Source organism: Ranitomeya imitator, chromosome 2 (genome assembly GCF_032444005.1).
Source record: "Ranitomeya imitator isolate aRanImi1 chromosome 2, aRanImi1.pri, whole genome shotgun sequence".
In the NCBI taxonomy this organism is placed as follows: Eukaryota; Metazoa; Chordata; class Amphibia; order Anura; family Dendrobatidae; genus Ranitomeya; species Ranitomeya imitator.
The window spans coordinates 797,277,785-797,405,315 of NC_091283.1; the positions used below are offsets into that span (position 1 = coordinate 797,277,785).

General features: G+C 43.4%; 1 protein-coding gene across 1 annotated transcript; it reads right to left on the reverse strand.

The window, feature by feature from the left end:
• Nucleotides 1-295: 295 nt before the first annotated feature.
• Nucleotides 296-85,242, reverse strand: PDZD7 (PDZ domain containing 7). Its single transcript, XM_069753738.1, has 17 exons — nt 85,195-85,242; nt 77,692-78,100; nt 72,552-72,692; nt 68,794-68,968; nt 58,780-58,956; nt 57,286-57,433; nt 54,603-54,663; nt 52,642-53,139; nt 50,458-50,649; nt 37,670-37,711; nt 33,434-33,597; nt 30,611-30,702; nt 29,263-29,354; nt 12,581-12,652; nt 7,831-8,445; nt 3,847-3,947; nt 296-729 (listed from the first exon to the last, which is right to left on the reverse strand). Exons 2-17 carry the CDS (start codon nt 77,882-77,884, stop codon nt 580-582), a joined length of 2,913 nt encoding a protein of 970 aa, XP_069609839.1. The 5' UTR covers nt 77,885-78,100; nt 85,195-85,242; the 3' UTR covers nt 296-579.
• Between the last annotated feature and the right edge of the window lie 42,289 nt (nt 85,243-127,531).

Genomic DNA, 127,531 nt, shown 5'->3' on the forward strand with positions numbered 1-127,531 from the left:
CTAAAACAATGCAGAATTCTAAGAAATGCTCCAGATGATTTGTTATTTCTTCTTTTCCTTTTTTTAACACAAGCAATCCATGCATGTGTTGCGGCTGGCGGACAGTGGCGAGACAAGCAGCCGCAGGGACGCGAACATATTTTTCGAGCATGCCGAAGACACTCAGATAGCACATGAGCATGCTCATAGTGAAGCTCGCGAATCGCTATGATGAAGGGGAAGAGAGTGGAAAGGGACTTTGTTTTCTATGTGACCTTGTGAAACAGACAGAACCGGTCTTCTTGTGACAACGGTAGCGCAGTAAAAACGTTTATTACATTTTACAAAAGTATGTACATAATTATTAAAAATAAAGATCAGTGTGGTCCGTGTTCTGAAATACAAGGAATTGTATGCAGCTTTTAGTGCTGATTCAGATAGGACAGTCCGGGAAAGTGCAAGGGATACACAGGAAGACTCGGGAACACATTAGGCACTTGCAGTGATAACAGATGGTGCTGGTCCTATGGGGGCTAGAAAAGTTTGTCAGTTAATCGGTTCCTGGAAGCTTAGTGACAATATTCGGGGAGGACGATGCCATTAATGTTCAGTTTTCTTGGGAATTTTAACAACCAGCTCCATTGGCTCCCTCTGCTTGTTGCTGTAGGACTGGCGAATCACGTCTACTGCCCGCTGGTGTGTCACGTTCTGCAGCGTCTCTCCGTCAACCGATACCAGTTCATAGCCAGCCTAGAAATGTTGTCAGACGTGTTACAATTTATTCATTTAATTTATTGTCAACAGTTTTTATAATAACTATTAAAAAAAATAAAGTTCCCTGTAAACCTCATTCACTTTTTATTTTCATTTTTTTATTTTAATTTTTTTTAATTATTATTAGTATTATTATTTTGTAACACCTAAAACGAGAATTATTTCTGACATTCTTCAAGTCTTATAGAGACGTGTATAGGATACATGACCTCCAAGAACATCAAACCTAGAACATGAAGCGTTTTGAAAAAAAAGAAAAACAAACAATATCGTTAGTATTATTTTATTCTCATAATAGCTTTCACTGCTATTGTGCGTGCCAACGTGAAGCCATACAAAAGAAAACCGTGAAATAATAACTCAAGATGAAAATTAGACAATTAAAAAAAAGAAATCTCCTGCCATGAAGACATCAGCGTGCCATCGGATTTTTACAGATACATTACAATTCTGTAGTATAGGAAACTGTAAATGGTCCCGTAAAAGATTAATAATTGCTGAGTGAAAAAAACGGATTGCACATTGACAGCACACGGATGACAAGTCAGTAAAAATGGTCTCACTCTCCTAAATGATCCATTTTTGATGCACTAGTGTGAGCGTACCCTTAAAGAGGACCTGCCACTAGGTAAAAAAAATTGGACATTTTTTGCTTATATTTTATTCCCTCGGCTCCCCTGAGTAATCAGCTTTTCTATTTTTTTAAAATCCGTTGTACGGTTCCAGAAAAACAGGCCGTTTAATTTAGTGTGTGCAATATGCAAATTTATGTGGTCTTTAGCAAAGGGGCGTGTTTTCAGGCTGCTCTGCATATTTACTCTGTGAGCAACGCCCTTTTGGGCAAGAGCATAAAAATTAGCATATTGGGCACACTGAATAAAAAGGCCCTTATCTCAGGAACTGTGTTAGATTAAAAAGAAAAAAAAATTGGAATAATAAGTGTAAGAGCTCGTGCACAACACCGATTTTCTCAATCGGGTACTATCCGTGGTTTTCGTGGATAGCATTCGTACCTATGATATTCTATGAGGCTGTGCATGTTTGATTTTGTCCTTGGACTGAGGAAACTTTTTTTCACTACACATACGAGAAAAAATTGATGACACTCTGATCAAAATCTGATTAGAATAATAGAACCGTTTTTCTTGGATGTGGAGAAATTGGTCGTGTGAACCTACCCTAACAGAAATACAATAAGAGCAAAAACTGGCCACTTGTCACCTGGTGTCAGGTCCTCTTTAATATCAACGTAACTTTTCAGATTTAACACTTCAAACTCCACTAAGAAAAGCCTTGTACTACTTTTTGGAATATGGCAACAGGAACATTAACCTCAGGGCCGGAGTCAGCACCCGGCGTACCCGGGCAAGTGCCGGGGCCCTGGCGAGACAGGTGGGCCCATTCAAGGCCGGCGTTAAGGGCAGGCAGCTGCCAGTGCCTAGGACCACCGCTCCCCCAGGGGCCCTCAGCTAGCGGCACATCACAGAGCTGACTCGGCAGGGGAGGGGGAGTGGCCGGGGGCTGTCTAATTATACTCACCTACTCCTGGTGGCTGGCAGGGTCCCTGCAGGTCCCCTGCTCCCCAGCTTCCTCCTGTACTGAGCGGTCACATGGTACCGCTCATTACAGTAATGAATATGCGGCTCCACCTCCCATTAGGGTGGAGCCGCATATTCATTACTGTAATGAGCACTAATGGTGACCGCTCAATACAGGAAGAAGCTGCCGGCACTGGGACGCAGGGACTGCACAGCGCCAGGAGCAGGTGAGTATAACGGGGAGGGGAGCGCAGCGCTGCATGATATTCACGTGTCCTCGTTCCAGCTGCCGCTCCATGTTCCACATTCTCTGCAGTGATGCTGAGGTCAGAGGGCGCGGTGACGTGGTTAGTGCGCGCCCTCTGCCTGAGCGTCAGTGAGGAAGATGCTGAAGAAGATGGAGCGGTGGCTGGAACGAGGACAGGTGAATATTGAAAGTGCCGGGGGCCTGAGCGACGGAGAGGTGAGTATGTGATTTTTTTTTTTTTATCGCAGCAACAGCAAATGGGGAAAGTGTCTGTATGGAGTATCTTATGGGGCAATAACGTTTGTGCAGCACTATATGGGGCAAGTGTCTCTATATACTACATGGCTGTTCTATATACTACGTGGGCCGTGGTATATAATACTTGGGCTGTTATATGCTACGTGGGCTGTGCTATATACTAGATGGCTGTTCTATAAACTACGTGGGCCGTGTTATATACTATGTGGCTGTGCTATATACTATATGGGTTGTGCTATATACTACATGGCTGTGTTATATGCTACGTGGCGGTGCTATATACTATGTGGGCTGTGTTATATACTACATGGCTGTGTTTATATGCGATCATGAATCGTGGTATGTGTTAAAGGGGGGCCCACTGAGACTCTTTCGCCCGGGGCCCTCAAAAACCTGGAGCCGGCCCTGATTAACCTACACCCCAGCCAAGTCCCAAAGTGAGTGGTACCTACACATATTTGCATCTTCTTTCGTAAGTCAGTAGTGAAGGCTTAAAAATCACCGAGTTGGAATGCAAATTTTGGGAGGTATGTATTTGTTTAGTTTTGTGAATATCCCAGACCGATATTCACACAAGATTAATTACAGATGAAGGTGGTCAGTGATGTTTTGTGCAGGCCAGTCACATTAATAGATGCCACACCAACCTTTTAAGGGCCTAGCTTTGTACATCGTCATGCTAAATTGTCAAACTATAACAGGAAAGTTCTAATCATTGCATGTCTCTGCCAAAGTTTACAGTAGGCTCTATGGATTAAACTATGAAATTTTTGCCCAGAACTTGATAATCCCTGCCTCATCTATCACACTTCCAGATGATGCCTAATTTGCTCCAGAGAAAACATTCCCACTTTAGTGACTATTGCGAGCATCTGAGCATTTCTATAAAATTGATTGTACTGATAATGTACACCTATTTATAGAGTCGGATGACTCTGGTTGGACCATGTCAAACTCATTTCAGGTTCTATCTGTGAATTTTGAAGTTACTAAAGTGAAATGATAATGGCAGGGTATTGGTAGAATATCACAAAAGCAAGATATCTTTACCTGCAGATCTCCACTGACAAAAGCTGCTCCTCCTGGAAAGATCTTCTCTATCTTAACCATTGGTTGAATTTTAGATTCCATGCCCCCAGAAATGCTAATACCTATAAAATGTGAATATGTATAAATCTTAAAATTACAATTCCCCCTACTTTATACCTTACACATCTTATATCCTATGACAGCCATTGCAAGTAATCTGCAATCAGAAGTAAATGTAAATGAATAAAAAACATATTAACAGTCTTAAAAATTTTTAATTGTTTCTTCTAATTTCATGGTTTATATTTAAACATTCCTGATACTAGCACAGGAGCCATTGAGCCACATAATGCACTGATATTTGCTGTTCTGTAGAGATCACATCTCAGCAGTCATCTCCATGTCAATACAGGAAGGATTAAAATGTCATAGTAATGCCCATAATACAAAGCTAAGAGCAGATAACACCTAGTTGATGGTCCCAACAGATCACTTCTTTTTCCCTCCCTGCGCAATATCCTCTGCACAGGTCATAGATCATGACCACAACACTTTACCATTGAAATTGAATAAATACAAGACTTTATTAAGCTCCATAAAAGTTATAGATGAAAGTCCAAAAAAACACACAATGGTTTTAAACAGTCACTAAATAAAAGGGAAGGTGAGACCTTGGTGGCCATTCAACTGGCCCACGACGACCATCATGATGATGTGTTGCCCTCTTTATGCACTGAAGATGGCACGTTCCCTGAGTTTTTCCAGCAAGATGGTGCACCACCACTTTATGGGTGTCAGGTCCGAGCATTCCTACATGAACCGTTTCCTGGAAAGTCAATTGGTCGTCATGGGCCAGTTGAATGGTCACCAAGGTCTCCTGATCTGGCCCCCTTAGACTTTTATCTTTGGAGTCATCTGAAGGCAATTGTCTATGCTGTAAAGATACGAGATGTACAGCATCTGAAACAACGGATAGTGGAAGCCTGTGCTAGCATTTCTTCTGCAGTGTTGCTATCAGTATGTCAAGAGTGGGAGAAGAGGATTGCATTGACAATCCAACACAATGGGCAGCACTTTGGACACATTTTATAAGTGGTCATAAACTTGTAAATAACTCATGAAAGAATAAAGTTACGTTAAAACCAAGCACACCATTGTTTTTCTTGTGAAATTCTCAGTAAGTTTGATGTGTCACATGACCCTCTTCCATTGGAAAAAATAAAGCTGGATCCAAAATGGCCGACTTCAAAATGGCCGCCATGGTCACCACCCATCTTGAAATGTTTTTCCCCTCCCATATACTAATGTGCCACAAACAGGAAGTTGATATCACCAACATTCCCATTTTATTTAGGTGTATCTTTATAAATGGCCCACCCTGTAGATAAAGGGAGATTGCAGAAACCAAGCATGACTGCTATTACCTGTATATACTGCTAATTGAATTCTACAGTAAGGAAAAGTTTATTTTTGCAATCTGAAGTCTCTGCAACTACGGGTTCATAAGATCTGTATCATCTAGAACAGGGATGTGAAACTCAAATACACAGGGGGCCAAAATTAAAAACTTGGACAAGGTCACGTGCCAACCTTGATAATTATTAAGGAAAAACGTCCTCAATTGTAGACATTTTTTTATCATCTAATTTAACAATGAACCATTTGGAAACAGACTTAAAGGGGCTGTCCCATAAACAAAGTACATTTTAATTAATAGGTATTAGAGTAAAATAAAACACATAATCACAAAATGGGCATAATGGAATAATATAATAAGTTATGTAAGAGCAGTAGAATGCATGTGGCCCAATGGCCTAATTTAAATATGTAAAAACAAAGGATAAAAAACAATGATTTTATAAATAATACATATAATAAACTATGAAGCCAACAAAAGTGCACCTCAAACACAGTATGGTACCTCCACAGTGAATTCCTCCACTATACCCTCCTCACGCATGGTATGATGACTCTACTGTACACCCCAGCAATATGTTGACCCCAACACAGTATGGTGCCCCAACTGTGAACACTACACAGCAATCCATACAGTATAATGGGCCCCACATAGTCCTCCACACAGTATAATGGGCCCCACATAACCCTCTATGCAGAATAATGGACCCTGCATAGTCCATCATACATTATAATGGGCCCCATATATTCCTCCATACAGTATAATGGACCCCACAGAGTCCTCCATACAGGATAATGGGCCCCACATAGTCCTCCATACATTATAATGAGCTACACATAGTCCTGTATACAGAATAATGGACCCCATATAGTGCACAATACATTATAATGGGCCGCATATATATGCCTCCATACAGTATAATGGGCCCCACGGAGTCCTCCATACAGGATAATGGGCCCCACATAGTCCTCCATACAGTATAATGGGCCCCACATAGTCCTCCATATAGTATAATGGCCCCACATAGTCTTCCATAAAGAATAATGGGACCCAGATTAAAACAAATAAATGGTTACCTCTCCCCGGTCCCCTGTTGCTCCAGTCTCGGTAGCTTGTCTTCTGCAACTTTTCATTGCTTGGCACAGCGGGTGTGAAACGGTAACGTTATCGCGCCCACTGTGCTGAGACGTCAGATGCAGAGGGAGTGTGATGACGGAGGGAGTGTCAGCTACCACTGCTTTCAACTGTGTCTGCATCTAAAATGTCAATACAGTTTAAAGTGTGATGCCAGGCAGGGGTGTGGCTTTCGGCCAAATATAACCACCCTGTGGGCCAGAGTTTGCCCATGTGTGATGTAGAGGTATACAAACACCCTGGGAACCTGTTGCTGCAGAAGACACCACACACATAGGCGTTTCATATTTACTAATGTTTAGGGGTGCTGTTATGTGTCAGTGCGCTCCTCACATACACTTCTATATACTGGATGTATGTGTATTATTACAGTATCCCGTTGTCCTCTTCTTTATGCACCACTCAGAGAAGCTATCTAAGGCTGTCTCACCATGCCTTAGGCTTAGGCCTTCTAGTGACTGCTGTTATCCTGTACTTATTTTACAACTTAAAACTGACTTATGCGATTTAATACAGTCTTGTATTTTATTCACTTTCTATGTTGTGTGCAGGATCTATTACCTGTGCAGGGGAGTCTCATCAATCAACAATTGACAGGCTCTGGAGCGGACACAGACAGAACAGTACATGGGCCCTGTACAGTCCAATAGCTCATCACAATGCACAATTCCACCCAATTTGGGGGTAGAAGTGGCCCCCATACCTCTTGGGCCTTGCGTGTGTCCGCCTTTCGACAAGTTTTTATTCACATTTTTTTTATTTGGAGGATTGTCAGTCCAACGATTTTTCAGTGGAAATGTGAATGTCCAAATGCACCTTTAGTTAAAGAGTAACCATTGTTTGAATTTTTATTTTATTTTTACTTATATAAGAGATGGCAGTTGGTGCTCATAAAGTTCAATGTAGAGGAGAGAAGCTAGAGACAGACACAAATATTCTGTTGCAGGTTCTCCTGAAATGACAGTTAGGCCGGGGTCACACTTGTGAGTGTAATGCGAGAAACTTGCGCGAGTCTCACGCATCAATACCCGGCACTGCCGCCGGCACTTGGGACCGGAGCGTGCGGATGCATGTATTTTTATGCAGCTGAACACTCCACTCCCGAGTGGCGGCAGCAGTGCCGGGTATTGATGCGCGAGACTCGCGCAAGTTTCTCACAAGTGTGACCCCGGCCTTACAATTCTCAATTGAGCTTTATGAGCACTAACTGCAATCTCCTGTGTCAATAATAGGAAAGTTGATATTCAGTGAATACAGATTTGTCACTTTTGAGAATGAATGATCAGTCGAAGAGGAGACCAAAAAAATAAGATAAGATACATTATAAAGTTTCTTATTTTCAGGTGTAGTATTGATTTATGGAAAAAAATATAAAACGATGGTTAGTCTTTGAAGGAAGCCAGAAAATTTAGTGTGAAATCAAAGTTAGGAGACATCATGGTAGTGCAACTTACCCAAAGACTGCTTCATCTTGGAGACCATCACAGTCACAAGCTCATACTCTTCCTCCTTCTCTTCACCAAAGCCATTTTGGGACACCAGATCAGCTTCTACATGATTGGTCTCCATCTCTAATTTCACAGGTTTCAGCTTGATATCAACATTTGAAGGACTCAGGGAAACGCCACCGAAAATCTGAGATAGGATTGGCCTGGATTTCTTGGGTTTGTTGAGCACAGAATAAGCATTATCTTTTTTTTCTCTAGATCTACTGCGGATAGTCCTCGATGCTTTTGAGTTCTCACTTGAGTCTTTTTGATCTTTTCTACTCCTCGTAGACTTGTAATCACTAGGCAGAGATGAGGATGTTTGGGATAAATCAGAAGATGACTTTGTGGGTTCAGCAAGAAGCCAATTTGGCCTTGCCTTGCTAGAGGAAGACTTACTGTAAGTTATGTTTTGGGCATCATATGAATCGACTGGCACATCTTCAAGTGGGGTAAAGTTTTTTTGAGTCCGTTTTATATTTGTAGAATCCGAAACCTGCAACCTGTCCATTCCCCCTATCAGCGGTTTATCATTGTGTATCATATCTTCTACTGGCTTAAGCTGGAAGGCTCCTCTGTGATCTGAGATAAAAAAAGAAAGTAAAGTACTAAATATATTTCCTAATAAAGCACTTAGGATAAAACTAATAGTTTTAAAGGTGCATAGTATATATAAAAAAAGGTCTGCTAATATACAGTCAATTATCTTGAGAAGAATATCCTATAAAAAATGGTCCTTCTGCGCAGTCCTCTCAAACTAGAAGCCGATATACACAACAGACAGGGAAAATCTGTAGCATAAAAAGTGATTTAGATAAGTGGTCTTCTCAAAGAGATTCACTTTTTGAGAAATTTTTGGAGGTGTTATCATGATGGCTGACTTTTTTAGACTTTTGGAAAGTATTCTCAATAAAGAACAAGCTATTTTCTACTAGCAGGAGCAGTAGTTTCTGTTAAATGACACAACTAATATATGGTAGGGTTGATAACCTGTTTATTTAAAAAATTACAGACAAGCTGAAATTTTTTATGGACTCCATCAGAAAACCTTGTTGAATCAAAAAGATCAGATGTAACACTCGTCTATGTGACCAGCAGTAATATGAACTCACAGCTGCATTTTCTGTATAACCTAAAATGTTGGGAATTACAATTATAATAATTTATATAAGATCATTTGTAAGAAAATCACAGACATCAATTTTTGTGTTTCCTGTTTCTATGGACTGTCCAGGAATTTATGAATGATTGGCAACCCATAAAGAAGGTAGACTTTAGGACTTATAGTGCCCCTTTTACAATATAGACATATACAGTTGTTCTGACACATTATTCAGAGTCCCCGGCAAGTGGACATTTCAGATAAATCAATTACTTCCTAATGGTCAATGTAGTGTGAGGCAGTGACCCCTGTTACAGCTAGGGGGTGCTGTTTGTGCTCCCCAGAATGTGCATGGAGACGTATGAAGTCCATAGGTGTGCATGGCAGTCACGGGCATAGCGGTGACTGCAATGCAGGTTAAATGTAATAATAAATAAGGTTAATCTTGGACATACTGTTTGTCCAAGACAGATTTAGGGAAAACCCGCTCTGGGTTTTGTGTTATGAAACTGACTGCAGTATGTTAATGGTGCAGTCCGTTTCATTTCCGGTCCAGGTTTTCCATGTGGCAGGAAGCCACAGATTTGTTTGTTAAAAACCCTGCAGTAAAGGGTATGGGTGTGTCAGGTGTCAGGGTCAGAGTCAGTTTCTGGCTGGAGTTTGGAGGAGGACAGAGCAAGAGGCTCTGAGGAGCTTTGTCGGTGTGCAGTGACATAGGACAGAGCGGAGCCAAACAGCCAGGGGAGCTGAGACACCTGGCATCCACAGCTAACACAGCGTAGCCAACACCCACGGGAACTGGTCAGAGGAGGACCAGCGTGTTTAGTGGCCGCAAACCAATGGAGTGTGAGTAAAAGCTGTGTGAGTAAAGAGACTGTGATACAGCAGTGCAGGACACCCACGGGAACTAGTCAGAGGAGGACTGGTGTGTGTATTGTCTGCAACATACAGTCATGGCCAAAAGTATTGACACCCCTGCAATTCTGTCAGATGATACTCATTTTCTTCCTGAAAATGATTGCAAACACAAATTATTTGGTATTATTATCTTCATTTAATTTGTCTTAAATGAAAAAACACAAAAAAAATTGTCCTAAAGAAAAATTGGATATAATTCCACACCAAACATAAAAAAGGAGGTGGACAAAAGTATTGGCACTGTTCGAAAAATCATGTGATGCTTCTCTAATTTGTGTAATTAACAGCACCTGTAACTTACCTGTGGCACCTAACAGGTGTTGGCAATAACTAAATCACACTTGCAGCCAGTTGACATGGATTAAAGTTGACTCAACCTCTGTCCTGTGTCCTTGTGTATACCACATTGAGCATGGAGAAAAGAAAGAAGACCAAAGAACTGTCTGAGGACTTGAGAAACCAAATTGTGAGGAAGCATGAGCAATCTCAAGGCTACAAGTCCATCTCCAAAGACCTGAATGTTCCTGTGTCTACCGTGCGCAGTGTCATCAAGAAGTTTAAAGCCCATGGCACTGTGGCTAACCTCCCTAGATGTGGACGGAAAAGAAAAATTGACAAGAGATTTCAACGCAAGATTGTGCGGATGTTGGATAAAGAACCTCGACTAACATCCAAACAAGTTCAAGCTGCACTGCAGTCCGAGGGTACAACAGTGTCAACCTGTACTATCCGTCGGCGTCTGAATGAAAAGGGACTGTATGGTAGGAGACCCAGGAAGACCCCACTTCTTACCCCGAGACATAAAAAAGCCAGGCTGGAGTTTGCCAAAACTTACCTAAAAAAGCCTAAAACGTTTTGGAAGAATGTTCTCTGGTCAGATGAGATAAAAGTAGAGCTTTTTGGGCAAAGGCATCAACAAAGAGTTTACAGGAGAAAAAAAGAGGCATTCAAAGAAAAGAACATGGTCCCTACAGTCAAACATGGCGGAGGTTCCCTGATGTTTTGGGGTTGCTTTGCTGCCTCTGGCACTGGACTGCTTGACCGTGTGCATGGCATATGAAGTCTGAAGACTACCAACAAATTTTGCAGCATAATGTAGGGCCCAGTGTGAGAAAGCTGGGTCTTCCTCAGAGGTCATGGGTCTTCCAGCAGGACAATGACCCAAAACACACTTCAAAAAGCACTAGAAAATGGTTTGAGAGAAAGCACTGGAGACTTCTAAGGTGGCCAGCAATGAGTCCAGACCTGAATCCCATAGAACACCTGTGGAGAGATCTAAAAATGGCAGTTTGGAGAAGGCACCCTTCAAATATCAGGGACCTGGGGCAGTTTGCCAAAGAAGAATGGTCTAAAATTCCAGCAGAGCATTGTAAGAAACTCATTGATGGTTACCGGAAGCGGTTGGTCACAGTTATTTTGGCTAAAGGTTGTGCAACCAAGTATCAGGCTGAGGGTGCCAATACTTTTGTCTGGCCCATTTTTGGAGTTTTGTGTGAAATGATCAATGTTTTGCTTTTTGCTTCATTCTCTTTTGTGTTTTTTCATTTAAGACAAATTAAATAAAGATAATAATACCAAATAATTTGTGTTTGCAATCATTTTCAGGAAGAAAATGAGTATTATCTAACAGAATTGCAGGGGTGTCAATACTTTTGACCATGACTGTATGAAGCTGTGTGTGTCAGAGACTTGGTCACAACCTGCAGTCACCCGACGGAAACCGCAAAGAGAAGTCCGGCGTGTGTAGGGACTGTGGCTTGGAAGATGCCGTGTGTTTTGTAGTGCAATGTTTATGTGAACTAAACATGAATTCTATGCACTTGTGAGAAATGGACTGTGTGAAGTAACAGATTAAAGGAACATTTTGTGTTTGAACTTTGTGGGTCACTGCCTCTTCACTGCGTACGTGTGCTACCGCAGCACTACAGTGGACAAAACTGAACTTATTATCTTTCCTCCATCCCACGCAACTCCCTTTCCCAATTTATCTATCACAATAAATAACATCATCCTTTCCCCTGTACCAGAAGTCCTCTGCCTCGGAGTAACCCTCCACTCTCCCCTGTCCTCCAACTCAAAAATATTTCCTGTATTCTTCCTTTTCTTAATCCCATATCTAATAAAATGTTACTGCATGCCCTCATCATCTTCTGCCTCAACTACTGCAATATCGTCATCTGTGGCCTTCCAGCTAACACTCTAGCACCTCTCCAGTCCATCCTTAACTCTGCTGCATGATTAATCAACCTTTCTCCTTGATTCTTCTCTATTTCTTCCTTCTATAAGTTCCGTCATTGGCTCCCAATTCCCCAACGAATAAAGTTCACACTACTAACAATGAACTACAAAGCCGCCCATAATCTGTTTTCTCCTAACACCTTCTCACCTGTAATCTCTGGTCCTCCCAAGACCTCCTTTTCTCTTCCATTCTATTACGTTCCTCATCCAATCGCCTCCAATACTTTTCCAGAGTATTTCCCTTCCTCTGAAATTTCGTGCCTCAACACATCCAGTTGTCCAACACATTTGGAACTTTCAGACAGAACTTGAAAACTCACCTGCTCAAGAAAGCTTGCAGCCTGCAATGACCTGTCTTACGAGTTTGTCACTATTAGTCTGTTCATTGTAACTAATATTTGTATTTTGTATGTAACCCCTTCTCATGTACAGCAATTAAAAGTAATAAAAATTGCTGACCTGGAATTGGTGTAACAAGATGTTTCTTGGGAAGAGTGTTGGACATGGCCGGCCGGAGTGCAGGAGATGCCACTAGAATAAATACACAAAATAAAACCTATTAAAAACACTGGAATTATACGAACACCTTAATTAAAGGGTCTATATGGATTTTTTTTTAATTGTTCACAGTGGCTTAAAACAATAAAAGACATAATGCTCACTGTACTCAATCCCTCACAGATTCTGTTCTGATGCACGCCTTGTCCCCTCTGATCTATGCTTTTTCCTCCTGTCCCTGATACACAGGAAATGTCCAGAAATGCCCACTGAACCAATCAGAGGCCACTACCGTGACTCGTTTCAGTGATTGGATGAGCAGGCATTTCCCCCATTTGTTATTTTTTGAGCATTCGACAAGGAAACAAAGATCAGTGGGGGCAAGATGAGCATCATACCAATAATTGCAGGGGGTCAACTAATTTTAGAAAAACATTCTGGACATTTTATGGACTTTACTTCCAGTAATTATGTCAGTGACAGTATATACTCAGTACGCATACCTGCTCAATTGTAAAGTGCAGGGGAATATGTTGGTGCTATATAAATAAAATTATTATTATTACATTACTAGCTCACTATGGTCCAGTGACAGCTGTGTAAAGGTCATAAACTCTAATTGTACCGGTACCGCCTCTGCCTGAATGAGAATCATTCGTCCTGGAATGTTTAGTGGGTGTTCTTCATTCCTATCTGTTCACACTTTAAGTGTGACTAATTAAGTATTTAATAAGAATATATTGTAATAGTTGTTATTGCCAGATACAATTTACGTAGTGCACTCCGGTATAGCTGTTATTTGGTCTGCTGAATACGTTTAGCCCATAGAGAAAGAGTGGAGTGATTGTGCACATGCCACCGCTTCATTCATAAGGGGCTTTGCAAAACTCAATTTTCTGTATCAGTGAAGGTCTTAACGGTTAAACGTCCACCGATCAGCAAGTTATCATTAGAGATGAGCAGATCGATCCACAGAGGATCAACTTGGAGTTAAATTTCCTAATATTTGCAATTCTGTGGAAATTCAAACACTTCAAGGTTAATCAAATGACTTTCATCACTTTATATTCAGTTTTACTCAAATTTGTTGATGCCAAAATGAATACACCCCATATATTGAACTACATCTGGTATTTTGTATGAACTTCATGATTTTTAAGGACAGCACCTCCAGGTATGAAATGAACAAGTTGGCGACACATTCCAACATCTATCTTTTTCCATACTTCTAAAACAACCTTGGAGGGATAGCGATTCTCAACTTGTCTCTAACAGATTCCCCATAGGTGTTTGATTGAGTTCAGTCAGGAGACTTGGTCACTGAATCACTTTCACCCTATACTGAGGGCACCATGCATTTAGAATAAAGAATTTAGAAAAATGCATGGTGCCTACAGTGAAACATGGTGGCGGCAGTGTTCTTATGTGGGGCTGCATGAGTTCTGCTGATGTTGGGGAGTTACATTTGATTGATGGGATTATGAATTCACAGATGTACTGCTTTATATTGAAAGAGAAGATACTGCCATCACTCCGTGCCCTTGGCCGATTTGCACTTTTACACCTGACAATGATTCAAACACACACTTTTGTTGCATTTCTGAAAAAGAACAAGGTGAAAATTGCCCCAAAATTATTGATCAACTGGTAAATGCCACACGGTTCAATGCTGTGGTCCTGTTGGTCAACCATCTGCACATGATGACTGCAGTCAGTCTCTGTTCTTAGTGATAATGCCGGCATGAACAGTGGGTACGGAAAGTATTCAGACCCTTTTACATTTTTCACTCTTTGTTTCATTGCAGCCATTTGGTAAATTAAAAAAAAAGTTCATTTTTTTCTCATTAATGTGCACTCTGCATCCCATCTTGACTGAAACTCCCCCAGAAATGTAGAAATTTTTACAAATTTATTATAAAAGAAAAACTGAAATATCACATGGTCTTAAGTATTCAGACCCTTTGCTCAGTATTGAGTAGAAGCATCCTTTTGAGCCACTACAGCCATGAGTCTTCTTGGGAACGATGCAACAAGTTTTTCACACCTGAATTTCGTGATCCTCTGCCATTCTTCCTTGCAGATCCTCTTCAGTGCCGTCAGGTTGGAGGGTGAATGTTGGTGGTCAGCCATTTTCAGGTCTCTCCAGAGATGCTCAACTGGGTTTAGGTTAGGACTCTGGCTGGGCCAGTCAAGAATGGTCACAGAATTGTTCTGGAGCGAGTCCTCTGTTATTTTAGCTGTGTGCTTAGGGTCATTGTCTTATTGGAAGGTGAACCTTCAGCTAAGTCTGTGGTCCTGAGCATTCTGGAAGAGGCTTTCATCCAAGATATCTCTGAACTTGGCCGCATTCATATTTCCTTCAATGAAAATCAGTCGTCCTGTCCCTGCAGCTGAAAAACACCCCCATAGCATGATGCTGCCACCACCATGTTTCACTGTTGGGATTGTATTGGGCAGGTGATGAGCAGTGCCTGGTTTTCTCCACACATGCCTCTTAGAATTATCACCAAAATGGTCAATCTTCATCTCATCAGACCAGAGAATCTTATTTCTCATAGTCTGGGAGTGTTTTTTTAGCAAACTCTATGCGGGCTTTCAAGTGTCTTGCACTGAGGAGAGACTTCCGTTGGGCCACTTAGCCGTAAAGGAGCGACTGGTGGAGGGCTGCAGTGATAGTTGACTGTTATGATACGGTGGTCTAGGAGCAACATGGAACGAGCTCTGAAGGAAGTGGTAACTGTACTGACCACAGTCCCTAAGCTCAACACAACACTAGAAGTAGCTGTGGAATGCTCCTAACTCTCCCTAGGCATCTCGTCACAGCCTAAGAGCTAACTACCCCTAAAGATAGAAGCAGGAAAGCTATCTTGCCTCAGAGAAAATCCCCAAAGGATAGATTAGCCCCCCACAAATAATGACTGTGAGTGGAGAGGGAAAAGACATACACAGAATGAAACCAGGATGAGCACAGGAGGCCAGTCTAACTAAATAGATAGGACAGGATGGAATACTGTGCGGTCAGTATAAAACACTACAAAAATCCACGCAGAGTTTACAAAAAATCTCCACACCTGACTAAAGGTGTGGAGGGCAAATCTGCCTCCCAGAGCTTCCAGCAAGACAGAATAAATTCACACTGATAAGCTGGACAAACATAGAAAGCACAGAATGGATAAGTCCACAATCTATGGACAGAAAAGGGTAAGCAAAAACTTAGCTTAGCTGAACTGGTCAGGATAACAGGGAACTCCAAAGAGATGTGAATCCAACCAGGAACCATTTACCAGTGGCACTGGCTGAAGATAGAGCCAGACTTAAATAGCTGAGCAGAAGAGACGATAAGTGGAGGCAGCTGATGACAGCTAACTCCAAGGAGCAGCCATACCACTAGAAACCACAAGAGGGAGCCCAAGAGCAGAACTCACAAAAGTGCCACTTACAACCACCGGAGGGAGCCCAAGAGCGAAATTCACAACAGTACCCCCCCCCCTTGAGGAGGGGTCTCCGAACCCTCACCAGAGCCCCCAGGCCGATCAGGACGAGCCAAGTGAAAAGCACGAACCAAATCGGTGGCATGGACATCGGAGGCAATAACCCAAGAATTATCCTCCTGGCTATAACCCTTCCACTTGACAAGATACTGAAGCCTCCACCTCGAAAAACGAGAATCCAAAATCTTCTCAACCTCATATTCCAACTCTCCCTCAACCAACACCGAGGCAGGAGGGTCAACCAAGGGAACAACGGGCACCACATATCTCCGCAACAAAGATCTATGGAAAACATTATGAATGGCAAAAGAGGCAGGAAGAGCCAAACGAAAAGACACCGGATTAATAATTTCAGAAATTTTATAAGGACCAATAAACCGAGGCTTAAACTTAGGAGAAGAAACCTTCATAGGAACATGACGAGAAGACAACCAAACCAAATCCCCCACACGAAGCCGGGGACCAACACACCGACGGCGGTTGGCAAAACGTTGAGCCCTTTCCTGAGACAACGTCAAATTGTCCACCACATGAGTCCAAATCTGCTGCAGCCTGTCCACCACAGAATCAACACCAGGACAATCAGAAGGCTCAACCTGCCCAGAAGAAAAACGAGGATGAAAACCAAAATTACAAAAGAAAGGTGAAACCAAAGTAGCCGAACTAGCCCGATTATTAAGGGCAAACTCGGCCAACGGCAAGAAAGACACCCAATCATCCTGATCAGCAGACACAAAGCATCTCAAATAGGTCTCCAAGGTCTGATTAGTTTGCTCAGTTTGGCCATTAGTCTGAGGATGAAACGCCGAAGAAAAAGACAAATCAATGCCCATCCTAGCACAAAAGGCCCGCCAAAATCTAGAGACAAACTGAGAACCTCTGTCAGACACAATATTCTCCGGAATGCCATGCAAACGAACCACACGCTGAAAAAATAATGGAACCAGATCTGAGGAGGAAGGCAACTTAGGCAAAGGTACCAGATGGACCATTTTAGAGAACCGGTCACAAACAACCCAGATAACAGACATCTTCTGGGAAACAGGAAGATCTGAAATAAAATCCATGGAAATATGCGTCCAGGGCCTCTCAGGGACTGGCAAAGGCAAAAGCAACCCACTAGCGCGGGAACAGCAAGGCTTGGCCCGGGCGCAAGTCCCACAGGACTGCACAAAAGCACGCACATCGCGCGACAAGGAAGGCCACCAAAGGACCTAGCAACCAAATCTCTGGTACCAAAAATCCCAGGATGCCCAGCCAACACTGAACAATGAACCTCAGAAATTACCTTACTTGTCCATCTATCAGGAACAAACAGCTTCCCCACAGGACAGCGGTCAGGCCTATCAGCCTGAAATTCCTGAAGCACCCGCCGCAAATCAGGGGAGATAGCAGAAAGAATCACCCCCTCCTTAAGAATGCCAACTGGCTCAAGGACTCCAGGAGAATCAGGCGAAAAACTCCTAGAGAGGGCATCAGCCTTAACATTCTTAGATCCCGGAAGATACGAGACCACAAAATCAAAACAGGAGAAAAACAGGGACCATCGAGCCTGTCTAGGATTCAGCCGCTTGGCCGACTCGAGGTAAATCAGATTCTTATGATCGGTCAGGACCACAACGGTATTTAGCTCCCTCAAGCCAATGTCGCCACTCCTCAAACGCCCACTTCATAGCCAACAACTCCCGATTGCCGACATCATAATTGCGTTCCGCAGGCGAAAACTTTCTGGAAAAAAAAGCACACGGTTTCATCGAAGAACCATCAGACTCCCTCTGAGACAAAACGGCCCCTGCCCCAATCTCAGAAGCGTCGACCTCAACCTGAAAAGGAAGAGAAACATCCGGTTGACGCAACACAGGGGCAGAAGTAAATCGGCGTTTAAGCTCCTGAAAGGCCTCAACAGCCTCAGAGGACCAATTCGTCACATCAGCGCCTTTCTTCGTCAAATCAATAAGGGGCTTAACCACACTGGAAAAGTTGGCAATGAAACGGCGATAGAAATTAGCAAAACCCAAAAATTTTTGAAGACCCTTCACAGATGTGGGTTGGATCCAGTCATGAATAGCTTGGACCTTAACAGGATCCATTTCTATAGACGAGGGAGAAAAAATAAAACCCAAAAAAGAGACCTTCTGAACTCCGAATAGGCACTTAGACCCCTTCACAAATAAAGGATTATCACGAAGGATCTGGAACACCATCCTGACCTGCTTCACATGAGACTCCCAATCATCGGAAAAAATCAAAATATCATCCAAATATACGACCATGAATTTATCAAGATAATTGCGGAAAATATCATGCATGAAAGACTGGAACACAGATGGAGCATTAGAGAGCCCAAATGGCATCACAAGGTATTCAAAATGGCCTTCGGGTGTATTAAATGCAGTTTTCCATTCGTCACCCTGTTTAATACGAACAAGATTATATGCCCCTCGGAGGTCAATCTTAGTAAACCAACTAGCCCCCTTAATCTGAGCAAACAAATCAGTAAGCAAAGGCAAGGGGTATTGGAATTTGACCGTGATCTTATTAAGAAGACGATAATCAATACAGGGTCTCAAGGAGCCATCCTTCTTAGCAACAAAAAAGAAACCCGCTCCCAATGGTGACGAAGAGGGCCGAATATGCCCTTTCTCCAAATATTCCTTAACATAGCTCCGCATGGCGGCATGCTCTGGCACAGACAGATTGAAAAGTCGGCCCTTAGGGAACTTACAACCAGGAATCAAGTTAATAGCACAATCACAGTCCCTGTGCGGAGGAAGGGAACTGGACTTGGGCTCATCAAATGCATCCTGGAAATCCGACAAAAACTCAGGGACCTCAGAAGAGGGGGAAGAGGAAATTGACATCAAAGGAACGTCACTATGTACTCCTCGACAACCCCAACTAGTCACCGACATAGTTTTCCAATCCAGCACCGGATTATGTTCCTGTAACCATGGAAATCCCAGTACAACAACATCATGCAGGTTATGCAACACCAGAAAACGGCAATCTTCCTGATGTGCAGGAGCCATGTACATAGTCATCTGTGTCCAGTACTGAGGTTTATCCTTGGCCAAGGGTGTAGCATCAATGCCCCTCAAAGGAATAGGGCTCTGCAAAGGCTGCAAGGAAAAACCACAGCGCCTGGCGAATTCTAAATCCATTAAGTTCAGGGCAGCACCTGAATCCACAAATGCCATGACAGAAAAGGACGACAATGAGCAAACCAGGGTCACAGATAAGAGAAATTTAGGCTGTATAGTACTAATGGTAACAGACCTAGCAACTCTCTTAGTACGCTTAGGGCAATCAGAGATAACGTGAGCCGAATCACCACAGTAAAAACACAGCCTATTCTGACGTCTGAATTCCTGCCGTTCTATTCTAGTCAAAATCCTATCACATTGCATAGGTTCAGGACTTTGCTCAGAGGATACTGCCATATGGTGCACAGCTTTGCGCTCGCGCAGACGCCGATCAATCTGAATGGCTAGAGACATTGATTCGCTCAAACCGGCAGGCGTAGGAAAGCCCACCATAACATCTTTAAGGGTTTCAGAAAGACCTTTTCTGAAAATAGCAGCCAGAGCCTCCTCATTCCATTTAGTGAGCACAGACCATTTTCTAAATTTCTGGCAGTATAACTCTGCCGCTTCCTGACCTTGACACAAGGCCAACAGGGTTTTTTCCGCATGATCCACAGAATTAGGTTCGTCATACAATAATCCGAGCGCTTGAAAAAATGCCTCTACATTCAATAATGCTGGATCCCCTGTTTCAAGAGAAAAAGCCCAGTCTTGAGGGTCACCACGCAGCAAGGATATGATGACTTTTACTTGCTGAATGGGATCACCAGAAGAACGGGGTTTCAAAGCAAAAAACAATTTGCAGTTATTTTTAAAGTTCAAAAACTTGGAACTGTCCCCAAAAAAACAAATCAGGAGTAGGAATTCTGGGCTCTAAAGCCGGAGTCTGGACAACATAGTCCAGGATACTCTGTACTCTTGCAGCAAGTTGATCCACACGAGAAAACAAACCCTGAACATCCATGCCAAAGCATATATCCTGAACCACCCAGATATCAAGAGGAAAAGAAAAAAAAAAAGACAAACTAGAGCACAGAAAAAAAATGGTTCAGAACTTTCTTTTCCTTCTTTTGAGATGCATTTAATTCATTTTTGGCCACTTGTACTGTTATGATATGGTGGTCTAGGAGCAACATGGAACGAGCTCTGAAGGAGGTGGTAACTGTACTGACCGCTGTCCCTAAGCTCAACACAACACTAGAAGTAGCCGTGGAATGCTCCTAACTCTCCCTAGGCATCTCGTCACAGCCTAAGAGCTAACTACCCCTAAAGATAGAAGCAGGAAAGCTATCTTGCCTCAGAGAAAATCCCCAAAGGATAGATTAGCCCCCCACAAATAATGACTGTGAGTGGAGAGGGAAAAGACATACACAGAATGAAACCAGGATGAGCACAGGAGGCCAGTCTGACTAAATAGATAGGACAGGATGGAATACTGTGTGGTCAGTATAAAACACTACAAAAATCCACGCAGAGTTTACAAAAAATCTCCACACCTGACTAAAGGTGTGGAGGGCAAATCTGCCTCCAAGAGCTTCCAGCAAGACAGAATAAATTCACACTAATAAGCTGGACAAACATAGAAAGCACAGAATGGATAAGTCCACAATCTATGGACAGAAAAGGGCAAGCAAAAACTTAGCTTAGCTGAACTGGTCAGGATAACAGGGAACTCCACGAGATGTGAATCCAACCAGGAACCATTTACAAGTGGCACTGGCTGAAGAAAGAGCCAGACTTAAATAGCCGAGCAGAAGAGACGATAAGTGGAGGCAGCTGATGACAGCTAACTCCAAGGAGCAGCCATACCACTAGAAACCACAAGAGGGAGCCCAAGAGCAGAACTCACAAAAGTGCCACTTACAACCACCGGAGGGAGCCCAAGAGCGGAATTCACAACAGTTGACTTTGTGGAACTTTCTCCCATCTCCCTACGGCATTTCTGGAGCCCAGCCACAGTGATCTTGGGGTTCTTCTTTACCTCTTCTCCCACAATTGCTCAGTTTGGCTGTAAGGCCAGGTCTAGGAAGACTTCTGGTGGTCCCAAACATCTTCCATTTAAAGATTATGGAGGCCACTGTGCTCTTAGGAACCTTGAGAACTGCAGAAATTCTTTTGCAACCTTGGCCAGATCTGTGCCTTGCGAAATGGACAGCATGTGACTTAAATATGAGTGTCTGAGCAAAGGGTCTGAATACTTATGACCATGTGATATTTCAGTTTTTCCTTTTTAATAAATTTGCAAAAATGTTTACATTTCTGTTTTTTTCAGTCAAGATGGGGTGCAGAGTGTGCATTAATGTGAAAAAAATAGGGATTTTTGTGTACGCACAATAAAATCCTTTTCTCCGAGACGCTCATTGGGGGACACAGGCCATGGGTGTTATGCTGCTGCCACTTGGAGGACACTAAGCAAAAAACATAAAGAGACTAGCTCCTCCTCCGCAGTATACACCCTTTGCTGGCTCTACCCTGAACCAGTTCGGTGTCAAAGCAGTAGGAGCTCATAAATGGTAAATAATAAGGCAACATGTCAAAAACCAAAGCGCAAACCACAAGCCAACAGGCTAACAGGGTGGGTGCTGTGTCCCCCAATGAGCATCTTGGAGAAAAGGATTTTATGGTAAGTACACAAAAATCGCTATTTCTCCTTCGCCTCATTGGGGGACACAGACCATGGGATGTCCCAAAGTACTCCCATGGGTGGGAAACAGCGTGACAGCTGAAACCTAGTGTGCCACCAGGTCATATCTGCCCTACAGATGTGATACTGCCGATTGCAGAATCCGTCTGAAAAAGGCCGCATCCGCAGTAGCTTGCGAAAGAATGTTGTGATGCTTATCAACCGCGTGCAGGCTGGACCAGCCGCAACCGTGCACACTTGATGTGCCAATGCCTGGTCCTGAATGGCCCAGGAAGCCTCCATTAACCGAGTGGCGTGTGCCTCGATCCTCGCAGGGATAGGCTGAACTCTGGCATGGTAAGTGTCATGGATCACTGAAGTGATCCCTCTGCTATAGCAGCCTTAGAAACCGGTAGGTCCCCTGGTGCTGAATGGCCTAGGAAACATCCACTGACTGAGTGGAGTGTGCCTCGATACTCGCAGGGATAAGCTGAACTCTGGCACAGTAAGCGTCATGAATCACTGAAGTGATCCCTCTGCTATAGCAGCCTTAGAAACAGGTAGATCCCTTTCTGTTTCTCTTTGGAAACACGGAAAAAGGGAATCAGATGTGTTAAAAAGTCGCTATCCTGGGAAAGTATTTCCTGAGTGCCCTCACTAGTCAAGAAGTGGAGAACCTTGTCCGTACGATGAGCCGGAGCTAGGCAGAATGAGGGCAAAACTATGTCTTACTCAGATGAAAGGAAGAAACTGTCTTAGACAAAGAAAAGGACTGAAACGTCCTCAACACCGCCTTGTTCTGGCGGAAAACTGGAAAAGGAGATTTGCCAGACAAAGCCGCTAACTCAGAAACCCACCTGTTGGATATCATTGCCACAAGGAAAGCAACTTTCCAAGAAAAAAGGGGAAGCAACGTATCCTGCAGGGGGTTGCAAGGGAGCCTCCTGGAAGGCACCTAGGACCAGATTAAGATCCCAAGTATCCAGTGGCATCTTATAGAGAGGGGCAAGATGCAACACCTCCTGTATAAAGGTCTTAACCCATGATTTGGAAACTATTCTTTGGTGGAACGGGAAGGATAGAGCTGAAATTTTGCCTTAAAGAGAAGCTAGTGTCAGACCTGAGTCAAATCCAGCCTGGAGAAACTACAAGATGGAAGAAATAGAAATACAAGAGTTGAACATCCACGGATCTTGCACCAAGAGAATAAAAGGCCTTCAAGATGCAAAGGTAAATGCGCATCGATGTAGGTTTTCGCGCATAGTGGAAGCTACTTATTGTGAGAAAACCAGCCTGGGCTAAAAAAAACAGTCACGGAACGGAGCTAGAAAAGCCGGGACTTTGGCATTTAGCATAGAGGCCATGAGGTTTATATGCAGCGTTACCCAGCATTGCCAAACGTGCTGAAAGGCTTCCGGGGAAAGGACCAGTGTCCTGAGATCAGGCCCTGGCGGCTGAGGAAAAGTGCGCCCAATTCCCTACCCCTAGAACATGAACTGCGAAAACCAGTAAATGGTTTGTATCGGCCCCTTGCAGAATGTGAGCTACGTCAAGCATAGCTCCTGAGCTTCCTTAGCCCTCCTGACAGCAGATGTATGCCACAGCCGTGGCGTTGACTGGTTGTATCCGGAGAAGACGACTGTCGAAAAGCCGGCGGAAATGCTGAAGGACTAGTCTGATTGCCCCTGATCTTGAGAAAATTGATCAGGGGACCTGATTACCAAAGGGGCAAGCGTCCTTGTACCGTGTGGTGGCAGGAGATCACTCTCCATCCTAGGAGACTGGCGTCGGTGGTCAACACCCGCGAAGGATCAGGAAGAAGTACTTTACCCGAATCAATGAGGACAACAATTTCCACTGCCTCAGAGAGACTGGCAAAAAGAAGGCTGTCCAGAGAGTATGGATATCTGTCCCACGCTGGTAGCATTGCCTGCTGCAGAGAACGGAGATGTAGATGAGCAAATGGTGCTGATTGCAGGGAAAGAGAACGGCCAAGAGGAAGCTTCCGAGCTTCCTGGTTAAGTGTTGAAATCTTTCTTGAAGGGGAAATTATCAGCCCTCGGGAAGCGTCCAAGCCTAAAAACGAGGATCCTCTGGGATGGGGCTGGAAAGGACTTGCTCATGTTCACTAACTAACTTAGACGAATGACAGTGTCCAAGGTGATGCTGACACTCTCTGCGCAGGCTTGAAAGGACGATCCCTTGATAAGGAGGTAGTCTAGGTAGGGCAGAATCACCACGCCCCAAGAGTGCAGTATAGAAATAACGACTGCCATGAGCTTGGAGAACAGCCTGGGAGCCGTGGCGAGGCCGAAGGTTAAAGCCGTGAACTGAAAGTCGTTATCTCCGATGGCGAAGCGGAGACATCCTTGTCGACCTGAGAAGGATTGGAATGTGAGGTGATAACAGAATGCTAAAATTCCATTATGAAATGACGCATCCTGACAAACTTGTTCGACAGATTTAAGTCTAGGATGGGACACATGGTTCCATCCTTCTTTGGAACCACAAACGGGTTTGAGTAAAACCATTTGAACCTGTCTGTGTGTGGGACCGGGACAATGGTTCCGTAGATGCGGGGTACATAAATGGGCTGATAAGGTGGAGCCGCTTGCTCCTTCTGTCCTTGAAAGACAGGACCAGAGGAAACGTGTTAGCGAGGGGGACAGGAATTCCATGTCCGTATCAAGATTTCCGACCCATGGTCGAGAATGACCGCAAGCCAGACCTGATAAAAACGGGAGTAGAAGGATGCCTACCCTTTCCGTGTCTTTCAGATACTGCAATGAGTCTTTGAGCAGGGAAACTTGTGGGAAGGGGTACCCTTGGGTTTGGAACGTGAAGGTCTGCGTTTCCAGGAATGAGAGAGCTTGAATGAAGGATGTGAATCCCTGACCCCACGGATGACCAGCCTGTGTTAGTGTAAGACAGCTTGTGGTGAACCTGTTGATGATTTAGACAGGGACGACTGAAGATGCTCTTTCCTCCAGTAGTGTAATAAACGCCCACTCTGGAAAGGAAAGGAGTTAGAGATTTTCTGGAAGCGGAATCTACTCGCCACTCCCGGAGCCATAAGGCTCCCCTGATGGTAATGGCGTTTGGGCTATAAGAGCGCCATCATCTGCTGTATCCAGGGATGTATGTACCCATAATCCCCGGCCTAAGCTATTTGGTAATCCAGACTGACCAACTAGTGAGGCAAGCTATTGTCTTGACCGTTCTTGGCTAGGGCCTTAGCTCAGACCATCATGGCTCTGGCCGCCTAGTTGACGGCGAGGGAAGGGAAGAGAGTTGCCCCAGAAGCCTTAATAGACTGACTGCGGAAGATTGCCAATTGGGTGTCAGTGGAGATTTTAATAGACAAGCTGTCGGTCAAAGACAGAAGAGCTTAGTAAGCGAGCTGCAATATAGGATCCATTGTTGGAGACGTGCTTTAGCCCTGAAAATCATTTGTCCGGCGACTGCTATGTCTCTGACCAATGTCAGAAACTCAGTGTAAAGACGTTTGGTCCTTTTGAAGGTCCCAGTGAGATAAGGACTAATTCAAGACATTGTACAGCTCTTATGGTACTCTAGCGAGTCCAGGTATACAGCCACATCAGACTCATATCCTGAGTAATGTTCGCTGCAACCCCCAGAGACGGACAAGCTGTAAACGGAACTCGTGTACACCAAAAAAACAGCAGAATGCCTGAGGGACGAGCTACTGAGACGTTAGCCAGAGAATTGGACATTCTTTGCTGCTGTCAGCTTCTGTCTGAAGAAACTCGAATGGCAGAGAGGCCGTCATAGTAAGGTAAACTGAAGGGGCATTACACGAGGCGTAATCGTGCGTTCCATCAGTCAATGCTCCCAGGTCATATGCCCGTGCCTCCAGAGACGGCAGTCTGTGTAGCGGTGACAGACGAGTAATTGTCCGCAGTCAGAAACAACCCTTGCATTGGTGCCAAAGTTCCCTGGAAGACTGCCCTCTGGCAAAGTGCTGAACGTCAGTGGCGTGCGGGATTGGGTCCAGTGTTGCACATTATGGGCAAGCAACACCATTGGTGTGGTCTGATATAATGCAGGGTGGATGATTTTGCTTATCTGCAGCAGAGAATATTAGCCCATTACACATGCCCCTATGTCTGCACTGAAGAACTTTATGCATATGCAGGCAACGGAACTTTGCAGCCAGTAATACAGATTCCACTGTAATCATCTCCTTTCTTTTTAATGGCGGATTTGGCGCCTCTCGTGAGGTACGAGAGGCGCCAGAAATGAGGGCTGAGTCGGCTGGGTGGGTGGAGTTAGGCCTAACCCGTCCAGAAACCGGGACCTAAATTTTTGATCGCGGAGATGGCTGTGGAAGCCGTGGCACGACGAGGGCGGCCGCGGTAATGGCGGCGGCCGCGGTGCGGCAATGGAGGCTGCGTCACAGTAATGATGGTGGCTGCCGCGGCACTGCAATGGCGGCCACGTCATGGTGATGAGGGCGGCGGGCGCGGTAATGGCAGCGGGCACGGTACTGGCGGCGGCAGCCGTGGCACAGTGATGGTGGCGGCTGTGGTTTGAGCCCGGGGGTGACCATGCTGCTAAGCGGCGGAGGCCGCGATGTCAGACACCGCCTGAGAGGATGCGAAGGGGGCTGTCAGGAATCCCCTGACCGCTGCCACCAATTTGTCAGGATTCACATTGTGAACGTCACCCCTGCGTCACGGGTTGGGGTGACTTTAGGCCAACAGATGGCTATCACATGTGCAGGAGGCTTATCTTAGTTATCCCTCCACTGCTAACAATGTGATGAGAAAATACACACAAGGCTAGAGACCTCATAGTTTACAGCAGGGGCTTATTCTAGGTATCCCACTGCTTTTCAATATACCACAAACTGCAGGGATTTATGTATATCCCGCTTACAGTTCCACTTAACACTTGCAGCTCTCTGGCGCCCCCCTTACTCTCAGGTCAGATTAGGTACTGCACCCTGGGTAATTGGTCGCCCGACAGGCTGCCTGCTATGTACTGGCTATTGGGCACGCTGCAGCGACGCGATAAACTACTCCCACTCAGGCAGGAACAATAATTATCAACGCCGCAGTCGCTACAACATAATCCCAAAAGTCAGCACACTATCGCTGCCACCAGCTTCGATTAAACGGGTCCGAAGCTAACCCAACACAACAGTAGCGTATTTCCCTTCAGAAGACTTAGGGTACGTTTAGAGCATGGAGAATGAACTAATATAATTATTATATCCCATAAAAATTAGGCAGTGCTTTATCAAAAATATTTTATAAAGATGTTACAAATGAGACAATTGCAAATTTGTACAAGGGTAATTATGAAATAAACAGGGATTAAATGAGAAAAGGTAACACTCACATGTTCAAAGCATGGCAGGCAACCATACGTCCCAGCTCATTGGACGTGCTGCTGGCTTCAGGAGGAGACAAGAAATCAAGCAGAAGTGACTCCTCAGAGCCTGCCAGACACTTAAAACCTTAAGGCTGTGACATCACAGAAAGGCTGGTTTATCCAGACCCTCCTCTCTCTACATTCTGAGTAAACTTTAAACTATTTTCTCTAATTTCTATAACTTCGTTACCAAACATGTCATAGTCATAACGAACCCAGCATTCATCTCGGATTAACGTGGGCATTCTAATGAGATCAAATATGTCCTATCTGGGATACATATTTACAGAGAAATCCCCACTTCTTTACCAGATGGAGTTAGAAACCCGTGCTTACAGTGATAGATAGATCCTCCGATGGACTCTAAGAATATATATTTTCGTATTCTTAACTTAAAATGTTTGCCTAATATCTTACAAAAACCAAACAAAGGACTTTCATGAATTTCTAGAAGTTTCTAGTTCACTTATAGCTGGACAAGAGCTTACACGGCAAATACTTCTGCTCTCCGAGCTAGAGGTAATAAACTCTTCTTCCCCCATCTACATTGGCAAAGCAGCTCTTGGCTGAGTGAAAGGGAAGGGGGGCTTGTTAGCCCACAGCCTTGAGCAAGAGGAGCTACTTATATGATATTTCATACCATATCGTGACAGGGGTGACTGAGGCCGCAATGTAGCATAGGCCGCAAAGGTCACCAGGAGATGGAAAACCACTCGCCATCCACACGGATTATCTCCTCAATCCGCCATCCCTTTGATGGGGAGGTGGAGAGGTTTTGTTAGTGGTGGTGCAGTGGGGCCGCACGGACGCCGCATGGAGCCTCTTCATATTAGCTGAGGTAATTTTCTTGTCAGGATTGTTGAGGCAAGCTGGCATGTCCAGCTGAAGAACCTGGTTCCAGAAGGGGTACTTGGGGGCGACATCCCATGTTCCCGTCTGTTATTGATGTGGGGAGAGTGGACCTATTGAAGGAATCCGTTGCCCCTGAGGAGAGCTCAGGCTGGCGTTGAGGTTGCAGGAGGGGATACGGGGAGACGACACTCCACGTGCCCGCCTGTTGCTGATTGTGGGAGATCTGGACCTTGAAAGGCCTCGTCGCCCCTTGAATCCGTAGAAAAAAGGGTAAAAAAGTTAAAAAGGAAAAAGTTAAAATAATAACGTAGTGGTCTGAAGCCAGACCCTAGTGCCTCCTACAGACAATAATCGAGGCACACTCCACTCGGTTAGTGGAGGCTTCCTGGGCCATTCAGCACCAGGCATTTGCACAGCAAGTGTGCACGGTTGCGGCTGGTCCAGCCTGCACGCGGTTGTTAAGCATCACAACATTCTTTCGCAAGCTAATGCGGAGAAATTAAGTTTTTTTGAATTTACCAAATGGCTGCAATGAAACAAAGAGTGTAAAATTTAGAGGGGTCTAAATACTTTCCGTACCCACTGTATGTCACAGCATTGCTGAGCACAGTCTTTGGCTGCAATTGTCATGTTTGCATGTTCAGGAAGTCATCCTTAGGCTGGTTTCACATTTGCGTTTTTTTGGGTGCGTTTTTGCGGTAAATCTTTATCACCTTTACGTTGGGTGGTGGCATATTAGTGTGTTTTCAGGGTTTTTAATAAAAAAACGCATGCGGTTTTTAACGCAAAAAACGCATGCACCAAAAAACGCATGCGTCCCCATTGACTCCAATGCATTTTTTGACACAAAAAAAACGCATGAAAACGCATGCGTTTTTTTTGGTCCAAAAAACGCTTCTAAAAATACTACAAGTAGCATTTTAGAAAAAAAACGCATGCAGTAAAAAAAACGCATGCGTTGCAAAACGCGACCAAACGCATACACAAAAAAACGCATGCGTTTTCAATGTTAAATATAGGGAAAAAAAACGCATGCGTTTTTTTGAAAAAAAACGCAGCAGACAAAAACGCAAGTGTGAAACCAGCCTTACTGCAGCGGGGGAGGATTTATGAGGTAAGTATAAATTATTTTGTTATTTTATCACTTTCTCAGTTTTAGAGAATTAAACAAAAAATCAGAACTAAATGCTAATCTACCTGATCGACTCTTGAGGGCATCATACGCTTCCATCTCCAGGGATATAACCATACTGTCAAAGCGTCCAAGATCCGTCAGTGCAATTAAACCTCTGTTATATAACATATAAAACATAATAAATGCACATTATAATGACAACACTAAAGAAACAAACAGATTCAGTAACTTTAGATAATGTTTGATATGATGCTTTTTACTTTTATACATTTGGATTTTATCACAAGATGATAGAATATGGTAGAAGGACTCTGTATTGAATCTAAATGGCCACCACTGATCACTTGACAGCGCAGCATCCCTTTAAATTTGCGCATGCAGGCACATAGGTTTTTGATACATGTGACTGTTCCAGATCTTGCAGATCAGAGCCATTCAATGATGAATAGCAAGAGTCTTTGGGGTAGGATCCCCACAAATCAAACATTTATGACCAATCTTAAGGACAGGCCATCAATGTTATAGTTCTAATAACCTCTTTAAAGAGTGTCAGTGACTGGGATCTTCAGTTTTCCTACCAATACCCCCAACCTGCCAGAGGTACGGAATTGTGGTTACAGAAGTATTGAAGAAAGTGTCCAATTTTTGGAAATTAGCATATAGAATACTTGACAACCATCTGGGAAAACTAGAAGGCTCCTGGAAAAATGGAGAAATCTCCTGGACTCTTGGAAGAGTTGGTGAGTCTCTTGAGTGCTAAAAAAGTCTCCCAATACTTTCCAGAAACAAGTGATTCCAGAAGCTTTTTTTTTGCTACGACATCCAAATACAGATTTAGAGCTAGAGAATGGAAGGACTGTGGAGGGGCATATCCCCTAAAAGGAACAACTGTGTGTAAAAAATGGTGGCAGTGCATTTCACGAGCCACAAAGAATCTTCAGGTATCCAGTCTGGAAAAGTTGGTAAGTATGGCAGACAGAGTTAGTTAAAGCTGGAGGTCCAAAATTCTGGGTGAAGGCTGATATCTTCGCAAAGATAGAAACTTTGAGGGTCTGTTGAATATTCCAACCTATGTGAAAGGAGGGTGACCATCATCTATGTACTTAGGTATCAGTGTAATGCAGTGATCACGCGATAGTCGGGGGCAATAAAAGATGTAGGCACCGGTGGAACTGACCCTATTTCTCCTTGCTGGGGGAGTAAAGAAGGAAACTCTCATTTATTCACTCATCACTAAGAAATCAATCCAGTAACTTCATGAAAGAGAAGCCATAAGAAAAAGCATTGGAAGTCCAATAGATCCAAAAACCCGGACTTGAGCAGACCTGTTCTATAAGGTAGCATGTGAATGACAGAAAAAGATTTTTCCTTGATTTTCGTCTACCAGATTCTACAGCAGAGAAATCCTACCTGACATCTCTTAAGAGGAGAAGCTTCTCGGGACGGTCCAAAATTGCAAGCAATGGTCTGACGAGATCCTCAATCCCTCCTTCCTGGATATACTGGTAGCAGAGGTAATGTTAGAGTAAGAGTTCAGTTTGTATATCTTTATGAAGTATCCTCATGGCGAAAATTATTTATGGAAGAAAGTATAGCCAAGGCTGCTACTAATCAGTACTAACAAAATCTAATTTTTTTGACTGTTTTTTTGGCGCCACCTTTAGGTCAAAGATAAGAATGCTTTACTCAATAACCTAGAGGAGGGTTGCATAACCTTTTCATAGTTATATTTAGCGTCTTCAAAGGATCACAATTGAACTTAAAGGAAATCTAAATCACTTTAGACCCCCTGAACAGCCATGTATGTCTTGAAAATACAAGGTAATAGATACAGTGGGAAAAAAAAATGTAGTCATTGACCAATTGTGCAAGTTCTCCCACTTAAAAAGATGAGAGAGGCCTGTGATTGACATCATAGGTAGACCACAACTATGAGAGTCAAAATGAGAAAACAAATCCAGAAAATCACCTTGTCTGATTTGGCAAGATTTATTTAGCAAATTATGGTGGAAAATAAGTATTTGGTCACCTAAAAACATGCAAGATTTCTGGATCTCACAGACCTGTAACTTCTTTTTTAAGAGACTCCTCTGTCCACCACTCATTACCTGTAGTAATGGCGCCTGTTTAAACTTGCTATCAGTATAAAAAGACACCTTTACACAACCTCAAACAGTCACACTCCCTCCAAACTCCACTATGGTGAAGACCAAAGAGCTGTTGAAGGACACCAGAATTCAAAACTGGAGCCCTGCACCAGGCTGGGAAGACTGAATCTCAAATAGGCAAGCAGCTTGGTGTGACGAAATCAACTGTGGGAGCAATAATAAGAAAATGGAAGACATACCAGACCACTGATAATCTCCCTCGATCTGGGGCTCCATGCAAGATCTCACCCCATGGGGTCAAAATAACAAGAACGGTGAGCAAAAATCCTAGAACCACAAGGGGGGACCTAGTGAATGACCTGCATAGAGCTGGGACCACCGTAACAAAGGCTACCATCAGTAACTCACTATACCACCAGGGACTCAGATCCTGCAGTGCCAGATGTGTCCCCCTGCTTAAGCCAGTACATGACCGGGCTGGTCTGAAGTTTGCTAGAGAGCATTTGGATTATCCAGAGCAACATCATGCTTTGGGGCTGTTTCTCTGCAAAGGGACCAAGACGACTGATCCGTGCACATGAAAGGATGAATGGGGCCATGTTTCATGAGATTTTGACTGCAAACCTCCTTTCATCAGCAAGGGCATTGAAGATGAAACGTGGCTGGGTCTTTCAGCATGATAATGATCCCAAGCACACTGCCAGGGCAATGAAGGAATGGCTTCGTAAGAAGCATGTGAAGGTCCTTGAGTGGCCTAGCCAGTCTCCAGATCTCAACCCCATAGAAAACCTTTGGAGGGAGATGAAAGTCCGTGTTACCCAGTGACAGGCCCAAAACATCACTGCTGTAGAGGAGATGGGCCAACATACCACCAACAGTTTGTGCCAACCTTGTGAAGACTTACAGAAAACGTTTGACCTCTGTCACTGCCAAAAAAGGATATATAACAAAATATTGAGATGAACTTTTGTTAATGACCAAATACTTATTTTCCACCATAATTTGCAAAATAAATCTTGCCAAATCAGACAAGGTGATTTTCTGGATTTTCTTTTCTCATTTTGACTCTCATAGTTGTGGTCTACCTATGATGTCAATTACAGGCCACTCTCATCTATTTAAGTGGGAGAACTTGCACAATTGGTGGCTGAATAAATACTTTTTCCCCACTGTACATGTATGGCCAGAAAGTGCTACCCAAGGCCCCAAAGTGCTGAGAAACCGCATTCTAAACTAATATGCTAATGAGGCTGGAAGTTCAATGGCGGCGGACCGATAAATTACAAGTGCATCAGTGTTTTTCATTACTCTCCATGATGTACAACCCATTTCTCTTTGATTGATGCCTCATTTCTCTGCTGCAATTAGTGTTTGGCCAACGAAGAGAGGAGCTGTCAGTGAAGGAGAAAAAGGAGGTACTGTGCTGGGGGTAATGAAGAGGATTAATGTAGTTACTATGCATCAGTCTGCCCCCAATACACATCCAACCTCTTTAGCATATATTGTAGCGGACTGTCACCACACCATCTAGCACGGCCATTCTTTTAGTATTTCTGTTCCTATATGATGATACTAGTGAATAAGTGAAGAAAAACTAATAAATTATATATTCACATGGTGTCTTCTAACTGAAGGAGAGCAGACGAGGGAGCCATAGTGGTAGGGTGACCCAAACGGGTTCTGGTACAAGACTGCTAGGTCCACCTACCCTCACGTAAATCCATGAGTGGTGTCAAACCTGTGGCTCTCCAGATGTACCTCTCCCCCATTCCTTAAAGTGCATCCTCATATTGTGAAGCCATGGGTACTTTAGGTTTGTAAATTATTGAGATATTTTTCCCTAGAAGCACAATGGCATCTGGCAAGCTTTTTTCGAAATGGAGGCCAAGAGAAAACCTCAGTTGTAAGTATATGGAGGCCAAGTATGGAACCATAACTTTCAATGAGGGTAGTATGACATATCACCCCATGTCATAAAAGGGCTGTGTACATGGTCAATATTGAGACAAGAGGTGAGTGAGTAAATAGTCTGTATTGGCTTTCTTGATGAAAACAAAAATGTTTTCTCCTTCCCCAATCTTTATATTACTGACCCTGTGTAGAGGTGAAACGATCACTCCCTTACCCTGCGACAATGGCGCAGAACTGCCGCCACTTCATCCTCATTGAGTAGCTTTCGGGCCATGTCTTCGGTAACCGCCAATCGATCCTCCATAGTCATATCTCCATTGTAGAGAGCATTCAGATCGCGCTGTGCACCAAAGAAAAATGGACGAGTCCGATCTTTACCTAGAACAAAGCAGATGGATCTTCCTTATTTATCATTCTGAAACCATAGTCAATGATAGGGGTCTTTAAGAATATATACACCCATGATCACCACCTATAGAAATCACCACCGGTAGAGCCTTGGGATTTACTCACATCAGCGTATTAAAAATCGCTCCGATGTTCATCGCAAAAAGTTGGACGAGTGTCCTGCGCATGTAATCCGTATATTATAGGACTGCACGATTTTTTTCTCATATTACACTCGTCCGATTTATACTCCAATGTCAGCGAAACTTTAAAGTAAACTTTCCCTCTGATCTTCTTTCTGAATTTTAGGTATGCACTTGGGGCTAAAAATAATTTTTGCATTTGGATTTTATAAAAAATGTTGCACTGTTTGACGATTACAGGCTTTTTGTTTTCCTGCACTTCTATTTTTATGTGGTTTGTGGTCATGAATCAGCTGATGGAGCTCAGAAAAAGACAGATAAAAGAGCTACAAACTCTCTAATCAGACCATCAAAAAAAAATTCGCTGAGGCCTGTTTCACACGTCAGTTTCTCCGGTACGTGAGGTGACAGTTTCCTCACGTTCCGGAGACACTGACACACGTAGACACATTGAAATCAATGCATCTGTGCAGATGTCATTGATTTTTTGCGGACCGTGTCTCCGTGTGCCAAACACGGAGACATGTCAGTGTTCGTGGGAGCGCACGTATTACACGGACCCATTAAAGTCAATGGGTCCGTGTAAAACACGTACCGCACACGGACGTTGTCCGTGTGCCGTGCAGGAGACAGCGCTACATTAAGCGCTGTCCCCCCCACTGGTGCTGAAGCCGCGATTCATATCTTCCCTGCAGCAGCGTTTGCTGCAGGGAAGATATGAATAATAGTGTTTAAAATAAAGATCTATGTGCCCCCCCCCCCGCTGTTCTGAAAATACTCACCCGGCTCGCTCCCTTGCCGGCGCTGCTTCCTGTTCTGGCCGCATCTTCTCCTGTATGCGGTCATGTGGGGCCGCCGATTACAATCATGAATATGCAGCTCCACCTCCCATATGGGTGGAGCCGCATATTCATTACTGTAATTGGCGGCCCCACGTGACCGCATACAGGAGAAGATGCGGCCAGAACAGGAAGCAGCGACTGCCAACGAGGGAGCTGGGTGAGTACTTTCATAACAGCGGGGAAGGGGGGGCACACAGGGGGTTGGAGGGCGGGGGGCACATAGATCTGCTGCTGCAGGGAAGATATGAATCGCGGCTTCAGCACCAGATGCTGGTACGTGTTTTACCCAGCACGGTGTGTGTGGTACCCAGTGGGCACATGGGCGGCACACGTGTGCCGCACGTGTGCCACACTGATGTGCCGCAGAAACGTAGGGCCACACGGACACGGATAATTCTGGTACTGATTTTTTCCGGTACCAGAATTATCTGGACGTGTGAAACCGGCCTGACAGATACTCAGACAACTCATTCTGCAGTCAGTAACAGAAAGAGCAACAAAAAGGCTATAGAAGGCAAATGTTGTAAAATGTTCAATGACACTCACTTGCAAAAATTATTTTTAGTCCCAAATAAATGCATTTAATTAAAATAAAAAAAATGTCCTCAGAGGTGAACCAAGTGTAACCCCTGCTAGCAAGGACTAGGACAGAGACTATGTTGTCTATTCAGTGACTTGCAGTCTTGGGTAGTTGGGAGTGAATTTTTTGAAAGGTAGTGGGTGGCCAAACAGTCACGAGGACCGATGGAATTGCTGGGCACATGTGTAATGCACATCGGAGCACAGGGCAATGGGATTATCCTCCAGTACACCGGGCATGGGTCGGATCCTCTGATAAGGGCATGCGGGGGATAAACGTCGCTTCTTACCGTCCCCTCTGATGGTGTGATCTTGCCGACCTTCCTCCATGATGTTGGTACAGAGGAAGACAGGAGAGGAAGAAAAGGGACGGAAGCAGGTGAACTGTTCAAGCAGATGAAACTTTTACTTGTAGAACACAGCCAAAAAGGAATTACAGCCACAGATGATGCAGAGCAGACATGTGCAAATGACAAGGTTCCTCAGGCAGGCGTTTAGCGACAGATACAGGGAAAATGGCAGATGAGAGGTGCGACATTCAGCAAGTGTGAACAGAGCCTATTCTGTTCTCCAAACTGACATGATAGAGGTTCTCCCCTATCCCACCGGGTTTGCGTTCCCCAGCAGATCCCTACATCCCTGCTCCCTCTGACCTTCATTATGTTGTAGGACTCCTGATCTCAAGCATGGAGGACCACTCTCCAGGCCCGCACTCCTCATGTGTCCACAGTTTAGTATCTGGGTAGGCTAAGGGTGCAGACCAGAGAATTCCATCTGCCTAAAAAGTTCTAGTCTTCAGGATGTCCTACAGGTTTTCTTGCAGTCTATAACTATCCAGCCCGCTTGTAGGGGAAGAATAAGGATCTCCTCATATGTTCCTCTGGCTGATTTCCTTCTGTCCTCTCAAGATGTTGCTTACAATTTTGCAACTCTAGAACTCTCTACAATAAAACTTTTATCTAACTCTTGTACACTCAGGGACTCTATCCACTAAACTACTGGCCTAGCAAGTGCTCTAGTAAGAGGATTTAACCATTACTGTACTAACAGTGCAACAGCAAATCATAAATAGACATATTCCAAAGACATACTGATAGGGAATTTAGATTGTGAGCCTCATCGGTGACAGTGATGATAATGTGTGCAACCTGTAAAGCGCTGCGGAATTTGTTAGCTCTATATAAAAAGATTATTATTATTAACAATAATTTATCCAGAGTTTACCTAGTAATACAACTATGGGGTATTGCACATATATACACAGTGGCTGGTGATGTCACATAAGACAATATTGGTGGTCTGTGCTGCCCCCACAGCATCACTCCTAGACTTGTGAATTACGGGATGGTCCCCTGGACCGAGTATTGCTTAGAATTGGACACATAACTAAGATTCTGCAACCTTCAAGCACATTGTGTTACCAATGTGACATGCAGCCACAAAGTCTTCTGTCCCACCCAGTGTGTTTTGAAACCATCAAATGTTTGTGCCACTTTTACAAAGAAAGCAAAGTAATCTGTTACATGACTGCCATTTAGGAATTGCAAGGATTTCTTGTAGAACTTGGTAAGTTAAGGTGCATTTTAAAGGGGTTGTCCTCTAGTAAGACAACCCCTTCATAAACTAAATGTTTGGCCCCAATAAAATAAATAAACCTATACATGCCCCTCATGACGGCTCTGTTGCAGTGGTGTCAGCACTTGAGGTCCCGCGGATGTAATGCGGTGAAATGTCACGTGATGCCCTGCGCCCAATCAGCACTGGCATCATTGTTCCCACCTTCGGACACACTGAACATGAAGCGGAGGTCCGGGCTGCAGCTGATCTCAGACTTCTTCTTGGTGTTCATTTCGACAGTAGGCGGGGACAGTGACGCCAGCACTGATTGGGCACCAGGTGTCACGTATCATTTCGCTCCATCACAGCCCCACGACCTCGAGTGCTGACATAACTGGAACAGAACTGGCACAGGAGGCGCGCATAAGTTTTATTATTTTTTCAAGGCCGAACATTTAGTTTAAGAAGGGGTTGTCCTAGTAGTAGACTCTTTGACTTTGGACAGGACCTTCTTGAGACCTGATTAAAGTATATTCACTGTATACCGTCACAGAATGGGTTTTCATTTTTAGGGCTGAATAAGAATATAGGAAAACATGCTCATAACTGCCCCAACACATACAAAGATGCATCACTGTGAAGAAGGAACGCTTCTATACCATTGCGTCCAAAAATGTAAAAAAAATACATATTGTTGATCCTCAGGATAACAAAGAATGTCCTGAGCAAGGCTGCCAGAAAACATATCAAGTACATGGGCTAACTGATTTGCTGACCCATAGATTACAGTGAAGAAATGATTCACGTAGCCTGGTAAATTTGCTGAAAATCAAAATCTTCCATCATGTATGAGAATGTAGGTTCTTAAAAAGGTATCTGCATCTTTATATAGTTGTGGCAGGATCACGACAAACTGTGTGCACACATTACATTAGGATTTACCCTTCTTCAGGCTTCTGATCATAAATTTCTGAACAATATTAACTAGAAAAAAAAAATAATAATATTACAACTATGCAGAAGACAAATTACCTGTACTTACTGGAACCCATTGTTAAATGGATGGCAAACTGTACAGCGGCTTGCAAAAGTATTCACCCTCTCTGGGATTTTACGTATTTTATTACATTACAACCTGTGTTTAAATATTTTTGTAATCTGATTTGTGTGTGATGCATCAGCACTAAAAAGCCTAATTTGGTGACGTGAAGTAAGAAAAATGTAGCCATATATTAAATTTGGAAGATCAAATAACTAAAAATTGGCATATGCATACGTTTTCATCCATTTTACTTAGAAGCCTCTAAAAATTTCTGGTGCAAGCAATTCCCTTCATAAATCACATGCTTAGTGACAGGACGTCCACCTGTGTGCAATCTAAGTGTCACATGTCGGTCACTATATACTCTTTACCTTTTCTGAAGGCCACAGAGGTTGCAACACCATTAAGCAAGAGGCACGACTAACCAAACAACATCATGAAGACCAACCAGATCCCCAAAAAAGTCAGGGATAAAGTTGTTGAGAAGTACAAGTCAGAGTTGGGTTATAAAAAAAAATCCCAGTCTCTGATGATCCCCCAAAACACCGTCAAACCCATTATCATTATATGGAAAGAACATGGTACCACAGCAAACCTGCCAAGAGAGGGCCGCCCACCAATACTCTCAGCCCGGGCAAGGAGGGCATTAATCAGAGACGCACAGAGACCAAACGTAACCCTGAAGCACGTGCAGAGATACCAAGCAGAGACTGGAGTAACTGTCCTTACGGCCGCAAAAAGCCATATACTCCATAGAGGAGGCCTTTATGAAAGAGTGGACAGAAAAAAACCTTTACTGACACACTAAAATTGTAAGACTCATTTTGAGTTTGCAAAAAGCCATGTGGGAGACTATCCAAATGTATGGAAGAAGGTGCTGCGGTCAGATGAGACCAAAATTGAGCTTTTTAGCCACCAAGGTAAACGCTATGTCTGGCACCAAACCAACATAGCTCATAACACTAAGAACAACATGCCAGCAGTCAAATATGGTGGTGGCAGCAGCATAGACAGGGAAAATGGTCCAAGTCAAGGTGAAGACGGATGGTGCGAAATACAAGGATATTCTTCAGCAAAACCTATTTCAGTCTGTGAGTGATTTGATACTGGGATGGAGGTTCACCTTCCAACAAGAAAATGACCCAAAGCATACTGCTAAAGCAACCCTCGAGGTGTTTTAAGGGGAAATGTGTAAATGTTTTGTAGTAGCCTACACAAAGTCCAGACCTTAATCCAATTGTGTATCTGTACTCAGACCAGAAGATCGCTGTTCATCAGAGGAAACCATCCAACTTGAAAAAGCTGGAGCAGTTTTGCCTTGAGGAATAGGCAAAAATCGCACTGGCAAGATGTGGAAAGCTCATATAGACTTATCCAAAGTGACTTGCAGCTGTAATCGTCGCAAAAGGAGGCTCTACAAAGTACTGACTTTAGGGAGGTGAATAGTTCTGCACACTGAAGTTTTCAGTTATTTTGTCCTATCTGTTGTTTGCTTGACAATAAAAAGAAAACAAAATGTTCACAGTTTTAGGCATGTTCGTTACATGAACTGATGCAAACCCTCAAAAAAAAAAAACAGTGAAACTCCAGGTTGTTAGGCAGCAAAATAGGAAATATGCCAAACAGGTGAATACTTTCGCAAGCCACTGTACACTGATTGTCAAGAGTCAATTTCTTATATTTAAACCATGATATTACTTATTATAAATTAATAATTAATATATACAGATATTTCTGAAATTCTAACAGCCATGAAGATGAACACTTTTAATTCAAAAAGAGCATGGGGATAAGTGTTAATTTACACGTGCCGACTATGACTTAAATGACTGCTGACTGGCTACAAAGATGTATATCAGGCGCCCAGAGTTCTATGCCCAGTAGTCAATTGCTAATCTGATGATTCTGTGCGCATAGGGTATCCTTGTTATCGGCAGCACATCTGTTTACACAGGACGATGTGCTGCTGACAACAATGATTTTAATGCTAGCAAGAACGATACAATCATCCGACGAACCAGCGTTATGCTCATTTGTTTGATGATTGATGCTATGTTTACACAGGCCAATAACTGGCGTAAGAGCGATTACATTGCTGCCTCCTCAACACTGAATCTGCAACAACAAGAAGGAAAGGTCACTGTATTGAAAATCAGGATAGATAGACAGGTTACTGATCTGCAAATAAAGAAAAAAGTATTCAAAACATCTCTATTTATTCAGTATGAAGTATGAGCAACACGTCAACAGAATTGTCTGCCATTGAGCACATCTGGGACGTCGTTGGTCAGCAATTGCAAAGGGAGGAGCTGCCAGCAGAGGATCTTGATGATTTTCCCAAGTGAAATCAGCGCAGTGCATTCCGCAGACGACCATTGATAGCAGCCAAAGTGTGTAAGTGTGCGGATTTCTGCACTCATACTTAATACTAAACAAATCAAGCTATCTGGATTTTTTTTCCATTTTTTTCATCAATTGAATATCATCTACATGTCTATCCATCCTCTGATTTTCATAATATCACGATTTTCTTTGTGCAGCAATTTCAGTGTTGGAGAGTGTAAATAGATGGGAGGTCTCTGCCAGAGCAAGAGCTACTACTATTTGTTGGTGGCGACTCTAATCCCCTAATATCGGAATCACTGGAATTGAATAATTAATTTCCGACTGGAACTGTACAACTTAATTTCTAATGTATCCCTGTGGGGTACACACACACACACACACACATATATATTTCTATTCTATACCTATATAGATGTGCCATATACACATAACATATACTGTATAGCACTCAGCATATGTCAACAGTGTGTCTTTTTGGCATGCAATGCATACAGTATGTATCAGTATGCCTTTTTTCATACTACAGGGAAATGTATATATAATATATTCACTACTGGCTCCAATTGTGAAAAGAAAAAAATGTATATATCTATTTTTCTTTTCACAATTGGAGCCAATAGTGGATGTACATGGCTTCTTTTGGAGGTATTCAGAGTAGTACGAGATGTTAGCCAGAAATAGGACACAAGCTGCAATACCACACATGACCACTAAGAGCAGAATTGTGTCAATTACTGTGGTAGCGGGCGAGCGCCAGACAGATCACGACAGATCACACATAGGTGGCCTAACACTGGGAAATTCCGCAAAATATTATAACTTTTTTCGCACTCAGATGTTCCACCCTAATACAGGAAATCCTGCACAATCTGAAACAATAGGCGATTTCTTTCTGAAGCTCAGGTTCACTAAAGGTAATCTCAGCAGGATTTGGGGACCATTCAAATATAGGATCAGATTACAAGAAGGATAAATTGGATTGGTGACTAAATCCTTCTTAGCGGTGACAGGCTTTCCTTGGAGTAAGGTGTCACAGTGACAATAATGTGTGACAAGGCTGCTGCTGGAAAACAACGTACGGTAGACAATCGTACCAAGAAACATGTTCCTGAAATCAGCAATACTGATTCTATTCACAAATTAATATTTAATTATAGATGTAGCAGGGATGAATTTGCCATTTTTTCCTTTTTGGATTTGCACAGTTTATCAACCTTTATTACTTTCTAAATTAAAGTTTTTTTTAGGCCATCAAAATACAGGTAAATGATGTATAAATGATAAGTTTGGGGTCTATTAACTCATATCCTCTATTCACAGGTCGCTGCTCCAAGCCAGATCCCAGGCTCTGTGCATTGCCAGTGTGGACAGGTTACCTGAGCAGTGAGTGAAGGGGGCAGGCTGATTCCTAATTTCCATAGATAAGCCAGTCCCCTTCCATTCCAACATAGGAGGGAAGCCAGTCCGCTTCCATTCCAACATAGGAGGGAAAGGAGCTGGCTTAGCCATGCAAATTAGCAGTCAGCCAGCTCCCTTCAGTCTTTGCTCAGATGATCTACTAACGTGAAAAGCTGTCTCAAATCAAAACAGTACCCGAAGAGCAGTGGTACAGAACTGGGATGAAACGGCGACCAAGCGATATATTAGGCTACGTTCACATTTGCGTTCTGCCGGGCTGCGTCGGGCGCAGCCGCGGCGACGCATGCGCCATGCGCCCCTATATTTAACATGGGGGCGCATGGACATGCGTTTGCATGCGTTTTGCGATGCATGCGTTTTTTTTGCCGCAAGCGTTAGGGCGCAGAGGACGCAGCAAGATGCATTTTTTTTTGCGTCCAAAATTCGGCAAAAAAGGACGCATGCGTCGCAAAACTATGCGTTTTAGCGTGCGTTTTTGTTTGCGTTGTGCGTTGCGTCGCCGACGCAACAACGCAAATGTGAACGTAGCCTTAGTATGTTATCTAACTTAATATTAAATGATAATTTAACCATATTTTTATTGCTTGTAAAATTAGTTTAATAAACCGAATAGTGGACTTAATTGCTACAGAATAAAGCGATTAAAAATAAAAAGGTTAATATTATATTAATATTAGGAATTTTTGTTTAATAGAGGAGAGTCCATTAGCAAGAACCATCATTATTTAGTCATTGCAATGGATTCCTCCATAAAATCCTGAAATGCCATCCATTCATCCAGTGTCAACTGATTTCAATTGTCATTATATAATGCACATATTGGTCCCAATTCATTATTGTTTTGCGCCTTTTTTTCTGGAGTAAAAAATGTTTTAAGGGCTCGCGCAGCTGATTGTATGTTTGGTCCGAGTGCGATCCGACAAAATTGATCCAAATCGCACTTGGACCAATGTTAGTCTATAGGACCGTGCACATGTGTTAGGACTGGCGGAACGCACCAAGAAAGATGTAATAGATGCGTTCGCAGTCCGGGGTCCACCGTGCAGGTAAAAACCTGCTGCTAGTAAATGGCAGCGTAATATGGCGGTGGAAGCGAACCCGGTAAAACCACAGGTCCGCAATACCGCACTAAAGAGTGCAAGCAAGGAGTCAGCGAACACAACCCCAAGACACAGGATTGAAGTCCGATTAGACCACTTGCTGACACAACACCGCAACAGGGTGTGTTAGGCAACTCTTATAATTAGAGCACCGAAGTGCGAACTGTGCCGTGCTGGCAGGCACCACTAAGCACCCAGACGTGGGTCAGGAAGCGCACTACTGGCGCGTGGCGCCGCACTGGCGGTCACAGCAATAGACGCTGATACGTGTGTGACACGTTGAGTGATTAGTCGGGCGCCAGATAGCAGCCATACTCCATACGCGAACAGTCATACAATAGGGTAGGGGTATTTAATGAACGACTTGCACTCACAACAAACACACGTATTCAATAGTAAGACAATACTAGCGCATGGCCGTGTGGTCATGCGCAGTTTATATAGCAGCAGCACAGGAAGTGGCTACAGTACCTTTGCCCTTCCAAGACCTGCCAAAAGGACCAATGGAATGTGCTGCAGAGCCTGAGCACATGACCCTCGATCTCCAACGGGAGATCTTACCCTGGACATGCTCAGTACGTGCAGACAAGGACTTAGTCCCAGAGAAGTCCGCTCGCTGCTGACCAGCACTGACTTTAATGGCAGAGACTGGAGAAGCAGCAGTAACTCTCAGAACAGAGTGAGAATGAGCAAGACGCTGGGACCGACGCCTTTGCTGAGCAGACTCCACTGCGGCTGGACAAGAATGGGAGACCGCAGCGGAGGTGGCTCGAGATTCCCCCTGTGCAGAAGCGGGAACTCGACCCCTAACATTAGGGCCCCCCCTCCTTGGGCCTCGCTACGTTCGAAGGCAGCAATGAGCTGCGGAGCCCGAATGTGCTCAGCAGGCTCCCAGGATCTATCCTCAGGACCGTAACCCCTCCAATCCACCAAATAAAATTTTTTGCCACGAACCACCTTGTACCCCAAGATAGCGTTCACCTCGTAATCGTCCGTAGACGAACCCGACGTCCCAGTAGATGACTCAGAAAACCGGGACATGTAGACGGGTTTAAGGAGGGACACGTGAAAGGTGTCGGTGATACCTAGGCGTGGAGGAAGGGCCAGACGGTAAACCACAGGATTAACCTGTTCGAGGACCTTAAAAGGACCTAAGTAGCGAGGTGCAAACTTGGTAGACTCAACTCGCAGTCTGATGTTACGGGCGGAGAGCCACACCAAGTCGCCAGGAGCAAAGGTTGGAGCGGGGCACCGATGTGCGTCGGCGGAGGACCTCATTCTCTCCTTGGAAGCCTGAATGGCATCCTGAGTGCGATCCCAAATGTCCTGCGCCTCCACAGCCCAGTCTGCCACCCTGGAATCGGCGGAAGACACGGGCATGGGCACAGGTACCCGCGGATGCTGACCATAGTTAAGGAGGAATGGAGTCTGTCCAGTGGAATCAGCGACGGCATTGTTAAGAGCAAACTCCGCCCACGGTAGCAAAGATGCCCAGTCATCCTGCTTAGCCGAAACAAAATGTCGCAGATATGTGACCAAGGTCTGGTTGGCTCTCTCTACCAACCCATTCGTCTCGGGATGATAAGCCGAAGAGAGATTCAACTTGATACTGAGAAGACGACAAAGCTCTCTCCAGAACCGAGACGCAAACTGGGGACCTCGGTCACTGACAATTTTGTCTGGCATACCGTGAAGACAAAAGATGTGTTTGACAAACAACGCTGCCAAGGCCCGTGCAGAAGGTAACCGGGGAAGCGGCACCAAATGCACCATTTTAGAAAAATGGTCGGTGATTACCCAAATAATGGTACAGCCATGAGATTTGGGCAGACCCACAACAAAATCCATCCCGACCATCTCCCAGGGCCTGTCTGCCACCGGCAGAGGGTATAACAAACCAGCTGGCCGTTGTCGGGAAGACTTATTCTTGGCACAAGAGACACATGCCTGAACGTAGTCTCCGACGTCACGAACCATATGTGGCCACCAGTACGTCCTCGCCAGTAGCTCAGATGTCCTTTTTGCCCCAAAGTGTCCACCCACTCTGGATGAATGAGCCCAAGCGAGAACCTCCGGACGCAAATTGATGGGAACAAAAGTCTTGCCCGGGGGCACAGACTCCAGCGAAACCGGAGCTACAGTTCTCAGACTCTCCGAAGGGACAATGAGCCGAGGCTCGTCCTCCTCCTCCTCAGCTGACACGAAGGAGCGAGAGAGAGCGTCAGGACGAATGTTCTTCTCCCCGGCGAGATAATGTAGGGTAAAGTGGAACCGGGAGAAAAACAAGGACCATCTGGCCTGACGAGAATTCAGCCGCTGGGCTGTTTGTAAATAGACCAAATTCTTGTGATCCGTGAAAACTTGGAATGGGAACCGAGCACCCTCCAAGAGATGTCTCCACTCCGAAAAGGCCAACTTCATTGCCAGCAACTCTCTATCCCCGATGGAGTAATTTCTCTCCGCTGGTGTGAAGGTCTTTGAAAAAAGAAGCATGGGTGCTTCCGACCCTGAGCATCCTTTTGATAGAGGACTGCTCCAGCACCAACGGATGAGGCATCCACTTCCAAAAGGAATGGCTTACCCACATCGGGACGATGTAAGATAGGAGCACTGGCAAAATGGGACTTTATAGAAGAGAAGGCCTTGGAGACCCCTTCGGACCACGATTTGGGATTCGCTCCCTTCTTGGTGAGGGATACCAAGGGAGCTACCAAAGTTGAGAAGTGGGGAATGAACTGGCGATAGTAATTTATGAACCCCATAAAGCGCTGCACCGCTTTAAGAGAATGGGGTTCCTGCCAGTCCATCACTGCTTGTAGTTTGGCAGGATCCATAGCAAATCCCTGGGCCGAGATGATATAGCCCAGGAATGGCAAGGACTCCTGTTCAAACACACACTTCTCCAACTTTGCATACAAGGAATTCGCCCGTAAGAGTTCGAAGACTCTGCCAACATCTCTCCGGTGGGAGTCAATATCTGGAGAGAAGATGAGAATATCATCCAGATAGACTACAACCGAGGTGGAAAGCATATCCCGGAAGATATCGTTGACAAAGTCCTGAAAAACGGCTGGGGCATTACAGAGCCCGAAGGGCATCACCAGGTACTCATAGTGCCCATCCCTGGTATTGAAAGCCGTTTTCCATTCGTCCCCCTCACGGATGCGAATCAAGTTGTAGGCACCCCGCAGATCTAATTTGGTGAATATCTTTGCTCCCCTTAGCCTGTCAAAGAGCTCCGATATCAGGGGCAACGGGTACTTATTTTTAATGGTGATAGCATTGAGACCCCTGTAATCGATGCAAGGACGTAATTCCCCGTTCTTCTTCTGTACGAAGAAGAATCCCGCCCCTGCAGGAGACACTGACTTCCTAATGAATCCTCTTGCCAAATTCTCCTGGATGTATTGAGACATAGCCTCCGTCTCAGGGAGAGAGAGGGGATATACCCTTCCCCGAGGAGGTTCAGCTCCAGGCAAGAGGTCAATAGGACAGTCATAGGGGCAATGATGCGGTAGAGTCTCTGCTGCCTTTTTAGAGAATACATCTGCATAGCACCAATAGTACCTTGGAAGAGATGAAAGGTCTGCGGGTACCTCGGTAGTAGAGACCTGTACACACTCACTCACACACCTGCCCATACAAGACTTACTCCAACCCAATATTCTCCCAGAGGACCACTCAATATGTGGGGAGTGGTAACGAAGCCAGGGTATTCCCAGTAAAATCTCATCCATTCCCTCGGGTAGGACTAGAAGGGAAATAATCTCCTGGTGGGAAGGGGACATGGACAACGAGAATGGAACAGTCTGGTGTGTGATTTGTTGTGGAAGTGTCGACCCATTCACAACTCTAAGGCCGGCTTCACACTCAGCGTATGAAAATACGGTCCGTATATTACGGCCGTAATACGCTGAAAAGTCCCGAAAATAGTGGTCCGTAGCTCCTCCGTAGGCAGGGTGTGTCAGCGTTTTTTGCGCATGGCATCCTCCGTATGTAATCCGTATGGCATCCGTACTGCGTGGTTTTCTCGCAGGCTTGCAAAACCAACATACCGCTATAGAAGTGATCCATGTGTCCCAAAAAGAAAAAAAAAAATATATATATACTGTCTATATATATCCTTCAAAAAGAACCTGAAGACCCACCTCTTCAGACAAGCCTACAACCTGCAGCTACCACCGATCGACCAAACCGCTGCATGACCATCTCTACCCTCACCTACTGTATTCTCACCCATCCCTTGTAGATTGTGAGCCCTCGCGGGCAGGGTCCTCATTCCTCCTGTACCAGTTATGACTTGTATTGTTTAAGATTATTGTACTTGTTTTCATTATGTATACCCCTCCTTACATGTAAAGCGCCATGGAATAAATGGCGCTATAACAATAAATAATAATAATAATAAATAATAATAATAATAATATATATATGTCAGTAGACACATATATGTATATATATTAATATTTATTCCAGCGCTATACAGCTTGAAAGCCGGTAATTCAATTTTTCTTTCTCCTTCCTAAAACCCGACATGATTTGAGACATGGTTTACATACAGTAAAGCATGTCTTCTCTCCATTTTTTTTGCAGATTCCACACTACTAATGTCAGTAGTGTGTATCTGCAAAATTTGGCCGTTCTAGCTCTTAAAATAAAGGGTTAAATGGCGGAAAAAATTGGCGTGGGCTCCCGCGCAATTTTCTCCGCCAGAGTAGTAAAGCCAGTGACTGAGGGCAGATATTAATAGCCTGGAGAGGGTCCATGGTTATTGGCCCCCCCCTGGCTAAAAACATCTGCCCCCAGCCACCCCAGAAAAGGCACATCTGGAAGATGCGCCTATTCTGGCACTTGGCCACTCTCTTCCCATTCCCGTGTAGCGGTGGGATATGGGGTAATGAAGGGTTAATGCCACCTTGCTATTGTAAGGTGACATTAAGCCTAATTAATAATGGAGAGGCGTCAATTATGACACCTATCCATTATTAATCCAATTGTAGTAAAGGGTTAAATAAAACACAAACACATTCTTTAAAATTATTTTAATGAAATAAAAACAATGGTTGTTGGAGTATTTTATTCTACGCCCAATCCAGTCACTGAAGACCCTCGTTCTGTAAGTAAAAAAACATAATAAACCAACAATATACTTACCCTCCGCAGATCTGTAACGTCCAACGATGTAAATCCTTCTGAAGGGGTTAAAACATTTTGCAGCAAGGAGTTCCGCTAATGCAGGCTGCTCCTTGCTGCAAAACCCCGGGGAATGAGCTAAATATAGGTCAATGATCTATATTTAGCTTCATTTGCGGTGAGGCGCCCTCTGCTGGATGTTCATAGATCGTGGGAATTTTCCTAGAAAGCTTCCCTGTGCAGAAGCGGGAACTCGACCCCTAACAACATGTCCAATATTTTTCTCCTCAGAGTCTTTCCATGGAAAAAAAATCACAGCCTGCCTGATTTACATCCGATATTTGGATCACACTCAGCCATTCAAGTCAATGAGTCTGTGGAAAACATCACACTGCACTTGGAAGATATCTGAGTGCAGTCCAATTTCAGCATCTTTGATTTTGTGAAAAATTCACCAATTTGTTGCCAAAAATGGCAAAGAATACTACAAGACAAAAAAGAAGGGTCCGATTCATTATTTCCATCTTTTTAAGTCGCTTTTAATTTTTTTTGTCCTGTGACATTTGCCAAATTCTTCAAAAAATTGGGTAACTTGGTTCACGAATTTTGTGCAAAACAAAAAATTCTCTTTATTATTGCTACAAATTTTCAGGCGCACATAACATCACTCCAGGGGAAACTCGAGTACATTTACACCAAAATTTGGCATCTTATTAAAAAGTCACAATTAAACCAGCAAAAAACATCTGACAACTCCAAGCCCTGTCCACTTTGGCAAACGTAAAAAAAAGAGTGAACAGATAAAAATGGTCTAAAAAAAATGTGTGATAAAAAAAAGTGTCAGAAATCAAAAACTGTCACGAGTATGTCACGTCCTCCTGGAAGATCTGGGGTTCGGTGATCATCACGTATTGTGAATCACAGATCTTCCATTTAGCCTGTGTGTTTTGTTTCTCATATTAAATGGACTTTGTTTCCTTTGGCGCTGAAGAGGTTAAAGATTCTTTGTATGCTGGTTAGAGACATGCAGCTCCATCTCACAGATGATTCTGACCTGCTCGATTTTTTAGCTCTATAAACCTGACCAGACCTTCTCATCTCTGCCTGTGAAAGTTTTACTTCCTGGCTTGCTGGAGTTGATGTGCTGAAGATGGAGTTCGTAGTTGCTGCTGGAGATTGTTGCGTGCTGTTTTTGTGTATATGCTTTCTCCATTATCCTATTCCCATTTCATTTTGTACATTCCTATCCTTCCCTTTATTCCCCTCTACCCTTGGTGTTTTTTGTATGTAAGTTGCTTTATGTTATCCCTGTTTGTCTTACGCGTTTATACACTAACATATCTGTCCCAGGCCTTCCTGGGGGAGAAGACAGCTTAGGACCTTAATAGGAGCATAGTAAGGTCGGAGACTCGGGCCTCGCTACCTTTAAGAGTACCCCCGGGACAGGGATATTTAGGGTCCTTGTTCCAGGGACAGTTTGAGGCCCCCCCTTCTTTATTGAAGACCATTACAGTGTTACAAAAACAGGCTAAACTCTACAATACAATGATGAATTGGGCTAAAAAAGTCTAATGAATCAGGGTCCTAATGGGCCCACGTGCTGGCAAACTCCCTCTTAGAATACAGCTGATAGAAGGGGGGCCCAACAGCGGACTGGGGGAGCCTAATTACAAGAAGGGATTGCAATGGACATCCTCTATAAGGAGAGCTCAATTTCAAAGAAATCACAATGTTGTTCCTAGCTACAGTCATGAGCAAGCAGTAAAACATGAAATAGCATTACAAAGCAAAATGTATATAAAATGCAAAACAATTACCAATAAGCAATTGCCAAGAAATGATTTTTCCCAGCTAATCAAGACATCCTAACACAAATACAACATCATTCACCTACATATATATAGTCATTACTGACCGTTGTCGCTACAAAGGTGCAAAGTCATTCTGATCTTAATGAAAGCTGCTTTGTGTGAATATGCCATATCTAATATATAATTGCCTAGAATACTACTTCCTGCAATTTGTGCCAACTTCCGTGGCTTTGTCCGGAGCTAATGTCCGGAGCTAATGTCCGGAGCTAATGTGCGGAGATAATGTCCGGAGCTAATGTCCGGAGCTAATGTCCGGAGCTAATGTCCGGAGATAATGTGCGGAGATAATGTCCGGAGCTAATGTCCGGAGCTAATGTCCGGAGCTAATGTCCGGAGATAAGTGACGTCAACAGTGTCCAGTGTCTGATTGGTTGCCGCCTGCTGCGAGCAACCAATCAGAAACGTGCCGTACTGTGACACACTCCGCCCGCCATTTTGGTGTGATTTTTGAATTTTTACCTCACAGCAAGTTTCTACTGCGTGGAGGCGGGCCCAGTGACGTTGCTCTTCAAGCTCCTGCCGAATTTCGTCAAAAAAATGATAATACCATTTACCAAAACTATATATATTTAGTTGTGAAGTGGTTCAGTGACATTTTCACACCAATTTTGAACTTTTGTTTGGTGTTTTCTCCATATACTGCCTATTATTTTTGTTCTTTCTTACTATTATTTATTAATTGTATTATTCTTACATTTGAATAAATAAAGTATATATGGATTCTAGACTCCCGATTCTTTAGAATCGGGCTGCCATCTAGTACTAATTATAATTTAGAAAGATTTGGGGACCATGAAAGGAAGCAAATCTCAGTAATACCTTTCTCTGAATCGCCGTGTGAAGGGGACTTGCTTCTTCTCTTAGCATCCGGAATATAGGTTTCCTTACTGCTGGTTCCATTTTGTTTTCCAAATCCGCCCTTAAAAAATAGGTTCATGAACGTCTTGGACCGTTGCAGGCCTGGACTTTCAGGAGTGGAACGCTTCTCTTTTTTCTTCTTCTTTCGGGCCTCTGCAAAAAAAATAGTAAGAAAAAAGAATGAATGAAGACTTAAGCGCTTATGCAGCGTTGCTTTTTTATCTTTATTCTGGATTTAAAATGGTTCTAACCGTGTCTTATTTTTACATGCGCCTTATTCACTATTCCATTTACTTGGTGATGACTGCTCTTTTTCTTTTTGGTTCAGCATTGTGGTTTTGGTTATCCAGAATCTAAATCATCATTTGTGACTTTTCGAATTGCTGTAAAATTTTTGATCAGAGATACTCTGTGTAGCCTAAGGGAGTACAACATCTGCCTAGTCGCAGACTAACTTTCTAATGTTTAGTGAGAAGATTGTCGTTTTACTTTAAGGGCTCGCTCACACAAGTGTATAACTCAGAGGGGTGCTATGTTTTATCCGATGGCACTCGGAGCAATGTTGTTCTATGGGGCACTGCTGATGTGTGTTCTCCTCATGCCGATGCGGCACGAGAAAAAAATCACAGTATGCTGCAAGTGGTTCCATAAATGTGATGACACGCACCGGGTCTACATCGGACAGCATTTGGATGTCATCCCAGTGCAGTCTGATTTCCACAGACTCAGACAATGGAAAAGATGGAGAAATTAAGTTCTCCATCTTCTCCTCACCCGTGAAACGACTTTCTCATGCGAGAGAATCGGATCACACTAAGCTAACACTCTACTCAAACCGGGATTTGAGTTTGTGAGAGAATTGGATCAATAATGTTAATGACTCTCTGCTCAGAGAGAATACACCATCATGTGACCCCGGCCTAAGAAGGAGCAAAAGAGCACAAAAATAGGCATCTTTGACTTTGCACCAATTCATCAAACATTGCGTGCCCGTTCAGATAAATTTGGAGCAAAAGTAAAGACAAGACAAAAAAAATGACTTAAAGGGAACCTGTCACTAGATTCATGCTGCCCAAAATATTGGCAGCATGAATCAGAGCTAGCTGTATTATTGCAGATATGTATTTTTCTGTAACACAGTCCGATTTTTTTTTTGCCATACTCATTGACGTGCATGGCAAAGTGCGATCCGATTTACGGATGTAAAACAGGCATGCTGTGATTTCTTTCCTTGGACTGAGTCTCAGCCATGCAAGTCAATGAGTACGTGAGTGCAATCCAATGTTTTGTTGGATTGCACTAGGACCAAACATACGGTCTGCACGAGCCGTAAGAATGAAAAGCGAGTGACTCCATTACAGCTTGAATTGGAGGAAGATTCAGGCCCAGCACGTAACCCTTTAGTTGCTGTGGTCTGTGACTGAGGCATGATCTCAGAGGACTCCCCAACTCAGGAACTGAGGAACCCGATTGCAGCCATGGTGACCTAGGAAGAACTTCAGAGCTGTCTTTTCAATAAAGTGTAGGGACACAGAGTATAGTTAGTATACCGGAGTATTTTTAACATACTCTAAGTAAAATAAAGAAGATAGAATATAAAAAAGATGTGTAATATATATATATATATATATATATATATATATATATATATATATATATACACATAATAAAAAATAATCCTTTAATAGAAAAATAAATTATAAACAAAATTACTAAAGTCTACAAGCACATTCATATCATTATTAAGTATAAAATACATTATATTGTGTACACAATAATTAAAAACATGAACTGACATATTAAGTTAAAAAAACAGATTTAAACATTTTTTTCAACAAAAAAATAAATATCGTAAATTAAATTACATAATAACTGATAAATGCCATCAAAGAGAGCTGAAAATAATATTTCTTGTGAATAAAACAAAGCCTCATACGGCCATAACAATTAAAATACTTAAAGCGTTATAGTTGCTAAAAAGCAGGTAGGCGGAAATGAAAAAAAAAAATGAATCAATCATTACCTTTTCGGCCTGATCAGATTTGCTCCTCTGACTTTTTGAAAAGTGAGCCGAGCTCGGATGGGAACAATAAATATATAGGAAAAGTAGTAAATGTATTAAAAAAAAAAAAGTAAAAAACTCACCCCACAGAGTAAGGTAACTCTGAGTTCTTTTGATGGGTTTTCGAGGTTTGCTAAGAGCTAATAACAAGGCTGTTTTTGGAGATTCTGAGCTAGGAACATCTCCCGATGATTTTCTCTGCTTCTTCTTAAACTGGGATTCAAGAAAACTCTCTGATCTTATGGCAGTGTCTTTAAGACGAACAGTGGGATGCACAGTCCTTTTAGTTTCACCAATGACCATTCCCATCTTGTGAGATCCTTCTTGATCCAGGAGTCCTGATGATGACATGTTGGGATCTGTTTGCATGGCAGTCTCTGACTGGTCCAAGTAATTGGTCTCAAGTAAGGCTTCAGTAGAAATGCCAACATCGATCATTCCTGGTTCATACAAGGCTGGGCTGGAAATAAGTGCTTGATGGTATCCATTAATAGAACCCGGAGGAGGTCCGGAGGAATAGGAAGAAATAGAAGAGCTGGTTTCCGATGCTTGAGATAATTGCTGCAATTGGCCATTGGTTACTAATAAGGAGGAGAAGAAACAAAAAAACGTATTATACGGCCCTAAAAGTAATTTTTTTAGTTAAAAAAAAAAAAAAGAAATTGCTTCTCTAACTTTTAGTGATCAGCGGTTACTGCTTTTTGTCCAGGACAAATGTACTATTACATGTAGAGCAAGGACAGACTAGGTCCACCACGAATGTAGACACTCTTACCGAATGGCACTATGTACTGGCCCGTGAAGGAAAGTCCTGACCTGGAATTTCTAAATCTACATGTCCTACAAGTACAGAATTTACACAGCAGGAAATTTTCTTTAGTTGTCTCATTTGTTGGACACTCTCTTAGAAAGGCTTGCTGGTGATAAGCTGAACACAGGAAGTTCCATGGTTGGGACCATAAGTGATAAGCTATGGGTGAACTTGGTAGTACATTTTCAAGTCCTGTGCAGGGCCAAGAAATGAAACTTTAGATCCAATCGAAATCATTGGGCTGTCTGTGTAATACAAGGAATATCCTAGATCGTTTAGCTTAAGAGGGTTTTTTTAATGTGGATTTTGAAGGGAATCCATTCTCACATCCGTGTCCAAAACTACTTCAAATATTCTTTGTTGTGGATTTTAGCGTAGTTACTTCACTACTTGTAACCATACAGCGACTAATATATCCAGTCGAGTATACCCTGCTGATCAGCTGAAAGATTATTTCCCCAAGGACAGTGCCATCATCTGATCATGGCTAATAATCATCTGCTATTGATCATGCAGCTTAATGTAGCCCAGTTCTATTGAAGGAGATGAAACTGAGCTGTATACCAAGCACAGCCACAACTGCATGTACAATAATATGCCTGGCTAATCCATGAAGGTACCGGTGAGCATCATGACCTCTACATTCAGCTGATCACCAGGGGTGAGTCAGAGTCAGAGTCCACCTAAAAAAAGGAAACCGCCCGTAACAAAGAGCCTAATAAAATATTTGGAATTAGGCTTTCTAAACAAGACTTCTCCTTTAATGAGGACCTGCCACTTGCAATATGTAATTTTTTTTACCTGTTATAAATGCCAATGTTCTCCTGAATCCGGTGTTTTTCTCTTGTTCCTGAGCCTCTCCATTCCTTAAATATGACCCCCTCTTCCCTATTTATAAAGCTAAAGTTTTAAGCCAATTGGGCATGGTCCTCAATAAGAATGGATTCAAGAGAACAGCGACATTTTCACCAAGTGCAAAAACTACATATGGATACTTTTTAATTAAATTGCCTGATCACTTTTGAACGCAAAGCTCCCAAATAAAATCCTTTTTCCAGTACAGATCAGATCCTTCTTAATAAATTGGATTTAAAAAAGTGAATGAATATTCATCAGTCCTTTTCTAGAATGTCAGGAAACCTTATATAAGAGCAGTATACATTCTCGAATGGAGTTCCTTGCACCAGGATTCCCTTCAAACGTGACGATCCTGTTTTATTATTCAGTACTTACATCGATTAAACCAACAATACTCTGCAATCATCTCCTTGTACGCAGGGTACATCCCCATCTCCTGTAAGACACAACGAGATACGCGCTAATAAAATACACACAGACCTGCAAATATGAGATGAGCTGCAGAAAGTAAAACCTGATCGGCCTGTTTGATGAATAATACATTGCTCTCCACAGATGAAACCGTAGACACAGAGCCTTAAGTAAGTGACCCTGCAATGCCTTGAGACGCAGCCTGCGTGATGCTTGATTATACCCTTCCCTTTATGGAGGAGGTAATTAGCGGTAAGTCACTTACCCAGAAACAGGCGCGGGTTTTCACTAATGACTCTACCGCTCCGGAATGTCACTAGTAGTTTTCTTTTTATTGTTTAGAAAAAATATTTTGCTTTTAAGAATATTTGTGTATGATGTAGGTTTATCTCTTTTTCCTAATTTTTCAACCAGTTATGTCATAAATATTAACAAAAGTAGCTGACCCAGACTCCTCCTTTGAGAATGAAAGGGTCACCAAGCCTAGTTATAATTCCTATATGTCAGTACTATGGCAGCTATACCAAACACATAGGGTCCAATTAATCATTTGTGATTTCTTAAAAGTCACATTTCATCTTTTGCCTTGCTGTATTTTTTTGCGCCTAATTATTGAAAAGGGTGAACAGGGTTCATAAATTTGGCGCAAAATAAAATAATGTTCTTTATTTCGGATTTAAATGTTTTTGAGGATTTTCCAACATCAATAGTAGCAAATTCTTTAAAGGGAACCTGTCACCTGAATTTAGCAGGACCGGTTTTCAGTCATATGGACGTAGTTTTCAGGTGTTTGATTCACCCATTCCTTACCCGCTGGCTGCATGCTGGCCGCAATATTGGATTGAAGTTCATTCTCTGTCCTCCGTAGTACACGCCTGCGCAAGGCAATCCTTGCGCAGGCGTGTACTACGGAGGACAGAGCATGAACTTCAATCCAATATTGCGGCCAGCATGCAGCCAGCGGGTAAGGAAAGGGTGAATCAAACACCTGAAAACTCCGCCCATATGACCGAAAAATGGTCCCGCCAAATTCAGGTGACAGGTTCCCTTTAAAAAGTTTCACGCTTGTCTAAAAATGAGCCAAATTTAAAACTCCGCCTGATGCATTAATTCAGGCAGAGACTAAAGCGAGATGTGGCAAAAAAGTTGACATTTGGTAAAAGTCGCTTTTCATGAATCTGTCTAAAACAATTGGATAGGCAAAGTTGTCAAGGAAAAATAAAAAAAAGACTTAAAAATGAAAGACAACTGGAAAAATGATATAGAGAATAAGGTGCAAATACTAAAGCCACTAAAAATGAGAAAATTACTCTAGTGGAGAAACAACAATTATGAATTGAGGTAATAGTTTTTATTATTATTTTAGTGGCGTAAAAAAAAAATTCTGACGTTTGTAAAAAAAATATTTGGTTTGTGTTGCCTTTTTCCTGAGACCAGTAACTTCCTTATTTTTTCTTCAATTAGAGCTTGTTTTTTTGTTATGAGCTGTAGTTTCTTTTGTAAGATTTCGGAGTACTCTATTTTTCGGACCATAAGACGCACTGGACCATAAAACGCACCCAAAATTTTTGGGAGGAAAGTAGCAAAAAAAAGATTTTTTATAAGAAGAGGGTCCATTTTATAATCCAAATTTAAGGTATGTAACCTGTGGGACTGTGGTGATGGAGGAAGCTTCCTCAGGAAGCTGTTGGAGGCAGAAGTGGAGCAATGCTGCGGGCCCTGGGTGGGCCGGGTCAAGATGCCAGACTACGCATGCACTGCCGGAAGCAGACCATGGATTCAGGAAAATGGCCACCGGGAAAGCAATGCACTCCACCCTGCCTCATTGCCGAAATCAGGACCGCAGCATCGCACCGCTTCTGCTGCCTTCTGAGGAATGAAATTTGCCTCCACAACCTCCCAGGTAAGCTACATTTGAACTATAAGACGCACCCCCATTTTCCTCTCAATTTTTTGGGAAAAAAGGGCGTTTTATAGTCTAACATATATGGTATACATGATCTCTGTGTATTGTATTTTTATAAGGAGATACAGCAACTGAAAAACAGCAATTCTGTGGTTACTATTTTATTTCTCTATACAGCATTTACCTTATGGACTAAATCATTTTATATTTTGGTAGACCAGACTTTTATGAATGCGGAGGTGAAGTAGCAAATATGCATTTTTTATTTCTTGATTTTTGGCTGAGTAAAAATGGGTGATTGCAACTTTTTTATGTTTTAAAATTTTCTTATATTATTAAAAATATATTTTTTTCTAATCTTCATTTTTTTCAGGAACTTATAGTGACATTTAAGGAGTTAAACAGCAGCCATCAGAGCTGGCTCTCTAATTGATTTTAGTACTTCACTATTGTGGGCGTTTGGCTTCTGTTTTCTACATTTATTCCCATGTGAAAAGTACAAAATCAAACTTGTTTGGGATTTTGGAACACTAGAATAGAGAATCCGCTAGATTGCTGGATCTTTTAAGCCAAGTTCCTTCCTACATGACGCTGCTATGCTTTGTGCTTTATATTTGGAGTGTGACCAGCTTGGTTTGCATTTATTGTTGCGGCTTGGAAACATTATTTAAGTGATTTTTTTTTATAGGAATTTATCTTTTCCGTTTCATACAATTTCTAAATAAACTATTCTGGATTCACCTTGATTGTGAGCATGATGTGAGTTAACCCCTTTAGCACTTCGACCGCTTTACTATGGCTTATGTCTTCAAAGTTAATTCCGTTGGCTGCAAGAACTTGATCTCCAATTTTGATGCCTCTTTCTTCAGCTATTCCCCCTGAATCAACTCTGAGGAAAAAACAAAAATATGATAAAATAAGTGAGAGCTAAGATTTAGGAGACATATCGTGATGTATGGTATTTAAGATCACAACAGGTTTTATGACTTCACATCATTTCATAGATACCCGGATAAGTCCTAATTCAGAAGTCTTTTTTTTCCTCGTATTTGATGTCACACTGATGGCAGTAATGTAAACATGTACTAAAAATGGATGAAAATCAGGTCTACATCACTGCAAAGTTCCTGGCTGGGGGTAGGAGCAGAGCTGTTGGGTCAGGAATTGAAGATGGGTTGGAGCTGTTCTGCCAAGGACTTTGCAGTGATGTAGAATTGTAGTTCTAATGATGACTCATGCATAGAAGAGAGACTTCCAGTTTCTACATAGAGCTTAGAAGAATTCAGCTAGTCAGTTTTTAAGCATGTGATATCATAGACATCATGGACAAGAGAAGAATTAACTGAGTAGAAAGGCAAAATAAGCAATTGTAAGTACACAGTGCCATATAATATGATGACTGTGCTATAATAAGAGGATAACAACTTTGATAGGAGGAGTGCTTCTTTAGCTGCCCATGTACAGTTGATAATTTTCTCCCAATTGCTCTTTTGACTGACAGCTATTTCCCCCAACTGCCCCATACACATAAACACCCACATCTGTTGGCGGCCTCAGAAAAAAAAAAGTATAGGGTATTGAAATTCAACCTGGCCGATCCTTCTCTCCACGAACATCTTTTATTGAGGGAGTGTCGGGAGGCTGCCATACACATTAAATGGCCATGTTTGGATGACATTTCACTTACATGTTTAACCCTGCTGTTCTGTTGGTCAAAAATTACCGACTTTGAACTTCAATATTCTTTAAAATATTCAAGATGCGGCTCTGAAACCCGTGGCCGACCGACCCATCCTCAATTAAGTCAATCAACCACAAGTTTCAGAACCGCATCTTGAACACCCCAAAAAATACCAAAGTTCAAAATAGGTCTCCCCAGACCGAACAGAACAGCAGGGTTAAGGACCTTCAGCTTAAATTTTGTGTATTTTAGGCCAATTTTCTCATAAATCAGTGAAGCTTAAAAAATATACAGTTTCCAATTTTAATCGAGGTTATTGGGTGCAATCTGGAAAAATACAGCTACAAACGTAATGAGAAACACAAAGTTGTAAAAAGCAATTTGATAGAACTTTATAAAAGATGGATGTTATATGCGACTTATGTCATATTTTTAACTTCATGGAATATTTAAAGTTGCTAAACTTACCCAACTGCTCCGATGACTAGGAGAACTACACCCAACAATCTATGAACTAAAATATAAAAGTGTATGTGTTTGGACTCTTCACTTACTTGGAAACAAAGATCCCAAGTCCAAATTCTTTTCCCCCTCTAATGTTGAACCCCCAGCATGTGTCATCAGAGGACGTGTAGAGATGGACGATCCTTTTCATTCCATCTTCAGAGCTGCTGTCTGATGGTGTCGAACTTCCCTTCTCTACTATGAGTCTCTTGTTCAGCACATCTACCCTGAAATTTTAGATAGGGAGATATATGATCTAATACATTGGTGACACAAATACGTATGCACACTCTTAAGCAGCAATTTTTCAAATATTGTGTATCTTGGGTACACCCTTCCTACAAAGACCTATGTGTCTCCATGGTAACAGTGTAATGACCAGAGGTCCGAATAAGATCCAGTGAGTCACAAACCAAGACCAAGGCAGAAATCTCCAACGGTATTTACTCAAAGGCAAATTAATCAAGGTAATATGGAGAATATTAAGGCAGATGCACCCCAAAGATACACTAATTCAGCAGCAGCTGAAATCACTGTGCCACTCAAAGGTCTCCTGAGAACTGTGTACTACAACAGACTAGTAAGAAATTTACCTAACAGGCAACTAAAAACAGGAACAAGTGTAAATTGAATGTAGTGTTATTAAGGGAGCCCCTGGAATGGCACATTGAGTATAACTTACACAACTCTAATATAAGATACACCTCTAAAGTAACAATTTAACACTCTGAGCAGAGATACCCGGGTATCTATAACTATGGTACCGTATCCTGAGATGGATTTCCTCTCAGGCAGGAATCCGCACAGGCTGTAGCCAGTTCATATCTTCAGCGCCAATAAGTTACAGCAAGCTCCTCTTGTCTTGTCGGCCGATGCCGAGCCCAAACGCCGGGGACTTAGTTAGTGGTCTCACGATGTAGTCTCTGCTTCTGTAGCTCCTAGGAATGCTTCCACGACAATCCGTCCGTCTCTGTATCAGCAGTCTGTCCAGACTTGTTCCTCCACTCAATGCACAGGGAATCCACAGACTTCCAAATTCGTACTGGGTTCTTAGCAAAGTCTCCGTCTTTTCTTAGATAAAGGGTTAGCTCCTCTCCAGGAAACGTTAGCAACACAAGTCTCTCACAGAGTTAAACAAAAGGTTAGCTCTTCTCCAGGGGAACGTTAGCAACAAAAAGTCTCTCAAAAGCTTCTTTTCCTCCAAAAACACTTGCAGTAAATCCACACAGTCTCTTTTTAAGATCTCACAGCAGCTTCTCCTTTTCTTCCCGCCTTTTCTCTCTCAGCTCTCACTTCCTACTTTCACTTTACACTCGAGACACTAGACCCCACCCCGCAGCACACATTGTCTCTGGGAGGTCTGTCCTCTGCTGCAACAGGCAAAAACCACAGGGTCCTAGTGCCCTCTCAGTGGGACTACAGTTCACCCTCTTACATGCCACCCCACTAGAGGTTGGCGTCCTCGACATACCTTCCCACTCAAATTCATCTTGAGCATATCGCTGAGGCGGTATTCCTGCCGTAGATCGTGTAGTTCTCCTGAGTCCTACATCAACAGGTGCGACCTTAGAGGGAGCTAGAGTCTCTTCCGTGGTCGTGTTAGTGGGCGTAAGTGGAGTTGTCTCCTCCTGCGGCTCGATGTCCTGTGATACAGCGTCAGGACCAAGCAGTTGACCTGATGCACTCTCCTCAACAACATCCTCCATATCCCCAACATTCTCATCACCCGAGGCCAGATCGGTCACAGGGGGCAAATAAGCAGGCGCAGGAGTAAGCACACCATCAAACTCAAGATCATTCAGAGCTTCCGCCCCTTGGAACATGGCCTCTGGCTCTAGGGGGGTAGGCGCCGAATCTTCAAACCAGCACCGTTGTAACATGTTACGATGCAAATTACGGGTTGGCCCCCCTGTCCCCACCGGTTCGACCTCGTACACTGGAATCTCAGGGTTCACCTGTTTTTTTATCAGATACGGTATCGCCTCCCATCGGTCACTCAGCTTTCCTGACCGTCGTTTTGTCCTCACCAACACTCTGTCCCCCGGAGAGAACAGCTCTGTTTGTACAGGTCGCGTGTCCTTATGGACCACCTGTCGAAGGCGGTCGCCCACCACTTGATGCACCACCCTCAACCGCCGCCGATGCTCTCGTACCCACTCGGATGCAGTCCGAAGGGGGGCGGAGGAGGGATCTGGCATGTTCAAATCCTCAATGTCTCGGCCAGGTCTACCAAACATCAACATGTGTGGTGAGTAACCAGTAGTACTGTGCACCCTGTTATTGTAAGCCCACATCAATTCGGGGAGATACTCAGGCCAGCATGTCTGTTGCTGACTCTCTAAGGACCTCAACATTTGCAACAGGGTCCGATTAAAACGCTCACACGCCCCGTTACCCTGAGGGTGGTAAGGCGTTGTTCTCGACTGCTCGATACCATAGAGCTGGTGCAACTCTTTCATCAGCGTCCCCTGAAAGCAGGCCCCTTGATGTGAATGTATTCTCTGCGGACACCCGAACACTTGGAAGAAATGTCGGCACACTGCCTCAGCCGCCGACTTGGCCGTCTGATCTCTCGTCGGCACCGCTACAGCATACTTGGTAAAGTGATCTGTCATCACCAGGCAATAGGAGTACCCTGACGTAGAGTACCCTATCAACACGTAGTCATGAGTAGCTCCAGTGGAGCTGAAGTCTTAATAGACTGTGTGGGAGCCCGCTGCTCAGGGCTTTTGTTGAGCCCACAAATTCGGCACTGCCGACACGCGTCGGCCACCATCCCTCCCAACTCAGGGCAGTAGAGGACTCGCTGCAACCACTGAAGTGTCTTTTCACTTCCAAAATGGGCCCCCTTCTCATGCGCCTCACGAGCAACCACTGGCCCCATCCCCACAGGAATTATCAGTTGGTACCGATGCTGCAGCTCCGATGGCAGGTACACCTTATGATACAAAAGACCTTGCTCCACACACAATTTATCCCATTGTCGAAGGAGTTTCATTCCTTCCATGGACAACTGAGCCTTGTCCTCTGCACTGGGCCAGGCCTTGTTTTGTACCCAACGGCGCACAAGTGCAATGTCCGGACACTCATCCTGGACTCTTGTCCAATCTGAGGGTGTTTTACCCAGGACACAGGGCATCCCGGTGGCCACCCCACTTGAGTGTACCACACTTTGGAAGATAGGTATCTGCCCCAAAGCTGGAGTTTCAGTATCCTCAGTTGTTCGTCAACATCTTCCCCGGATGACCCAAGGGGCACCCTTGACAATGCATCTGCATTGCCGTTCTCTCGACCAGAGCGAAATTTAATGCGGTAATTGAACTTGGCCAGTCTGGCGACCCACCGCTGCTCCAACGCCCCCAGTTTTGCATTCTCTAAGTGAGCTAGCGGGTTGTTATCTGTCATGACTAGCACCTCAGCCCCTGTTAGATACTCGGCGAAGCATTCTGTCATTGCCCACACCAGGGCCAGCAATTCCAGCCGGAATGAGCTGTAGTTAGCCGGATTTCGCTCGGAGTCTCTTAAAGATCTGCTGCCATAAGAAATCACTCGTTCTCGGCCGTCCTGCACCTGTGCTAGTACTGCCCCCAACCCATGAAGACTACCATCGGTATACAACAAAAAAGGGGTGTCAAACCGGGCGTAGGCCAGCAATGGGGCACTCGTTAGGGCGGTTTTCACTCCATCAAATGCCTTTTTCTGTAGGGGCCCCCATGGAATGGGGCGATTTCGAGGACCCGGCGCTGTCCCTCTCAAAAGTTCATTCAAGGGACTCACCACTTGTGAGAATTTAGGCACAAACCGCCGATAGTATCCTGCTAGGCCCAGGAAGGCCCGCACTTCTCGCAGGTCACAAGTAGGTGGCCACTCTTGTACCGCCTTAATCTTACTGGCTAAAGGTAGTACCCCGTCCGGGGTCACCAGATGCCCCAAATATTCAATCTGGTTTCATAACAGTTGACATTTTTTTGGCTTTATTTTCAGGCCGTAGCTCTTGAGCCGCCGGAGAACTTGACGCAGCTTCTCCAGATGATCTTCAAATGAGGTTCCGAACACCACAATGTCGTCTAGATATATCAGGACTGATTCAAAATTTAGATCGCCCAAGCAATGTTCCATCAGGCGTTGGAAGGTTCCTGGGGCGGTAGCGAGGCCAAAGGGCATCCGGTTGAACTCAAAGAGCCCCATTGGCAAGACAAACGCCGTCTTGGCCCGATCTTTTTTAGCCATTGGGACCTGCCAGTACCCGCTTGCCAAATCCAACGTTGAGAAATACTTGGCCCGACCCAGGGCCGACAGGGATTCTTCAATACGGGGTAAAGGATATGCGTCCCGTACGGTGTGGGCATTCAATTTCCGATAGTCCACACAAAATCGGAGTGTCCCATCCTTCTTGCGGACCAAGACTACAGGGGCCGCCCAGGGACTCCGGCTCTCTCGGATCACTTGGTTGTCCAGCATACTGGCCACCATGCTCTTCACCTCTTGATAGAGCGCCGGAGGAATTTGACGATATCTTTCTCTAATGGGTGGAGTATCCCCCGTTGGAATCTCATGCTCAATCGTCTGGGTACACCCGAAGTCCTCTCCATGTCGGGAAAATGTCTCTTGATGTTCCCACAAAACTCTCTCCAACTGCTCCAACTGCACGGGGGTCAGCTTCTCCCGATCCACTCCCATCTGCTCCATGATCACATGAACATTCCATTCCTCCGTAGGAGGTTCAGTCCGGCCTACCTCGACCGCGAATGTCCAGGATGACTGTTGGTCTGGTCGCAATTCGAACCCTGCATTTTCCGGCACCTTCTCTGCCGGCACGAACAGTTCAGCCAGTATGGTCCCAGCGGGAATTGCAACAGCTTCATCTAAAACATTGATGCATCGGACCGGCACTCGTCCATTCTTCACAATCGCCAAAGACCGGGCCACATGTACCTTGGCAAATGAGGAACCCTCTCGGGCGGGCTCAAGTAGCACTTCAAGCCCATTCAATCTCTGTGCAGCTCCCACAGGCAGCATTAAGAGTTCCTCTTGTCTGGGTCCCAGCAGGATCGGGGCCCTCGAAGTCACTCGGACCCGGCCCACCCGGCCACCTGGGACCGCACTTTTCAGCAAGTCGCAACTCAGCACTAGACGGTGTAGAATTCTCTGTGTGGGTCGGTGTCTTGTCGCACGGGCCCAGTATCGGGGTCCTTCACTGGCATACATCTGGTGATTCAAATCTCGCAGCACGTTCATTCCGAGCGTCACTTCCATCCCTCTTCTAGGGGGGTGATCCACCAGTACTACCCCTTTCTGCCCCAGCTCTTGACCAAACATTTTTAGTTGCATCCACACGATCCCTTTGACTGACAATTGACCATTATTTGCGGCGGTCAGTCGTATCACTCGGCCATCCTCTGGAATCACTAGTCGACTGAAGTATCTCTCATATACTTCTAGAGGCATTATAGTACATTCGGATTCCGTGTCAACCAAGCACCTCATCTTCCGCCCTTCAAACTCTGCTTCTATCACTGGACTACATGCAAACAAATCTTGTTCATTCCGTCGAGGGCTTTGTGTGGGTGGGGCCGCTGCTGCTTGCCCTCTCATGGCAGCGGCCGGAAGTTTAAAGCCGGCGACGGGGTTTCTGGGGCTGTAAGCGCCCGGCAGTAACGCGAGATGTGTCCCTGGCGGCCACACTTCCAGCAGGTGATTGTTCCTCGTGGGCGAGGGCTTGACTCATTCTGATAGGACGACCTGGCCATTTGCGGGGTCACTGTTCCAGGGGGTGGGGCAGGAGGTTCCCGTGAGGTGGTAGAGGCGGGATCAACTGTCAGTTGAGACAATTTCAGCTTCAACTCCTTCACCTCAGCACGCAAAGCTTGTACCACGCTTACAAGCCCCTCTCCCCCCGACCCTGATGACACACCTTCCTCCAGCTGGGCACTGTTCACTGACCCCTCGGGAACATAGGCTGATTTCTCTTCCCTTTCCACTGCAGCTCGGTAAATCTGCTAGAAAGATAACTCTGGTGCAACCCGGGCCATTTCCAACAGCTTGTCCCGGAGAAGTCTATGGGCTAAACCGGTGATGAATTGGTCCCGGAGCAAGCGGTCTACCTCCCGGAACGCCCCCATGGCCCCCGGGTCTAGTCGCTGCATCTCATTCAACATCTCTTGTAAAATATTAGAGTACTGCATCAGGGACTCACACTCTCTCTGGGGACGATTAAAGAATAGGGACCGAAGCTGGGCCACACGAACTCCCCTCTAACAGTTCCAAAATCTTTTCTAATGTATCCCTCTCTGATTCTGGGCGCACCATCACCATACGCCTAATATCACCCTCCAGTGCATTTAATGCCAGCTCAGCGCGTAACGCGGGGGTCAAATTACACATGCGCAGAATACTCCGGATTCTCTCAGCCCAATCTTGCAACGCCATATTGCGCCCATCGTATTTCGGCATGTGCTGAAGTAAAGCTCCTACAGGCACATACCCTCCCGGAGTCGCAGCGGCTGCCAGGGGAACCCCAACCCCCGAGGAGGATGCGGATACAGCGGGGTCATTTCCACCCTCGCCCTCGTCCATGACAAACACTGGATCCTGCCGACTACACCAAAAATGTAATGACCAGAGGTCCGAATAAGATCCAGTGAGTCACAAACCAAGACCAAGGCAGAAATCTCCAACGGTATTTACTCAAAGGCAAATTAATCAAGGTAATATGGAGAATATTAAGGCAGATGCACCCCAAAGATACACTAATTCAGCAGCAGCTGAAATCACTGTGCCACTCAAAGGTCTCCTGAGAACTGTGTACTACAACAGACTAGTAAGAAATTTACCTAACAGGCAACTAAAAACAGGAACAAGTGTAAATTGAATGTAGTGTTATTAAGGGAGCCCCTGGAATGGCACATTGAGTATAACTTACACAACTCTAATATAAGATACACCTCTAAAGTAACAATTTAACACTCTGAGCAGAGATACCCGGGTATCTATAACTATGGTACCGTATCCTGAGATGGATTTCCTCTCAGGCAGGAATCCGCACAGGCTGTAGCCAGTTCATATCTTCAGCGCCAATAAGTTACAGCAAGCTCCTCTTGTCTTGTCGGCCGATGCCGAGCCCAAACGCCGGGGACTTAGTTAGTGGTCTCACGATGTAGTCTCTGCTTCTGTAGCTCCTAGGAATACTTCCACGACAATCCGTCCGTCTCTGTATCAGCAGTCTGTCCAGACTTGTTCCTCCACTCAATGCACAGGGAATCCACAGACTTCCAAATTCGTACTGGGTTCTTAGCAAAGTCTCCGTCTTTTCTTAGATAAAGGGTTAGCTCCTCTCCAGGAAACGTTAGCAACACAAGTCTCTCACAGAGTTAAACAAAAGGTTAGCTCTTCTCCAGGGGAACGTTAGCAACAAAAAGTCTCTCAAAAGCTTCTTTTCCTCCAAAAACACTTGCAGTAAATCCACACAGTCTCTTTTTAAGATCTCACAGCAGCTTCTCCTTTTCTTCCCGCCTTTTCTCTCTCAGCTCTCACTTCCTACTTTCACTTTACACTCGAGACACTAGACCCCACCCCGCAGCACACATTGTCTCTGGGAGGTCTGTCCTCTGCTGCAACAGGCAAAAACCACAGGGTCCTAGTGCCCTCTCAGTGGGACTACAGTTCACCCTCTTACAACAGACTACTAAGGAAGACTATGTAGTCAGGCCATGCAGTCAAACTCCCTTCAATCTTCCCCTACTTCTCCTAATCTACTGAGTGTGCAAGGTCTTGTTTGTAATCACTAGAACACATAGATCTGCATGGGAGCTGTAAACCTAAAACAGTAGGAAGTTTTTAATCAAGACCTAGTGCAAAGTTGTTTTTTTATGACATTGAGGCCAAGATTTTTCTGATCCTTCTAAATTAAAGGAACTGGTGGCAATGCTACCTTACAGAAGCAGAGTCATTAGTGGGGACGCCATTATGTTGTTTTCTTTTGCCATGGGGCACCTTCTGATGTATTGGCGTCACTGTACATTTAATGTATAGCATAAAAACAGTACATTATTGCTATGCGGTAGACCTGGACCCTTCAAGAACTGAAAAGCAAGGTATTCTTACACATGACTGATTTGCTGCTGGAAAATCTGCTGTGAAAATCCACAGCGGCAAAAAACACCGTGGATTTCATTGCAGAAATACTGTGGAGTAGCCAGAAGAGATGAGCGGACACGTGGATGTTCCGGTTCCGTCGAACTGTAATCTAAAGTTCGGTTCAGGCACCAGAACTTGACCCAAACTTGACACCAAACCCAATAGAAGCCAATGGGAACCTTAAGTTTGGTGCTGGAAAATGGCTGGAGAATGGTTGGAGGGGGCCAGCAAAAGGAAGCAAAATGGGGGTAAGAGCAGGACAATTGCCCTGCAAACAAATATGGATAGGAAAATGACTTAAAAAAACATAGAATTAAAAAAAAAACATAAAAAATAATAATCTTGAACCAGGATGCAGAGGTCCAAGTGAAGGAGGAGGTTGAGGAGGAGGTGGAGGTGAGCATGGCATTGTAGATGGAAGAGGCGGAGGAGGAGGTCGCCAATATTGTTCGTTTTTTTGTTTTTGTATTTTTTTTATGAAAATTACTAAAAAAAAAAGAAAAAAAAAAGAAGGATGCAGAGATCCATGTGGAGGATGAGGCTGAGGTAGAGATGGACGTGGAGTTGTAGATGGAATAAGAAGGTAGCTCTGTTTTTGTGCTTCCTTGATATGGACAAGTTCTGTAGGATCCACGCCTGGTTCATTTTAATGAATGTGAGCTTGCTCATGTTGCCTGTGGACAGGCAGATGCGGCTGTCTGTGATCACACCTTGCCGCAGGGCAGGCCAGCACCTCCAAGGCATAAAATGCAAGCTCAGACCATGTGTCTAATTTGGAGACCCAGAGTAGCGTGTATTGACTCATGTTTGCTAGGTTGCCCAGAGGCAACGACAAACTGTCCAGAAGTATCCACAAACTAAAAGATTGTTTATTGGTTGCGCTGCAGCCTTTCAACAAACTTTACTCGGCACCGAACCCAAACAGTAAAACGGACTTACAGGAAAAAGTCCATATTCGGAGTTCGGTACTGGACACTAAGTGTCCGGTATGAACGCCGATCTTTACAGTTCGGGTTCACTCATCCCCACTAGCCAGAGATATCACCGATTGCATTGCAAAGGCTGAACTCCCCATTGAAAATCTGCAGCATTCAAATCTGGAGCACTGAGTATTTTCTGCTGCTGATTATTATTATTGCACAGTGTAAAAGAGATTTCTTAAAAAAATATGCTAGTTACATCTGTTGCTATTTTGCTATTTTAATAAAATCAGTGTTTTAGCAGCAAGAGATTATTACTAGAGAACTAGGTGTCTTGTGCCTCCTGGCCCAACCCCGTTCTCATCACTGATTAGCAGCCTTATGTCAATGAAAAGTGTTGATCATGTTTGTTGGCAGGGATATACACAGCTCAGCATTTGAGCTCTGCTAGATCTGCAGCAGAGAAAACTGTGATTGTGTCACAACTACTGCGCCAAGTAAATTAAGTGATACCTCCCTGTAATCAGGGTCTCTGTGCCTACCCCAAGCTGCTGTCAGATTACACACCAACAAACTGCTGACAGATTCCATTTAAAGCTATTTTTTTTCTTTGCGTATTCAATATCACCACTTCTGGATAATTGTATAATAAGCCTACATCTACACATAACTAGAAACTTTTAGAGGTTATAATAGAAAAATTATTTTATTATGAATAGACATGGATGTCATGGCTCACAGCCCTGCTGCACACCCCACATTTAAAGGTTAAATCGGCATTCACTAGATTTCCATAGACTTAGCGGGGCGTCTCTGAGTGGCGCCTTTTCTGGTCAGAGTTCATGCTCGCACAAGCCCTTTTACTGCTGTGAAAGCAGATACTGTGATCCTCTAATGAACTTGACACGCTCTCTTTGGTCCATAGAGGTGATACATTGTGATTTTTGGTTACCTAGAATGGCTGACAATGAGCGGGAGGATGTGAGTGAAGAGTACAGCTCTGCTTACCATGTGGTCTTTTCTCTGGAGAACTTAATCCCTGGCACTTTTCCCATCCGTCTCACCATCATACGTAGACGGTTGTTCCCAGTCAGAACTTTGACAGCGCTTCCCATGGTTATACTTTCCAAACTGATACCATTCACCTCTGCAATCTTATCTCCAACGCAAAGCCCGGCTAGATCTGCGAGTATGAAATAAAAACATATTAAACCCTATGCATCTACAGGGGGTGAAATAAGTATTTATAAGTAAATATGTTTCTAAAAGTTCTATTGACATGAAATTCCCAGCAGATGACCATAACAACACATTCAATCCCCACAGGCAAAGAAATCAAAACCATAGATGTCCATAAATTAGGTTGTGTGTAATAGTGAGAAATTACACAAGGAAAAAAGTATTGAACACATGAAAAAAGTGAGGTGTAAAAAGCCTCGGAAAGTTATGACACCAGCTGAAACCTATCAGTAATTAAAAAGCAATCCTGTCACTTAGCGAAAAATAATTTCAGCTGGTTTAACTGATGGCCTATAAAAAGTTGTCTCATTACCAAGCTGCCACACAAGAAATATCTCATGATGGGTAAAACCAGTGAGCTGTCTCAAGACCGTCGCAACCTTATTGTTGGAAAACATATTGATGGCATTGGTTACAGAAGAATTTCTAAATTACTATTATTTTTCACTAAGGGACATGATTGCTTTCTAATCACTGATAGATTTCGGCTGGTGACATGACTTCCATTGATTTTTGCACCTCTCTTTCTTAATGTGTTCAATACTTTTCCCCTGTGTCATTTCTCATTATTACACATAACTTAATGTATGGACACCTATGGTTTGATGGCTTTGCTGATGTGGACTGGACGGGTGGTTACCATCATCTGGTGAGAATTTCACATCAACAGTACCTTTAGATATATATTATATATTTACTTAGAAAATTGGTGATGTGTTCAATAATTATTCACCCGCTGTGTGCGCGTGTTTATTATATACTAGATGATAGATGATTATAACTCATCGGGTATTCTAGAATATGTATAGTAGTATATAGCGCAGCCCACTCAGTATATAACACAGCCCATGTAGTATATAGCACAGCCCACGCAGTATATAACACAGCCCACGCAGTATATAACACAGCCCACGTAGTATATAACACAGCCCACGTAGTATCTAACACAGCCCACGTAGTATATAGCATTGTGGGCACCATATCCCTGTTAAAAAAAGAATTAAAATAAAAAAATAGTTATATACTCACCTTCCAGCGGCCCCCGGATCCAGCCCAGGCATTTAGCTATGCTCCTCACGACGCTCCGGTCCCAAGAATGCATTGCGGCAATAACACGTGATGATGTAGCGGTCTCGCGAGACCGCTACGTCATCTCCGGTCATTGCCGCAATGCATTCTTGGGACCAGAGCATCGCGAGGTGCGGGAAAGGCGCCGGAAGGTGAGAATATAATGATTTTTTATTATTTTTTAATTATTTTTAACATTAGATCTTTTTACTATTGATGTTGCATAGGCGTTATGCTGCGGTGTAACGCAGTCCCTTTAATGGACTGCTAAACCGCTATGAGGGCACTGACTGGAGGGGAGTAGGACAGGGTGAATTCGTGGCCGGACTGACCAATCAGCAACGCCGGATTTCCGTGACAAAGAAACAGACAAACAGACGGAAGTGACCCTTAGAGGATATATATATACTAGATGGTGGCCCGATTCTAACGCATCGGGTATTCTAGAATATGCATGTCCACGTAGTATATTGCACAGCCCATGTAGTATATTGCCCAGCCATGTAGTATATTGCCCAACCACGTAGTATATTGCCCAGCCACGTAGTATATTGCCCAGCTACGTAGTATATTGCCCAGCCACGTAGTATATTGCCCAGCCATGTAGTATATTGCCCAGTCGCGTAGTATATTGCACAGCTAAGTAGTATATTGCACAGCGACGTAGTATACAGCACAGAGCCACGTAGTATACAGCACAGACATGTAGTATATTGCCCAGCCACGTAGTACACAGCACAGCCACGTAGTATATTGCCCAGTCACGTAGTATATTGCCAATTCACGTAGTATATTGCCCAGTCACGTAGTATATTGCCCAGTCATGTAGTATATTGCCCTGTCACGTGGTATATTGCCCAGTCACATAGTATACAGCACAGAGCCACGTAGTATATTGCCCAGTCACGTAGTATATTGCCCAGCGACGTAGTATATTGCACAGCGATGTAGTATACAGCACAGAGCCACGTAGTATACAGCACAGCCACGTAGTATACTGCCCAGTCACGTAGTATACTGCCCAGTGACGTAGTATATTGGCCAGTCACGTAGTATATTGCCCAGCCACGTAGTATATTACCCAGACACGTATGTAACAGGTTAAAAAAGAGTTAAAATAAAAAATAAACATATACCGTACTCACCTTCCAAGGGAGCCCTTGTAGTCCTGTCTCTTGTGTGCGGGGCATGCGGCAGCTTCCGGTCCCAGGGTTGGATGAGCGCAGGACCTGTGATGATGTCGCGGTCACATGACCATGACGTCATGGAAGGTCCTTCTCGCATACCATCCTTGGCCCCGGAACCTGCCGCTTGCACTGCCGAGAAGAGGACGCGACGACGGAGGGTGAGAATAGCAGGTTTTTTGTTTTTTTTATTAATTTTAACATTACATTTTTTTTACTATTGATGCCGCATAGGCAGCATCAATAGTAAAAGTAAAAAGTTGGGAACACACAGGGTTAATAGCGGCGGTAATGGAGTGAGTTTCCCGCGGCATAACGCGGTCCATTACCGCCGGCATTAACCCTGTGTGAGCGGTGACTGGAGGGGAGTATGGAGCGGGCACTGACTGCGGGGAGTAAGGAGCGGCCATTTTCTTCCAGACTGTGCCCGTCGCTGATTGGTCGTGGCTGTTTTGCCGCGATCAATCAGCGACTTGGATTTCCATGACAGACAGAGGCCGCGACCAATGAATATCCATGACAGAAAGACAGACAGACAGACAGAAAGACAGACAGAAGGCAGAGACCCTTAGACAATTATATAGTAGATACACTGTGTATTTCCACTCCTGAACATTAAAATTGCAGCACCAGAGGAACAACAATAAGGAAAGTCATGAAATTATGGAAATCACAGAGTTATTAGACATGTTAATCATATGCAAATGATGAAAAACTGGAAACAAATTTTTCAAGGTATCTCAATGTATTCAGTATTGAATATGATTGCCATGCATAGAAATCCCTATGATCTGACATGCATGAGCTGTGAGGTCTTATACAGACAGGTGTGCGCCTTTCCAAATCAAGTCCTATCAGTTTAATTCAACACAGCTGGACTCCGATGAAGGAGTAGAACCAACTCAAGGAGGATCACAAGGAAATGGACAGCATGTGACTTAAATATGAGTGTCTGAGCAAAGGGACTGAGTACTTATGACCATGTGATATTTCAGTTTTTCTTTTTTAATAAATTTGCAAAAATTTCTACATTTCTGTTTTTTTTTCCGTCAAGATGGGGTGCAGAGTGTACATTAATGTGAAAAAAAAAAAGAAATTTTGAATTTACCAAATGGCTGCAATGAAACAAAGAGTGAAAAATTTAAAGGGCTCTAAATACTTTCTGTATCCACTGTATATATAATATGTCATGTCAAATTTGGTAGTAGTCTCTTTAAAACCTTGCAACACTATTAGGCACATAAGATATGCACATCTGGTATACATGTATCTTACCAGCACTGCTTCCTTCTTCCACTTTACTGACAAATATCCCCAGCCCGTGTTCTGAACCACCTCGAACACTGAAGCCCAATCTTCCATCGGGAGTTTTATCCACTGTGATTGCGAGGATTGAATCACTTTCATCACTGTTGGCTGCAAAGAGATCGATACAGTGTTATTTTGATTACTTTTCTTAATTAAGATTTTTTTAGAACGTTACAAGAAAAGCATAGAAGAAAAATAAAAAAATAAAATGAAAGAGTATATAAGAAAACAAGTCATTATCACAATTTACACAAAGTCTAAAACTGGCAATGCAAACGACACAGCTGACGTCTTCTCTATTAGTTTGCTCGTCACAGCTAAGTGCTTGTTTTTCTAAATTGGGAGAGAATGAGATAATTCGAGGTCCCTCAACACAGTCTTGTCACCTTCAGGAAAAAAGGATCAGGCCTGTTGTAATCCAATTTTCTTCCAACAACGTTTCTTTCCCCTAAGATCTGTTGCCAAAATCATTGAGTCTATTGACTTTTATTTAATAGGTATGCTAGCTGAAAGGGTTAGTCTCATCATCTTCAGTCGTTAAAATTGCAAAGTGCTTGTAAAAAAAATCCTCTCTCAATTCAAGAATTTTACATTTAATTGGTTGCAGCTTGTTGCTTAGATTACCGGCCAGCGCAGTATAGCAGTGGTGGCTGGACATGCACAGTGCTTATGTGGCACCCCAGGAGTCCGGTTGCCACAGTGGCATTGCCTCCCTCACAGGGGGTGATGTCATGCCTGGAAGCAAAGCGGGATCCCCTTAGCAGGTAACACTTACATCCAACACCTTTCCTACTACAGACCAGAAGGGGGAGCTCTGACACCTGATTTCAGGGGAGCTTCCCTGATAAGTTCTGGCCTGGAGGAGGAGTCTAGTGTAGGGTCTGAGGGAGACAGAGTGGAAAGAGGAAGTAAAGGAAGAACCTGAGGAGTGGAGCTGATATAAGCTCACTTCAGGGCCAAGTGCTAGAGACCGGACACTGGAGTCCGTGGTTGTGTGGGTAATAAAGTCCCGACAGGTAAATCCGGAGGGCGCGGAACTGCAGGTCTCCTGGCCCATCACAACATCTGAAGGCACAGCAGCAAATGAGAGCCTGGAGCCACCACGAAGCAGTGACACCTGTAATAGGTTCCAACTGCCTGCAATACAGACACGGACTAAAGAACAAGAAGGAGCAGAAGACTGAGCACAACTTTAGGCAGCAAGGACCTCAAAATACAGCGCAATAGGGAGGCCTACTCTGAGCCCACTTGGTTAGGTGAATCCCAAATTGCTTCCAGGCTGCCCGTATCTCCATTATCATCTGTAATCAGTGACATGGACGGCACCATAAACCGTGAGTAAAAGTGTGAAGACTGCTGTGTCCCAGAGTTATTTACTGCACCATCACTCTGCACTACAATCATCACCACTATCTTTCACATCGTAAATGCCCTGGGTCTAAGCTCTACCTGTGGAGAGCTGTATTAACTCTGCTGCATCAGCATCAGCCCCAGAGGTCTCTTTAAGCAGCGTCAGCCATCCCTAACCGAGTAACCACAGGTGGCGTCACGAATCATCTCTTAAAAAACTTTATTCCCTTTTTATCATCATTGTCTTTGGACGCCCAGGGCCATGGACCGGGTCACTGCTGCCGTGACAAATCCCCTTAAGAACCGACCCAGTACCGAATATCCCCACGGCCCTGGTGGGCGCCCCACTTACAAGCTATTTACAACAGATCTCGTAAGCGTTGCACTGAAGCTTTCTGGGTCGCTGGAGGGTGCTGTTAGTTCTCGATCCAGCCAGCCTCAGTGCCACGGCACTCCACTGATGCGGCAGAAGCAAAGCAGCCTCATGTAGCAACATTAGAGAGTGCACAGTTTTGGCTAGTGGCACAACAATACTACTGTTCAATCTTGTGACAATCCAACAAGAGCACATTGCACCAGGAAGCAGCAAGCCAGTAGGCTAAGGTGTGGTGCGCCTCTATTCAGAAGAGACAACCCCTTCAAAGGGAGCCTGTCATTAAATTCATGCTGTCTGAACTATGAGCAACATGAATAAGAGCCTGGTGGCATGATTCTAGCCACGTATGTCCTTCTCTTACCTGGTCTGACAGTTCTGAAATAACAAAATTAGCCCTACTCACACAATGCCGCTCTAGCACTACCTCTTCATTGCTCCTCCAGTCTTTGCTGATATGGCTGCACCAGTGATGTCAGTTCTACATCATATGACTGCTGCAGCCAATCACTAGGCACAGCGGTCATGCAAAGGTAGAAAGTACAGGACTGTTGATTAGCAGGAGGAGGTTCTGACTGCACTGCTAGAGAATAGAAGGTTCCGGCTTGTCAAAAATACAGGTGTATCAAGACTCAGAGACAAATGCACGGCAGTATACAGGGAAGAATAGAAAAGCTCCAAGGCTAGATCACAAGAAAGCATGGGGAAGCCACCAAGGTCAAGGAATCATGCAGGCAGACATTGTCATCGATTAGTTGACGTCAAGAGTAATATATGGAAATACAAGGTAATTAATTAAAAAAAAGTGTCAAGGTAACGCATTGAATCATAAACAGAGTAACTCGTCTGAGCAGCATATTGAATATTAAAGGGTCATTCCCAACATTTATCACCTATTAGGAGGTTAGGTGATAGCCTGTGCATGGGTGGGGGTTTGATCCTCATCAATCAAGAAAACTGCCCCTCTATTTATATTATAGGACTCCAATAGATAGCCAAGCGCTGTACTCAGAAATCTCTAGCAGTCCCACGGACAATGAATAGACTGGTGACATGATTCCACAAAGACATTTTAAACTCCCCATTTTAGGACCAGTAAGACCCCAGTGATCTGCAAATTAGCAACAGATAACTTATAAATATAAGGGGCAACTTTAAATGTTGGCAATAGCCCCTCGATCTCAGTAGAGGAAGATGTAGCCATGCCAAAAATGACCTGGAAAAGGCACTAAGGCCGCAGTCACACTAAACGTATGAAAAATTGGTCCAAGTGTTCACCGTATGGTCATCCGTGTGTAATGTGCTTGGAATGCGATGATGCGATTTTCTCACACCTATGTATCCGTATGACATCTGTATGACATGCGTATAGCTTTACATTTCTCGCTGCTTTTCCCCATTGAATTTAATGGCTCATTGGGCTGAAATGAAGAAAATGTGTGCGTATTTCTCGCAAGTCACACGGATGGTCCGTGTGGTGTCCGAGTTTTTCTCGCACCCATAGGCTTGCATTGATGAGTCTTGGACGATATACGCGTACAATCAGTAGCATGCTGCGATTTTACATGCAAGTCGAATACACCTGAGGAAAAATACGGTGATGTGAGCTGCCCCATAGATTAACACTGGGCCGAGTGCTATGCGATGTTTTCTCGCATGGCACTCGCCCGTATCCTACGGTAGTGTGACTCCGGCCTAAGAAGCCTAGCACACAAGGTGAGTGTCAATGGGAAGAACATATAAGATTATACTCCCTCCATATAAACCAAGTGGATGAAAGTGGTTTTATCACAGCCATTAGCTCCATCAGACTTATATTACTTCTGCATGGAGAAGTGTAGTATTACATGGCTGCAATTCAAATTCTAACATATGGCATTGGGTCCATCAGATGGCCTCCTCTGTGATGTCTACATGCCATAATAAGGCAAACATCTTGCTGGTGATATTGGTTTTCTTTAACTGTCTCACATTTGCTAGCAATGTTGTGTGGGAGTGAAGCTGTTTGAGTATCATTCCCATGTCTCATCAGCATATAGAATCCTCTTTTACAAATTGCCTTTTGCAGCATTGTTTGGTGGGGCTTCACAACAGAAATCACATGAAAAATCAGGAGAAAAGAAGAAGAACATTGGCACTCACCAAAAGCTGCAGTTTTACCAACCTTTACTCCAGTAGACATAACTGGAAAAGCGGTGGGCAGGAGATGGGCAGGAGTGAGGATAAGTCGACGATGGCCGTTTCGCACTACAACCAGCGCTTCTAGGGTACAATCTGAGTTGGACCCCTAGAAGCGCTGGTTGTAGAGCGAAACCACCGCTTCTACAGTTGTCTGCTGGAATAATAGACTGTTAAACCGCAGCTTTTGTTCTTTTTTTCTCCTGATTTCTCACATTTGCTAGGGTGTCTCATGAAGACAGAGCCTTTCCCTGATAGCATCTGTCAAGGTGTGACTTTTTTACCCCTCCCCGAAATCATGTGGCATTCCAAAGGGAAATGTTCTCCTTTACGACATATCACCTGCAGTAAGCTACATGGGGCATTATACCCAATCAATAAATTCCTCACAAAGATAAATTGATCCCTTCATAAGCATATACTTATACACCAATAGAGAAAATGAAGGAGTGAAATCACAAATATTTATAGTAAAAAATACATTTTATTACAATAGTTAAAACAATACAGAACACCTCCTGAGGAAATTGCGGTGGCGTGAGAAACGCGCGTCGAGGTGCGTTCAAGCAGGTTACTTTTCCCTGATTCAACATGAAATTATTGATGGCTATTTGTGGCGGTCTTGTTCAATATGCTATGATTGAGGATCAATATAGCTGAGCAATGCACTTTTACATTGAGCATGATGCATAATTGGTCATGTGGAACAGATTACATATTATGCTAACATTACTAAATATTTAAATACGGTTCTGTGTGGTGATCATCTGCTCATTTGATGTAGAATTTTTTCTCTCTGTAGTAGAACAGGTATTAGGTTTTAACCAGATATATGGGTGGTTATATTTACTATAGATGTTATTGTGGACATTAATATGGTATCCATGTCTGGGCATTCCTATACCCGAGGGTGATACCTGTTTCCAGTTTTGTTGTATTTGTACCCCTATATATGGTATTCCATTGTGTAGTATTTTGTTATGTATCAACTATTGTAATAAAATTTATTTTTTACTGTAAATATTTGCGATTTCACTCCTTCATTTTCTTTATTCGTGTATAACATTACTGTGTGGTTTGCAATTGATGAGTCTATAAGTCAGATACGTCTTGTATTCCTCTCCATAGATAACATAGTCACTAACTTTAGGCAACATCTATGATCCTACATTATGTTCTTACAGGGAAAAATATCCAAAGACTTACCTTCTAAGGGAGAATTTATCAAAATCACCCTTCCCATCGGAGAGGTGGCTCGCAGCCCTTTAGTGTGACCATTTCCTGGTCTGTTCAGCTTTCGAAATAAATGCCGAGCCTTAATTGAGGAGTCTCTCCTGGAACTACTGGGGAAGACATCATTGGTCATCTCACCGTCATCCATTTCAATAGCGTGTGCCATGGCGGCGGAAAGTGAGGGCAAGTCATAGGGATCCTAGAGTCTGATAGATGCTGTGGGTGAAGAAATTCCTGGGTTTTTCCAAATAAGAAATTTCTTTATGTCATCTCCCACCAGAAGAGATATATGCTGAACATAGTGGGAAGAAGCATGTCTTCAGGCCATGAATGGACGTTCTGTGTTTGCCATTGTAAATACCATTCAAGAAATGACCATGACCTAAAGCGGAGAACAGAAAACATTTTTGTTAATTTCTATGCATTTCGATTTTTTTTTTTATTGCAGCTTTGTTGCGTCTCCTGGTCCACTCCGTCTGAGTGCAGCTCAAGACAGATGGGCAGATGCTGAGCCCAGGGATATATTAGTTCAATTTGATTCATTATGTTAATGTAACAAGTCTTGCTTCCCCTGCTCATACATAGAGACAGCCATTGGCGTAACCTGAAGCTTGTGGTCTCCTGTACAAAATCTCCAACAGTGCCCCAAATTATCACAACGTTTTTGACCACTTCTTGCTCCATTACTTATGAATCCCATACAAAAAAGGGGCATACCAGCACTCTGTAAGGACCAAGATATATGCAAACACGAGATCTAGACTACACTGTTGCTGAATAAAACACACTAACACAAAGAAGTACTTACAAAAATGAAGGTTCTTAGCGCATGAATTGGCAAATTCATATGTGCCCATCAACCACGGCAAGGTGACACTTCTCTGATGGGTCCTATCATCTCAAACATGCCTCTCTTGGACTTATTACTTATGCATTCATTATGGAGTGGGTGTGGAAGTCTGAGATGAACTCAGGAGATGAGCTCAACCCACATTCTCCTGTACTTTATGGGAGATCATGATTTTGTGATATTTCCTATCTACGACGCTACTTTATTATAAAAAGTATATTAAATTATTGCAATATATAGAACAAGCGATCGAATGCTAAAAAATGGGAATGAAAAACAAAGTGAAAGATAAATAAGTCTTTACGTATTTTTTTAAACGATAAAATTGGGAATATCCCCCTTTTCATAATTTAAAAATAAAGGCATGAGCAAATAAGCATATTTCTTGAAAATAAGCCCTTATATAACTGTGACAAAAAGTTAAAAAAAAAAAGTTCTGACTTTTGGAAGAAATTAGCAAAGTGCAAAAATGAAAAATGCCTGCTTTCTTAAAGGGTTAATAGTATATGTGACATAGGGACCTTTTTGGGCCCCCATAGGCTCCAGTACCCGCGGTGACTGTGACCCCTAGACACACTATTGTTCAAATATCACTTCCTCCAAGATCCCACAGGAATGTGGTGAGATTAGGCTGCACTTGGGATCTGTCTATGGGGACACTTTTTGGATGATGAACTTGGCACTGTGATGTCCTCTACCTGGTAGGCACTTAGCATGGAGACTCTTGTTGGCTGGTACTTATTGGGGGAAGAGTCCACTAAGGCTACGTTCACATTAGCGTTGTGCGGCACAGCGTCGGGGGCAGCCGCGGCGACGCATGCGTCATGCGCCCCTATATTTAGCATGGGGTGCGCATGGACATGCGTTGCTCTTGCATTTTTTGTGACGCATGCGTCACTTTGGCGCAACTGTCAGGGCGCAGAGGACGCTGCATGATGCAGTTTTTTCTGCGCCAAAAATCATGCAAAAATGAACGCATCCGTCACAAAATGCTGCGTTGTGCATGCGTTCACATTTGCGTTGTCCGTTGCATCACCGACGCAGAACCGCACAACGCAAATGTGAAGCCTAACACAAAACTGCCTTTTTATATAGTATCATGTAATTTGCAACTTATTTAATCTGTGTAGGCGCAGGAAGTATTGGGTGCAAGGTGAGGAGAGTCCAGCTCTGAAAAGACCCCCAGGTCACCTGTACATGCGGCACTTCTAGAAGATATACGGTACCTATCTACATGAATAATTAACAGGAGATCCTGGCTCCTGTGCTGCGAGAGTAAGGAGAGCTGAGGGTTAGATGCGTATTTGTTTCCAAAATGTGCATCATCGTGACTCGTCTGTACCTTAACGTGATATAAACCCACATGAACAAATAATTGTAATATACAAGATACAAATAGAATAAGCAAAGAAACCCCCCATCCATACAATAATCATTATATAGATTAATGCTATAATAATTCTAGTAGAATAAAATAAGTTACCGTAGATTGCATTTTATGGCAGCGTGCACGACATATGTGCCTACATAGAACTGAATGTGTAGCAGTAACTGCTTTGGTGGCTGCAAAACCCCATCTCTGCAGGACGACAGCCCTGGATCATATGACAGGTTGTTGTTACACTTCATAGCACTGTATAACAAATACAAAGGATGGAAGCTATTTAACCTATTCCTCTCCAATTCGTCCATATGAAAATACTCCAAGGTAAGCTGTTCACAGAGAGGAGCAAAGTAACATAGTAACATAGTAACATAGTTAGTAAGGCCGAAAAAAGACAATTGTCCATCCAGTTCAGCCTATATTCCATCATAATAAATCCCCAGATCTACGTCCTTCTACAGAACCTAACAATTGTATGATACAATATTGTTCTGCTCCAGGAAGACATCCAGGCCTCTCTTGAACCCCTCGACTGAGTTCGCCATCACCACCTCCTCAGGCAAGCAATTCCAGATTCTCACTGCCCTAACCGTAAAGAATCCTCTTCTATGTTGGTGGAAAAACCTTCTCTCCTCCAGACGCAAAGAATGCCCCCTTATGCCCGTCACCTTCCTTGGTATAAACAGATCCTCAGCAAGATATTTGTATTGTCCCCTTATATACTTATACATGGTTATTAGATCGCCCCTCAGTCGTCTTTTTTCTAGACTAAATAATCCTAATTTCGCTAATCTATCTGGGTATTGTAGTTCTCCCATCCCCTTTATTAATTTTGTTGCCCTCCTTTGTACTCTCTCTAGTTCCATTATATCCTTCCTGAGCACCGGTGCCCAAAACTGGACACAGTACTCCATGTGCGGTCTAACTAGGGATTTGTACAGAGGCAGTATAATGCTCTCATCATGTGTATCCAGACCTCTTTTAATGCACCCCATGATCCTGTTTGCCTTGGCAGCTGCTGCCTGGCACTGGCTGCTCCAGGTAAGTTTATCATTAACTAGGATCCCCAAGTCCTTCTCCCTGTCAGATTTACCCAGTGGTTTCCCGTTCAGTGTGTAATGGTGACATTGATTCCTTCTTCCCATGTGTATAACCTTACATTTATCATTGTTAAACCTCATCTGCCACCTTTCAGCCCAAGTTTCCAACTTATCCAGATCCATCTGTAGCAGAATACTATCTTCTCTTGTATTAACTGCTTTACATAGTTTTGTATCATCTGCAAATATCGATATTTTACTGTGTAAACCTTCTACCAGATCATTAATGAATATGTTGAAGAGAACAGGTCCCAATACCGACCCCTGCGGTACCCCACTGGTCACAGCGACCCAGTTAGAGACTATACCATTTATAACCACCCTCTGCTTTCTATCACTAAGCCAGTTACTAACCCATTTACACACATTTTCCCCCAGACCAAGCATTCTCATTTTGTGTACCAACCTCTTGTGCGGCACGGTATCAAACGCTTTGGAAAAATCGAGATATACCACGTCCAATGACTCACCGTGGTCCAGCCTATAGCTTACCTCTTCATAAAAACTGATTAGATTGGTTTGACAGGAGCAATTTCTCATAAACCCATGCTGATATGGAGTTAAACAGTTATTCTCATTGAGATAATCCAGAATAACATCCCTCAGAAACCCTTCAAATATTTTACCAACAATAGAGGTTAGACTTACTGGCCTATAATTTCCAGGTTCACTTTTAGAGCCCTTTTTGAATATTGGCACCACATTTGCTATGCGCCAGTCCTGCGGAACAGACCCTGTCGCTATAGAGTCCCTAAAAATAAGAAATAATGGTTTATCTATTACATTACTTAGTTCTCTTAGTACTCGTGGGTGTATGCCATCCGGACCCGGAGATTTATCTATTTTAATCTTATTTAGCCGATTTCGCACCTCTTCTTGGGTTAGATTGGTGACCCTTAATATAGGGTTTTCATTGTTTCTTGGGATTTCACCTAGCATTTCATTTTCCACCGTGAATACCGTGGAGAAGAAGGTGTTTAATATGTTAGCTTTTTCCTCGTCATCTACAACCATTCTTTCCTCACTATTTTTTAAGGGGCCTACATTTTCAGTTTTTATTCTTTTACTATTGATATAGTTGAAGAACAGTTTGGGATTAGTTTTACTCTCCTTAGCAATGTGCTTCTCTGTTTCCTTTTTGGCAGCTTTAATTAGTTTTTTAGATAAAGTATTTTTCTCCCTATAGTTTTTTAGAGCTTCAATGGTGCCATCCTGCTTTAGTAGTGCAAATGCTTTCTTTTTACTGTTAATTGCCTGTCTTACTTCTTTGTTTAGCCACATTGGGTTTTTCCTATTTCTAGTCCTTTTATTCCCACAAGGTATAAACCGCTTACACTGCCTATTTAGGATGTTCTTAAACATTTCCCATTTATTATCTGTATTCTTATTTCTGAGGATATTGTCCCAGTCTACCAGATTAAGGGCATCTCTAAGCTGGTCAAACTTTGCCTTCCTAAAGTTCAGTGTTTTTGTGACTCCCTGACAAGTCCCCCTAGTGAAAGACAGGTGAAACTGTACAATATTGTGGTCGCTATTTCCTAGATGCCCGACCACCTGCAGATTTGTTATTCTGTCAGGTCTATTAGATAGTATTAGGTCTAAAAGTGCTGCTCCTCTGGTTGGATTCTGCACCAATTGTGAAAGATAATTTTTCTTGGTTATTAGCAGAAACCTGTTGCCTTTATGGGTTTCACAGGTTTCTGTTTCCCAGTTAATATCCGGGTAGTTAAAGTCCCCCATAACCAGGACCTCATTATGGGTTGCAGCTTCATCTATCTGCTTTAGAAGTAGACTTTCCATGGTTTCTGTTATATTTGGGGGTTTGTAACAGACCCCAATGAGAATTTTGTTACCATTTTTCCCTCCATGAATTTCGACCCATATGGACTCGACATCCTCATTTCCTTCGCTAATATCCTCCCTTAAAGTGGACTTTAGACAAGACTTTACATAGAGACAAACCCCTCCTCCTCTTCGATTTTTACGATCCTTTCTAAACAGACTGTAACCCTGTAAGTTAACTGCCCAGTCATAGCTTTCATCTAACCATGTCTCGGTTATTCCCACTATGTCAAAGTTACCTGTAGATATTTCTGCTTCTAGTTCTTCCATCTTGTTTGTCAGGCTTCTGGCGTTTGCAAGCATGCAGTTTAGAGGATTTTGTTTTGTTCCAATCTCCTCACTGTGGATTGTTTTAGAAATGTTCTTACCTCCCTTCTGAGTATGTTTTCCTGGATCTTCTTTGTTCAAGTCTAATGTTTTTCTTCCCGTCCCCTCTTCTTCTAGTTAAACGCCCTCCTGAAGTGTTTCCAAGTGTTCAAAACCGAATAATTTTTCAAGCAAAAACTACTTCAGGACACAACAAATATTTCTAAATTCATTTTTCTAAATGTATGGTGCCTACAGGGTAACATGGTGGTGGCAGTGTCCTTATATGCGGCTGCATGAGTAATGCTGGTGTCAGGGAGCTACTTTTCATTGATGGTATCATGAATTTACAGATGTACTGGCCTATATTAAATGAGAAGATGCTATATCACTTCTTACCCTTGGCAGATGTGAACTTTCCCAACATGATAATGATCCAAAACACACATATTGCATTTCTGAAGAAAAGGATAAAAGTGATTCAGTGGTCATGTCCCCTGATCTGAACCCAACCGAACACTTATTGGGAGTTCTGGAGAGACAAGTTGAGCATCACTCTCCGTCCAGCATCCAGGCTCTAAAAGAGGTTGTCCTTGAAGAATGGAAAAAGATAGGTGTTGCAACGTGTCGCCAACTTGTTCATTCCATGAATGGATAGCACTCGTATATACAATAGTGAATGGGGTCATTCATGTTTTTCCGTAAACTGAGTGGTTTGCGCAGAATCTTGGAGACATGTCTGATTTTGATGAGAGTTTTGGATCACAACCAGCAATGGAATTCTATGGGTCCATGAAAACATCGGACAGAACTCAGATGCCATGCAATTTGCGTTCCAATTTTCACGCAATGCTAGATAGGAAAAGAATAGAGAATATTTTTTTTCTCGTATGAGAAAAACTGATGACACTCAGACTATACTTGAACACACAGATGAAACTCTGACCAACAAAATCGGTTCGTTTTTTCTTCGCACGTGAAAAAGATTGACGTCGAAATGAGATTTTCTAATGAAAATTATATTATTAGCCTTACTTTCAAGCTATGCTAAAAAAATGTCTTGATCAGTGAGATATTGATTGAAATCTTACTTTTCAAAGAGGGGGGGGGGGGGGTGTACTCATTTATGCTGAGCACTGTGTATATATTACTATTATCAATTGCGTCTTGCAGATTTCTTTTTTCGGATTGGTATCCTAATAAATAACAATTAACAAATATACAAGCACGGAATATCGAAGGTGAGCTATGAGTGTCCGTAGCTGTTTTAAGTGATCTTACTGTGTGTTTCGCCATGAAAATAGGAAAAAATGTTGTTGGATCACAGGAGCCACAATACTTCATTGTAGATCTATTCACGTACATTGCCTTAGGCTACACCAGCTGTCTTTGTCCCTGAACAGCAAGAGTTGCCCCATTGAAATAATATACCTTTTCCATTGTCTTGAAATATGCATGCATTCAGTCTGCTTTCGGTCTTTATTTCTTGAATAACTTTTACGTGACTTCTTGTATGTCTAGATTCATATAGATTGTATCATTGCGAAAACTCCTGGATTCATCTTCCAGATCAGAAGAAGCCAGAACTTTCTTTTGCGGGAAAGAATAAGCAACATAGCACTAAGATGTTACGGCGCTTCCTTTGCTAGTTTATGATGCTGAATGTTGTTATTTTTACTTTGTATCAATGCAATAAGTAGAATAAAATGTACATTAATCACATGCAAAACCCACATAAATAGAAAACTGTTTATCAATAACAAAGGTGAACATGCTCAATGTAAGGAATCTCTGTTGCAAGTAGGTTACAAACTTTCACTATTGCAAGTAAAGACATTTGCAAAGAAGCTCAAGGGCAACAAACATTATTCTTAGATCTGGTGCCAGACTTGCAGCACCAGGTAAATTTGCAGCAAGGAATGAACTATTTCTAAGCCAAATTACAAATAATCCTTGAAGAGGACAAAGTTATCACAGGCAGAACATTTACTTACTTTACATTTGTCCCTGCAGATGGATCATCTGATGCTGTGCTGCTTCCACTGACTGCTGTATGGTTACATCACCAGCCTGCACTGCACAGCTCAGCTCTAGCGCCCTCTAGGGGGCTCTACTCAGCCAATAGGAGGAGCTTTTCCACCAGCAGGGTAACATGTAGTCACACTGTGCAGAGTGAGTTATATGCTGTATATAGACCATGCACTTTATTGCAATGGAAAAATCAAATAGAAGTGACGAAGGTGAATCCCTCCTGGTTTGCTAGAGTCTGGACATGGGTACTTTATCATTTTAGAGTTGGTCACAACTATCCAATGTGCATTTCTTTAAAATACAAAGTTATATAGTGCATGCTCTAAAAATTAGATAAAGTTGTACTAAAAAAACGAATTGAAAAGTTAAGGTGGCAAGGAAGGTTTAGAAAAGCATGGCTGATTTATTCCAGAAATAGTGGCACCTTTGCTTTGACCATGGGTTGTGCCTGGTGTTGAGGACCGGCCGACAGTGCGGCGTGCCCACCCACCACAGAGGTTCAGTCCCAGCCCCCATGCTTCTGCCCAGAGACATGAGGTAGATGAGGGAAGCAGGAGGCGGTCAGCGCAGGTTGTGTCTGATATGTCCCCCATGGCTAGACCGGTACCCTGATAAATCAGCAGCAGCGGAATTGTGTGTCAGTTTTACGGTCTTTTTTTAAATTCCTTTCTTTTATTTCAGCGAGCCATTCTTTGTGCACAATTTAAAATCAGCCGGCGAGAACCCAGCCATGATAAAAGAAAAAATTGAGAAAGAAGTGAATTTGAGGCCCTTCCTCCATCCCTCTTTTTCCCATCCTGTAGGTATCTCCACTTGATATTGTCCCCAAAAAAAGAGATGAATAAGTTTCGTTTGATACATCATCACCTGGCTCATCCATGAGGCAGCTCGGTAAATGATGGCATATGCAAAGAGGATGCGTCTGGTGGCTTATGTGTCATTTGACACATTCCCTCAGCGTATCCAGTTCAAACGACTAATACTGATCTACAAAGCCATCCATAACCTGTCTCCTCCATATATCTCTGAACTAATCTCCCGATATCTTCCCTCACGTAATCTCTGGTCCTCCCAAGACCTCCTTCTCTCCTCCACACTTATCCGCTCCTCACCCAACCGCCTCCAAGACTTCTCCTGAATATCCCCCATCTTCTGGAATTTTTTGCCCCAACACGTCTGACTATCAACCACATTCGGATCCTTCAGACGGAACCTGAAAACCCATCTCTTCAGGAAAGCCTACAGCCTGCACTGACCCCGTTGCCTCCTCACCACTACCGGAGCTAACATCTCACCAACATCGGAGCTGCTGCAACCTCCCAACCCATTGTTTCCTTCCCCACCATCCTGTAGAATGTAAGCCCGCAAGGGCAGGGTCCTCGCCCCTCTGTATCAGTCTGCAATTGTTAGTTTGCTTACTGTAAGTGATATCTATAATTTGTATGTAACCCCTTCTCATGTACAGCACCATGGAATCAATGGTGCTATATAAATAATAATAATAATTTGACAGGGTGGTTTCTGTAGTTCTTGAAGCTGGCTACGGCAAAATCTGACATCAAGTCACCTTTCCGCCTCCTACGAATATATCCAGATTGTTACCACCTATTGAGTTGCTATTTAGATGTGTTTTTCTATTATGATTCCTACTTGGGTTGCTCAATATCATGCCATTACTTTGAGTTGTTCAGCTCCTTTTTGGAATGGCTGGTACGCTACAAAACTGGGTCTACAGTAGTCATACATTACCTGTGCGCCTTTTTTGTTTGTTTCCCCTTGGAATAGCAGTGGGTGTCAATTTCTCCTTTATTCTTTCAGTCATTTAATGCAGCCGTTTCGGTGTCCCACTTTCCGCTAAGAAAACAATCGGTCCTACATGTCGTTTGTCCTTTCTGGGCATAGAGCTAGCTTCTGTCATGGTTCGCTGGGTTTGCAGGTTAGGTAGTTTAAGAGTTAATGTGGATGGCCTCTATTTGGGATCATGGGAGGGTTTCTATAGCCTCATTGTGGGGTAATTCTTTGTCATTTGTACTCTGAGCTGAGTGTGTCTGACCCTGTTCTGCCTGTGCTTCGTGCCTATCTTTGTATGTCTACTTGGTTTTTGATCTGTTCTCGTCCCTGTTAAAGTCTTCCTTCTGCTGATTCTGTACCTCGCCGCCCTCTTTGTGTATGACCTTCGGCTACGTCCTGACCTCCCTCCGACCATTCTTGCTGTACCACACCTCCCTCTCAGTGTATGACATTGTTGCTTTGCTGACCTGACTACTGTTTCCTCCTCTTCACTTTTTCTTTCCTGCGCTGCTGTCGGCTCCCAGTGGGGCTTTGCAGTAGCTCCACCCCCTTCTCTGAGGTGTGGTCACATGACCGCAGGTCTTGTTGGTGCAAAGAATTCCAGAGCACCTCCACTCTCGTCAGGTCCCGGCTCCTGGCTGCTGATACCTACAATAGACACTGGACCCTCGACCCCTTGTACCTGCGGGTAAGAGTCCTCTGCATTTCCCTTTGTGCGTCCTCTGTATCTGGGGTAGTGGTTACCGAAGGTCTTCATCTGACACTTTCTGAACAAATGGTTTTCGCTCTTACATCTGACAAGACAGAAAAATTAGAGAGCCTGGTCTGCGGTTTTTACTGCTTTTCCAAGGTAATTTTAAAACAAATGCAGGTCCACTTGGGTTTACTTGCCTTCGAGTTTTCCTCTGCCTTCAACAGGGCAGATAAGTACGCCTGAGCAGGAGCGCGATGCCGAGGAGCCTGTGAAGCAAGCAAGAGGGCGGCATTCCAAGAAAATGGGAGGCACCGGACCAAGCGACACCCATCAAACCGGACTGCCGCGCAGGTGAGTATAATAAAAGTTATTTTTCTGGTCTTTCAGGTTGGATCGGGGGCTTATTTACAGCATTAACTGTGATAGTCTTTGGGACCATTCACATGTTCTTGATTTTTCAAATATCGGGCGGAAAATCACGAAGATATGTCCGGAGGGCATGTCTTTTCCCTCTGGACACAAACGCCTCCCAGCCATCACTCGGCCCCTACGTGCGCCGGCTCCTGTGCCTTCATTAACGTCCCTGGTGCCTGAGCTGTAAGTTCCTTTTTCGGGGATGCGCAGTTTGCGCTGCCCTTCGACTCACATCACATGATGGGAACTTACAGCGCAGGTGTCAGGGACGTTAATGAAGGCACAGGAAGAGGCGCCCGGAGGGGCCGAGTGATGGCTGGGAGGCGTTTGTGTCCGGGGGGAAAAAGACATGCCCCCTGGACAGACTACAGGTATGATAGGCAAATAAAAAAAATGAATATTGCAGCGTTGGAAGGGACCCCAAATAATAGAGCCACCTTGACACATGGCAGCATTAGAGCTACACAAGGTGGCTCTTTTAGTTAAAAAGGCAAATTGAGTTGACTTTCTCCTAAAGTGGCTTTACCTAGAAAAACGTGGTAGTTCTGCCACATGAAAGAAAACATAGAGTGCACACAGTCTGAGGGCTCTTTTAGATGTCCGTGATAATTGGTCCAATGTCAGATCGCAATGCATGGCCTGGCTGCATATCTCCTGACTCGAGCGTCATAGCTTCATTTATTTCTATGAAGTGTTAACAGAGATGTGCGGCCAGTCCATGCATTGTGATCTGAAATCAGACCAATTATCATAGACATAATTCAGACCGAAAATCCTCAACGTATTCATCCTGAGTGAACGTACCTTTGAGGATAAGTGCAGACGATCCGGAAGGGGCAGTGCTTTTCCTCAGTGCATGTTCGCTGCATCCAAGGTGCTGCTGTCTATTGAACGCATGTGAATCCACCCCGTAAAGCAGAGCTGTGATATCACCGCTGTGCTCTGCTTTACGGCCGACCGGCGCTGACACAGTCAGTGCGGGAAGCTGACAGCTTGGGACGTGACAGACAACGGAATGTGAGTATGTACTGTTTTTTTTTTTTACTTTTACGCTGGTAACCAGGGTAAATATCGGGTTACTAAGCGCGGCCCTGCGCTTAGTAACCCGATGTTTACCCTGGTTAAAAGTGAACACATCGCTGGATCGGCGTCACACACGCCGATCCAGCGATGACAGCGGGTGATCAGCGACCAAAAAAAGGTCCTGATCATTCCCCAGCGACCAACGATCTCCCAGCAGGGGCCTGATCGTTGGTCGCTGTCACACATAACGAGATCGTTAGCGGGATCGTTGCTACGTCACAAAAAGCGTGACGTTGCAACGATATCGTTAACAAAATCGTTATGTGTGAAGGTACCTTAATTCAGTCCAGAAGGGCCCGAGCACCCAGACAGTCCACACAGGCTCTAGGCCCAGGACATTAGCAGCTACCATGCAACGTTGTTTGACTAATAGGAGAGAGCCCAGCCATCCACAGCATTAGGCCAGAAAAGCGGAGGCCAGCACAGCATTAAGAAAAAAGGAAAAAAGACAGTACATGGGCACAGGTAGCCCTAGAATGTGGCAGCTTATAGCTTGGGCAGATGTCATCAGTACCAGGGCGAAACGGTGGCTGGGGCAGAACCCAGAAGCAGTGAGCTGGGAGCAGGACAGTGCTGGGACTTTACAGAGCACAAAACTGAAGGACAGGTCACTCACCAGGTGGCAACTAGCTTCGGAGGTGCAAACTTTTTTTGCCTGGGGTGACACAGACTAAGGAAGGCCTAACCATGGCAGAGCTGAATTGGGAGGACACTGAGGACCTGTGCTGCATGGTCTGACCCTGGTATGCAGTATGTGAAAGGAAGGAAGGTGCAGGGAGAGAAGAGGACATGTGTAATGCTGATTCTGTTGTTAATGCTGTGAAGGATCTGGATGTGCTGTGTAAAGATAATAGTAAAGTTGATGATTTGAAAGTTGAAAAGAACTGTGTCTCAATTTTTATTACACCGACTGATGGGAACCTGCAGCGAAACAGAGGCGACCCTGACGGTGTAGAGAATGGAGCCACAGGTACACAAAGTGATGGACAATATTTTCATGTAATAGGGGGCCAGGGCACAGATACAGTTATATGAAAAAGTTTGGGCACCCCTATTAATCTTAAGCTTAATGTTTTATAAAAATATTTTTTTTTGCAACAGCTATTTCAGTTTCATATATCTCATAACTGTTGGACACAGTAATGTTTCTGCCTTGAAATGAAGTTTATTGTACTAACAGAAAATGTGCAATCTGCATTCAAACAAAATTTGACAGGTGCATAAGTATGGGCACCCCACCAGAAAAGTGACATTATTATTTAGTAGATCCTCCTTTTGCAAAAATAACAGCCTCTAGTCGCTTCCTGTAGCTTTTAATGAGTTCCTGGATCCTGGATGAAGGTATTTTTGACCATTCCTCTTTACAAAACAATTCCAGTTCAGTTAAGTTTGATGGTCGCCGAGCATGGACAGCCCTCTTCAAATGATCCCACAGATGTTCAATGATATTCAGGTCTGGGGACTGGGATGGCCATTCCAGAATGGTGTAATTGTTCCTCTGCATGAATGCCTGAGTAGATTTGGAGCGGTGTTTTGGATCATTGTCTTGCTGAAAGATCCATCCCCTGCGTAACTTCAACATTGTCACTGATTCATGAACATTATTGTCAAGAATCTGCTAATACTGAGAGGAATCCATGCGTCCCTCAACTTTAACAAGATTCCCGGTGCCGGCATTGGCCACACAGCCCCAAAGCATGATGGAACCTCCACCAAATTTTACTGTGGGTAGCAAGTGTTTTTCTTGGAATGCTATGTTTTTTGGCCGCCATGCATAACGCCTTTTTGTATGACCAAACAACTCAATCTTGGTTTCATCAGTCCACAGGACCTTCTTCCAAAAAGAAATTGGCTTCTCCAATTGTGCTTTTGCATACCTCAGCCGACTCTGTTTGTGGTGTGCTTGCAGAAACGGCTTCTTTCACATCACTCTCCCATACAGCTTCTCCTTGTGCAAAGTGCGTTGTATAGTTGACCGATGCACAGTGACACCATCTGCAGCAAGTTGATGCTGCAGCTCTCTGGAGGTGGTCTGAGGATTGTCCTTGACTAATCCCACCATTCTTCTTCTCTGCCTTTCTGATGTTTTTCTTGGCCTGCCACTTCTGGCCTTAACAAGAACTGTACCTGTGTTCTTCCACTTCCTTACTATGTTCCTCACAGTGGAAATTGACAGGTTAAATCTCTGAGACAGCTTTTTGTATCCTTCCCCTGAACAACTATGTTGAATAATCTTTGTTTTCAGATCATTAGACAGTTGTTTTGAGGAGGCCATGATGCCACTCTTCAGAGGAGATTCAAACAGGAGAACAACTTGCAAGTGGCCACTTTAAGTAGCTTTTCTCATGATTGCATATACCTGGCTATGAAGTTCAAAGCTCAATGAGGTTAGAAAACCAAAAAAAGTGCTTTAGTAAGTCAGTAAAAAGTAGGTAGGAGTATTTAAAACAAGAAAATGATAAGGGTGCCCATACTTATGCACCTGTCAAATTTTGTTTGAATGCAGATTGCACATTTTCTGTTAGTACAATAAACCTCATTTCAAGGCAGAAACATTACTGTGTCCAACAGTTATTAGATATATGAAACTGAAATAGCTGTTGCAAAAAAAACAATTTTTTATAAAACATTAAGCTTAAGATTAATAGGGGTGCCCAAACTTTTTCATATAACTGTATACCAGGGTGTTCGGCCATGACTACTGCCCTGGTCGACCCCCTACAGCTGCACAAATACACAGAGCGTCAAACCTGCACCGATTACTGATCGTCTGCACCTACCCTGAAAGGTTTGTCCGGTTTTATTAAAAAACTGAAGAAATTGATAAATCTTTATAAAACTACAGATGATACGTTGTGACATTCTGATGAACTATTTAAAAAATTATCCATAATACATCAACTTACTACTTACTAACTACTGCTACATCTGTAAGCACCATGAGAAATTAGAAGCTAGCAGCAAAAAAATACCATTTTTTTGTGGTTTGCAAATTAGAGTGTGACTCCTACATGCCCGGAGGACCCCAACAATTCTCTATATCTTGCACTATTTTGACTATGAATATTTCAAAATTAGCGTGTATTGTTACATTTCGGTCTACCAGGATTTACCGCTTTCTTCTTCAAACTTGAAGTTTGGGTGATGTTATTGATATGGAGTAAGATACCAATGTCTGTGTAGTTAGTGAATGAAATCTCGAATAAAATAAAGTAAGATTTCTACATGTAAAATATCTTTGGAGTGCAGGTAATACAAGTGCAGAGAAGCTAACTTTTCCTATCCATTAGCTGAATTACAGTGTCTTGGATGAGTGACCAAGGTCTTATGAATTAATCATGTGACTCCCACGAACATCTCAAGTGCAAAGTGTTCTCAGGCACAAACCCCGCAAAGCACCGATCTTCAGGAAACGACCGGTCTGTTATAAAAATCCAAGATAAACTGAGTCATTCTCCGTCATGTCAGATTCTTGCTGTGATTCTGTATCAGACAGGTTACGTGGCTGATTCTATTAGAGATTTTCATTAGAATTATTATTTGGGAAACTTTGAAACTATTTTAGGCTGTTTGTTAAGTAGTTTGATGCTAAGCTGAATTTCCCCTTACTTATGGCATAGGGATCAGTTTTATGGTGTCTCAGCGTATCACATCTGATGTCTAAACAGCATCACTTGTCATCCAGCTTTTTACTAGTTTATACTGCAAAACTAGAGAGTCAGATTGAAAATCTCAACAAGTAGCATTTTCTGACCTGGCACCTTGAAGACTCTAGTGCAACAGCTGGTGTGCTACATGAATGGGAATATGAAAACTTTGTGATTGTGTCCCACATCAGTTTTGTAGCCAGCCGGATGGCTCGGTAAATGGAAACAAAACCTTAAATGGCATGTTGTGTCCGTTACATCCCGTATAGGACACACCTTACCATAAAACACACTCCAGGTTTAGATACCAGAAAATAAGACAACATACTGTGTTTCCTATGAATGAAATCTTCCCTGTTGGTGTAAAGAAACAGAGGGGTCAATACTACTAATTTTAGGAGATAATAGGTCTATTGTTAGTGCTTCTGTGCAACATGTGTATTATACCCATATAGCTTTACAGCACGCACATGATGTACACTGCAGTACACACGTGTACATTGCTGCAGACATCCTGAATGCGTTAGCCAAAGTCGTGTTTTTGTCCAGCTGTTATACCGGTGCCTCCACTTTGTGCCAGTCATTGCGCTGGTTGCCCATTCACTACAGAATACAATATACACTTCGCTCTCTCATCCACAAAGCTTTACACAGTTCTGAACCATTGTATAGCTCATCCCTCATCTTTCTCTATTACCCTCCCTGTGCTCTCCATTCTAGAACTGATTGAAGACTAACATCCTGCACAATGCAAACCTCACAATTCCGTCTCCAAGGCTTCTCTTGTGTTGCGCCAGTTTTCTGGAATGCATTACCCTAGACGTTCTGACTAATATCTAGCCCCCATATTTTTAAGCATGCTTTAAAAACATATCTCTTTAGACAGGCCTATAACCTCACTTCACTAGTTTAACTCTTCCCTGTTACCTCTTTTTTACATCTTTTACTAGCACTTGCGGATTACTGCAATTTTTTTCAAACTGAGTGTTTTTGGTTTTACTATTCTCTTTTGTGTCTTCCTGTTACCTCTTTGTAAATGTTCCTCAGAATCTGGTCCCTCCCTGTACATCTGTCCCTACATCCTCCATGGAAACAATAGCTCTTGGTAAGTGTACATAAACAGATACTGGCTGATGACTGGATCATGCAGCTTAATATGAAATGCCCTATTTATTATAATGATGGCTGGACCATACATGACTAGCACTATTGCCTATTGTGTCCCCCCAGTGGCGTAACTAGAGTTCGATGGGCCCCCCTGTGAAAAACTTGGACTTGGACATCTCCACAAACACACACCCACCCACACCTCCCCGCCCCATCATGTTGGTCAGCTGTATGCGCCTTATAGTGTTCTAAATCATATAAGTGAAATAAATGTGCAAAGCGCAATAGGGTCTTACCCAAGTATGGTAGATAGAAACATAGGGGTGATATGTGAAATAACCACTATATAGCGTAACTGTCAGCTTCTGCACTATCGATAGGAATCGATTCATATATGCCAAAACCTGGTCATCTAATGGTTAGACGGAGACCTGGAGAGGCGTACAAGCCACAATGTCTTGCACCTACTGTGAAATTTGGTGGAGGATCGGTGTTGATCTGGGGATGCTTCAGCAAGGCTGGAATTGGGCAGGTTGTTCTTTGCGAAAGACGTATGAATCAAGCCGCATACAAGGTTATCCTGGAAAAGAAATTGATTCCTTCTGCTCAGGCAATGTTCCCCAACTCTGACGTCTCTGAGGTTCCCCAACTCTGAGGTCTGGGTTTTCCAACAGGAAAATGCGCCATGCCACACAGCTAGGTCAATCAAGGTGTGGATGAAGGACCACCACATCAAATCCCTGTCATGTGCAGCCCAATCTCCAGACCTGAACCCCACTGAAAACCTCTGAAACATAATCAAGAGAAAGATGGATAGTCACAAGCCATCAAACAAAGAAGAACTGCTGACATTTTTGTGCCAGAAGTGGCATAAGGTCACCCAAAAGCAGCGTGAAAGACCGGTGGAAAGCATGCCGAGACGCATGAAAGCTGTGATTAACAATCATGGTTATTCCACAAAATATTGATTTCTGAACTCTTCCTGAGTTAAAACATTAGTATTGTTTTTTCTAAATGATTATGAACTTGGTTTGTTTTTTTTGTGTGTATTATTTGAGGTTTGCAAGCAATGCATATTTTTGTTATTTTGACCATTTCTCATTTTCAGAAAATACAAAATTTATTGCTTGGAACTTCGGAGACATGTTGTCAGTAGTTTATAGAATAAAAGAACAATTTACATTTTACTAAAAAATATACCTATAAAGAGAAAAATCAGACAAACTGAACATTTTGCAGTGGTCTCTTAATTTTTGCCAGAGCTGTATATACATCCTGATATATATGTTCTTTATCCTGGGCCCCATCCTGGCATAAAAGTCCCTTATCCTGGGCCCCATTCTGGTATATATGCCCCTTATCCTGGGCCCCATCCTGGTACATATGTCCCCCTTACTGGTAAATAACTAAATATGTCCCCTTCCTGGGCCCCATCCTGGTATATACCGTACAACCACCATCCTAGTATATATGCCCCTTATCTTCGGCCTTATCCTGGTACATGTCACCCGTTCTGATGCTTCTTTAACGCATATCAAAAAATTCTCTTCTGAAGCCGCCGGCTGACTTCAGCGTGCAAGCGACTGGAGCACATGACGTCACTGCCATGCGGCCCCCGTCACGTGCAAGGCAACATCGGCTGTAGGTTTCTGATTGGTCGGCCATGTGTATTGCAGCGCACGGACCCTGCGCCACAATACACTTCAGCTGAATGTGCGGCTGCGCTATGTTTGTTCGTTTTTTTTTTGTCACTCATGGAAATCTCATTCTATCATGGCTGATTGATCAAGGGCTTCTGGGTGTGATGTTCAGACGTCCCCCCTGCTGTTCCGTCTTGCCTCTCACCACATGCGGTGTCACAGAGTCTCACAGAGGCTCTGTATCTGCCAGCTAGTTAAAATAAATTACTAAGATCATTTTACCTTTTTCATCTACCACTGATACATCTGAAAAAAATTGGATAGGCACATTTTAAACACTTGGGGTTTGTTCACTGCAGTGTGCAGACGTTGGGCTTCTCTGACCTTTCCCGGTGCCTGCGCACTGCAGTACTTTGCTCTGCCCTCAACAGGACAGATCAGTACGCCTGCGCCGGAGCCGCGACAGGAAGCAAAGAAGAGGACGTCATCGTATAAAGATGGGAGGCGCCGGACCCAGGATCTGCGACACCCATCGGACCGAACCGCCCCGCGTGACTATAATAAAACTTGTTTTTCTTCTCTTTCAGGTCGGACCGGGGGCTTATCTACAGCATTACAGAACGCTGTATATAAGCCCCGAAAGGCGGCAAAACGAGGTGACAGGTTCCCTTTAAAATAAAAAAGTAACCTAACTGACATACAACACGGTGCATAGATTATTTTTTTTATTTTAAGAAGAAGGGTATGTGCACACGTTCAGGATTTTTTGCATTTTTTCGCGATAAAACGCATAAAAAACTCAGACATATGCATCCTATCATTTAGAATGCATTCCGCAATTTTTGTGCACATGATGCGTTTTTTTCCCACGAAAAAAAAACGCATCGCGGTAAAAAAAGCAACATGTTCATTAATTTTGCGGATTTTTCCCGTTTTTCCCGCTATTTAATACATTGGGAAAGCGCCAGAAAAAAACGCGTAAAAAAACGCATGCGGATTTCTGGCAGAAATGTCCTGTTTTTGTCAGGAAATTTCTGCAAGAAATCCTGAACGTGTGCACATACCCTAAAAGTTAAGTTCTGTTATCCCTGTGTCCTAATAATTCAGGGATAAAAATACCGATCAGTGATATTCTAATATTGCAACCTTGCCTCATTCAAGTCCAGATCTCCTGATTAGACATAAGTAAATATATCTTTGGAGAGTCTTATCCATTAGATAGAAAAGATAAAAACTGAGAGTTCAGTTATCTAAGAAGATGATGACAAATAGCACGCTCTCAAGGTTTTATCCAAGCTTTTTAGGTCTCTTTAGCCAGGTCCAGAACACTTGCTATTTGTCATCAACCGCTGAGGACTCACATTTTGTATCTTTTCTGCTCATAGATAAAATACCTGCAGTCACCACTAGAGGGAGTCTAGGAGGTTATGGTCCATGTCTATGAAGGCAATGTGGAGCTCTGTATCAGTAAAATGCAGCCTCCTCTGCTATAAAGATATTTAATCAGCACAGAATTTGTATCTATAAATGCCATGAAGCTAAAACACTGACATTATACAATCTTGGAAAATGTTCTTTAGGCACAATGCACACATAAAATAAATTCTCATAGGGCACCCATAATAACAGCTACAGCCCCCATAAAAGGGAAAGACCTCATAGCAATGAAAAAAGTATTTTATACCTATGGCCGTTGTTTGTGTCAGGTTGGTTCGGTGTTAACTGCGAGGCTGGCCCCTGGGAGGGGGAAAAAGTGGCCCTGTAGGGGAATCAGTGGGAAGGTTTTAGGGAGATAGTGTCATGATCTGTTCCAGGGTTTTATCTTGTCTGCCCTTTTTCCGGGTGGATCATGTCAAGGGTTAACTTTGCTCTGCCTCATTCTGGGTTCAGGTTTGCTATTTAGCTCCTATGCATCCTGCTGGCAGTGTCAGCTATAGTCCTGCCTTCAGCGTGTGAACCTGACTCTGGTAACTCTTGATTTGTCCTGCTGTGATCACTGACTTGCCCCGTGTCTGTTGACTCCCTCTGTCTGCCCTTTTCCCAGTGTTTCCCTGTTTGTTGGCTTGATTCTCTGGTTTTTGACTTGGCTTGTATTTGGACTCTCTTCTGCCTTCTGTCTTTGTCTTATCCGCTTCTGACCATTGCTGAACCCCCTGGCTTGTTCCTGACCACGTATACTGCTGCTACTATTGGTACTTCTGCTTCTAACGGTTTTTTGACTCAGCTTGTCTAACCACTCTCTTGCCACTTGGTGGCGTCTGTGCTGCTGCTCTGTGTGTGCAGTCTTACTTTCCTCTCAAGCTCCTCCTGTTGGAGGTTGCGTTATACTGCACTGCAGCATCATGACAGACTAAGTAGTCAGTGTTGGGGAGGAGGTGAAAGGGAGAAGACAGGTTTACCAGTGGTGGAATTATAAGGCTCAGCATGGAAAGGAACTAGTTACAGAGGTGGAAGGACATCACAGGCAACTGGGGACCTCTACAAGAAGAAAATATTTTGAGGCACTTTTGAGGCACAGTGCAAAGATCAAAATGAAAGAATCGCCATACTGGAGTTTAGATTTTGCTGGAATGGTTTGAGGGTGCCATGTCACTTTGGCAGAGCCACTGACATGCCAGAATAGCAGAAACCCCCATATGTGACCACATTTTGGAAGCTACACTCCCCAATAAATTCAGGGGTGCAGTGAGCATGTTGAGACCACACGTGCCTCACAGAATTGTATAGCATTGGGCTGGAAGAAAAAATTATTACATTTTTACCCCTAAAATGTTGTTTTAGCCCCGTTTTTAATTTGTCTAAGGGCAAGTAGGTTAAAATGGAACTCAGTTTTGTTGCAGTGCAAAGCTGAGAAGGGAAGGAGCGTCAAATTATAGTGCAGATTTTACTGGTTTGTGGTTGCCATGACCCACTAGCAGAGCCCCTGAGGTCCCAGAAAAGCAGAAACTCCATAAGTGATCCCATTTTACAAACTACAGCTCTTAATACATTTGTCTAGGGGTGCAGTGATTATATTGACACCACAAGTGTGTCACAGAATTTTATACAATTGGAGAGTGAGGAAAAAATAATTACACTTATTTTGTTTTAACCCCATATTTTACATTTTCACACTGGGGAATGGGTAAAAATGGCACCAAAATGTGTCCCACAATTTCTGCTGAATGTGGAAACACCCAATATGTGGCTGTAGAGTACTGCTTAGCCACATGATGAGACTCGGGAGGGACGGAGCGCTATTTGCCTTCTGGAGCACAGATTTTACTAGAATAGTTTGCAGACACCATATACAGATCCCCAAAGTGCTAGAAGAGCAGAATCCCATTTTGGAAATGATACCCCTTTAGGAATTTATCTACCGGTGTAGTGATGATTTTGACTCCATTGGTGTTTTTCAGAAACAAGCAGCAGTGGATGTTGCTGAGTGAAAATTGCAAACTGTCGTTGTAGTGACCAGTACGTTGTAGTGACCAGTACGTTGTAGTTACCAGTACGTTGTAGTCACCAGTACGTTGTAGTTACCAGTACGATGTAGTCACCAGTACGTTGTAAACACCAGAATGTTGTAGTCTCCAGTACGTTGTAGACACCAGTACACTGTAGACACCGGTATGTTGTAGTCCCCAGTACGTTGTAGACACCAGTACGCTGTAGACACCAGTACGCTGTAGACACCAGTACGCTGTAGACACCAGTATGTTGTAGACACCAGTACGTTGTAGTCACCAGTGCATTGTGCACAGCTTGTACTTCTGGAAACACGCACTCGTAAATTAGGTGGGCTCTCATCGCTATAGAAATGTCACACGTGTGGACGCTAAATGTGGTTTAGGCACACTTGTAGGGCCCAGATAGGAGGGGGCATTTGGATTTGGAGCACAGAATTTTTGAATTTCCTTTGAGGGGCAAGGAGCCATTTTGCTTTTCCAAAGCCTTTGTACTCCCAGTAACGTGGAAGCCCCCTATATTTCTGTTAACAGATGACGGACTTGAGTGGGGATTTGTTTGCTTGTGGATTGAGATGACGCTTTTGTTAGGAACATTTTACATAAGATTTAAAATCACATTTATCTGCCGCTCTACACTGAGCACTTACATTGGTGTTTCCATCTAAGGGCTCATACTCACTTGCGCGAAACTCCGATGAGTCTCGCATCTTAATACTGCTGCTGGCACTCAGATCGGAGCGTGCGGCCGCATAGGAATACATGCAGCCGCACGCTCCGCTCCTCATGCCAAGTGCTGGTCTCGCGCAAGTGAGAAGGAGCCCTAAATCTCAGAGTCGCGTGATTCAGATGAAACCCCCGAGGGATCCATTCAGTATAATGAGGCAGCAGAGTTAGTCTGGTTTCTGTCTGGCCTCTGTTCAGCGATGTCCTTCTTTTCAGAAGTGCACAAAACTGTGGCTGACTGCACTTTTATGCTCGCCTAAAAAGACAGCCATCGCCGGATCATAGGCCAGACGGTGTCCACAGTACCTCCATCTGCCTCATTGTAGGGAGTTTTCCACCAGGGATTCCTTCTGAATCACATATTTCAGAGATTTACACGGAAATCTCAGTGTAATTGCTCAGCGCATCATTAATGTGCGCCGCGCCTTACACGATCTTTGGGAGGCAGAATTAAAAAATCAACAGTAGGTGAAAAATTGGTTTCATTTATTTTTTACTCCGTTCCTCATGCGATATAAGTGATTAGACGACTATTCTTCGGGTCGGTGCAATTACAGTGATACCAAATTTATATTTTACAGAAGAGGTCCACAAATTACAAGTTGTTCATCACTGTTGAGCTGCACTTCTTTAAGCAATATACAAGTGTTACATATTACAAGTATTTGATATGGATGGCAATATAGGAACCCGCAGAACAAAAATCAGATGTGACTACAAAATGAATTAAAACACAATGTTTATTAAATTACACCTAAAAAGTATTTTTTATAAAATTCAGTAATGGGTACTGGAATTAGAAAAAAAGAAGACTCAAAAAATATGACTAGCAGCCAGCGAGGTATCGAATAGTCATTTTCATAAACACATTTCTGTATTTCAAAAAGACAATCAAAAGTTAAATGACAAAAAAATAGTTATAAAGTGCAAGTGCTTTTTGTCAGAAGATGCAACAAAAACATTCAAGTGATTATAAATATTTGAATTTGTGTCAAAAAAACTTCACATGAGTTTTTATTGAAAACCAATCATTTAATGTGAAACAGACGTAATTATGTAGTTGGCCAGTAGATGGCTATATAACACTCTAGTTATAAAATGCTGGTGCTTTTGACAAAAAAATAGTAAATGGAGAAAACAGAAAGATTAAAACAGACCCCCAGACTTAAATTAACCCAAAATACTTCTGTGTTAGATGCTATAAATACCTTAGCAACTAAATAAAATTGATTTGATTATTGTTCCTGTGCTAGCTTATAAACAGAGAAAGTCTTGGCAAGGACAATCAAAGAATACGGACTGTAAGAAGAAATGTTGGAGCTTCGGCCTCTGGCCCTCATGTGCACGTTTCACCCTGCTTCTTCGGGGGGTTCGTGATACCAGATTTATACAGTTTTTTTATGTTTGGCAGCTGTCACACGCTAAAAGATGCTGTATTTTATTAAACCGCCATATATTTTCCATTTTTTCCATTGCTCAAAATGTTCATAATATATTGGACATGCCCTTTATGAACTTCTACAGCACGTCACCAATCACAGTGTATAGGGCATCCATATGCAAAGATTAGGGGCATGAAGCATGCACTGAAATGTGCGTCGGGGTGAGCGCCACACTTTCGGCAGGACCTTATTTCATCCAGGTATGAACAATGCCCCTAATCTGTGTGTGAGGCCCAGAAGCTGAAATATAGAACTGGTAGTCATTAACAATCATAACAAATAGGCCGTACTAATGAGCAAAGACAACGGGATAATCACAGCTCCAATATTCATGGCATAGCTACAGTATATCTCAAAAACGTCTAATAGATGACTCTGAAAACAGGAAACTTGTTTTGAACCACCGTAAATAGGAAACAAGCGTAGCACTCCTTCGTTCACTTCTATGTGTACAAGTATGCTTAACAGTTTTTGGAACTCTCATAGAAGTGAATGGAACCTCACTATTATTCCATTTTTACTCTGGTTCCCTCTCATTAATCTTAGATATTTCACTATTTTATTTCTACTTTACTAGTCTGCACATCACTAATAATATTCACTTTCCTAAAGTAACTAGGAAGAGGAACTAATGTTTGATAACAACTGACCAAACTCTGATAAAACTCGGACCGATTTTTGAGTGCAAGAAAAATCACTGATGTCTGAATGAGCCCTAAACCTACTGTGCTAGCGGCAAATCATTTGCTCCAATCTAATTAAACCTTCTTGCTTGTAAATCCTAATTACTATAATTATATTACACGAGTATTAGATAGTATTAACCCATTTAATCAGCCAAAGATATTAGGAGGAGGACATTAATTTAATTTTCAAGTGTGCGGCAACATATATGAGCTGTATATGAAGAACTGGTGCAGTTTATGAAATTGTTCTCTTATCTTATCTTACCTTTATATATGACTGTGCTTGCTGAGATCCCCCTGAATGTCCGGTGTCCTATAGAGGTTATTGGAGCACAGCTAGTTAGCCTCATTAGAGATTACTAAGAGTTTGGAATAGGAAGAGGAACAATTAAAAGTAAAACCACCCATCACTGTGTGTAAGGCCATGTGCACACGTTGAGCATTTGGTGAGTTTTTTTTACCTCAGCATTTGTAAGCAAAAACCAGGAGTGGGTGAAAAATACAGAAGTGGTGACGTGTTTCCATTATGAATATCCTCTGATTGTTCCACTCATGGTTTATCACAATACAATGGCTGAATAATACCACCACAAACTGACTGGAAAATACAACCATACACTGACTAAATAATACCACCATACACTAACTGAATAATGCCACCATGCACTGACTAACTAATACCACCATACACTAACAAGAGGTTGGTACACAAAATGAGAATGCTTGGTCTGGGGGAAAATGTGTGTAAATGGGTTAGTAACTGGCTTAGTGATAGAAAGCAGAGGGTGGTTATAAATGGTATAGTCTCTAACTGGGTCGCTGTGACCAGTGGGGTACCGCAGGGGTCAGTATTGGGACCTGTTCTCTTCAACATATTCATTAATGATCTGGTAGAAGGTTTACACAGTAAAATATCGATATTTGCAGATGATACAAAACTATGTAAAGCAGTTAATACAAGAGAAGATAGTATTCTGCTACAGATGGATCTGGATAAGTTGGAAACTTGGGCTGAAAGGTGGCAGATGAGGTTTAACAATGATAAATGTAAGGTTATACACATGGGAAGAGGGAATCAAAATCACCATTACACACTGAATGGGAAACCACTGGGTAAATCTGACAGGGAGAAGGACTTGGGGATCCTAGTTAATGATAAACTTACCTGGAGCAGCCAGTGCCAGGCAGCAGCTGCCAAGGCAAACAGGATCATGGGGTGCATTAAAAGAGGTCTGGATACACATGATGAGAGCATTATACTGCCTCTGTACAAATCCCTAGTTAGACCGCACATGGAGTACTGTGTCCAGTTTTGGGCACCGGTGCTCAGGAAGGATATAATGGAACTAGAGAGAGTACAAAGGAGGGCAACAAAATTAATAAAGGGGATGGGAGAACTACAATACCCAGATAGATTACCGAAATTAGGATTATTTAGTCTAGAAAAAAGACGACTGAGGGGCGATCTAATAACCATGTATAAGTATATAAGGGGACAATACAAATATCTCGCTGAGGATCTGTTTATACCAAGGAAGGTGACGGGCACAAGGGGGCATTCTTTGCGTCTGGAGGAGAGAAGGTTTTTCCACCAACATAGAAGAGGATTCTTTACTGTTAGGGCAGTGAGAATCTGGAATTGCTTGCCTGAGGAGGTGGTAATGGCGAACTCAGTCGAGGGGTTCAAGAGAGGCCTGGATGTCTTCCTGGAGCAGAACAATGTTGTATCATACAATTAGGTTCTGTAGAAGGACGTAGATCTGGGGATTTATTATGATGGAATATAGGCTGAACTGGATGGACAAATGTCTTTTTTCGGCCTTACTAACTATGTTACTATGTTACTATGTAACTGAATAATGCCACCATACACTGACTAAATAATACCACCATACACTAACTGAATAATGCCACCATACACTGACTAAATAATACCACCATACACTAACTGAATAATGCCACCATACACTGACTAAATAATGCCACAATACACTGACTAAATAATATAACCATACACTAACTGAATAATACCACCATACACTAACTAAATAATGCCACCATACACTGACTAAATAATGCCACAATACACTGACTAAATAATATAACCATACACTAACTGAATAATACCACCATACACTAACTGAATAATGCCACCATACACTGACTAAATAATACCACCATACACTAACTGAATAATGCCACCATACACTGACTAAATAATGCCACAATACACTGACTAAATAATATATCCATACACTAACTGAATAATGCCACCATACACTGACTAAATAATATAACCATACACTAACTGAATAATGCCACCATACACTGACTAAATAATATAACCATACACTAACTGAATAATGCCACCATACACTGACTAAATAATACCACCATACACTGACTAAATAATGCCACCATACACTGACTAAATAATACCACCATACACTGACTGAATAATACCACTATACACTGACTACATAATACCAACATACAGTGAGAGCGTAGGCATGTGATAGGGACAGTCATACACCTCTTTCCCTGACAATGTTTGCAAGGAGTGTATTTAAATATGTGGTTTTATTGTATTTTCCTAGCAGTGTAAAATGCAGAAGTGCATAGAATCCTATAGGCAATAATATATGTAATTCTTCTGATGTGTGGTAATTTATGTACAATGTTATGAGTGTGTAGTGTATAAGGAAAGTATAAGGTTAGGTTTATGACATAAGGTATAGTATAGGGCTTAGAAATAAGATTCAGGGAGGGAAATATGCAGTGGTGGGCATATTAGTTATAGGAAGTTGAGCACAGGTTTAGATACAATGCCTTGCAAAAGTATTCGGCTCCCTGGAACTTTTCAACCTTTTCCCACATATCAGGCTTCAAACAAAGATATAAAATATAGATTTTTGGTGAAGAATCAACAACAAGTGGAACACAATTGTGAAGTTGAACGAAATTTATTGGTTATTTTAAATTTTTGTGGAAAATCAAAAACTGAAAAGTGGGGCGTGCAATATTATTCGGCCCTTTAACTTAATACTTTGTTGCGTATCTTTTGCTGTGATTACAGCTGCAAGTCGCTTGAGGTATGTCTAAATCAGTTTTGTTCATTGAGAGACTGAAATTCTTGCCCATTCTTCCTTGGCAAACAGCTCGAGCTCAGCGAGGTTTGATGGAGATCGTTTGTGAACAGCAGTTTTCAGCTCTTTCCACAGATTCTTGATTGGATTGAGGTCTGGACTCTGACTTGGCCATTCTAACACCTGGATACGTTTATTTGTGAGCCATTCCATTGTAGATTTTGCTTTATGTTTGGGGTTATTGTTCTTGTTGGAAGACAAATCTCCATCCCAGTCTCAGGTCTTTTGCAGACTCCAACAGGTTTTCTTCAAGAATGGTCCTGTATTTGGCTCCATCCATCTTCCCATCAATTTTAACCATCTTCCCTGTCCCTGCTGAAGAAAAGCAGGCCTGAACCATGATGCTGCCACCACCATGTTTGACAGTGGGGATGGTGTGTTCAGGGTGATGAGCTGTGTTGCCTTTATGCCAAACACATCGTTTGGCATTGTGTTGTGAATTCTGTGGCCAAGCTCCCTCCTGTGGTCGAGAGTGGTACTTCGGCTGGTTCTGTCTATGAGCTTCCTTTGGTGGATGAGAGTGGTACTGCGGCTTCTGAGTTTCCTTCCTCAGGTGATGAGGTTAAGTCGTTAGGTGCTGCTCTATTTAACTCCACCTGGTGCTTTGATCCTGGCCTCCAGTCAATGTTCTAGTATTGGTCTTGCTTCCTCCTTGATCGTTCCTGTGGCCTTTCTATCCTGCATAAGCTAAGTTTTGCTTGTGTTATTTTTGTTTGCTATTTTTTCTGTCCAGCTTGCTTTATTGGTTTTTCTTGCTTGCTGGAAGCTCTGAGACGCAGAGGGAGCACCTCCGTACCGTTAGTCGGTGCGGAGGGTCTTTTTGCCCCTCTGCGTGGGTGTTTGTAGGTTTTTGTGTTGACCGCAAAGCTATCTTTCCTATCCTCGGTCTACTGTATTCAGTAAGTCGGGCCTCACTTTGCTAAATCTATTTCATTTCTGTGTTTGTATTTTCATCTTACTCACAGTCATTATATGTGTGGGGCTGCCTTTTCCTTTGGGGAATTTCTCTGAGGCAAGGTAGGCTTATTTTTCTATCTTCAGGGCTAGTTAGTTTCTCAGGCTGTGCCGAGTTGCATAGGGAGCGTTAGGCGCAATCCACGGCTACCTCTAGTGTGGTGTGATAGGATTAGGGATTGCGGTCAGCAGAGTTTCCACGTCTCAGAGCTCGTCCTTTGCTTTTTGTAATTGTCAGGTCACTTTGTGTGCTCTGAACTTCAATGTCCATTGTGGTTCTGAATTACCTGTTCATAACAGTACTGGAGGCCCAAAGTACTAATGCTTCTCAATAGAGGGAAAAGAGAAGTTCTGAGACCATTTTTTTTTCTTTGCACTGTGTTCTGTCTTTCTTTTCCCCTTTACATCAGGGTGGTTCAGAACACAGGTGTGGACATGGATATTCAGGGTCTGTCCTCTTTGATGGATAATCTCACTATAAGAGTACAGAACATTCAAGATTTAGTGGTTCAGAATCCTATGTTAGAACCTAAAATTCCTATTCCTGAGTTATTTTCTGGAGATAGAGCTAAGTTTTTGAATTTTAAAAATAATTGTAAACTATTTCTGGCTTTGAAACCCCGCTCCTCTGGTGACCCAGTTCAACAAGTTAAGATCATTATTTCTTTATTACGTGGCGACCCTCAAGACTGGGCATTTTCCCTTGCGCCAGGAGATCCTGCATTATGTAATATTGATGCGTTTTTTCTGGCGCTCGGATTGCTGTACGACAAACCTAATTCAGTGGATCAGGCAGAGAAAAATTTGCTGGCTCTGTGTCAGGGTCAGGATGAGATAGAGATTTATTGTCAGAAGTTTAGAAAGTGGTCCGTGCTCACTCAATGGAATGAATGTGCGCTGGCAGCTATTTTCAGAAAGGGTCTCTCTGAAGCCCTTAAGGATGTCATGGTGGGATTTCCTATGCCTGCTGGTCTGAGTGAGTCTATGTCTTTGGCCATTCAGATTGGTCGACGCTTGCGCGAGCGTAAATCTGTGCACCATTTGGCGGTATTACCTGAGCCTATGCAGTGCGATAGGACTTTGACCAGAGCTGAAAGGCAAGAACACAGACTGTTATGGCTGGCAATCAGGCAACACAGCGTGCAGTAATCAGCGCACATACAGAGATCTGGCAATAACCCAAAACAATAGGACGAGCTCTGAGACGTGGAATCTCTGTAGACTGCAGTACCTGATCTATCCTCACACAACTGGAAGCAGCAGTGGATTGCGCCTATCCACTACCTATGCAACTCGGCACTGCCTGAGGAGCTGACTAGCCTGAAGATAGAAATACAAGCCTGACTTACCTCAGAGAAATACCCCAAAGGAATAGGCAGCCCCCACATATAATGACTGTTAGCAAGATGAAAAGACAAACGTAGGAATGAAATAGATTCAGCAAAGTGAGGCCCGATATTCTAGACAGAGCGAGGATAGCAAAGAGAACTATGCAGTCTACAAAAAACCCTAAAACGAAAACCACGCAAAGGGGCAAAAAGACCCACCGTGCCGAACTAACAGCACGGCGGTGCACCCCTTTGCTTCTCAGAGCTTCCAGCAAAAGATAATAACAAGCTGGACAGAAAAAACAGAAAACAAACTAGAAGCACTTATCTAGCAGAGCAGCAGGCCCAAGGAAAGATGCAGTAGCTCAGATCCAACACTGGAACATTGACAAGGAGCAAGGAAGACAGACTCAGGTGGAGCTAAATAGCAAGGCAGCCAACGAGCTCACCAAAACACCTGAGGGAGGAAGCCCAGAGACTGCAATACCACTTGTGACCACAGAAGTGAACTCAGCCACAGAATTCACAACAACAGACGTCAGAATGGGCTGTGTTTCTACTGTGGTGATTCCACTCATGCTATCTCCAATTGTCCTAAGCGCACTAAGCGGTTCGCTAGGTCTGCCACCATTGGTACGGTACAGTCGAAATTTCTTTTGTCCGTTACTTTGATCTGCTCTTTGTCTTTCTATTCTGTCATGGCATTTGTGGATTCAGGCGCTGCCCTGAATTTGATGGACTTGGAGTTTGCTAGGCGCTGTGGGTTTGTCTTGGAGCCCTTGCATTATCCTATTCCATTGAGAGGAATTGATGCCACGCCTTTGGCCAAGAATAAGCCTCAGTATTGGACCCAGCTGACCATGTGCATGGCTCCTGCGCACCAGGAGGCTGTTCGCTTTCTGGTGTTGCATAATCTGCATGATGTGGTCGTGTTGGGGTTGCCATGGCTACAAGTCCATAACCCAGTATTAGATTGGAAATCAATGTCTGTGTCCAGCTGGGGTTGTCAGGGGGTACATGGTGATGTTCCATTTCTGTCTATCTCATCATCCACCCCTTCTGAAGTCCCAGAGTTCTTGTCTGATTACCAGGATGTATTCGATGAGCCCAAGTCCAATGCCCTACCTCCGCATAGGGATTGTGATTGTGCTATCGATTTGATTCCTGGTAGTAAGTTTCCTAAGGGTCGACTGTTTAATTTATCTGTACCTGGGCACGCCGCTATGCGGAGTTACGTGAAGGAGTCTTTGGAGAAGGGTCATATTCGCCCGTCATCGTCGCCATTGGGAGCGGGGTTCTTTTTTGTGGCCAAGAAGGATGGTTCGCTGAGACCTTGTATTGATTACCGCCTTCTAAATAAAATTACGGTCAAATTTCAGTACCCCTTGCCGCTGCTGTCTGATTTGTTTGCTCGGATTAAGGGGGCTAGTTGGTTCACCAAGATAGATCTTCGTGGTGCGTATAATCTTGTGCGTATTAAATGGAATGGAAAACAGCATTTAATACGCCCGAAGGCCATTTTGAGTACCTGGTTATGCCATTCTGACTTTCTAATGCTCCATCAGTGTTTCAGTCCTTTATGCATGACATCTTCCGAGAGTACCTGGATAAATTCCTGATTGTATACTTGGATGATATTTTGGTCTTCTCGGATGATTGGGAGTCTCATGTGAAGCAGGTCAGAATGGTGTTCCAGGTCCTGCATGCTAATTCTTTGTTTGTGAAGGGGTCAAAGTGTCTCTTTGGTGTTCAGAAGATTTCATTTTTGGGGTTCATTTTTTCTCCTTCTACTATCGAGATGGACCCTGTTAAAGTTTAGGCCATTTATGATTGGACTCAGCCTACATTATTATTATTATTATTTATTTATATAGCACCATTGATTCCATGGTGCTGTACATGAGAAATCTCTGAAGAGTCTGCAGAAGTTCCTGGGCTTTGCTAATTTTTATCGTCGCTTCATCGCTAATTTTTCTAGCATTGCTAAACCATTGACTGATTTAACCAAGAAGGGTGCAGATGTGGTCAATTGGTCTTCTGCTGCTGTGGAAGCTTTTCAGGAGTTGAAGCGTCGTTTTTCTTCTGCCCCTGTGTTGTGCCAACCAGATGTTTCGCTTCCGTTCCAGGTCGAGGTTGATGCTTCCGAAATTGGAGCAGGGGCTGTGTTGTCGCAGAGAAGTTCTGATTTCTCGGTGATGAAACCATGCGCCTTCTTTTCCAGGAAATTTTCGCCTGCTGAGCGAAATTATGATGTTGGCAATCGAGAGTTGCTAGCCATGAAGTGGGCATTCGAGGAGTGGCGTCATTGGCTTGAAGGAGCTAAGCATCGTGTGGTGGTCTTGACTGATCACAAAAACTTGACTTATCTCGAGTCTGCCAAACGGTTGAATCCTAGACAGGCTCGTTGGTCGCTGTTTTTCTCCCGTTTTGACTTTGTGGTTTCGTACCTTCCGGGCTCTAAAAATGTGAAGGCGGATGCCCTGTCTAGGAGTTTTGTGCCCGATTCTCCGGGTTTGCCTGAGCCGGCGGGTATTCTCAAAGAGGGGGTAATTTTGTCTGCCATCTCCCCTGATTTGCGGCGGGTGCTGCAAAAATTTCAGGCTAATAGACCTGACCGTTGCCCAGCGGAGAAACTGTTTGTCCCTGATAGGTGGACGAATAGAGTTATCTCTGAGGTTCATTGTTCGGTGTTGGCTGGTCATCCTGGAATCTTTGGTACCAGAGATTTGGTGGCTAGATCCTTTTGGTGGCCGTCTCTGTCGCGGGATGTGCGTTCTTTTGTGCAGTCCTGTGGGATTTGTGCTCGGGCTAAGCCCTGCTGTTCTCGTGCCATTGGGTTGCTTTTGCCCTTGCCGGTCCCGAAGAGGCCTTGGACACATATCTCTATGGATTTTATTTCGGATCTCCCCGTCTCTCAAAGAATGTCGGTCATTTGGGTGGTTTGTGATCGCTTCTCTAAGATGGTCCATTTGGTGCCCTTGTCTAAATTGCCTTCCTCCTCTGATTTGGTGCCGTTGTTTTTTCAGCATGTGGTTCGTTTACATGGCATTCCAGAGAACATCGTTTCTGACAGAGGTTCCCAGTTTGTTTCGAGGTTTTGGCGAGCCTTTTGTGCTAGGATGGGCATTGATTTGTCTTTTTCCTCGGCTTTCCATCCTCAGACAAATGGCCAGACTGAACGAACCAATCAGACCTTGGAAACATATCTGAGATGTTTTGTTTCTGCTGATCAGGATGATTGGGTGTCCTTTTTGCCTTTGGCTGAGTTCGCCCTTAATAATCGGGCCAGCTCGGCTACTTTGGTTTCGCCGTTTTTCTGCAATTCTGGGTTCCACCCTCGTTTCTCTTCAGGGCAGGTTGAGTCTTTAGACTGTCCTGGTGTGGATACTGTGGTGGATAGGTTGCAGCAGATTTGGACTCATGTAGTGGACAATCTGACTTTGTCCCAGGAGAAGGCTCAACGTTTCGCTAACCGCAGGCGCTGTGTGGGTCCCCGACTTCGTGTTGGGGATTTGGTTTGGTTGTCATCTCGTTCTATTCCTATGAAGGTTTCCTCTCCTAAATTTAAGCCTCGTTTCATTGGTCCATATAGGATTTCTGAGTTTCTTAATCCTGTGTCTTTTCGTTTGACTCTTCCAGCTTCTTTTTCCATCCATAACGTGTTCCATATGTCATTGTTGCGGAGATACGTGGCACCTGTGGTTCCATCTATTGATCCTCCTGCTCCGGTTTTGGTTGAAGGGGAATTGGAGTATATAGTGGAGAAGATTTTGGATTCTCGTGTTTCGAGACGGAAACTCCAGTATCTGGTTAAGTGGAAAGGTTATGGTCAGGAAGATAATTCCTGGGTCTTTGCCTCTGATGTCCATGCTGCCGATCTGGTTCGTGCCTTTCATGTGGCTCATCCTGGTCGGCCTGGGGGCTCTGGTGAGGGTTCGGTGACCCCTCTTCAAGGAAGGGGGTACTGTTGTGAATTCTGTGGCCAAGCTCTCTCCTGTGGTCGAGAGTGGTACTTCGGCTGGTTCTGTCTATGAGCTTCCTTTGGTGGATGAGAGTGGTACTGCGGCTTCTGAGTTTCCTACCTCAGGTGATGAGGTTAAGTCGTTAGGTGCAGCTCTATTTAACTCCACCTGGTGCTTTGATCCTGGCCTCCAGTCAATGTTCTAGTATTGGTCTTGCTTCCTCCTGGATCGTTCCTGTGGCCTTTCTATCCTGCATAAGCTAAGTTTTGCGTGTGTTATTTTTGTTTGCTATTTTTTCTGTCCAGCTTGCTTTATTGGTTTTTCTTGCTTGCTGGAAGCTCTGAGACGCAGAGGGAGCACCTCCGTACCGTTAGTCAGTGCGGAGGGTCTTTTTGCCCCTCTGCGTGGTTGTTTGTAGGTTTTTGTGTTGACCGCAAAGCTATCTTTCCTATCCTCGGTCTATTCAGTAAGTCGGGCCTCACTTTGCTAAATCTATTTCATTTCTGTGTTTGTATTTTCATCTTACTCACAGTCATTATATGTGGGGGGCTGCCTTTTCCTTTGGGGAATTTCTCTGAGGCAAGGTAGGCTTATTTTTCTGTCTTCAGGGCTAGTTAGTTTCTCAGGCTGTGCCGAGTTGCATAGGGAGCGTTAGGCGCAATCCACGGCTACCTCTAGTGTGGTGTGATAGGATTAGGGATTGCGGTCAGCAGAGTTTCCACGTCTCAGAGCTCGTCCTTTGTTTTTTGCAATTGTCAGGTCACTTTGTGTGCTCTGAACTTCAATGTCCATTGTGGTTCTGAATTACCTGTTCATAACAGCATTGTTGCCAAAAAGTTCAATTTTGGTTTCATCTGACCAGAGCACCTTCTTCCACATGTTTGGTGTGTCTCCCAGGTGGCTTGTTGCAAACTTTAAATAACATTTTTTACGGATATCTTTGAGAAATGGCTTTCTTCTTGCCACTCTGCCAGATTTGTGCAGTGTACGACTGATTGTTTTCCTATGGACAGACTGTCCCACCTCAGCTGTAGATCTCTGCAGTTCATCCAGAGTGATCATGGACCTCTTGGCTGCATCTCTGATCAGTCTTCTCCTTGTGTGAGATGAAAGTTTAGAGGGACGGCCGGGTCTTGGTAGATTTGCAGTGGTATGATACACCTTCCATTTCAATATGATTGCTTGCACAGTGCTCCTTGGGATGTTTAAAGTTTTGGAAATCATTTTGTATTCAAATCCGGTTTTAAACTTCTCCACAACAGTATCACCGACCTGCCTGTTGTGTTCCTTGGTCTTCATGATGCTCTCTGTGCTTCAAACAGAACCCTGAGACTATCACAGAGCAGGTGCATTTATACCGAGACTTGATTACACACAGGTGGATTATATTTATCATCATTAGGCATTTAGGACAACATTGGATCATTCAGAGATCCACAATGAACTTCTGGAGTGAGTTTGCTTCACTAAAAGTAAAGGGGCCGAAAAATATTGCACGCTCCTCTTTTCAGTGTTTGAATTTCCACAAAAATTTAAAATAACCAATAAATTTCATTCAACTTCACAATTGTGTTCCACTTGTTGATTCTCCACCAAAAATTTACATTTGGTATCTTTATGTTTGAAGCATGATATGTGTGAAAAGGTTGAAAAGTTCCAAGGAGCCGTATACTTTACTGTATGATTAATATGTTTGGGAACAGCCTAGCATGAGAAGGGGAAAAGTCATATAAAAAGGGGAGCACTTCCTGGTTAGATTAGTTGAGTTGAGAGATTGATAAATTATTAGTAAGAGTTCAAGGCCAGAGTGCTGGAGGTCATGAGACGTACGTATTGTTCTGGCAGAATGAGAACATCACTAACGGTCTTCACCGACGCGTACATTCCTGTAACATCCAAGACCTACGGCCCAAACCTAGGCACTGGGAGTGTGCCTTATTCCCTTTCAACAAGTGGAAGCTGGACGGGGAGATGTGTGAGGTAGACGGGGTCCTGTTAGTCCTGTGGAGTCAGACGGAGTATCCCGGGGGCTGACGGGACCAGTACGTGAAGGGATGGCACAGGTTGAACAAACGGAGAACATGAAAACGTACTGTGCTTTGTCATCGATTGAACTCAGAATGTTAAGTAAAGTTGAACTAGGTATTAACCCCTCTGTGACCTTAGACGTACTATCCCGTCGAGGTGCCCTGGGCTTATCTGACCCTGGACGGGATAGTACGTCATAGCCGATCGGCCGCGCTCACGGGGGGAGCGCGGCCGATCGCGGCCGGGTGTCAGCTGCTTATCGCAGCTGACATCCGGCACTATGTGCCAGGAGCGGTCACGGACCGCCCCCGGCACATTAACCCCTGGCACACCGCGATCAAAGATGATCGCGATGTGCCGGCGGTGCAGGGAAGCACCGCGCAGGGAGGGGGCTCCCTGCGGGCTTCCCTGAGCCCCCCGCAGCAACGCGATGTGATCGCGTTGCTGCGAGGGTCTCCTCACCTCCCTCCCTGCTCAAGCCCCGGATCCAAGATGGCCGCGGATCCGGGTCCTGCAGGGAGGGAGGTGGCTTCACAGAGCCTGCTCAGAGCAGGCACTGTGAAGCAGCCTGCACTCCTATCAGATCAGTGATCTGACAGAGTGCTGTGCAAACTGTCAGATCACTGATCTGTGATGTCCCCCCCTGGGACAAAGTAAAAAAGTAAAAAAAAAAATTTCCAAATGTGTAAAAAAAATAAAAAAAAATATTCCAAAATAATGAAAAAAAAAAAAAAAATATTATTCCCATAAATACATTTCTTCATCTAAATAAAAAAAAAAAACCAATAAAAGTACACATATTTAGTATCGCCGCGTCCGTAACGACCCGACCTATAAAACTGTCCCACTAGTTAACCCCTTCAGTAAACACCGTAAGAAAAAAAAAAAAAAACGAGGCAAAAAACAACGCTTTATTATCATACCGCCGAACAAAAAGTGGAATAACACGCGATCAAAAGGACAGATATAAATAACCATGGTACCGCTGAAAGCGTCATATTGTCCCGCAAAAAAAGAGCCGCCATACAGCATCATCAGCAAAAAAATAAAAAAGTTATAGTCCTGAGAATAAAGCGATGCAAAAATAATTATTTTTTCTGTAAAATAGTTTTTATCGTATAAAAGCACCAAACCATAAAAAAAAGATATAAATGAGGTGTTGCTGTAATCGTACTGACCCGAAGAATAAAACTGATTTATCAATTTTACCAAACGCGGAACGGTATAAACGCCTCCCCCAATAGAAATTCATGAATAGCTGGCTTTTGGTCATTCTTCCTCACAAAAATCGGAATAAAAAGCGATCAAAAAATGTCACGTGCCCAAAAATTTTTTCAATAAAAACGTCAACTCGTCCCGCAAAAAACAAGGCCTCACATGACTCTGTGGACCAAAATATGGAAAAATTATAGCTCTCAAAATGTGGTATTGCAAAAAATATTTTTTGCAATAAAAAGGGTCTTTCAGTGTGTGACGGCTGCCAATCATAAAAATCCGCTAAAAAACTCGCTATAAAAGTAAATCAAACCCCCCTTCATCACCCCCTTAGTTAGGGAAAAATAAAAAAAAATGTATTTATTTCCATTTTCCCATTAGGGCTAGGGTTAGGGCTAGGGTTAGGGCTAGGGCTAGGGTTAGGGCTAAGGTTAGGGCTAGGGTTAGGGCTAGGGTTAGGGCTAGGGATAGGGTTAGGGCTAGGGTTAGGGCTAGGGCTAGGGCTAGGGTTAGGGCTAGGGTTAGGGCTAGGGTTAGGGTTAGGGCTAGGGTTAGGGCTAGGGTTAGGGCTAGGGTTAGGGCTAGGGTTAGGGCTAGGGCTACAGTTAGGGTTGGGGCTAAAGTTAGGGTTAGGGTTTAGATTACATTTACAGTTGGGAATAGGGTTGGGATTAGGGTTAGGGGTGTGTCAGGGTTAGAGGTGTGGTTAGGGTTACCGTTGGAATTAGGGTTAGGGGTGTGTTTAGATTAGGGTTTCAGTTATAATTGGGGGGTTTCCACTGTTTCGGCACATCAGGGGCTCTCCAAACACGACATGGCGTCCGATCTCAATTCCAGCCAATTCTGCGTTGAAAAAGTAAAACAGTGCTCCTTCCCTTCCGAGCTCTCCTGTGTGCCCAAACAGGGGTTTACCCCAACATATGGGGTATCAGCGTACTCAGGACAAATTGGACAACAACTTTTGTGGACCAATTTCTCCTGTTACCCTTGGGAAAATACAAAACTGGGGGCTAAAAAATAATTTTTGTGGGAAAACAAAAAGATTTTTTATTTTCACGGCTCTGCGTTATAAACTGTAGTGAAACACTTGGGGGTTCAAAGTTCTCACAACACATCTAGATAAGTTCATTGAGGGGTATAGTTTCCAATATGGGGTCACTTGTGGGGGGTTTCTACTGTTTAGGTACATTAGGGGCTCTGCAAACGCAATGTGACGCCTGCAGACCAATCCATCTAAGTCTGCATTCCAAATGATGCTCCTTCCCTTCCGAGCCCTCCCATGCGCCCAAACGGTGGTTCCCCCCCACATATCGGGTATCAGCGTACTCAGGACAAATTGGACAACAACATTTAGGGTCCAATTTCTCCTGCTAACCTTGGAAAAATACAAAACTGGGGGCTAAAATATAATTTTTGTGGAAAAAAAAATATTTTTTATTTGCATGGCTCTGCGTTATAAACTGTAGTGAAATACTTGGGGGTTCAAAGCTCTCACAACACATCAAGATGAGTTCCTTAGGGGGTCTACTTTCCAAAATGGTGTCACTTGTGGGGGGTTTCTACTGTTTAGGTACATTAGGGGCTCTGCAAACGCAATGTGACGCCTGCAGACCATTCCATCTAAGTCTGCATTCCAAATGGCGCTCCTTCCCTTCCGAACCCTCCCATGCGCCCAAACGGTGGTTCCCCCCCACATATGGGGTATCAGCGTACTCAGGACAAATTGGACAACAACTTTTGGGGTCCAATTTCTCCTGTTACCCTAGGGAAATTACAAAACTGGGGGCTAAAAAATAATTTTTGTGGGAAAAAAATTTTGTTTTATTTTTATGGCTCTGCATTATAAACTTCTGTGAAGCCCTTGGTGGGTCAAAGTGCTCACCACACATCCAGATAAGTTCCTTAGGGGGTCTACTTTCCAAAATGGTGTCACTTGTGGGGGGTTTCAATGTTTAGGCACATCAGTGGCTCTCCAAACGCAACATGGCGTCCCATCTCAATTTCTGTCAATTTTGCATTGAAAAGTCAAACTGCGCTCCTTCCCTTCCGAGCTCTCCCATGCGCCCAAACAGTGGTTTACTGCCACATATGGGGTATCAGCGTACTCAGGACAAATTGGACAACAACTTTTGAGGTCCAATTTCTTCTCTTACCCTTGGAAAAATAAAAAATTGGGGGCAAAAATATAATTTTTGTGAAAAAATATGATTTTTTATTTTTACGGTTCTGCATTATAAACTTCTGTGAAGCACTTGGTGGGTCAAAGTGCTCACCACACATCCAGATAAGTTCCTTAGGGGGTCTACTTTCCAAAATGGTGTCACTTGTGGGGGGTTTCAATGTTTAGGCACATCAGTGGCTCTCCAAACGCAACATGGCGTCCCATCTCAATTCCTGTCAATTTTGCATTGAAAAGTCAAATAGCGCTCCTTCCCTTCCGAGCTCTCCCATGCGCCCAAACAGTGGTTTACTGCCACATATGGGGTATCAGCGTACTCAGGACAAATTGGACAACAACTTTTTGGGTCCAATTTCTCCTGTTACCCTTGGTAAAATAAAACAAATTGGAGCTGAAGTAAATTTTTTGTGTAAAAAAGTTAAATGTTCATTTTTATTTAAACATTCCAAAAATTCCTATTAAACACCTGAAGGGTTAATAAACTTCTTGAATGTGGTTTTGAGCACCTTGAGGGGTGCAGTTTTTAGAATGGTGTCACACTTGGGCATTTTCTATCATATAGACCCCTCAAAATGACTTCAAATGAGACGTGGTCCCTAAAAAAAAATGGTGTTGTAAAAATGAGAAATTGCTGGTCAACTTTTAACCCTTATAACTCCCTAACAAAAAAAAAAATTGGTTCCAAAATTATGCTGATGTAAAGGAGACATGTGGGAAATGTTACTTATTAAGTATTTTGTGTGACATATCTCTGTGATTTAATTGCATAAAAATTCAAAGTTTGAAAATTGCAAAATTTTCAAAATTTTCGCCCAATTTCCGTTTTTTTCACAAATAAACGCAGGTACTATCAAAGAAATTTTACCACTATCATGAAGTACAATATGTCACGAGAAAACAATGTCAGAATCACCAGGATCCGTTGAAGCGTTTCGGAGTTATAACCTCATAAAGGGACAGTGGTCAGAATTGTAAAAATTGGCCTGGTCATTAACGTGCAAACCACCCTTGGGGGTAAAGGGGTTAAGAAGCAAGTGTCCCCTGATTTATGTGCAGCTGATACTGATACAAAAGGACGTGGATGTAGCAGAAACCTCCGGCCTGAAAGTGAGTAAACCGCACTGCACACAGCACAACATCCATGTACTGGGACACTGTGTATTAGTGGGGTGCCAGGGCATGAGAACACAGCCCCTCGACCATGACTACCGCCCTGCACACCTTCCAAATGTATAACACAATCAAACACTAATTTAATATCACCATCACACATTGAGAGAATAATGCCACCATACAATGACTGAATAATACCACCATACACTGACTGGATAATACCACCATACGCTGACTGGATAATACCACCATACGCTGACTGGATAATACCACCATACGCTGACTGGATAATACCACCATACGCTGACTGAATAATACCACCATACACTGACTGGATAATACCACTATACGCTGACTGGATAATACCACCATACGCTGACTGGATAATACCACTATACGCTGACTGGATAATACCACCATACGCTGACTGAATAATACCACCATACACTGACTGGATAATACCACCATACGCTGACTGAATAATACCACCATACACTGACTGAATAATACCACCATACGCTGACTGGATAATACCACCATGCACTGACTGGATAATACCACCATACGCTGACTGGATAACACCACTATACGCTGACTGGATAATACCACCATAAACGGACAGAATAATACCATCATGCATCAACTGAATAATACCACGATAAACTGACTGAATAATACCACCATACACTGACTGAATAATACCACTATACACTGACTGGATAATACCACCATACGCTGACTGGATAATACCACCATGCACTGACTGGATAATACCACCATACGCTGACTGGATAACACCACTATACGCTGACTGGATAATACCACCATAAACGGACAGAATAATACCATCATGCATCAACTGAATAATCAGAGAAAAGAAAAAAAAAGTTGAATTCCAGCTCCTTAAAACATGACGTTTATTGTATCCAAATAAAAAATCCAAATGTCCATGGTGTGCAACCTCCCACCGGTAAGTGCCTGGGATGACAGAGATAAACGGCTACGCGTTTCGATCGGAGTGATCTTTATCAAAGCCATACCTGGATCAGGCAGCTTCTCCTACTTATAAGGAGGCTCACCCAACCAGATCATTCATTTGAGTCACATGGCAATTTGACAGGTCCTTTCATCTAAAATCATTGTTCTATATGTAACAACATAACAAAAATAAAGGATTAAAATCACATTCAGCAATAATGTAACATAACTTCATGTCTTTTATTCAATCCTGTTGGGACACAGGTGTTCAATTGGAAAATCCAATATGCTTCTCGTGTGAGAAGCCGGCGTCTAATGTCACCACCCCGACTAGGGGTATTAACCCGTTCTATGCCCTGAACCTGAAGAGTGACAGTGCTGCGTGCATGGTGCCTAACAAAATGTTTGGATGCTGCTGATATATTCCTGTCATTATTCTGAGTGTTACCTATGTCATATAAGTGTTCCCTAATGCGTGTTTTCAATTTTCTGGATGTACAGCCCACATACGACAGGTTACACTCTATACATTTGATTTTGTATACCACATTGCAAGAATTACAATTGATGTACTGCTTTATATCAAATTTGATAGTTTCATCCGCATTATAAAATGTCTTTTCAATACTGGCGAATTTACATGTGCTACAATTTCGTGTGCCACACCTGAAAAATCCTGGATAATTTAACCAGGTTCTGATGGATTTATTTTTGGAGCAGAACAAGCTAGGGGCTATTTTATTACCAATGGTCGGGGCTCTTCTCGACACCACATTAATGCCAGAATTTAGTATGTTATACAGCTGCGGATCTTCATATAAAATAGGTAAATATCTGTTGACAATATCTCTAATTCTAGCGAACTGCGGGCTATATTGAAAGCATATGTATGGCTTTTGTTCCATTTGTAAATTTCTATGCTTTTGTGCTGTAACTAGTTCTTTACGATCTTTTCCTGCTACTATTTTTTTGGCCCGATTAATTGTCCATTGAGGGTATTGTCGATGTGTTAATTTATTTGCTATTTGCTCGATTTCACCCTTGAGATCTTTTTCTGAACTGCAATTCCTTTTAATCCTGGTGAACTCACCCACCGGAATTGATTTAATTGTATGCCTGCTATGGCTGCTTTTGGCATGCAGTATTGTGTTACCCCTCACTGGCTTGTGATGTGTTCTGGTGACGATATTTGAATCTATTTGCCCCGTGAGCTCCAGATCTAGAAATGATATACTTTTGCTATCTGCCCTATGCGTGAATCTAATATTGTACTCATTCTGATTCAGGTACTCCATGAAGCGCGGTATGGCAGACACATCACCCTCCCATATCATGAGCGTATCATCAATGTATCTGCCATACCACGCCACATATTCCAAATACGGATTGTTCACGGAAAAAACGCACTCCATCTCCCAGACGGACATAACCAAATTAGCAAGGGAGGGAGAGTATTTCGCACCCATGGCCACTCCAGCTTGCTGCATATAAAATTGATTATCAAATGCAAAAAAATTACTAGTGAGCAAAAAATGTATTACCATCAGCAGATATTCAATCAAATCCTCAGAATACTGACTGAATTTGACAAGGTGATATTGGATCGCTCTGATTGCTAGATCGTGCGGGATGCATGTATATAAAGATATAACGTCGCAGCAGAGCCAGGAATAATTTTTTTGCCATATCTTACCATCAAAAATACGTAATACCTCCTTAGAGTCTTTTATATATCCAGGGGAACGTTTTACAAGTGGCTGGAGGAGAGAGTCTACCCATTGACAGAGTCTTTCATTGCAGGACCCGATTCCAGATACTATGGGTCGCATTGGGGGAATCCCCTCTTTTTTATGTATTTTAGGGACCCCATATATTATAGGAGTGACTGGACATTCAACTATTAGATATTCCATTTGTATTTTAGTTAATACCCCCAGATCGAATCCCTCCTTGATAATGACATCTCTCTTTTTGATAATTTCTTGTGAGGGATTATTTGTTAGTTTTTTATACGTGATTTGATCAGATAATAGTTCCAGCATTTTTTTCTGATAGTCCACTGTGTCCAATACCACTACCACCCCTCCCTTATCTGACATTTTAATTGTAAGATCTGGCATATTTTGTAGCTCTCTTATAGCGTTACGTTTTTTTATAGATATATTCTTAGGGTTGTATTTATTATTAGTTTTTATTTCCTTGTTTAATTGTCTGAGTTCCCTTTCTATGTTTTCTTGAAATTTGTCCATACACTCAGATCTGGCCTGGATTGGATAATAGTAGGGATTTTTTGTAGTAAAATTCTTGGAAACATGCACCCGGTCACTATCCAGCAATGTATCTGAGCTGAGATCTTGTAGCGCAATTAGTGCTACTTGTTCTTTAAAGTCCATCTGTGAGTACTCATTATCCACCATAGGTGGTGCTACAGATCCTTCCTGACTTAATTCCTCTTCAGTATTTTGCTCCTGATAAAAATGTTTTCTGATGGTCAGGTTGCGGATAAATTTATTAGTGTCCATAATTGTTGCAAATAGGTCAAAATCCTGGTCAGGAACAAAATTTAATCCCAAGGATAAAACTTGGACCTGTTCTGATGATAAACTTCTGGATGACAGGTTAAGTACATTCGTATATTCATTTATCTTTTGTGCAGTTTCTTGTTGCGTGTAGTCATTCCCCCGTCGTTTGTGTTTTCTCCCCCCCCGCCTGCTGCGTTTTTTGGCTGGCGGTAGTTATTTCTTGGGGTGTATACTCTGTTTTCATTCAGGGAAATGTCTGACGCACTGGCCTGATTGTCTGATGAGTCAGGGTCTGACGAAGTAAAATATACATGCGATTTTTCTTTGCTCTTAGCGTTTTTTCGTTTATGGCGAGATTGACTATACTTCAGTATCGATCTCGGGGTTTTATTTATATTAGTCCAGTTACCCCAATCATACACTTTATTAGTCGCATAATCGTCAGAGTCTCTAGTAAATTTTCTTTTTTTCCGATCCATGATTTGTTCCTCCAAACCCATTATTTTTTCTTTGGTTTGTATCATAAGTGCATCAAACTGTGCACCTGTTTTATAATCATTCAAAAGAAGATTTACTTCATCTATTTCCTGCTGTATATTTTTCAATTTGTCCTCCTCGTGTTTAATAATAAGATTCATCAAATCCTTCGAACATTTGCTTAGAATAGAATTCCACTCCTCCAAGAATTCTGCTGAGTATACGGTTGTGGGTATTTTTCTAATTCGCAGACCTCTTGGGATCATGTTCTTAGCCACATAATTATTCAATGTGGTTTGATCCCACCACACTTTTGTTTCCTGCATCATAAGTGTTTCCAATTTACTCATATTTTCATTCAGAGTGGATATACCCACATCTTCATTTTCATGAGTAGAGAACACCTGAGCAGCTTTACGCAATCTGTCTCTTGTTAAGTCCATAGCCATGCTGATATGTGAATAATGATAAAAGAAAAAAGGCTCTGTATCCCTTGGCAACTAAACCGGTAATAGACAGTACATGTGTCCGCAATAACTTTATCAGGGAGTAGTACCAGGAGCACGGCAATCCAGCATTATAAATAGTAACAAAGAGAAAAAGAGTTTGTAGCCAGCTCACCGGTAAATCACCGCAGGTGCACGGAACTCAGCGGAGTTCCGTGCACCTGCGGTGATTTACCGGTGAGCTGGCTACAAACTCTTTTTCTCTTTATCAACTGAATAATACCACGATAAACTGACTGAATAATACCACCATACACTGACTGAATAATACCACTATACACTTACTGAATAATACCACCATACACTGACTGAATAATACCAGTCCACCATACACTGACTGAATAAAACAACCATTCACTACCTGAATAATACCACCATACACTGACTGGATAATAGCACCATACAGTGAATAATACCACCATACACTGACTGAATAATACCACCATACACTGACTGGATAATACCACCATACAGTGAATAATACCACCATACACTGACTGAATAATACCACCATACCCTGACTGGATAATACCACCATACACTAAATTGGTTTTATTTATTTTTTTACGCCGTTCATTGTGTGGTATAAGTGATTAGGCGACTTTAGTCTTCAGATCGGTGCGATTACAGCACTACCAGATTTATATCAGGTTTTTATGTTTGGCAGCTGTCGCACACTGAAAGAAAGTTTCTATTGCAAAAAATCATTTTTGCATCACCATATTACGAGAGCTATAATTTTTCCATATTTCGTCCAACAGAGTCATGTTTTATTGGTACCATTTTCAGACACACCACATTTTTTGATCGCTTTCTATTCTGACTTTTGGGAGGCAGAATGAACAAAAAAACAACAATTTAGGAATTTTTTTGGGGGGTGGGCTTTATGTCATTCCGCGTGTGGTAAAATTGATAAGGCAGTTTTTATTCTTCGGGTCCATACGATTACAGCGATACCCCACTTATATCTTTTTTTATGTTTTGGGACTTTTACACAATAAAAACTTTTTTTATAGAAAAAAATAATTACTTTTGCATCACTTTATTCCGAGTACTCTTTTTTATTTTCATATTTTCAGCGGTACCATTTATATTTATATCCGTCTTTATGATAGCATTTTATTCCACTTTTTGTTTGGCGGTATGATGATAAAGCATTGCTTTTTATTTTATTTTTATGGTGTTCACTGAAGGGGTTAACTAGTGGGAAAGTTTTATAGGTTGAGTCGTTGCCAACGCGGCGATACCAAATATGTGTACAACAGCTTGATTTTTTTTTTTCCATATTTTTACAATTATTTTAAAAAAAGTTTTTTTTAACTTTTTTACTTTGTCCCACCATAGGACTATTATTTTTTGCCGGCTGATGGCTTGTATCGCATGGGGATACAGCAGCTCTGCACTGACAGATAAAGTTGCTGATCATGCACTATGCAACTTTCATAGCTCTGGTGACCCTGATGTTGTCATGACACAGGGACTTATTATTACTGCAAATATTGAAAAGGGGTTAAAGGGAACCTGTCACCCCCCTGGCGTTTTAAGTAAAAGAGCCACCTTGTGCAGCACTAAGGCTGCATTCTGTGAAGGTGGCTCTTCTTTTTGTGCTCCCTTCTAACGCTGCAATATTAAGTTTTATAATTTTCACGCCTTACCTTTAGTCTGTCCGAGGGGAACACGTCTTTTCCCCTGGACACAACCGCCTTCCAGCCATCACTCAGCCCCTGAGTGCGCCGGGCGCTGCCTCCTCTGTCTTCAGTCACGTACCCGGCGCTGTGCTTTCCTTTTTTGGGCATGCGCCGTTTGCGCTGCCCTTCAATTCACATCACCTGATGTATTCATCTCGCGCCTGCGTGTAGCCGAGGCCCGAGATCCCGCCCCTCAGTGTGTTCTGATTTATTCACACTGCAGCGGGTACGTGACTGAAGGCAGAGGAGGCGGCGCCCGGAGGGGCTGAGTGATGGCTGGGAGGCGGTTGTGCCCAGGGGGAAAAGACTTGCCCCCCCCCGGACAGACTAAAGGTATGGCGCAAAAATTATAAAACTTAATATTGCAGCGTTAGAAGGGAGCACAAAAATAACAGCCACCTTCACAGAATGCAGCCTTAGTGCTGCACAAGGTGGCTCTTTTACTTAAAGGGAACCTGTCACCTCAAATTGGCGGGATATTTAAATGAGTTTTTACCTGTCCGATGGGCGGCGTTTCCTCTTCATTTCTTCACCCCGTCCGTCCCTGTTGTCCGCAGTATGTTAGAGAATTAGAGTATGTGTGCGCCATAGTTGGCGCGTGCGCAATGCAATCTTTGGTGGTGCACGCACAGTATGCTTTGCCCAGCTGTGGGCAAAGCCAAAAAGCATTACTGCACATGCGCCCGCGCACTATGACCCGGAAGTATTTTGCTGTGTTGTGGGGCATAGTGCGCGGGCGCATGCGCAGTAATGCTTTTTGGCTTTGCTCGCAGTTGGGCAAAGCATACTGTGCGTGCGCCACCGAAGATTGCATTGCGCACGTGCCAACTATGGCGCACACATACTCTAATTCTCTAACATATTGGGAACAACAGGGACGGACGGGGTGGAGAAATAAAGAGGAAACGCCGCCCATCGGACAGGTAAAAACTCATTTAAATATCCCGCCAATTTGAGGTGACAGGTTCCCTTTAAAGGGAGTCTGTCACCCCAAAAATATTATCTGAGCTAAGGCCACCGCCATCAGGGGCTTAACTGCAGCATGCAGAATGCTGTAGATAAGCCCCTGATGGCGGTGGCCTTAGCTCAGATACGATTTTTGGGGTGACAGACTCCCTTTAAAAATGCCGGGGGAGTGACAGGTTCCCTTTAAAGGGAACCTGCCAGCAGGATTGTGCACAGTAATCTACACAGTGTCAGGTCAGGGTTGTTGTACTGATTAGGCCGGGGTCACACTTGCGAGTGATGGGAGAAACTTGCCCGAATCTTTCGCATCAATATCAGGCGCTGCTGCAAGCACTGGGACCAGAGCGTGCGGCTGCATGTATTTAAACATTTTCACTTTTCCCCCAGACCTCCACCATCCAGCTCTGCTACATCCCATCATGCATCTCTGCTACATCCCATCATCCAGGTCTGCTACATCCCATCATGCATCTCTGCTACATCCCATCATCCAGCTCTGCTACATCCCATCATTCAGCTCTGCTACATCCCATCATCCAGCTCTGCTACATCCCATCATGCATCTCTGCTACATCCCATCATGCATCTCTGCTACATCCCATCATCCAGCCCTGCTACATCCCATCATGCATCTCTGCTACATCCCATCATCCAGCTCTGCTACATCCCATCATCCAGCTCTGCTACATCCCATCATGCATCTCTGCTACATCCCATCATGCATCTCTGCTACATCCCATCATCCAGCTCTGCTACATCCCATCATGCATCTCTGCTACATCCCATCATGCATCTCTGCTACATCCCATCATCCAGCTCTGCTACATCCCATCATGCATCTCTGCTACATCCCATCATGCATCTCTGCTACATCCCATCATCCAGCTCTGCTACATCCCATCATCCAGCTCTGCTACATCCCATCATCCAGCTCTGCTACATCCCATCATGCATCTCTGCTACATCCCATCATCCAGCTCTGCTACATCCCATCATCCAGCTCTGCTACATCCCATCATCCAGCTCTGCTACATCCCATCATGCATCTCTGCTACATCCCATCATGCATCTCTGCTACATCCCATCATGCATCTCTGCTACATCCCATCATGCATCTCTGCTACATCCCATCATCCAGCTCTGCTACATCCCATCATGCATCTCTGCTACATCCCATCATCCAGCTCTGCTACATCCCATCATCCAGCTCTGCTACATCCCATCATGCATCTCTGCTACATCCCATCATGCATCTCTGCTACATCCCATCATCCAGCTCTGCTACATCCCATCATGCATCTCTGCTACATCCCATCATGCATCTCTGCTACATCCCATCATCCAGCTCTGCTACATCCCATCATCCAGCTCTGCTACATCCCATCATGCATCTCTGCTACATCCCATCATCCAGCTCTGCTACATCCCATCATCCAGCTCTGCTACATCCCATCATCCAGCTCTGCTACATCCCATCATGCATCTCTGCTACATCCCATCATGCATCTCTGCTACATCCCATCATGCATCTCTGCTACATCCCATCATGCATCTCTGCTACATCCCATCATCCAGCTCTGCTACATCCCATCATCCAGCTCTGCTACATCCCATCATCCAGCTCTGCTACATCCCATCATGCATCTCTGCTATATCCCATCATGCATCTCTGCTACATCCCATCATCCAGCTCTGCTACATCCCATCATGCATCTCTGCTACATCCCATCATGCATCTCTGCTACATCCCATCATCCAGCTCTGCTACATCCCATCATGCATCTCTGCTACATCCCATCATGCATCTCTGCTACATCCCATCATCCAGCTCTGCTACATCCCATCATCCAGCTCTGCTACATCCCATCATCCAGCTCTGCTGCATCCCATCATGCATCTCTGCTACATCCCATCATGCATCTCTGCCACATCCCATCATTGATCTCTGCTACATCCCATCATCCAGCTCTGCTACATCCCATCTTCCAGCTCTGCTACATCCCATCATCCAGCTCTGCTACATCCCATCTTCCAGCTCTGCTACATCCCATCATCCAGCTCTGCTACATCCCATCATGCATCTCTGCTACATCCCATCATCCAGCTCTGCTACATCCCATCATCCAGCTCTGCTACATCCCATCATCCAGCTCTGCTACATCCCATCATCCAGCTCTGCTACATCCCATCTTCCAGCTCTGCTACATCCCATCATCCAGCTCTGCTACATCCCATCATGCATCTCTGCTACATCCCATCATCCAGCTCTGCTACATCCCATCATCCAGCTCTGCTACATCCCATCATCCAGCTCTGCTACATCCCATCATCCAGCTCTGCTACATCCCATCTTCCAGCTCTGCTACATCCCATCATCCAGCTCTGCTACATCCCATCATGCATCTCTGCTACATCCCATCATCCAGCTCTGCTACATCCCATCATCCAGCTCTGCTACATCCCATCATCCAGCTCTGCTACATCCCATCTTCCAGCTCTGCTACATCCCATCATCCAGCTCTGCTACATCCCATCATGCATCTCTGCTACATCCCATCATGC

Coding starts and splice junctions, on each gene's coding strand:
- PDZD7 (XM_069753738.1), bottom strand. CDS start 77,884: ATGGCACACGCTATTGAAATGGATGACGGTGAGATGACCAATGATGTC. Junction 68,969..72,551: donor GGAAGAAGGAAGCAGTGCTG/GTAAGATACATG, acceptor TCATACTCGCAG/ATCTAGCCGGGCTTTGCGTT. Junction 8,446..12,580: donor TCTTGTTACACCAATTCCAG/GTCAGCAATTTT, acceptor TTTTTATCTCAG/ATCACAGAGGAGCCTTCCAG.